The following is a 144,179-nucleotide window of genomic DNA, read 5'->3' as shown; positions in this document are numbered from 1 at the left end:
TCAATGCAGCTTCAAAGTCTCTACATGATCCCAGTCGAGAAATAAGGGTCTTATCTAGCGAAACGATTGGTCATTTTCTAAAAAAAAAAAATTATATATATATACTTTTTAACCACAAATGCTCGTCTTGTACCATCTCTGAGATGCGACACGCATTGCGTCATCACGTTGGAAAGGTCACGCATCACGTCATCTAAGTTATTTGTCTGTGTACTCCGGTTCAAAAAGGTAGGGAAGGGCGAAAAATGTCATTTCATTTTCTCCTTCAACTTCAAAATCGTCCGACATCTTTGTTTTAATTTATTATTTTTTATTATTTTTATTTTTTTCGTGACCTTTCCAACGTGATGACGCAATGCGTGGCGCATCTCAGAGATGGTACAAGATGAGTATTTGTGGTTAAAAGTATATATATATATATATATATATATATATATATATATATATATATATATATATATATATATATATATATTTTTTTTTTTTTTTTTTTTTTTTTTTTTTTTTTTTTGGAAAATGACCAATCGTTTCGCTAGATAAGACCCTTATTTCTCGACTGGGATCGTGTAGAGACTTTGAAGATGCATTGAGACGGACATTTGAACCTTCAAACCGTTGGTTGCCATTGAAGTCCATTATATGGAGAAAAATCCTGGAATGTTTTCCTCAAAAACCTTCATTTCTTTTCGACTGAAGATTCAAGAAAGACATGGCTATCTTGGATGACATCGGGGTGAGTAAATTATCAGCAAAAACATTTTTGAAAGCGAACTAATCCTTTAACTGCTCACATACTGGTGTGTTTTCAGGTTTGAAAGCCTTGACGTACGTCGTCCAGCATGATGCCAAACTGGCCCTGCAGCATCAGATGACCATTATTGAGTGTTTGGACCACTCTGATTTCACGATTAAGAGAGAGGTAACAAGCAGACCATTCTCAGACCCCAAAACATCAAACATTTTGTTCATCTCTTCCTATCTCTTCTCTCTCAGACTCTTGAATTGCTGTTCAGGATCACAAACGCCCAGAACGTGACCGTGATCGTCGAGAAGATGCTGGACTTCCTGCGCGGATGCAAGGACGAGCACACCATCATCCATCTGGTTGGAAAAGTTGCAGAGCTCGCTGAAAAATATCCTTTTAATGACAGTTACTGGTTTGTTTAATGGAATATTGCAGTATTTATTATAAATGTGCCACATAATCTTTAATCAAACCTGAGTGACCTTTAATCGACCTGTCACTCACATGAAATTGACAAATAGCAAACCACAACCATCCAATCAATTCCAGATGGACCAAATCAAGCCCCGCCCCACATTTGTTCTTGTTTGAGAAGCCATTTCACTCGAATATGCATCAAAATAGGGAAGAAAACACTATTTAACTAGAGTTTATTAAAAATATACTAGTTTCTATGAAATTAACACACATTTGTTGTATGTCAGCTTTTATATCTCGTCTTATGTTCCTATAAAAACCCTTACGTTTGCTCCAGATAACTCGTGGTTCATTCACACTATGAATGATGTTTTTTCCATCGGTGGAGATTCGCTGCAACAGGACGTCCCAAACAACTTCCTGCGACTGCTGGCGGAGGGTAAACGAGAAGTGTAGGCAATCTGAAGAGCTGTGAACTGTGGTAGAAGGTGCCTTGTTTTACACCCCTGCTGGGGTTTGTGTGTTTTTCTGTGTTTTCACCTCAGGCTCAGAGTGTAAAGAGGAAGATGATGAGTTACGGCTGATTGCTGTCGACTCGTATCTGACGGTGCTGAAGGGGGACGCTTCTCATCTGCCCCAACACTTCCTTCAGGTCATGAGCTGGGTGTGTACAAAATAAGAAAGAAGGTTACACTTTATTTTAAGGTGTCCGTGTTACAGTGTAATTATACATTTAAGTACTGAGTAATATTAATTAGGATTAGGATTAGGATTAGGTTTGTTTTAGGGTTAGTTGCTTGTAATTATGCATAATTTATAGTTAGTACTATTGTTACTACATTAAACGTGTAACAAGGACACTGTAAAATAATAAAGCGTTACCAGAAAGAATATTCCAAAAATAAATTGACTCATGAAATAAGTATATTCATGTATAAAAACTCATATTTGGAGGATTAAACCTCTGAAGATGAATTTTCTGATGAAGTGAAAGAGTTACGACAGATGGATTATACAATATGCTGTTTTATTTACCCACAAAAACCTGTTTGTACTGTTATTTGGTGCTTAGTAAGTGTTATTTGTGGACACTTTTCTCACTTATTTAATATTAAACAATTAGGACACATTTTTTATTAAGTCAAATCACATATTTTTAGTGCTGTCAAATCGATTAATCACGATTAATCGCATCTAACATAAAAGTTTGTGTTAATATAATATATGCGATTAATCGATTCGAAAGCACTCATTTATTTACATTGCACCTTATTAGTCAAATTAATTTAGCGACCGGTATTTAATTAATATTATTAAATAATTTTAAGAAATTACCAAAATGTAACAATGGATTTATTTACTTTTTTACAATTTAGCATCAGTTCATATCAACTAAATAATTTAATGTTGCAAACATTATATATAAGATAATTATTTGTATGCTATTATAGATATTATATATATATATATATATATATTTATATAAAAGAATGTCTTCATAAATATATATTATATATATATAGGAACTTCAGGTGTCAGTTTCCTTTGAAATAAATGATAAAAGATGAATCTGTGTTATTCTGGAAACTCACAAGATGGTGCGTGCGTGTGTGTGTGTGTATTCAGGTTCTTGGAGAATACTCTCACCTCCAAGAGTGTGTGGACCAGCGCGAGGTCATCCGACTCCTGACGAAGCTGCTGGATGAGGGAAGCGTGAGCTCAGAGACGCGGGTCTGGATTCTGTCGGCCCTGACCAAGATCCCCGAGGGCCAGACAGACCTGATCCTGGAGCTGGCCGAGAGCCTTTCGTCCTCACAGGACACGGTCCTCCGTCAGCAGGCGCAGGAGCTGCGTCACCTCAGCCGGGACTCACAGCTCCAGGAGTGTGTGCTTCCCCGTGGAGCGCCCTGGGACAGCATGGAGGTAACAGGCATGGTGACACATTCCTCTTGTTAAGAGTGTTTTCACACTTAAATCCGCCAGATTTAGAGCACTCTAAGTTCAATTCAATTCAATTCATGTTTATTTGTATAGCGCTTTTCACAACACACATCATTTCAAAGCAGCTTTACAGAAAGTGCATGAGTCCACATTACAATTTAGTGATAAGTTATGTATTTCAGAAATGTACATATACAAAATCACAGTTAGCTAAAAATGTATTAATTTAAACAATGCAATAATGTAATGCGGATACAATGAGCTCATTGAAGTAATGAATACTTTGCGTAAAGTAAAGTGAATGATTATGACAAGTGAAGATTAAGTGAACATTAAGACACTAAACCAAGACCATTTCTAAATGTGTCCTTATTGTAAATTGATTATACATATTACTGTTGTTGTGGACATTATCATTCAAAAGTTTGGGGTTGGTAAGTTTTTGAAGGAAGTCTCTTCTGCTCAGGCTGCATTTATTTGCTCAAAAATAAATGGTAATATTGTGAAATATTATTATGATTTAAAATACCTGTTTTCTATTTGAATAAACTAATTTATTCCTAATGATAAAACTGAATTATCAGCATCATTACTCCAGTCTTCAGTGTCACATGATCCTTCAGAAATCAGTATAATATGATGATTTGCTGCTCGAGAGGCATTTCTGATTATTATCAATGTTAAAAACAGTTGTGATGCTTCATATTTTTGTGGAAAGTGATACATTTTGTTGAGGATCCTTTAATGAAAAGAGTTCAAAAGAACAGCATTTATTTGAAATATAAATCTTTTGTATCATTATAAATGTCTTTACTGTCACTTTTGATCAATTTAATGCGTCCTTGTTGTATAAAAGTAAAAAAAAAATACTGACCCCAAACTTTTGAAGGGTAGTTTTTGTTCAGAAGGCACGTTTTGAGCACTCACGTTTCTACACAGGTCGACTCTTCTCTGTCATTTCTGGATGGGTTCGTGTCGGAGGCTTTGGCCGCTGGAGCCGCACCTTATAAACCTCCTCATCAGAGACAAGAAGAGCTTTCTGAGGAGAGAGGTACAGCCATTATTAACCCTCATCTGGGTATTTATACTATAGTAAACTCTATAGTTTACCACTTGTTTGTTTATCCTGCCCTTAAAGGGATAGTTCACCCAAGAATTCACATTTTATTGTCATTTGCTCATCCTTATGTCATCCCAAACTTGAATGACTGACCTTTTTTTTCCAGCACTGAATCTGGAGCCGTACAGTTTTTCTCTGCCTGTAAGTTTATCATCATGTAGCATCACTGATAGACAGTCTCCACCACTCCTGTCCGTCAGTTCAGGACTTTCGGGAAACAGCACTGAACTCTCTCAGAAGGAAGGGTGGGTACCCGAGTGGCACGCTGTCTTTGGTTGTTCACAACAATTTTTATTTATTTTTTATTTTTGAAAGAGATACTTTTATTCAGCAAGGACGCATTAAATTGATCAAAAGTGACAGTAAAGACATTTATAATGTTGCAAAAGACTTCTATTTCAAATAAATGTTGTTCTTTTAAACTTTCTACACATCAAAGAATCCTGAAATATCAGGTTTCCACAAAAATATGAAGCAGGAACTGTTTTGATAATAAGTTTCCTGAGCAGAAATTCATCATATTAGAATGATTTCTGAAGAATCATGGTGACACTGAAGTGTGAATGGTGTTATAAAAGTGTGAATGGTGTTATAATTTGTAGTAGTGTAAAGCACTTTGGTCAACTCTAAGTTGTTTAAACTGTGCTATAGAAAAATTTTGACATTGACATTGAAGACTGGAGTAATGATGCTGAAAATTCAGCTTTGCATCACAGGAATAAAATACATTTTACAATATATTCAAATAGAAAATGGTTATTTTGAATTGTAATAATATCTCATAATATTACGGTTTGATTCAGGTCTAGCACTCTGATTCTTGAGGGTGTGAAGAGAGTTTGGGGGAAAGATGGGTATCTTCCACAAAAAGAAACCGCAGCAACAGCACCTCCAGTGGACGAACCCGGCATTGCAGTTCATCCCTCCGGCCAGCAGGAGGCAGCAGAGCGGACAGAGCCTCAACCGGAGCCATCAACGCGAAATCAGGAAAAACAGCAGCTGGCTTCCTCTTTGTTTGTTGGTTTGGGAACCCAAAGCTCCATATCTCTGGTGAGAAAATGATTTTATGACAGATTTTATCTTGTAAAACAAGTACGCAGGTCTTATTCAACTCAAACCACATTAGAAGTAGTCGAAAATGCTTTGCATTTGTAGTGTAAATGCTAATTGTTCCATTTCCTCTCAGCTGGGAAAATCCGAAGCCCCGCCCCCTCGCTTTCGGAAAAAGCCCCGCCCACATGAGTCATCATCATCATCATCAGGCACCAGCGAGAGATCCTCAGACTCCTCCTCCCACTCCTCGCATAGCAAGACTGACAGCTTCCTGTATGGCAGTTTGCTGGAGGAGGAGCCTATCACATCCACATCCACAACAACCAATGGCCTGAGTCAGAACAAACACGCGGAAGGAGAGCGGCGCGCAAACACGTCTCAGATACTGGGCAGCGATATGGTTATCGTGCGGCCCAACACGATACAGGACAGACATCCTCCGTCTGTGTCTTCTGATCTGACCGCGCTGTTACCCTCTGAAATCAAAGACCTACCTCACTCTGATGTCATCAGCCTGACCTCTGACCCCAGCCTGTCTCTGGCCTCCTGCCGTATGTTCAGAGATGAAGCTTTGCTGCTCGTCATCTTCATATGTAACTGCACGGAAGCTGTGATAAAAGATGTTGCAGTGCAGCTGACCTGTGAGGAGCTGGAGGTGTGTAGTGTGTGTGTGTGTGTGTGTGTATAATGACAGCATATGAGGTATAATACAAAATGTCAATCTTCTGTCCTAGACGGCTAGTTTGAGAGGGAATGTCGTAGACTGTCTGGAGGGCAAGAGCACGTCTGTGTGTCATTACGCTCTGCTGATGGACGAGCCTCACACAAACGTGTCCTTTACCGGGACCGTCTCGTATCAAACACAGCCAGGACACACAAACACACTCCTTTTCTCTGGGACACTGTCCACAACGGACTTTATCAGGTAACGTGTGTCTGAAAACACATTCCTTACTTGTTTATTATTAAACAATATTTTATGAAATAATTCAGAAATGATTACTAACAAAAAACGGAGTAAGTGTTTTGATTAACTTTGTAGAATTGAATTAGCATAAATAAATGTAATTTCATTTTGGCTAATACTAGATACCTCTTTGTTAAGCTAAAAGCTAAAAATGATCTTTGTAGAATTTAATTTAGCATAAAATACAAATATATATTAAAAGCTTATAAATATTATTATATTTTTTTATGGCATTCACTCTAAATCCATGGTCTAAATGCTAAATGACACTTGTAAGTTTTTCAATAAAAAACTAATAATTAAAATAAAAAATATGTAATTATAATAAATAATACATTAATTAATAAAAAAATACGTAATAAGATATTAAAATAATTAATAAGGAACTATTATAATTTTTGTTTATATTTTGCATTAGTTACTTTAAAAAATTTTTTTACATTTTACTGACACAACAAAATTACTAAATCTTTATCTAATTTTTAATAACATCAGTTTTAGTCATTTTAGTACATCTAGTTAAACTAAATGAAAATAAGGTTTAATGGTTTTAGTTATCTATAATAATCTTAATATATACACAATTGTACCTGTCTGAAAAACATTCATATCTATAGTGATTATTCCTCGTATGTGTTTGTTTGTATGTGTTCTCGCCATAAAAAAATATCCACAGAAGCTGGCATGGCGTTAAAAACACAAAAATAAACGTGCAAATTGCGACAGATTTCAGGTTGCCGCTTTTAATCAAGTTTTTTTTCCTCCACTAAATATAAAATGAAAGTGAAATACAAATTACATCTAGTGTATTTAGTTTGTTTGGAGCTTTGTGGCTGTGACTTGTTTTAATGAACTCATTTCTCTCTGCACACACAGGCCTTTGGTTATAACCACAGAGGAATATGGGAAACTCTGGCTTTCTCTGTCACATGACGTCAAACAGAATCTGAAACTGCTGACAGATGCTGGTGGAGACCCGCTCAAAACCACCCTGAGTGCTCTCAAAGACGCCCTACAGCTACATGTAGTGGACATCATCGGTAAACACAACAATAGCTCCCATTTTATCACCTTTCACATTCCATTGTGAACATGCACCATAATTGACTAATTTACACTCTCTGTAAACATGCAGCCGATCAATGGTGTAATTGCGTGTGGTTCTTTCAGGCTCCGAGGGGATCGTAGCGTGCCGTCTGCTCAGTGGCGCCCCCTGTCTCCTGCACTGCAGAGTGAACGGCTCGGCTCTGGCCGTGTGGCTGCGCTCTCCTCATCCTTCTCTCCCAGACTGCATCATGTACCACTGCCAGAGAGCTCTCGCAGAACTCTAACACAGAAACACCCGGAGCTCCTGGACTAAATGTGTTCAGGTGTCGTGCAATGACTGTTTGAAAGCAATACCTGTGTATTGCGTGTCTTAATTTGAATGATATATATTTTTTTGTACACACTTACAAGTACATATAGTAAAAAGTATTTATTGATTTTAAACATTTCCAGCCTGTGGTTTGGTCTGTTCTGGTTGGTATACTCACTCTTCAGTGTTTATTTGTTCGAGGGGGAAAAAAAGAAATATGGCTTTAAAATTGTTTTCAAAGGGTCATTTTATTGACTTGACAATTTATTAGAGCGGAAAAAGTTGTTTTGCATATCCTAAAAAAGCAGTGCATACATGGCCATCAGATACTTTTATTATTATCTTTATAATAATGGAAATATTGCATGTTTATTAAACATTTATACTATTTGTTCTATTAAATATTGTCTTAATATTTAATAGAATCTCCTCAGAGATGCATAATATAATCAACCTCAAACTATGATTACTGTAGGTTATTTTTATAAAGCAACATGAAATAAAAATTGACCTCATTTACTTTCTCAACTCATGGCACTTTTCGTATTTTAAATGGTTAATTGAACATTATTCGAAAGGAAAATGTTTGTCATCATAATCTTTCATAAAAATGTACTTCCTTCGTCTCTAGAGCATCTTCCTTTTTGATTGACGTTACCAAGCCCTCATTTTCAGCCCCTTCCTCCGTTCTTTTATCTAACATCCAATTTTCTCCATCCAATCAATTGCTTTTCTCATTGAATCTACTATTTAACCCAGAAAAACATCACATTATGGAAGTAAAATAGGATGTGATTGCCATTTTATGTTGACCTTTTACATGGTTAGCTTGGAACTAACCATTAGCATTACAGATGTATACAGACTATACATTTACTATAGTAAATAAGGTACTAGAATTATTTCCTATAATCACTTAACACAAAATATGTGTTAAAGTTCTGTACAGTAGATTAGTACTATGTAAAGACCAGTACACATGATAAAACAGATCATTCAAATGGTTTTGTTGTCTTTGCCATTGCCTGTCAACAAACTACTTTTCTTGTGTTTGGTTTTTTAAACTAGCTAGAACACTTTAAAGGTGCACAAAGTCATTATGTCTATGTTGACATCCATATAATACCTGTGTGTGTGAAGTTACCGCAGGCCTACTTGTTTGCAACATTAAGTTTGAGGTAAGTTCAACTGAAGTTTGTTTATTAAGTCAAAAATAATAGTAATGTGATCTTAATGTGATGACCCAGTGTAAAGCTTTTAGGTAAAAGGAAATTACTATAAACGTTTATTCATGTGTTTTTTCTTCGGTATATCAAAATAGTATATAAATGGAAAAAATAACACTGGTGTGTGATTTGCGTCTGTCACTTTCAGGTTTGGCTGTCCGTTGTCTCTCCGTTGATGTTCTGAGCTCGTGGGATGAAGCGCATGGCCAGGCAGTCGGGATCCTCTTCTACGGGCTGCATGGAGAGGTTGTTGGTCTGTTTGATGGTGCTGACGGTGCAGCCGTGACGAGGACAAACCGTGAACCTCGACAACAGAGTCACCAGGATGGCCTTCGTCATAACCATGGCTATGTGCTTCCCAACGCAGGCCCGCGGGCCGCAGCCGAACGGCTGGAAGTAACGACTGGGAACCTGAGAGAGAAGTAGAGAGTAATGGTATTATATGGTAATACCCATTTTCATATATAAAGATTTTATTTACTTTAAGGAAAACTATAAGGTATCACCATAGTACTTTTTTTTTTTTTTTACTATATGATGACTATTCATATTTAGGGCCATTTACATGGTATTAAAAGGTACATGGTTCAAAGAATACCATATTATTGACATGGTATGTCTCAGGGTTATTATCGTTAACGAAAACTAAAACAATAAAAAAACATTTTCATTACTTGTAGTAAAATTCGTTAACTGAAATAAAATAAAATATAAAGCAACTTAAACTTGTTTTATTTGAGCTAGTTCCCAAGGCAAAAAAGATAGATAGATAGATAGATAGATAGATAGATAGATAGATAGATAGATAGATAGATAGATAGATAGATAGATAGATAGATAGATAGATAGATAGATAGATAGATAGATAGATAGATAGATAGATTTCACTTATATTTCCACTTTCCCTCCAGAATATGCTTATTTTCTAGTTTCACAGATCAGTATTGTTCACTCTGTTTTTGGAGAAATGTACAACATATTTGGATATTTGTGAAAGAATATGAATAATTGGTATAAAATCTACAAATGCACCAATTTATGCTGAAAAAAACCCTTTATATCCAGGTTTGTATGATCTTATTTGATCTTAAACATCTGATTCTCCCAGTACTTACGCTGTTCTCAAAGTTCTCCAAGTTGAATTCATTGGGTTTTTTGAAGAACTCGGACTTGTGCATGCGCCCGATGTTCAGGATGAGGTTTGTCCCCTTTGCCACCTGGTAGCCATCGATGTGGTCATCCTCCAGAGCCCGTCTCATGATGAAGTCCACCACCGGATGGTACCTCAGAGACTCCTTGATGAAGCGCTCTAGTACGTTCAGGTTCTGCAGGTCGGCCGACTGTACGTCCCGCTCACCTGAGAAGACAAGAAGTGGTGTACATCTTTTATCATGCACAAAGTATCACTTCTTATGGAAAATCCAGTTAAAACCAGTTTCTGATGGTTTCTAGCTGGTCTAGATTGGACTACTAGCTGTTGGGACCAAGACTGACCTGGTAGACCATCTTGGGCCTAGCTACCATGTTCCAATTGCCATGTTGACCACCTTAAACCTGCATTAGGATGAATTGTCACGTGAAAGGTTTACTGTACCTATCTGAGACCGTATCTCCTGTACTATCTGCTCTTCCACGGCAGAGTTCTGCTTCAGTAGCAGAAGCATGAAGAACAGGCTGATGGAGAGCGTGTCTGGAGCGGCGATCACCATCTCCAGCACACACTGCCTCACGTCATCCGCACACAGCTCGCCGTGGTTCTACAGACACAGTTAACACGTTCTGTTGCGTTAATGTAGGAGATGGCACAGAAATGAAGAGTACGTGTTTGTGAACACACCTGAGCAAATATAAGCTCCGTTGCGAAGTCCGTCTCATCCAGCTTCTCCGTGTTATTGATGGCCTGTCGCTTCTGCTCCACAAGCTTTTCCATTTCATCCTGCAGCTCTTTTCTGCAAGAAAATACTTCTTAAAGGGGATGCATGAAGAAAAAAAAAGATGAATCTAGATATTTTTAAAAACAAAAGTACTGCGCAAAGATTTCATGATGCTTTTATACCCCTTTTCCACCAAGGCAGTGTTGGTGCCGGTTCGGAGCCGATGCCTACTCGCGAACCAGTTCTTTTGTGTTTCGACAGCCAAAGAACCAGTTCTCGGCCAGGAAAATTGGTTCCAAAGCTCTTTGCTGGACTAGAACCGTTCTTTTACCACGTCATGCTTACGTCGGGGGCTCGGGGCGGGGTTATTGTTGAACTTCTTCTGGAACGTAACCTCCGTCTATATAGTAATCCAGACGAGCAGCACAAATGTGTTCTAAACGTCTTCTTCTGACCTCAATATAGGATGGCAAAGCCAGGAGAAACATTTGCAGAAAGACGATGTAGTCCAACATTGTAATTGTTATGCTTGAAGTTGGGAAAGCTAAGACATATGGCAACGTACACAGTGACGTAACGACGTCGTTCGCTGGGCTCTCTAGTCAGTGGAAAAACAAACAGGTTCTGAGAAGGTTCGCAAGTTGAACCAACTTTGAACCAGCACCAGTTCCGAACCAGTTCTTTTCTGGTAGAAAAGGGGTATTGTTTGGTGGTTTCTGAATCTCTGCCACCAAATTAGACCACCCAATCCTTTCAACCACGTGCCCTTTTCCAAAATGGCCTCCAAATTTTTTTGCTGTTACCAGAATACATGCAAAAAATTGCTCACAGGACCTTTAACTGTTAACATTCACTTGTTGAAAATGACCATTCGTTCAAACTACGATCTACATCAGGGGTTCTCAAATCTGGTCCTCGAGGTCCACTTTCCTGCTGAGTTTAGCACTAACCTTGATCAAACTCTTCTACCTGTAACTTTCTAGTAATCCTGAAGGCCATGATTAGCTTGTTAAAGTATGTTTGATTAGGGTTGGAGCAAAACTCTGCAGGAAAGTGGATCTCAAGGGCCAGAATTGAGAATATATGGACCCAACAGCAAACCCACAAGCTGTAAGTAATTGTTTTTGCTCATTTCACATAGAAAAACATAGAGATAATTTGCATAATCCTTAAAGGTGCAGTAACAAAAATTGCAAAAGGTCACTTCTACAGGTCAGAGAGAGTGTAAAATGGTTGTTTTTGGTTTAAAAAAAACCTTGACAGCATATACAAAGGATAAACTCAGTTAAGTCTGAGGTGGACTCACGCTGCCAGGTGGTGTTTTTTGTACACAAAGTCCAGTCTGAAGAAAATATCTGGCTGTATGAGAACTGTCTGCCAGGTACTAAAATACCGATGGATCTTTATCAGCAAGTCTTTCTCTGCATTGAACACATATAAAGAGAGAAGTTAGTGATCTTACATTCTTTAAATAATGGTTCCAAAAGGGTTATTTTTTTCTCAATGATGCCATAAAAGAACCATTTTTGTTTCCCCAAAGAACCTTTCAATGGGCATTCTTAAAAGAACCATCTTTCCTTAGTGTGAAGAACATTTTAATACTCTAAAGAACCTTTTTCCACTAGAAAGAACCATTTGAGGAATGGAAAGATTTGATGGATGTTAAAGGCTGTTAATGGAACCATAGATGCTAATAAAGAACATTTATTTTTAAGAGTGTACTGTGAAATATTCAAATATATAACTTTCTAAGGTCATCCATATTGATCTTAAGTATCAAGGTTATATAACTTCACAGCATGATCAAGGGTTTTACAGCCTTCTCTTCTGGTAATAGATATAATCAGACCAATCAGATCGAAAGAATAATAATAATAATCAAATGCTTGTATTGCAGGCTCACCGCCCAGTGGGATTTTTAGGAAGAGTCTATTGGAAACGTCCACCACAATACAGCGCAGGAGATTGAGCACGTCCACGTGTCCTGAGCAGTCCATGAACTCCTGCAGGACGTCAAGCTGTTTGTTGGTGGCGCTGACGCACACATCTACTGACTTCTGGAGACCTGGACCTGTAAGAGCTACACAAACACATACACAATAGATTCTGCATGATTCTCTGTAGGAACTAATAATCTGAGACCAGTGAATAACACCCACCTTTGGTGAAATATGTTCTCACTTTCTTCCACAGTGTGATGTTGCTGTTGAAGATGATGCCTTGTTCAAACATGCCGATGCACTGCAGACCTTTCGTACTGGCAAACCTCCCGATGTAATTATTGCTCTTCAGAACATGATACACGGCGGAGGACCTGAAACAGTTTTAGGTTTTTTTTACACTTGTAAAAATACAGCAGCCGCACACTCAAACACTGTGCAAAATCAATTTATTAGCAATCTTTCGGTCTTGCGACCCTCTTCAGGCATCAGGTTTTTTTACACTAAAATTTGACCCCATCCACAAATAGTGCCCTCATGCATTGCATTCCTCATTTAAGTCAACACTTAGTGACATAATTGGGCATTATGGACTGGAGTAGCAGACTGTACCAGAAAACAATATTTCTACCCCATAGGGTGCGCTCTTGAGCAATTTTTTGAATTATGAAATGAACAACAAATTTCATGACCAGTTTAGATCTGGACAGGACTTTTGTTCATGAAAGCAATCAATATCTAACATAAAATATAGGCTATATATTATATGAATATAAAGAGAGTCTAAATCTGCAATAATGTGTTAGACAGATGACATTTTGAGAACTTGCTTGCTGAGTATAACAGTCTCTTCTCCGTTGATCCAAACCCGAGCAATGCTGCCATATTTTTCGTTGTAGTAGTTGCATGCAGTGCCAATCCCCATCCACAGGAACCTACTGTAGCTCAGAACCGGGCCGAGACCCAACCACCAGCCAGGACCTGACAAACACCAAGCACATCACACCTAGTGGAACCAGTTGGTAGGATGCTCCCAGTGAATCTTATTGGTTTTAACTCACCTGGGACTGCTGATTGGTTCTTCCAGTTCTTGGCTCTAAATATTCTGTGCAGCAGAATCAGCAGTAACGTTCCCGTCAGCACCAGTAACGTTCCCCGCACCGCAGCGGCGATGTTTACCGTACCCTCGATGACCTGCTCCATCATCAAGTCATCTACAGATCCACCTAAATATATATTGAAGTATCTTAAAATATTGGAAACTGCACTGTATAAACTGCAATAGTTTGCTGTTAGCATGTTGCTAAGCTGATGATGTAATAGTCCTAACTATAAAAAAATATGGCATGAGTTTTGTGTAAAATATGCTTTTTAACTATATTAATTTATACTATGCATTGAATGATATCAACATTTCTCTAAGTTTCATCCGCCATCTTGGATATATTTTGTCCACAGAGCTTCTTGTGGTGCATTCTGGAGATCTTCTCTCTACAAAGGATACATGCAACTGTAGAACTTTGCCAAAACAAGGTATTCTGGGTATTTTAGATGTTAATCGCTGACGTCAGTGAAGCGTCTAGGCAGACGTCACCCGTCATTCAAGTGTTGCAATTGCAAAAAAATTTTTTAACACTCATTAAAACAGTATATTTAGTTGTCTTTTTTAACGCAGGGGTTCTCAACCTTTTGCAACTCATGGCCCACCAATGACTGTTTAAAAACATTTCAAGGACCACCTTTTCAAATATGATAGTATGAACACAGAATAACAGAAAATTCAAAAAGTACAATGACTTACTCTGCTGTTAATCTGTTATGCCACTGTAGCAAACTAGGTCAAGTCAGCTATATAGATGAAAACTGTCCTTGTATCAAAAAGACTCGGCAGGCTTACTCAGTAACCATTCCTGTAACAATAACAGGCTAACATAACTGTAACAACAGGTCAGACACACAAGAGGGGAACATTCACTCTATTCGTTTGCAGAAATGTTCAACAAAGTTCATTCACCCCACTTTACATACTGTAAGTATAATTTATCAAATACAATTAGCGATATTAACATGACTTTTTGAAAAAATATTCTTTTGGCTTCCCAACACAGCCCGGGTGTTTTGAGTTCAAAAGTCTCTGCAGCTTTGATGGTTTTAGTGCCTCATTTGACACCATTTCTCCACATTCAACACATTGTGCCTTCGGCTTGAGGGGGTCGCACACCAGATGAGAGTCTTTAAAATTCAAACACATTATTTTCTATGAGTGTACACACACCGGCAGCGTCATTCGGCGTCTGTCCTCTCCCAATATTAACCAACAGGACCCTGTTCAAAATCCTGCCGCACCACAGAGCGCCATTTACATGGTTTATATTAAATTTACATTATATTTGTCTCAAATCGTTGTTAATACTGACTTCACCCTGTGTTGAAAGATACATAGTTTTATATTCATTTACAGAAATCAGCTGCGTGGATGAAAATTAATGGATTTTCAGGTGAGATACTCAATTAATTCAGTTAATGTACGTCCTGAGGTAAAGTGTTCAGACTGCAGACTCAGCAACGATTATATTTAATTGTAGCTATACAATCATAACATCGCAACTATCGCAAATCAAAGTGAAAGAAAGTCGCAGACGCTTATAACACAATCATCTTCATTAAAAGTAAAGAAGCTAAATGATCTTACCATATGCCATTGCCGTTCTCTCCTATTGTGGTCTTTGATTTTGAAATTAGCTAATGATCAATAAAATGCAGCTCATATCTGTTGATTTCGGTGACGTGAACTCCATTAAATCTGCATAGGGGAAAGCGGGGCACAAAGTAACCCTTTGTGACTTTCTCAGTTTGTGTAAATCTACTTCAGAGTATTTATTTTTTCCCACATTAATTTCCCACATGTCTAGTACAATTATGTGGTTTTGTTTTATTAATACAGTATATACTTTTTTCTTGATATACCCCGAAAGAATGGAAGTGAAATGTGACAACATGCCCCATAGGTGGGGTACATTGTAACATGACCATATGACAGCTTAAAATGTTATCTGATCTAATAAAAAATATATATAAGACAAACTAAAATATTTTTCTAAATAAAATACAATTAATAACTTTTTCATATAAAATAATGGCATTTTTTAATAATTAAATAAACTCATTTTTGAGTTTTGACTACGAACACATGAAAACAGCTATAAAACATAGTTCAAAACAAATAAATAATTAGTAATTTCTGAACATTGACTCTAAGTCTTTATTCTCCTTTTTCTCATGTTTTCTCTATAGAATTAATAGAATATAATAGCATATTTCTAATAGGGGCACATTGTAACGCAGTGTTACAACATGCCCCGCCTGCACAACTGGGGTTTAAACCAGTAGGGGTTCAATCTTCAGCTGGCTGGCAGGAGCCGCCACTGGCATGTCATGTGACCTGTCAGTGCCGGCAGGAGCCGCCACTGGCATTTCACGTGACCTGTCAGTGGCTGGTTGGCATACAGTCTGATTCTGGCATTTCACGTGACCTGTCAGTGGCTGGTTGGCGTTTGCCAGTCTGATTCTGGCATTTCACGTGACCTGTCAGTGGCTGGTTGGCGTCTGCCAGTCTGATTCTGGAATTTCACGTGACCTGTCAGTGGCTGGTTGGCGTCTGCCAGTCTGATTCTGGCATTTCACGTGACCTGTCAGTGGCTGGTTGGCGTCTGCCAGTCTGATTCTGGATTTTCACGTGACCTGTCAGTGGCTGGTTGGCGTCTGCCAGTCTGATTCTGGCATTTCACGTGACCTGTCAGTGGCTGGTTGGCGTCTGCCAGTCTGATTCTGGCATTTCACGTGACCTGTCAGTGGCTGGTTGGCGTCTGCCAGTCTGATTCTGGATTTTCACGTGACCTGTCAGTGGCTGGATGGCGTCTGCCAGTCTGAATCTGGCATTTCACGTGACCTGTCAGTGGCTAGTTGGCGTCTGCCAGTCTGATTCTGGCATTTCACGTGACCTGTCAGTGGCTGGTTGGCGTCTGCCAGTCTGATTCGAGCATTTCACGTGACCTGTCAGTGGCTGGTTGGCGTCTGCCAGTCTGATTCGAGCATTTCACGTGACCTGTCAGTGGCTGGTTGGCGTCTGCCAGTCTGATTCTGGCATTTCACGTGACCATAAAAAGAAAACAATGTATTTCCTTACAGCGAGAGTGTCAGACAACGCGTTATACACGCAGTTCAGCCGCGGCTGACTGGATTGAGCGCCCAGCAAAGCGTCAGTAAGCAACCAGTCTGATCACGTCCATTTTAACTGGTTTAATTGGGATAAAATTCTCTAAAACATAACTAATACTAAATAATAGATGCATGAGATTCCATTCATAAAAAGAAAACAATGTATTTCCTTACAGCGAGAGTGTCAGACAACGCGTTATACACGCAGTTCAGCCGCGGCTGACTGGATTGAGCATCCGGTAAAGCGTCAGTAAGCAACCAGTCTGATCACATCCATTTTAACTGGTTTAATTGGGATAAAATTCCATAAAACATCACTAATTCTAAATTATAGATGCACGAGATTCCATTCATAAAAAGAAAACAATTTATTTCCTTACAGCGAGAGTGTCAGACAACGCGTTATACACGCAGTTCAGCCGCGGCTGACTGGATTGAGCATCCGGTAAAGCGTCAGTAAGCAACCAGTCTGATCACGTCCATTTTAACTGGTTTAATTGGGATAAAATGTTCTAAAACATCACTAATACTAAATTATAGATGCACGAGATTCCATTCATAAAAATAAAACAATGTATTTCCTTACAGCGAGAGTGTCAGACAACGCGTTATACACGCAGTTCAGCCGCGGCTGACTGGATTGAGCATCCGGTAAAGCGTCGGTAAGCAACCAGTCTGATCACGTCCATTTTAACTGGTTTAATTGGTATAAAATGTTCTAAAACATCACTAATACTAAATTATAGATGCACGAGATTCCATTCATAAAAAGAAAACAATGTATTTCCTTACAGCGAGAGTGTCAGACAACGCGTTATACACGCAGTTCAGCCGCGGCTGACTGGATTGAGCATCCGGTAAAGCGTCAGTAAGCAACCAGTCTGATCACGTCCATTTTAACTGGTTTAATTGGGATAAAATTCTCTAAAACATTACTAATACTAAATAATAGATGAATGAGATTCCATTCATAAAAATAAAACAATGCATTACCTTACAGCGAGAGTTTCAGACAACGCGTTATACACGCAGTTCAGCTGACTGGACTGAGCGTCAGTAAGCAACCAGTCTGAATTCTCTAAAATGCCAATCATGCAAAAGAACATAATCATATCAACAGATGCATAATACACGAGCTAGAGAGGGAGGAACATACAAAACAGATAAACTGGCAAAAATCAATGTTTTCTGAAACTTGCAAAAGGCAGACTGCCAGACAATAGCCAACCACTGGCAGGTCACGTGATATACCAGAATCAGACTGGCAGCTGCCAGTCTGCCACTGACGGTCACGTGACATGCCAGTGGCGGCTCCTGCCAGCCATCTGAAGATTGAACCCCCACTCGTTTAAACCCTGCTAGTGTCTTCTGCTAGTTAGCGAAGCATTAAAGAACTATCTCAACTGTTAAATAACATATTGGAGATTAAAATAATATCAGATTTGTCTAATTTTAAATAAACACAAAAAACAGAGATGAAAAATTAACTTAAGAAATTTACTTTTGCTATGGTTTAATAAATGTATAGTCTATGGATATCTTCCAAAGAAAAATAATAATTTTGGCGCAATTTTTTTCTCTATATAGTGTTGATATGGCAACTAGTAAATACACCAAGTTTCGTCATGCTAGCATGTGTGGAAGTATTTAAAACAAGTGTGTTACAACTAGCCCCGTGTTACGTTGTGCCCCGCACTCCCCTATAGTGCGGGAATTTAAGATCGGATTTATATCCGTTTTGTGAAAACACATTTATGAGACCAAGTGTAGGCTAAATGGAATCGTTTTGATAAATCAGATATCTATCTGATCAGTAAAAACACATGAAGTGTAAAACACAGGTGTAAATTTAAGACGCGACGTGGCGCTGCGCTTCTCGTCCGGTGTGAGACCCTCTTTAGTCTCAGTACCTGCCCTTATAAAAACACATTTAATGTATTCAGTGTCATATTTTCTCACCACACACTTCGCAGCTTTTGCTTGCACAGGTCTGTCTCCCACATATGCGTTTCTTTTCAGAAAACGATCCATATAACAGTAACGTAATGTTACTGCATCTGATCGAACAAACAATCAATTTGACGTTGTGACGTGATTTGTGTTGCGATATTTAATAATAAATTAGCTTTTAGATAATGCATCATGACTTGACTTGAGTGTTTTTGATCATATAAATCAATCAGATAATTAAAAAATAGCAAGATTTGTCAATTAAAAAAACAAATAAAAATTAATTTGGGGGTAGCTTACCACTGCCTACCCGACCCACCAGATGGGCCTTAACCATTTTAATTACAAATCACTGGTCAGGAAATTAGCAAGAATTGCACAAATACTGTAGATAAAGTAACTTAGCACTGAATAGACTTCCCCTTTGTTTTCTTTAAATGTTAAAGGCATGTGGGTAAAATTTTGAAAAACAGCATTTTTACAGGAAGAAGAGTCAGTGTTGTTCCACTCAGTGTTCTCCAGTTAACCACCAGGTCCTCCTGTCAATCCTCATGACAAAGGGCATAATCGAAACCACACTCCAGTGGTTCAAGTCTTACCTCTCAGGTCCTTTAGGGTGTCGTGGAGGGGTGAAGTGTCTAAGTTGCGATATCTAGCTACTTGAGTGCCTCAGGGCTCAGTGCTTGGACCACTTCTCTTCTCCATCTGCAAGTCATCACTAGGATCTGTCATTCTCAGACATGATTTTCCATGAGTTTCCTATCACTGTTATGCTGACGACACACACAACTCAACCTTTCATTCCAGCCAGAGGATCCAACAGTGGCTGCTTGCATCTAGGCCTGACTGACAGACATTTCTTGCTGGATGAAGGACCACCACCTTCAACTCACCCTTGCGAAGACAGAGCTGGCTGTGGTCTCAGCCAATCCAACACTTCATCACAACTTCTCCATTCGGCTAGGTTCATCATCCATAACTTTTACCATAACCTCGAGGATCAGTTAAATTTCACAGACCACATTGCTAGAGTTGCCCGGTTCTATTGCTTGAGTCTTGCATTGTCAATATCTTGACCAAAAATCGATGCTCCTGTTGATGGAAATAACATCGCAACATTTATTTCCATCAAGAGGTGAGTCAGTTTTTTGTCAAGATCTTGTATTGACAATGCAAGAGTCCCGCGCTCTGTGAAGTCTCCTCCAGCACATCCCAAAGACTTTCAGTGAGTTTAAGATCTGGACTCAGAGGAGACGATTCATGTGTGAAAATGATTCTTCATGATCCTCACAACCATTCTTTCACAATCTGAGCCTGAGGAATCTTGACATTGTCATCCTGGAATATGGCCATGTGTCTTCCTACATGGTTGTTTAAGAGATGAAAAGCTACACTCCATCAATCAGGGTTAGAAGAACTGTTGCCAAACATATAACATGCTAGAAACATAATAATCACTGCAATAATGATCCAGTCTTAAGCATTTGCCTCTTTAAATCCAAACAGCGACTCTTTTCTTTTAGCCGGGCATAGTATATCCACAGAGGAAACAACAAAGTGCACTATTAAGCTGAAAAACTTAATAAAACATTATTCATGTCCTTGAATTGGTTTCAAAAGTCATCAAGAGCTTTGATGTGTCCTGTACTTCAATAAACCATATGAAAATTTGATTTGATTTGATTTCAGAGAAACCATAAGTCCAGCAGAGAAATTCCAGCTCAGCCTATTGAACTAGCATCAACTGAATTTATTATTTAATTGAGTTGCAGTGGAGTAATATAACAAACACACTCACCTCTTTAGATCTGCATCCGTTTCATTTCTAAATGTGCCGTTCGGTAGCTCAGTCTTGCCGTTTGCATGCTCCCATCATTCCGAAGTTCAGTTGCTTTATCCCAATATATATTCTTTCCCCAAGTTTTAAAGCTGTTTAAAATCCCCGGTTGCCAGGATACACCCTTGATTTTGCTTGTAAAGTGCCATTGAAAGCCCAAAGCAGTCCACCGGACATTTCCAGACCCGAACAATGAAACAATTATGGAGCCTTTCTTAATCTCCAGAAGAAAACCGCATCAAATGGGCAATGTTAGATCTTTCATGCCAAACACACATCTTTTCCCCCACTTGTTATTTTTTCAGGGGGTCATTGACCTTTTGTCTTGGTTCCAAATCCGCTGTCATTCATTCCCTGAAGGGCCTTTAATAAAAGCAGGTCAGATTGACCCAGAACTGCAGGAGTGAATGAGCTTTTATCTACCAAAGATGTGACATATTGTTGCCTAAGAAATGTGAGCGCTCATTCAGCTTCTTAATGTTGGCAAGAATACATTTTATAACGTTAACTTTACAAATTTGCTTTCATTTAAACTGGAATCTAATCAAGATGTTTTTTTGCAAGTGCAATGCAAGATTGAGTTCACAATAAGACATGCTGTCTACTTTAAGTGACATGTTCATTGAAATCTCTTATGTAATGTTCTGAATAATTAAATGGCTCTCTGTTATACCAATTTTGATTGGTCACCATTTTATTTTTGTTTATTTCACTGGTGTTTGTGGAAACATACATTCTCATCAGTCTATTCTTATAAGTTGTGGCTTCTCTCTTTTCATAGAAACACAAGAAAAACCTACAGTGACAAAAATTGAGGGATTATGGTATTCGTTAATTAGAAAACTTCCTGTCACTCAGGAGTCCTTGCAACATTGAACCTGTAAGAGCATATAAATTAAAATTGTTCATTGCATTTTTTATGTGTAAAGGACTATTTTTCATAAGCGAAAAAACTAATATATTCATTATTTATTTATTTGATACACTGCATCATAAGAAGCAGATTTTATTAAGGATTGCAAATTATCGGATCCATCACAGACGAAAACTAAATGTTGTTTTGGCAGCTAGCTGAAATAAAGTTTAAGTTTTTAATATTTGTTTTATTTCAGTTAACAAGAAATAAACAGAAATTTTAGTTTATGGTTTTTAGTTAACTATAATATGCGTATAAGATACGTCCACGCCATGTCGGAATTACGAGATTCCGACTTGTAAAAAGCGTTCTCGTCCTTGTAGAACTCGTAACTACAAATTGTAAACTCATAATTTTCTGAGATCTCCGACTTGTACCAGCTGACTGCAGTTAGTGTTGCCATAGAAATGCATAATTCAGCTCAGAAAAGAACGTTACGTGTTGTCATCTCGCTAATTATGACATGCTGTCAACGCAACATACATAACCCTTTAATTAGGATTAACAGAGCCCTTCTACGGAGAGCCTTCCCACTCCTTATTAAGTCCTATTGTACCGAGTTTTGGTTGTAGTTCCACCAGAGCTCCACTGGGGGCAATCGCCCATGAGTGCAAAATGAATGGGAGTCTATGGCGCTAGACGGCTAAATTTGTCTCTTTCACCCGATTGCCGTTGAGAAATCTCAGATTTGATTGAAGGTTTTGCAAGTTCAACATGGGTTATAGGTCGAAAGTTGAATGAACGAGTACTTATGTCCTTTCGGTTTCTTACAGGTTGAGTTGTTGTTGCCCATAACACGCTAGCATTCTGCTAATGAACGCTGATTGGTCAGTGAAGGACTGATTACGACCAGAGATACCGCTTGATGGCATCGTGGCATCCGAAGCGGGACCAGAAACAAACAAAACAAAAACTCTTCTAGCACGTGTGTTTACCTGTGTCAGCTGTGTTGTGTGTTTACCTGTGTCGGCTGTGTTGTGTGTTTGCCTGTGTCGGCTGTGTTGTGTGTTTACCTGTGTCGGCTGTGTTGTGTGTTTACCTGTGTCAGCTGTGTTGTGTGTTTGCCTGTGTCAGCTGTGTTGTGTGTTTACCTGTGTCAGCCGTGTTGTGTGTTTACCTGTGTCAGCCGTGTTGTGTTTACCTGTGTCAGCTGTGTTGTGTGTTTCCCTGTGTCAGCTGTGTTGTGTGTTTACCTGTGTCAGCTGTGTTGTGTGTTTACCTGTGTCAGCTGTGTTGTGTTTACCTGTGTCAGCTGTGTTGTGTGTTTGCCTGTGTCAGCTGTGTTGTGTGTTTGCCTGTGTCAGCTGTGTTGTGTGTTTACCTGTGTCAGCTGTGTTGTGTGTTTACCTGTGTCAGCTGTGTTGTGTGTTTACCTGTGTCAGCTGTGTTGTGTGTTTCCCTGTGTCAGCTGTGTTGTGTGTTTACCTGTGTCAGCTGTGTTGTGTGTTTGCCTGTGTCAGCTGTGTTGTGTGTTTGCCTGTGTCAGCTGTGTTGTGTGTTTGCCTGTGTCAGCTGTGTTGTGTGTTTGCCTGTGTCAGCTGTGTTGTGTGTTTGCCTGTGTCAGCTGTGTTGTGTGTTTGCCTGTGTCAGCTGTGTTGTGTGTTTGCCTGTGTCAGCTGTGTTGTGTGTTTGCCTGTGTCAGCTGTGTTGTGTGTTTGCCTGTGTCAGCTGTGTTGTGTGTTTGCCTGTGTCAGCTGTGTTGTGTGTTTGCCTGTGTCAGCTGTGTTGTGTGTTTACCTGTGTCAGCTGTGTTGTGTTTACCTGTGTCAGCTGTGTTGTGTGTTTGCCTGTGTCAGCTGTGTTGTGTGTTTGCCTGTGTCAGCTGTGTTGTGTGTTTACCTGTGTCAGCTGTGTTGTGTGTTTACCTGTGTCAGCTGTGTTGTGTGTTTACCTGTGTCAGCTGTGTTGTGTGTTTCCCTGTGTCAGCTGTGTTGTGTGTTTACCTGTGTCAGCTGTGTTGTGTGTTTGCCTGTGTCAGCTGTGTTGTGTGTTTGCCTGTGTCAGCTGTGTTGTGTGTTTGCCTGTGTCAGCTGTGTTGTGTGTTTGCCTGTGTCAGCTGTGTTGTGTGTTTGCCTGTGTCAGCTGTGTTGTGTGTTTGCCTGTGTCAGCTGTGTTGTGTGTTTGCCTGTGTCAGCTGTGTTGTGTGTTTGCCTGTGTCAGCTGTGTTGTGTGTTTGCCTGTGTCAGCTGTGTTGTGTGTTTGCCTGTGTCAGCTGTGTTGTGTGTTTGCCTGTGTCAGCTGTGTTGTGTGTTTGCCTGTGTCAGCTGTGTTGTGTGTTTGCCTGTGTCAGCTGTGTTGTGTGTTTACCTGTGTCAGCTGTGTTGTGTGTTTACCTGTGTCAGCTGTGTTGTCGATGTCTCGAGAGAAAAGAAAGTGCAGAGCGCGAAAACACCAAAGTGACTGAAGGATTGCCGTTAAGCAGTATCTCTGGTCGTACGATGTGTATGACGTCATTGACATTTTAAAATACTTTTTAAAGCAAATAAGTGACTCTAAAAAATCTAACACCCAGCAATGTGTAATTTCTTTGCATCTCCTTTCGAATACAATATTCAAATTACTAGACAAAAAATTATATCCTGAGAAAAGTGGATTTTGAGGGGTATAGCGCCATAGACCTCCATTTATTCTGCACTCGTCCTGTGAGCGCCCTCATGTGGAGCCAGAGTGGAACTGCAACCAGTTCAGAAGCCGGAAGTTTACTGAGAGTGGAAGTTCTCCCCTTATTAGACATTCTCTGGTATTAATTCATTCTTACTGTCAAGGCAAATTAATTAGTTCACTTCACTTCTAGAAAGATTTTCTTTGTCTCACTTTTTTTATCAGATGAGGTTTTGTTCTTTGTTTTGAGATAGTTGTCCCTGAAGATGGATCTGTTCTCCCTTACAAATACGTACTTGAAACCATAGTACTTCAAACTATTCTATGGTATCACTATGGTACATCCAAAACAAGGCTCATTTTGGGATATATCTATCAGTGAGTGAACAATCAAGTTGAGCCTCTGGTCATTGGTCTGAGATCTAAACAACCAGTGCAATATGAAAACTTGGACTTAATGGTCCCAAATAAGTACAAGTAACACTTGATTTTCTAAGATTAACTTGTTTAGATCTGTTTCAGTGTGTTTGTTTGACGTATAGATTATATAATGGCATGCAAACTAATACAGCATTCTTAGGTTAATCATTGAAGCTTATCTTATTGTAAAATGATTTAGTGATCAGTGTTATGTGAAAGGGCAGCAGTCCACTGCAACATCACAAACACACGAATAAACAGTTTACGTCAGAAGGTTGTTATAGCAACTGTCTCCCCATACAGGCCAGAGATTTGATTATCAGTGTAGTGAATTCATAAATGCATTATTTGGCATTTGGTAATGCCCGTGGTGTAAAAAATAACTCTAGATATAAGTAAATATTGTAGAGTTTATTGTATATGTATATTTTTTTATGTTTTGCAGTTAAGTAATTTCTACAAATAACTGAAATCAAACAATTTACAGTGGAAGAAAAAAACTTAATTAGTCCTCTTTAGACATTCTACTAATTATAAGTAACTTTGCAATTACATATCAACTGTATTAGTAGAGTCTGGGTTAGGGTTAGACTCCTAACCCTAACCCTAATATCTGCTGACCTTATCCTATCAGTCCACTAATACTCTAATGAGAGTTAGTAGACATTTAGTTGCAAAGTTACTAATAGTGAGTATAATGTCTGAAGTGGACTATAGATATAAAGTAACTTATATTTTTGTACATGGCACTAAGTCAACATGAAACATTTCACACCCATTTTACTTCTGAGTGATATTGATTAAGTTATAAGATTCATGAAATACTTTTTTTTCTTCAGAATAATGTGCACTGATGAATCATTCACAGAAAAACAGGAACATATAGTGCTGTCAAATCGATTAATCGCATCTAACATAAAAGTTTGTAAATATATTGTGTGTGTGTGTGTATAAGCAAACAGGGTCTGTTTTGATTTCATGTTGACTTCATTTAGCTAGATACTGAAAATTACGTTCATTTTGTGAAGCATATTTACAGACTTATTAACAGAAAGGAATATGAAAAGGGAAAGTTTCATCAAATTTCTTCATCTTCCGAATCCATGTCAGTCCTGAGGTTGTCCTCATCCTCGCTGTCGCCATCTTCCTCCTGGTCTCCATCCGGTTCACCAGTGTCGGGAATGATGACCACGTCCTCTTTGGTGTTGGGGTCGATGTCTGTCTTAAACCACACCGCTTTGTAGCCCTCTTCATTGCGCCGCTCTTTGGTCAGGATTGGTTTGACTTCCTTCTCGCCGTCGACGGTTTCTGAATCAGTCAGGCTGCTGGTGTCGGGTGGAGAGCTGGTTCTGCTGGTGTGGGGAACGGGGGCGGCGCTGCGGGTCATGTTCTCCTGCGGTGTCTCGCGTATCAGCCCAGACTCCAGCTTACTCTCCAGGTGTGCGGCTAACTTTGAGTTCACACTTCCAGAATCCCCATCATGCTGGAAGCCCTCATTGCTGTACTGCATTCCCTCCTTAGGACCACCCGAACCCCCACCAAGCTGTCAAAACAAAACATACTAGAATAAATATGCTCTAGATATAGAAAGTACTATCATTAACATTTAGACTCTAGAACAAATGTGACCCTGGATCACAAAACCAGTCTAACCAGGCTATTGTGGCAATAGCCAACAATACATTGTATGGGTCAAAATTATCGATTTTTCTTTTATGCCAAAAATCATTAGGATATTAAGTAAAGATCATGATCCATGAAGATATTTAGTAAATTTCCTACCTTAAATATATCAAAAATGTGTTTTTGTGAGTGAATGCTGCACAATCGCCAACAGAAATGGAGAACTTTAAAGTCAATTTTCTCAATGTTTCGATTTTTTTGCACCCCCAGATTCCAGATTTTCAATAGTTGTATCTCGACCAAATATTGTCCTATCCTAACAAACCATACATCAATGGAAAGCTTATTTATTCAGCTTTCAGATAATATATAAATCTCAATATTAAAAAAATGTACCCATAAGACTGGTTTTGTGATCCAGGGTCACAAATTACAAACATATTTACATTTGAAAGCGCTGTTCGTATTGGAATTTAAGCCGGTTCAAACTGGTCTAAACCAGCGGAATAGTTCTCGTAAAAATTGCAGTTTTATGAACATTGAATGTGACCAATTATATGAGAATTTGATTGAATTTACATGAGACTACATTTATTTATTATTTTTGCAATTCAATCTGAAAATGTAAGGATTGGTTTGTGAACGATTTAATTTAATTTGACAATTAACGTGAAAATGCTTCTACGAACTATTCAATTCTATCTGAAAATTAACGAAAGAATGGTTTCATGAATATTGGAATGTGATAATTAGAATGCGTCGACGAACTGTTCAATTCAATCTGAAAATTAACGTAAGAGGAAATTACGAGAATGCTTTTATAAGCTATTCAATTAAATTCAAAAATTAACATGAGCGTTTTTATGAACATTTAATTAATGCTTGTTAAAAGGGTTTTAAAACAGATTTGATTTGTAGCAATTTACGAAGAATACTTTTATGAACTATTCAATTCAATCGTAGTCAAATTCGTAAGTTGTTTTAGAAACATCGAATGTGACAGTTTATGTGAGAATACCTTTACGAACGGTTCAGATTTATCCAAAATTTGAATGGTTTTATGAACATTGAATGTAACCAATTATGTTAGAATTTGATTCAGTTTGTATTTACATCAATACATTTATGAACTATTTTTGCAATTCAATCTGAAAATGTAAGCATGGTTTTAAGAACAATCAAACCGAACATTTACTTAAATTTACTTAAGAGCGATTTTATGAACATTTGAAAATTTCAGTTTATGTTTAAAAGGGTTTTACAACTGATTTGATTCAGTTGTGAGACGCGTAACAATGTGGCACGAAAAAAAGTTGCTGCCTTAAATTAAGCACAATCAACTTGGATTTTTTACTTAAATTACATTAAACTGACTTAAAAAATTGAGTTGAATCTTGTATGACTTGTAATAAAAAATACTTTAAACAACTTATTTTGATGAGTTAAAGCAATGTAAAAACATATGTAGTCATAACTTATTGATCATATATTGTTTATATATTGCTTTTATGACCTATTCAATTCAATCAGAAAACATTATGTTAGAATATATTTATGAATGTTTTGCCTGTTTCAGTGTGACAGTTTTATGCTCTTACCGACTAACTAATCAGTACGACATTTTACGTAAAATGGGTTTTACAGATGTTTCAACTCAATGCGAATACATTCGATTTTACTATTCAGTCTGACAATTTACATTAATGGAATGACATTAATCAACAATCATTCTAAACAGAGCGTAACCTAGAACATTCCGAAAATGCCTTTGTGTTTTGATTAAAGAGAATGGAAACTCACGGAGCTACGGAAGATGCTGGCCTCGGAAAGCTTCTTCCAGTCTGCGTTATGGCCCTTGATGCGGTGCGCCATCACTCCAATGCCAACCAAGCAGAGAACGAGAACCACAGCCAAACTGGCCCCTACAGCGGCCATATCCCCGGCACTGTACCCTCCAGCTGTCCCCTGCTGTCCTCCTGAGCACAAGAGCACAGAAACTCTGCTTTTGGCATGATTACGGTTAACATTAATTTGGTTTTCAAGAATGGTACACAAATTGCTTAGGCTTAATTTTGCTGGAATTTCACAATTTCAATCATTTTGATTAAAGTATTATCTCACACCCTTAATAGCCAGCATCCAAAAGTGTCCAACAGCATAAATCATGCAACCTTGATTCAGTAAATTTCATGGGTTACACTTTATTTTAAGGTGTCATTGTTACAGTGTATTTATATATTTAAGTACTGAGTAATATTAAGCAACTACATGTACTTACTATAGGGTTAGGGTAGGATTAGGATTTGGTTTAGGGTTAATTGCATGTAATTATGCATAATTTACTCTTATTATTATGGTAAGTATATGTAACATATGTAACAAGGACACTGTAAAATAAAGTGTTAACATTTCATGTGATTTGCACCGGGATACATTCATGAATATTTTAAATCAGTTTTATTATGTGATATATGATGGCACCAGTGGATAAAATGTTAGTTAGTCATCACATTTTATTTTCTTTAAGATTGTAATTGTTCTTACTTATTTAAGATTTTTAAGTCAAGTAAGTAAATAGCCTAGGTCTAATTTGAATTTGAAAAATAAGACTAGTTCGAACTAATGCATGTACGCGCCATGTCGTAATTACATCTACTGAGTAGATGACGTTCTACTCAGAGCTGTTCACATCCTCAGGCCCTGTTTACAGCTGGTGTAAAGATGTGTTTTGGTCGATCGGATCACAAGTAGACGAGGGAGACACATTCCTGTTTACACCTGTGTTTTAATCCGTCTCTTTTGTCCACTTTCAGCCACTTCTGTCCTGATTTCTTCGAGGGGAGGGTCTATGGTAAATGAATGAATGTTTTTTTCAGATCTTTCAATCTAATGAAAAAAAAAAGCTTGTTTACATATGAACACGACCGGAGACGACAGGAAAACACACGGAGAGCATCAGCTTTAGTTTCTGCTCTGACAGACACAAGACTAGCCGAACGCTGTGAGTGTGTGTTAGAAATCAGGAATGGAGAGAGAACATTGTGCTTGGTACATTTTTCATCTTCAAACCAAACGTGGGTCTTCAGCCGACAAAGTTTAAATCCCGTCTGGCTCGAGCTCTTCCCATAATGTCACTCATTAGATCAGTAGACGGAGAGAAGACGGTCTTTAGTGGCTGTTTGAACACATTCGATCACATGAGTGTTTACACTACGAAAGCAATCCGGTCTAATACGTTTTCAACTATATCTGGAAGTGCTAAAGAGTGGACAAGCTCAAAACGTTGTATACCCCTGTTTACACCTGTATTTAGCGTCGTCTACTTGTGATCCGATCGACCAAAATGCATCTTAATACCAGGAGTAAACAGCAGTCATGTGGTACAAGTAGCAGCTTTCAGAAAGGAAACACATTAATAGTCCACTTTAGACATTCTACTAAGTAACTGCATCTACGTGTCAACTAGCAGTCATCAGAGTATTAGTAGACTGTTTAATATCTGATAACATTTTATTTGATGCTCCACCAACAGACCTTCTACTGACTGTAAGTAACTTTGCAAGTTCATATCAACTTATTCTACTAACCCTAAACCTATCCTAACAGTCTACTAATACTCTAATGAAAGTTAGTTGACATGTATATAGTAGAACGTCTAAAGTGGACAATCGAAATAAAGTATAACTCCACAAGTTGCAATTACGAGTTGTAAGAGGACGTGAACGCTTGAAATTAAGGTGAGTCAGACATGGAGTGAACTCTCCTTAAGTTTATGCAACTGGCCATAGAGGATTTAGCAAAGCTAGTTAGATTAGCATAAGTGTACCTGTGCTGTGGGGCAAAGCTGTGTTGGTACCAGGGTGAGAGGTGGAGGTGGTGGTTGTTAGCAGTGTGTTAGTGGTCTGATCTGTTGTTTGGATGGATGAAGTCATGATAGTAGTGACCGGTGTGGTAGTGGGAACCCCTGTTGAAAAAAGGGTGTCACTATATAGTCAACAGGTTTGCTGTTGACTGATTCAAGTGAATCTTTGAAATTCAATGTATGGACCAAATCAATCGCATTAAACTATATATTGATGTTTCTCTTCGGTGGATTGAGCTGAACTCTAGAAAGAGATATGACATGATTCAACAAAATTGTTTGCTGAAAGCCAGGACCTCCAAGAAACACCATGATTAGCATGATTAGCACCCTGCTAGCCCCAGTCAGTTATCCGTTATAATGAGGTGTTGTCTTGATAACACGCTGGTCTTACCTTGCGTGACCTCAACCGTAAGAGATGCGGTGCTGGATTCACCATTGTTTGTGTCAAACACCCTCATCTGAGTCACATTGAATCATAGTCATAAATATTTCAAATCATACACAAATGATTAGCAAATGTCAGTTGTATGAAATATTAAGTTCTTACTTGTAAATTCACAGTGCCAGGGGAAACCGTCTTCGCCATGAGTATGAAACCCTCTGGTGTAATTGAAAATTCAGTACCGCCTACAACCTCAAATTTGATGTCAGGATTATAGCCCTATAAAGACAGAAATCCAGCCGTACACACCAGAAATATGACGACACTGGGCATAATTTATAAAACCTGAGCAGAAAACGTGTGTAAATCAATCGAAAACCATTCTTATTTCAATTGTAACATCGAATTGAACGCAACAATTTAGTCAAGAGTGGTTTTACGAATCATTTAATTCAATGCGACTGAGAATGGTTTTATGAGCCATTCATTTCAATTCAATCAAGAATTTATGTAAGAATTGTTTTACAAACATTTAAATTAATGCAACAATAATGAGAGAGTTTTGCAATAGTCAGTGCAACAATTTATGTTAGAATTATTTTAGGAACTATTAAGAACTGAACGTGACGATTTACAGTATGTAAGAACAGTGATATTTTTTTTTTTACAAACGATTAAATTCAAAATGACAATGATTCAATTAAATGCGACAGTATCACAAACAATTCAGTTCAATGCAACAATTTATGTAATAAATTCAATGCCAACCAAGAATTTTTGTAAGAATGGTTTTATGTATGATAGCCTGGAAATCCAGACCTAAATCTGAAAGATTAATGGTCTGGCGTCGACTAATGAAAATCGTCCAGCTCGAGGGGCGGCACCAAGCATGCATTTGAAAATCTCACTGCACGCAATTGGATAACACTACGACCAATCACAACAAGCCCCATACGCTTAGCTACCAGCGGAGATAACTGGTAGATTAGACTCTTACCGTATCCGGTCGGCAAAACAGCAAAAACACACTTCTAGCAAAGAAACGATTCGAGCGCCGTCTTCTGTTCCTCTTTTAGATAAAAAGTCTAAATCTTTCATTGTAGCGGCCAAAGCAGTTTCAAACAAATGGTGTTCATCCACAGCCATCTTGCAATGTTTACTAATGACTTCGACGTTGCAGCGCTGTCGTCATCTCGCCTCTGGCCCGCCTATATCAGATAACCCGATGTGATTGGTGCAGTACAGATAGAGGGGCATATTTAATGAGCATCATTACTCGACACCAGAGTAACTCGCTGAGCAAATCAACTCTGGAATACCAGGGGAAATGTATGAATGATTTTCGAATGATTTACAAAAATTCATTATTCTCATGTTTTGATGCTCTATTTGTTTTCTATTATCTACACTAACTTCCCAATCACATGCACAGATCAGAATGCTGTTTGAGTTCTTACATTAGAGAAGTCTTCATCGGTAGCCTGGACTTTGAGGGGTCTGTTGGACGTTTTGCTCTCCAGCACGAGGCTGTCCACTCCTGCGTCCTCTGAGATAAAGCCTTCGTAACTTGGGTTCACAAATTTCGGAGGGTGATTGCTGGATATCACCACCTTCAGGATGACTGTGGTGGTGGCAAACTGATCAGGGTTCTCCCTCTGATATGCCTAAGGAAACCAGGGAAATTTGGTTTGGGAAGCAACTTTAATCTTAAAAATGTTTTTTTTTTTTCAGTGATTCCATAGAAGAACCATTTTGGTTCCCCAAAGAACATTTCAGTGAACATTGAACCTTTTTTTCTCTCTCTTAGTGTGAAGAACATTTTAATAATCTAAAGAAGCTTTTTCCACTATGGAAAAGGTTAAAGGTTCTTCATGGAGCCATTAATGCCAATAAAGAACCGAGTGTACAGAAGATATACTGTGGTTCCTGAATGAAGTTTTTGGTTGCATGTAACATTCAAAACACCATTTTTATCTCACCATGACTGTAAGAACAATCGGTCCTGCCTCCCCAAATGGTTTCAGCATTGTGATGCTCCCGGTGTCAGTGTTGATTTGAAATATAGGATCGTCAATATCTGAACACGTAAAATTCATTAATTAAAATGATGAATTTATCCCTCTTCCCGAAGGGACATAAATTCTTTATTTCAACTCATGAGGACTTTAAACTCACTTTCAAGAAATGTGTAACTAATGGCCTCATTCCTGCCTTTGTCTCCATCGATGGCCATGACCGGACCTGGCTTCAAGGACAAAGGGCCTGTCTGTGGTGTACAAAAACATTCATATGCTCATCTGGCGCTGTAACTCAAGAACAGTCCAACACTTTAAGCTAAATCACAATGCCCCAATGAATATTGACTTTTTTGTATAAAGTTTCCAATGTGTGAAGTGTTGGTGTTTGTTGGGGCCGTTTGAATTGGCCTTGAGAAACTCACTGATACCCACCTCTTGCTCATTTAAGTTGACCGTCCCTTCATAACCAGAGCTCATGCACGCTTTGCTTGAGACAAACTCTATTTCTGTACAGGGCTGGAACCACGGTGGACGATTGTCAATGTCTAGGATATTGACCTCAATGGTGGTTGAGGCGGTGTGGGAGACTGCGGCTGAAGATCCAATCTGCGTGTCCTGAAATATCATCACATTAAAGTTGTTTGTACAAAAACAAGCATCTTTGGAAATGAAACCTAGGTCAAACCAACTCACCTGTACATATAGCGTCATTGTGATTTTTTTCACTTTGTCGTAATCCAGAATTTTTTTCACCAGAATGTTGGGATTGAAACTAGTCTGGAGGCCGAATTCGTCCTGAGAGAAAAACAAAGGCCTTGTTTCAGAGAGAATTGCTCGTTTTTGACTAGACAGATTTGACCATGACAAGGATTCCTAGTGGAATATCAATAATAATAATAATTTGGAACCAACATTAAAGAGGAATTTTCTTAGAGAATTTCAAAATGTAGATATTTCAGAACACATAGTTCCCAACATGACTGCAACAAGAAATACAATTTATACAAACTCTATACACATTCTTTGGGATTTTTGTTGCGTACCTCAGGAGACTCCAGTTGGTAGTAAAGTGTATCCCCTTTATCAGGATCGGTTGCTGTGATTAGGCCAACACTGGTATCGATTTTTGTTAACTACAACAATTAAAAGCTTTCAGATTTTGAAAATGGTTATGAGATAAAAGCAGATGAATAAACAGGATTAAAGAAAATTGTACAACAAAAGCAGCATTAAAAGTTCATCAGGAAAGGATGTATAACAGGATCTTGACATTGTACCTCATTGACGTTTAGTAAGTATTGACTCTCTGCAAACGCTGGTGGATTATCATTCACATCCCGAACGATTATTCTCAGAGTCACTTTAGTCTACAAGATACAGATTTGACATGCAGGGGTTTACTTCAAGAGCAAACATTTGAAAGAAGGAATGTTCTAGGTTAATTAAAAAAAACACCATTACTTACAGAAGTAGAACCAACTTTTGTACACTCAACATTCACCTCATGTGGTTTGCTCTCGACAAATGTCTACGAAAATCACATAACATAAAAGGTCTGTTAATTTGAGTATTTTAAGCAAATTGGTTCCTTTTAAATGTTATACATAAATGAGGACACAGGTAGGGGTGTAAAAGTACTGAGAAATAATTAAGCTAAAATATTTGTACTTTATTAAAATTTTACTCATTTAAAAGTCAAAGCATCAGTACTATTATAGCTAAAGTAATATCAGGATAATTTTTTAATCTGGAAAGCAATGTCCTGAAACCTGCTACCTGAAATTGTTAAATTCAGGAGCAGCAGTTAAAGACACTTGAAAACAGTAATTTACAGACTGACAACTAAACGTTTCCTGCAGTAAGCGATTTCTGAGAAACACTGTTGAAAGTGGATCAGACCGAGCACCGTAACACACTTGTAGCCAATCAGCTGTAGGGGGCGTGTCCACTCATGATGGGGGAGGAGAGGGAGTGAGCCAATCAGCTGTAGGGGGCATGTCCACTCATGATGTGGGAGGAGAGACAGAGTCAATCAGCTGTAGGGGGCATGTCCACTCATGATGGGGGAGGAGAGGGAGTGAGCCAATCAGCTGTAGGGGGCATGTCCACTCATGGTGTGGGAGGAGAGACAGAGTCAATCAGCTGTAGGGGGCATGTCCACTTATGATGGGGGAGGAGAGACAGAGTCAATCAGCTGTAGGGGGCATGTCCACTCATGATGGGGGAGGAGAGACTGAGTCAATCAGCTGTAGAGGGCATGTCCACTTATGATGGGGGAGGAGAGACAGAGTCAATCAGCTGTAGGGGGCATGTCCACTCATGATGTGGGAGGAGAGACAGAGTCAATCAGCTGTAGGGGGCATGTCCACTCATGATGGGGGAGGAGAGGGAGTGAGCCAATCAGCTGTAGGGGGCGTGTCCACTCATGATGTGGGAGGAGAGACAGAGTCAATCAGCTGTAGGGGGCATGTCCACTCATGATGGGGGAGGAGAGACTGAGTCAATCAGCTGTAGAGGGCATGTCCACTTATGATGGGGGAGGAGAGAGAGTCAGCCAATCAGCTGTAGGGGGGCATGTCCACTCATGATGTGGGAGGACAGTCAGCCAATATGCTGTAGGGGGCATGTTCACTCATGATGTGGGAGGAGAGGGAGTGAGCCAATCAGCTGTAGGGGGCGTGTCCACTCATGATGGGGGAGGAGAGACTGAGTCAATCAGCTGTAGAGGGCATGTTCACTCATGATGGGGGAGGAGAGAGAGTCAGCCAATCAGCTGTAGGGGGGCATGTCCACTCATGATGTGGGAGGAGAGACTGAGTCAATCAGCTGTAGAGGGCATGTTCACTCATGATGGGGGAGGAGAGAGAGTCAGCCAATCAGCTGTAGAGGGCATGTCCACTCATGATGGGGGAGGACAGTCAGCCAATATGCTGTAGGGGGCATGTTCACTCATGATGTGGGAGGAGAGGGAGTGAGCCAATCAGCTGTAGGGGGCGTGTCCACTCATGATGGGGGAGGAGAGGGAGTGGCCAATCAGCTGTAGGGGGCATGTCCACTCATGATGTGGGAGGAGAGACTGAGTCAATCAGCTGTAGGGGGCGTGTCCACTCATGATGGGGGAGGACAGTCAGCCAATATGCTGTAGGGGGCATGTTCACTCATGATGGGGGAGGAGAGAGAGTCAGCCAATCAGCTGTAGGGGGGCGTGTCCACTCATGATGGGGGAGGAGAGAGAGTCAGCCAATCTGCTGTAGGGGGCCGTGTCCACTCATGATGGGGGAGGAGAGTCAGCCAATCTGCTGTAGGGGGCCATGTCCACTCATGATGGGGGAGGAGAGTCAGCCAATCTGCTGTAGGGGGGCGTGTCCACTCATGATGGGGGAGGAGAGTCAGCTAATCAGCTGTAGGGGGCGTGTCCACTCATGATGGGAGAGGAGAGAGAGTAAGCCAATCAGCTGTAGGGGGCGTGTCCACTCATGATGGGGGAGGAGAGAGTCAGCCAATCAGCTGTAGGGGGCGTATCCACTCATGATGGGGGAGGAGAGAGAGTAAGCCAATCAGCTGTAGGGGGCGTGTCCACTCATGATGGGGGAGGAGAGAGAGTCAGCTAATCAGCTGTAGGGGGCGTGTCCACTCATGATGGGGAGGAGAGAGAGTCAGCTAATCAGCTGTAGGGGGCGTGTCCACTCATGATGGGGGAGGAGAGAGAGTCAGCTAATCAGCTGTAGGGGGCGTGTCCAAGAGACATTAGGCTTGTTCGACTTGAACCGGCGCTGCACAGACCGATCAGTGAATGACATCAAAGACGTTTCTGTATGCTTTTCAATCACTCTCGCGGTACTTTGATGTCATCTGTACAGCGCCGGTTCAAATCGAACAAACCTATCCACTCTTGCATTATGTTCATGCATTCTGGGGGCAGAGCGATGAAGGGAGGGGTGTGTTTGTTTGGGTTAATTTCAAATATCACAAGTGTTCAACAACAATTCTCAGAAATTGCTTAAACCTTTGAAGTGCCCCTATTATGTTTTTTTGAATATTCCCTTTCAGGCAGTGTCTAATATAGCTGTTTGTGAATGTAAACGTTCTGCAAAGTTGTAAAGTTGAAAGTGCACGATAATTACAGTTATTGTCTCCCAAAGGAAAGAATCGACTCCGAACCGCCTAAACGAGTCGTTTTTCATTCAAATCTTACTGCTTTACGGTTCTATGTCACTAGAAGAAGATACATTTGCATAATGTGTTTGTTGTACGTTGTCCGTACATGAACAACTTGACACGCCCACAAACATGTCATTTAACTGACGACTGCTTCTCAAATCTTGGAGTACACTGCGGGATTCGCTAAACGCTTGCTCTTGAAAGATTGGTCAGTAAGTTTATTTGGACCAGCTTGCTCCACAGAATCACAACCTGTAACTATTTATAATTATTGATGTATATATTTTCTATTGGGTGTTCAAAAACTATTTTAAAACTACTAAACAAAATTATAAGTTATTACTGCCTTACTGAAATTTATCACTATTACCTAAAACTGTGTCTATTAATGCAGATTGTCTGTCGTACTAACTATTTTGAGAAAAGATAAAGGATGGAACAAGATTTGTTTTACAAACGTTTTTGTTTTTACAAATCTCGGCGAGATTTTGGAAGCCTACGGACGGAGCTGACGTTCAGTAATGGTAATGGGCGTGTGGCTTCCGACAGGCGCTGTATACGGTAGACCAATCACAACAGACTGGGCCATCTGGCCAATCAGAGCAAACTAAGCTCTCGGAAAGGAGGGATTAGAGAGACTGATTCATCCAACGAGTCGTTTGAGAATCATTAAAAAATGTGGTGACGTGCAATGTATATTATAAGAAAATTAAACTATTTTTTTTACTTTTGATGCATGTAAACCTGTTGTAGGAGACTCCAAAACAAAATTAGGGAAATTTAAAATAGCATAATAGGGGCACTTTAAGTGAGAAAAAAAAAGAAAAAAAAACACCAGTTTAGATCAAAGACTTGGTGCGAAGACATTTCTTAATGTGAATTAAGTAAATTTTTCAATGAAAAGTATTTCACTGGCTGTTAAAAAGGTATAAAAGGTGATTTAAGTAGTACGTACTTTTGTACTTTACACCCCTGGAAACAAGCATTTTTAAATGATAAATTTAGAGTGTAATGGTTGAACACAACAACAGACTCTCCATATTAACCTCAAAGTCCAGCACAGTCTCAGCAATGAGATTGAATCCGTCAAGGCTGAAGAGACCCTCTGGATCTTGACTAGTGATTGTGGCCGTCACACCGTCAGTGCTAGGGGTGATTGTTGCAACTATGTCTTTAATAGCGTTGTTTTCATTGATAGAATCTACGGGATTTGTTGAGCAGAGGACTGTACCATTCAGAGAAAAGGAAATTCAGAATTAATAGTCATGAATACCCTAGTGAAAAATAAACAAACCAAAATGTTTTTGAAATACATTTACTTTGCATACTACAAATATATATTTATGTACTTAATATAAATAACCTGCAATTGTACTTTTGGTATACTAAATTGGTATACTTATAGTCAGCTAAATTGGAACTAATTTTGTACTTAATGTACTTTAGTTATCCGGAAATAGTGCTGAAGTCTAACTAAAGATATACTTAAGTATATTTGATTGTGCTAAAGTGGAACTACTTTAGGTTCACTTTAAATATCTTGCATTTAAAGACTGATAGTATACAGAAATCATACTGTCTTTACTAATAGTTATATTTAAAACACATTTTAGGCTTACTATTAAGAAATGTGTATTGTGCAATAAAGAAGTACTCCAATTAAAGTTTACTTCTAATATTTGTATCAGTAAGTCTCAAGCGATGTCAGTAAATATGTTAATGGATTTGTAGTATACTTAGTATGAAATAAATGTGTTTTAAATACATTTTGGAAAATGATTTTTTCACAAGGGTGGTCCTGGTTGGCACTGCAAAAAGTAAAAATATTAGAAAGTATGGAACAAAATAATTGCTAAATTTAGTTAGCTTAATGATTTCTTAAAACAAACAGGTCTACTAAAATTCACATAGGGCCTATTTCAAAATCATTGAATTAGTTGGGAAAAGTCATTTGAATTAAAAATATGATCAAGCAGAAATTTCTGGAATACATTTTTGTCTATGTATAATAAGAGTACAGACTATATGTAAAGTTGGAATACTGTTTGAATTAAGACCACAATTTTAGTTTAAGAATTTGCAAAGCATTTTTAAATGTATCCATAGTAACACATATGCAGATAAAACATCACTGTTATTGAAATGTGTAAAAGATTTATGATTGATGCTAGAAGTTGATAACTCTCACTCAGTATGATTGTAAAGTGTTAAAATCGACAAATTTCCTGAATCAAGTCTTATTCTTAAAAAACAAAATTGCCTTGATGTTCAATTAACCATAACTAGCACAGCTTGAAACTAATTCTTACAACTTGAAATATTAGCCAAACATTTTTTTTTTTCATTAACAAGATTTTCTTCATTAACAAGAAAAGTCTTCATTCCAGTTTTGGAAATCTTCATATCTAATCCTAAACCTACATTTTCCGCAGTGTAACGTGTCATCTCTCAAATCCCTGCGGATTTTTAACTGTTTTATCCTATACAAAAGATCTGATTATGCCATATTTTTCAGTTAAAAATGTTCATCACTTACTTTGCGCTTCACTAAACTTCCCGAGTGTGAAAATAACCAAGAGAAAGAAAAGAGCAGAAGATTCTTTAGGCCTCAAATCCATTTTTTTTTTTTTTTTTTGTTAGACGATGGATCAATAGAGGAACATCGCAGACGACTCCCTTTGTTCTGACTGAATCAAATTCCCATCAGGCATTAGTGAGCGATAGATAGCCTAGCTGTATGAAAATAGACTTCAATCTTAACCTTTGAGACGGACGCTTATCTCATGCAGTTTTATTGGTTATAAAGATGAGTACAGGTGGACTTTTGCCTCATAGAAATACACACAGCTGCTTATTGTTCATGTACTTCATAAACCTTGACCACAATGAGGATGTTTACAAAATAATATGTTTAGTTGTGTGCTGTTACCATCAGCGCTGTTTCCAAAATGTAATACAATTTCAAATGTGAAGTTATCACATCCATTGTAAAATACAACTTAAATTAAAAGTATGAAGAATTGTATTGGACATTTTTGGCGATAAATATGAATGTTGAATATGTTTTTAACTCTAATGTAGCTTCCATATTATTCAGGAACTATTCCTCAATGAAAAGTGCCATTTATAATTGGAAACGTTGTCAACAGAGGGATGTTGATCAATCCGCACTAGAAAACAAATTCAAGTGCGCATGAGCAAATAATCTAGCTAGCAAACAGCGTGATGCTAGTATCATCAGTGGGCGAGGGCATGCTTCACTTACCGGTAATCATCAAGCAAGCAACTGATTGAAGCAATCTCGCTCTCGCATCTACTGTAATACTTAAGTAGGTTATCTTGTTATATAATTGCGCACGACAGACACGATAAAGAAGAGAAATTATTTGCTTGACATTCTTATATTTCTTCTTTCAAAAACACATGACCACCGCACAGTCGCATAACGAACATCATCTTAGCGACTCTTTGCGTATAAACCATAAACACTAAGAAAAGTTTGAGGGTAATTAAACCCAATGCTTTGAAAGGTTGGTTTTCCCTCACAATTTGCTTGCAATAATTGTGGTCTCAGGTGATACCATGTACCTCACTTAAATAGCATACCAGCTTCTTAATTTATACGATTTATTTTAATGCTTTTTTTTACTACAAAATCACCACACCTCATGCAATCTCCAGCCTGTGTTTAATGGTAGGCCTATATTAAATTATGATCTTTTGAGTCACATTAGTGACGGGAAAGCTTTATATAAAGCTCTTATGAAGGGTCATTAAGTTATTGTCATGTGTTAAATTCATAAACCAACATGTGCCTCTGAAGAGCTAAAGGTGTGTAAACAAGACATGAAGCGGTTCTCAAATCCAGAGTTTAATTTGTAATCTTAAAAGTCATTGGGTTTTATGACTACATTTCAATCTGTAGTTTTTGTGACACATTTGGGGGGGGGGGGGGAAGTAATTTATTCAAATATATACAAACAGTTTGTTTCAAACGTTTTCAAACTGATTCAGACATGGTGAAGTTGTTGTCTTCAGGTTTCTTTGGACATGAAGCCACAGTCTTCACTGGTACACGTTTGGACATGAATACTGTCTCATCAGGAAAATCAATCTGTCTGAATCTCCACCGACACCGCTGCAAAGACAGAGAACATGCATCATGAACACTATACGTTCAATGAAATGACATTCATGCTAGAATATTTCATTGAGTGCATTCATAGCTTAATGTTAAAAGAAAAAATATAGATAAATAGATGAATATAATATATGGAATGTGTGAAGTGCATATATATATAGAAAAATGCACATACACATAACAATAACTGAGTTTGTTAAATGTTAAGAGAAAACATTTACCTTTTCTTGTTGTTCTGCATACGTTTCAGGAAGGCGCAGATGGATGTGATTTTAGCTTTAGATTTTAAGAGTTCAGCATATCTGTTAGTGAACTCAATGTCGCCCAACTGCCTCGTCTGAAGCCCAGATCTCCTGGAGATACAGGCCAGATTCAATGTCAAAGTGTTGACAAATGACTCAAGTACATCAGTTTCTTCCAGAAAAAGCCTCTAGTATTTCATTTAAAATGTGTTTATCAATGATACTCCATTTCAAAAGAAGCTGTCTGAGAAGAACTCCACTAGAGGGCGGCCCGCACTTAACTACACATGACAAGTCCACAAAATTAACTTATTTATTAACAATCAAAGTTTATGACACCCACCCGCCTTGGAGGACAAACATATCCCCATCATCCCTGGGAAACAACACCTTTCTGGGAGAAAAGACGTCTGTACTTAAGATGCTGTCCTCTTCTCCAAGATACCTGCGATGATAAAAGCCAAAACAGAAATGAGTCGATACATCAACTGAATCTCCAGCAGCTTTATCAACACACACAAGCTTATTTAGTATGTGTGTTTCAGAAAAGAGAAAGAAAAAAACATAAGGTAAGAAAATTAGAAATCTTATCACCTCCAGACAGAATTGGAGAGGGTGGGGCGAAGAAGATCAACCAAGGACAAAGAGATACAAATCTAACAAGAGTTGTCTAAAAAATACAGTTATGAACCTGGCTTTCATTTTTATTCCACAAACACAAAAGATCTGATAGAGGTTGAATATTCAGTTTTTGAAGTTGAACGTAACCTGACCTGCCCAGAACTGGAAGGCTGGTCGCGCACTGAAAGAGAAATATCGCAAGGATGGACACCTGCATCAGACTTGTGAGAAGAGACATTTCCACACCTAAAAAAGACAAAAATTAGGACTTTTAGGGTTAAAGACAAACCAGTTTTCCTACCAATCAAACAGGGGCTAAAGATGAAAATGAGTCTGGCACATTTACATGATGGAGATGAGTGATCATATTAATTAATATAAAGAATAAAGCTCAGTCAGAAACTTGACTCACCCTCGGTTTGAAGTTCTGGTGGCGGTCTAGCAGTCGTCCAACGGTTGTTATCTGGTTTTTTTAATCCCATCCTTTTTGTACCCCCAAAATCATTGATCATGAAACGTCACCACTCATAAAATCTTATTCCAAGTGAGTTTTATTGGCATTACTATTTGCTTTTTCATTAGCTATTTGCCAAGGTGTGCACTCATGCTAAAAAAATAAATATGATTAACAGTGTTGACTTCCTAAATTGGTGGTAAACCGGTTGATGAGGCAAAGGAATTGGTCTACTCACTTGTTTGATATTGATTGCTATTAAAATCAATGAGGAAGGAAAGACTGTGTTAAAGAGAAAGGAGATTATGGGTGGTCATACAAACACAAGCATTAGTGAATGAATCACAGTAAATATCATGATTATGGTTCCAATGGACTATTCGGTAACTAAGAATCAGCCAGCCACATTTCTAACACACAAACGCGACAAACATCGCTTTTGCTCACACATTAAGGATTTAAACAATCCCATATTACACACATTTGTGCTACAAATATACTTAATTTTCGTCTGGCGGATGTTAAAACTGGACCTGAAAGGACTAGAGTCATATAGAGACCAAAATATGAGAGACTTAGCAACCACATTGCAACACGTTAAAAATAATACTCAGAACAGCAACAAACATCTTTTTCAAATAAGAAAAAGTAGTGTATAACTAGGTAAAGTTCACCCAAAAAAGTTCTGGCATAATCTACTCTTATATTGTTCAAAACATGTGATGTTATTTAGTCTGTGGATAACAAAAGAATGAGGAAGTTAGCTAAGCAAAGCTGATGGTTTCCATGCAATGAAAGTGGCACTGTCATGTAGTGTTGTGGTTTAAGTGTAATAAAAAGTGATCTATAACTGTTGCAGTATTCAAAGTCTTCTGAAGTAGGCTAGTTTTATAGCTTTTGTGAGAAACCGACTAACTGGTAGCCTAATTTCCCACTGAACATCTTTGTTTTCCTCTTTAGCACTAGCAGTGTTCATGCTTGTTCATTTGAATATCTATCGTGTTCACAATACACAAAATATTAACATAAAAGTCGAGTAGATTTTTGAAAACAATAAGCCCAATTTTCCACATGTAGTATCTTATGTCCACCAGTAGCAGGCGCTGTGAAGTCATATATTGAGGTAGTGCAGAGCTTTTAGTGTTTCTCGATTGCTTAAACACATCTCTTGAAACTATGCCTCGTATTCTCAAAACAAATCCATAACGTCTCACCCCGTTCCCCAAACATCCTATTTTCAGGTCAAAATGAAGCTCTACACTCAAAACCATTCACTCTTGCTGAAAAACCAAACTTTGCCCTCAGACATCACACACAAGCCCTCACAAACACACACTACAACACAGGGTTGTGTACTCGAGACTCGGACTCGGTCTCGAGACCATATTTTAATGGTCTCGGTCTTGTCATGGACTCGTGTGCATTTTGACTCGGAATTGACTCGTACTCGAACATATTAGGACTCGGACTTATTCCCGAGTCCACTCGAGTCCCATTCAAAATATTTCATGATTGTTACTGTATGTTAATATTTCTTTAAATTGTTGTTTGATTGAAACGTCCAATGATTGCTGACTTTCTTGTGCGCAACTGCGCATGACTTGAGACTAACGTTCGCGCCACGCAAATGCAGCAGGAGCCTGGTCAGATGTGATGTGGAGCCTCTAGCTCAACTATGTATTGAAAATGTCTGCCTTATCATCCATAATTCAGTTTGCATATAAGAGCCACACAGAATTCGTGTGCAGTAGGACGCGCGACTGAGTCGAATTCGCGTCCACCGCGCCGCGCTAAACGCCCCGGACGCACGTAAACGCTATTTCTTGATATTTCTTGATAATAGTCCGCTGCGAAGTATAATAACACACCGTTGCCATGAAAAACAGAGCGTTGCTATGGACGCAGTTGGAAGCAATATAGCCTAATAGTTTTTAAATCAATAAGCTCCTTTTTAAATCAATATTCTGTCAAATTATTGATTTATTTGGTAGGTAGCCATGTAATAAGCGGGATAATGTTTAGCGAGGCGGTTGTTATGAATACAACCCCTTCAGGCTGATTCAGGCTGATTTCACCTCGCTATATATTATCCCTTACATATTTCTCTCTATTATTTGTATTGCAATGTGGACAAGAGCACTTACTGATTGTAATAATTGTAAGTAATAATTGTAATAAAATGACCTTTACACACCACCTACTATGTGGCCTTTTTACCATTACAGTGTACATGATTCCATGGTATATTTGATTTACTGTTTGAGTATGGTGCCAATTTTATTGTTACCACCAAATATTTTACATATTCTTGAAGATATCTTTAGGTCTGGTTTTTTAGACCCAACCTTAGGTTATCCAACCTCTCTGGTCTCGGTCTCGACTCGACTCGGACTCGACTCTCTTTGGTCTCGGTCTCAACTCGGACTCGACTCTCTTTGGTCTCGGTCTCGACTCGGACTCGACCCTCTCTGGTCTCGGTCTCGACTCGGACTCGAGTGAGCTGGTCTCGACTACAACACTGCTACAACATAGTCTTACACACTGGTGCAATAAATTCAAAACATCATTTCTAAAACTGGTAAGTTATGTGTCTCCCCCCCTCACAAAAGACACAACCAATGGATACATTGGCACATTTTTCCAATGGACTCTAGTGTGCCTGATCCCCGCTGGCACGCATCAAATGAAATATTTGGCAGGCTTCTTCCATTTCATCGTCTCTGTGTCCTAGAAAAATAGAAGTACTGATTACTGTAACTGTAACACATCCTTTCACAAAATGGAAGCATTCAGAAAACTCTATCTGTATGTGAGGCAATTTGATGCATTTCTTTTTATTACAGTAGTAGTCCAACACAGTACATGTATGTGTTGTCACAGCAACGGTTACAGTAGAGAGCAGACTCTGAAGCACGTTTTTCTCCATGAAGGTTCTTATGATCGAGGCGACAGTGAAGCGACTCAAGTTTGGCTGTACTCGTTGATCAGCCTCCCTCATAGTCATACCATGGACAGAGACATGGGCTACTAGAGTGGCATGCTTCCACTACACATTCTTCCTCCTCTTCCTCCAGTCCCTACTGCTCTTCCCTCCTCCTCCACTCCGGTGTCCTCAACCTCTTCCTTCACCTCTTCCCTCTTCCCACTCCCTACTTCTCTTCCCTCCTCTTCCTCCTCCTCCGTGTCCTCGACCCCTTCTTCATGTCTTTCTGGATCCATTGTTCCAAAACCCTATGAACTGACTCTGGCCCTTTTATCTATCTATTGAAGGTTGGTGTGTGATCACTTGGGTAACTGTGTGCTAAATGAGCTGAAGCTGTGCTGACTTGAGTGAACAATACTGAATGCTAGTGCTTTCTAAATGACAACACGGTTTAGGCGATGAGAAATGAAGGGATTTGTGTGTAGAGTTTTGCAGTGACAGTTCAACAAATCTTACGTGTCAAAACAGGGGAATAGTGTTTATAGTTTAGGGAAATGGGTGTGCATTTTGATAAATGGCGTTATGGTTTTGAAATTTTAGTTCAGAAGCCTGGTTATAGTGTTAAAGCAAAACTGTAATTAATCAAGAATGAAGTGCTTTGGGACCAAACCCCAATCATGTCATGTCTCTGTATCTGAAAAAAGCATTGCTGTGAGCATCATGAAAACCCAAACGAGCTCACTGCAACTCATTTGATTTATGAGTTTGGATTTGACACGTTTTCGCTTGAAGCCGTGTCCTACAGGGGTTTTCAATCTTTCAGATGATGAACCCTCAAACATGATCGTCCTGGTGCGAGCGCCACCCATCCTACATTTGAAAAGGTAGCTATATATTTTCATGTAAAAAAAAAAAATTAAAATTAATATTATAAATATGCATAAAATAGTTTTTGGAAAATATTTCGTTTATGTTACATTATTAAAAAATGTTCTGACTGCAGTGCTGTATTATTTATTTAGATTTATAACATTTTTGTATAACATCTATTTATTTTAATCAATGTTTTATTCATTTTATAAAAAATGAATTTATTTAGTTAGTTATAAATAACCCCTAATTAAATAGGACCCCTACCCTTGTGGCCCCGGACCCCAGTTTGAAAAACATTACCCGTGACCCAATAAAACTTCTCAATAAAGCCTGTAATGCCAAAGTTTATGCCTAATGACATGTATGAACGTTAAAAAGGTGTCTTTTTAATTTTCCTTCAGTAATTTAGCGTGAAGATGAGGACATACAACAGAAGATTCAAATCATGCTCTCGTTTCTCTTTTACAGACACGACTTAAACTCTATCTCACCAACTGCAGTGAACACACACATGCGTTCTTAAGCATCGCAATTGACGATAATTTGAGGGTATGAAGGAATAATGAGAGCTAAAGCTCTCTCAGAGGTTATTGAACACATTCGTTTCTGTTAAGAATGATTTGGTGAAGAGCCGAGACAGCTGGCACGACCTCTTTATAGATCTTTAGGCATACTTTATAATAATACACAATTAGGTGGGGATAAAAAGCGGTTAGTGACTACGGTAATTACAACACTAGCATGATTGAAATTGCCACGTACTGTTTATCCGCGAGGTTTAAATGACACGCGGGTTGATGACTGATATGTTGATGACTGATATGTTGATGACTGAGCGGCATGAGATGTAAATGGAAAGGGCAGCTTGAACGAACATTTTTGGAGCATGTGATAGATATTCAGAATAACTGTTGAATGTAATTTTGGGCTGGTGTCTTTTCAAAATACTATATTTCCTATCCCCTGAGCTCCGTTCATTTAGATTACAGTAAACATGTTAAAGGGATAGTTCACCCAAAAATGAAACTCATGAACTCTCATGTTGTTCCAAACCTGTAAGACTTTTGTTCATCTTTAAAACAACAATTGAAGATCTTTTTGATAAAATCTGAGAGGTTTCTGTCTCTTCATTGACAGCTACGAAACTACCACTTTGACGCTTCAAAAAGTTCAAAAATAGATTGTAAAACTATCTAAAACTAAATCTGAATTGAGCAGTTTAGTCCAAATTTTCTGAAGAGACTTGATCGCTTTATGAACAGATTGAATTTAGGCTTTAATTCATCAACTCACACATCAGTTGTGGTAAACAGAAGCTCAAGCATGTTCGCTTGACATTTGAGAACCAATGAGGTTCAATCTTGTGTTACGCAACAAACTTTTATGTTAGATGCGACTTATCGATTTGACAGAACTAGCTTTTATATAAATGACTTAAAGTTATGATCAGTATTAACTTGCATAATCTGAGTCTTAAAACCAGCCATAGATGTTTCTCCTGAGAAAAAGACCTCAGTTATCTCACATGCTCCTCTACAATGTCTCAAACTTTGCTCAGATTTGCCAAGAGAGTAAAACTTTTTCAGATAATATTTTTGTGTTCAGACCAACGAATGCAAAAGAATTGTTTTGATCCTGTTAATGCTGAAGACCTTCAAATCAAGTAGGCTGCCAATAGAGGGCGTCAAGTGCCTTTGAAACAATTATGAAAGTAGCCAAACTTTCCTTTTTATGAATAGCCTAAAAATAGGCAAAAATCAGGAATATTCAACTAAATATTCAACGACTTTAAAAATTTTCATAAAATGAAAATTATTACAAATTCTCAACATTTCCATCACAAATTTTGTGATTGTGTAAATGAGAAATAACTCATTTCTCATAACAGTTTTCAGTGAGTTTCAATGATTTTTTCCCTCCACTTTTTTGTGGATGACTGGAGAACTTTAAAAAATATATATTTTATACAATGAGGTTTAAAAAGGACTGTTTAAAGTCACTTTTTGCTAAACAACAATGACCTGCTTGAATTGTTTGAAACTGTTCTAATTATCACAAAGATTTATATCACAAAAAGATATAAAAGAACATGATTAAAATCTCAGTTAGTTGTTTGACTGACTGTGGTAGACACGGCAAAATGACAATATGTGTTGCACAACGCGATCTCATGAGAAAATAAATCTATTTTACAAGGTGGTGATTTCATATAAATACATACACTATTATTAGTTCAAAAATTTACGATTTCTAAAAACAAAAATAAAGCATGAAGTGCCACCCGTAAACCTAAGAAGATTGTGTGAAAACTTACAAATGGGATCGTAATGATTCATACGAACCAATTACCCAAAACTTAAAATTGTTATGAATTCCATTGAAATTGTGTTGTTTGCATAGATGAACATCAACAGATTGTGGCTGAATATTTTCTTAAATTCTCCGTTTAAAGGTCAACCACTTCTCCCTTTATTTATCATGTAAATAACACTGTTTTAATTCACCAAAGTTGAAAATCAATATTATAATTAATCATTAATTATGGGGGTAGATGAGTAAGCTGATGAGTAAGACCTTGTGGGGATATTTTTTGGTCCCAATGAAGAAATAAGCTTATGAATCATACAGAATGATCTATTTTGAAAATCTAAAATAGCAGAAAGTGTGTGTGTGTGTGTGTGTGTGTGTGTGTGTGTGTGTGTGTGTGTGTGTGTGTGTGTGTGTGTGTGTGTGTGTGTGTGTGTGTGTGTGTGTGTGTGTGTGAACCTGTAATTAAAATCTACACCATGACATGTAGGTAAACAAACACCCTCACTGTGAAAGATGTTCATGATACAGATCACACCACATGACCATTTACCCATAATGCCCCCCTGCTGTCGTATAACTGCCCCGGCTGAGCCAAAACCAATCTCCGTAAGAGTAGGCATGGCAGACGCGCGCAGCATCTGCACCCGTTCCGTCAGCCATCTGTGATCAAACACACAAAAACACACTTCACAATGTATTGCTTATTTACATCTGGGGGGTTTGTTGTTATTTTCACAGTGTTTTCATGCATGGCATAACACTAACCTCAACAATACGCAAAACTGTCCGATATAATATCACAAAGGGGGTTATGATCATTTTTTTAATGCATAAACGTCAGCAGAAGTTACCAGCCTAACACATCAAACTAACACTAAGCTTAATATTGTATAGTATATTAGCAATATTAACAGTGACAGAAAAATATGCCTTGAAATTGCAACAAGAAAATGATATGGGATTCATTTCAGTTGAAAAATTGTTTGCTTTGATGATATGGTTAGTTGCATTTTAGTACCCTGCTTTTTCCTTCAACTCACCACAGATTTAGGGAACCGGGTCTGTTGCTTTTATATTCAGTTTTCCTCTGAGGTTTAGATTTACTGTTACTGTCCCTTCACTTAAACCACATTACAGTAAATTACTGTCTAACATTTCCAAACAAATTGGATTTAATAACGTTTAATGGTGACAGTAAGTGTTTTTATTAGAATACTACTTAAGGTTTAATCTGACTATAATGAGAAGGCAATGGGATGAGACATGCACCAGTGATAAAATGGTTTTATGTCCCTTAATAATAACAACAGCAATTTATGCTGCATTTTCTTACATTAAAAGCACAAATCAAAATGAAAATGCCAGGTGTTTACTTTTACTCTTCTGTCTAACGAAAGAAAGATAACTACAAATATCAAAGGGTTTGTGTGTAACAGCAATTTAACTTTTCTCAGAGAAGGATACTACCCTTTTTTTCTCGAAAACTGACCAATACTTTAATCAGGACACAAACACACAGAACTGTTTAACTTATATAAACTGCAAAATTAATGATTTATTCACTATACCGGAGCTAAACTGAGCGCAATATGTGCACAAATATTTTAACTTGAGAAAAACACAAAACTTTGTTTACAGTAACATGTAAATCCATACAACCAATAAAAAATAAATAAATGATATTTTAGACAACTTTCCTGCTCATGTAATGGTTTTTACACACAAAAAAAATTATAAACACCAAAATACAAATACGAGCTGCATTTCTAAGCTTCTAAATTAAAACCTTCCAGACATAATTCCATTGTAAGCACATTACTTATTATTAACAGTTTATACAAACTAGCTAGTGAGATCAAATCATTTTCTGTGGTATTAATCAACCGTCACCGATTCTGTCCATAGAAACTAACTGTTTTTTTTTTTGTTTTGCTTTGTAATTTTTTTAAATTCGGGACATTCCTGTTGGTCACAGTTGAAATAAAGCTGTTCACCTTAACGGTTTAATGTAGCCTATAGACCTTATGCGCCAGAGAAACGCGTTTACTGTCTATAGAGAAACGAGGGCGCCGCCATTTTGAATATTGTATTTGAACTTCCGTTTTTGCGATCGCTCTGTATATTTCTATATGGCGCTGCTGTCCAGGAGTAATTAGCTTTTGAAGTGGATTTACTTAAGCCTAAAGTTAACGAAAGTTATCATGAGGATTGTAAAGTTTAAAGCAGATGTCTTAACAAATGTCAGTCGACCGGGAGGATTTTAAAACGAGCCGTTCATTCTTCGTACTTACGTCTGATCGCTGTGAAAATACAGCCCTGAAAAGGGACGGCGCTGGTCTTGCTGACTGAAAGTCTGGTCCAGTCTCCTCCAACATATATAGTCATATAGCTCTAAAATAAATATTAATAATAAATCATTCAGAAAAGGTCATAGGTGCAGATATGCTCTTTAAAAAGTTACGGTCAGACACAAAATATAATTGAGACAAAATATCAATGAGTAACGAATTAATTCATCTTCAAATGTTTCAATCAATATGCATAAATATACTGTTCACGTCATATTACATTTACCGAATTAATGAGTTTTACTCACAATTTGGCTGAACAAATCAGCAGGCTTTTTACATCTAAAAGGTCAGCCTTCCTGCATTCATCTTTACAACCTGGAAAGGTCAAATCATTACTTATTATAATGCAGATGAAACCTACACAGATATAGCGGCTACTCAATCCAATGATTAAGCCGCTGAGAGACTAAGCAAGGACTTTTGCTCTTATGACGCACAAATAAAACATCGGAGAAGAGAATCACTTTTCTTGCTCTTGTTTATTGCATTTGCACAGATTGATACTTCTCGATGGTACGAAGTTTAGTGGTCAACAAAGAATACATCGTCCCTGCTCACCCCCTCTCCCTATCACAATCAGTGAACAGGTGACTAATATTCACATTCCTACATAATCCCGTGACCCCACACCGTGATCACGTGACAATCAAAACCATTAACGCTTTCATGTCTACTACAACAGATAATCCATATAGCAAAACAGATTATGGCACACAGTTGCGTACTAGACGAACGTCGCTCGCCATATGCGCCATAACACTTTTTGAAAACAACAAACTTAGAATGACTTGAACATCATTTAGTTGTTTGTGGGTGAGATTTGAAAGGTTAGTCAAGCGTCTCTCCCCAGTCCAACAACCCACGTCTGAATCTGCAGATCAAAGCAGCTTATAGACCCAATCAAACATTTCTGCTCACCACGGTGGAGTAAACACTAATCATGACAATGTTGATGATGATTATGATAATGATGTCATCAGTGACTACTAAGCTTCCTCAGTGGAATGGATTATAGAGACATGCCAATCATAATAAAGATGACCAGACACAAAGAGACACCTGCGGGAACTTCTAAACACAACAGGCCAAATGAAAGCAGCGCTAATTTGTTTTGACAAATGTTTAACTGGCCATTTTACCAACCACAAACACACAATCCATTGTTTAAGCCCTGTTCTGCTGGCACAACATATGCATCCTGCAGTGAGACATGCAAAACTCTGTCAAAAATTACTTTAAACTACATATTTCCATATATTCTATTATTATTATTATTATTGCCTATTATTATTATTATGGATATTATTATTTACGCACGCTAGAACTCATATTAAAGGGACCATTGAAGTGCCTTAAAACGCACAGCATTATTCAATGTGTTGATATAATTTCCACTGAAACAGGAAGACAGGGCGGGGCATATTCAACAGCTCCTCCCCTTTTTAAAATAGCCAATAGCGTTTGTTTATATCACAGCTTGGCCAGAGCTGTTGAGCACGATAAAGACGCAGTTTCCTTCTAATCTCTATCGTTTCTCCTCCTAATCGCTTTAAAATACTGCATATGATCCGCTCTGTGCCGGAGATGCGTTGGTTCGCGTGACACTAATGTGAAACCAGACTTCATTCGCATATGTACACTGTTTGAATCATTCCCTGTATAGTGCACTATGTGCCATTCACCATGTAGAAAACAGTAAATGTGTGAAGAAGTGATTGATTTTAGCCAGCTTCAGCATCTATTCTATTATAATGTAGGGGGAGGAGCTTCAGATTCTAGAGAGCATTTGATTGGACAGAATCTGATGAGTGCAGAGTGATGTCATCAAAATCATTGATTCATATTGGCGAAAGTGAGAGATTGTAAGTTTTAAACGCTTATATCTTCTAAATGCACATTTTGTCATTGTTTTGGAGCACACTAGCTTATGGATAACAATAAGGCTTACATATTCATTCTAAAAGCTAAAAAACTTCCATTTTGATTTCATGGGGACTTTAACTTGTCCTCATACATATCACAATGATATACACTTTAATTTAAAATCTTGAAAAAAAAAAAAGATAATACAAGGACAGAAAAAATATACTGAAAACAAATCAGAACCAATGGACCCTTTTCACAGATTGTGATGACTATTTATAACGGTCATCAGCATCGTAAATCCTGCAAAGTTTTTTCATATTTAATTTGTTTTTAATGTATGTACATTTATAACACTATACTTAGTATTATACTACCTTTGCATCAAATTACAAAAAAAAAAAAAATGTCTTTATGACAGTTGGCTTTTGATTCTGTGCTACGACTACGAGAGGCAACGACAACTTAAGTTACGCTCGTCGAAAAAACATAAAGACCTAGCTTACTATCTCTAGTCAAATAAATACACCCCTATACGCACATAAAGTAGGCTAATATAAGTGATTATTTAGTGTTGAAAGAACGCAAGATTCAGCCTACACCTCCATCTTTAAGCCACTCGGGGGAAATGTCACACCCACCCGTCAGAGATGACGAGATTATCACTCCCGTGGATCGTTACGGTCAAACTAAAGCAGAGAGACACCGGACGGTCAACCGGTGAAACGCTGAGAGGCTTTATTTACAGCCCTATTCACTAACTTTAACAAGTGATGTTGTTATAAAGATAAGCGTTTTCAATAACCTCGCGTCAATATAATGAACCGCCTCAGATATTAACAGCGCGACGCTAAGCCGCTTTAAGACGCGCGCGCAGGTGGATGGAAATAGAAGCGCGAGCTCGGGCTGTGTGAACCTGACAGAAAACTTTTGCGTCAAACAACGAAGAATGAACAGCGATGATCTTAGAGCTTACTGGGACTCTCAACGTCTTTTTTCCTTTAAAGACAACAAATAATGGGACGCGGGTCGGAGTTTTCAGGAGCGCTCAAATAATGGCTAAGAAGAAACGGGTTTTAACGGTCAGTTTTATCAAAGGATTCCCAGATGACAGGTTATTATAGAGGCAGACATGCCAGCCAACCTCACCATCTCCAGCCACACCACGAACTACAACTTCCCAGCGCTCATATTCGGGGTATTATTGATCATAATCATCATATGTGGGAACGTGCTGGTGTGTCTGAGCGTTTACACGGAGAAAGCGCTGAAAACCACTACTAACTACTTCATAGTCAGTTTGGCTGTTGCTGATTTGCTGTTATCTGTTCTGGTATTACCGCTGTTCGTGTATACAGAGGTGAGTTAAGATTATTCATTAGCTAGATATTCTAATCACAATATTGTGTATTTGCAAGGTGACCAGAAAACAAACAGGTTTGTAAAACCCCGCTAAGCTGGTTTACCTGGTGATCATCTTAAATGAACCACTGTGAGCATTGGACACTTTCATGCTGGTTTTAACATGTCTGTACTTGTAAACCAAGTTTATTTTAAGTCAGAAATGTATATTAAAATGTATAAAGAATTGCTGAATTAAAAATAAGTTGATTTCATGCTATATTTACACAATATTATATTTGAATATTTTATATTGAGCGTGTGTGTATGTGTATATGTGTGTTTGTGTGTGAACGTAAAACTTAGTAGTTGATACGTGCTATTTTTATGCAATATATTTTTTTAATATTTAATATTAAGTGTGTGTATATATAGCCTATATATATATACATAAACATGAATGTAAAACTTAGTAGCTAAAACGGTTTTCTTGTAGCAGCAGTAACTGTAGTAGCTTGCCAATACTATGGTTAACAATGATAACAGTAACCTTTCATCTATTGACTATAGATCATCTAACACTTAATCGATCTGATCACCTGACACTGTTCCACAAAAGCGCTAGACGAACTTAGCATCAATGCTCAATTGTTACCCTTGCGTGAAAAACTTTGCAGACTTGCATTCATCCGGCCTGCAACGGCCCCCTGCTGCTGAGATTGTCTGTCTCTGCCAGAGCGGACATCATGAACACACATCACACAACACACATTGTCTGTCACTCCGGGATGCGGGCGCAAGGCCTTCCACTAAAGAGGCCTCCAAAATAACTGTCGATCGGACATTCAGGGCCATGCTAGTTACCGTATCCCCTAGACTGGATTCTGAGGGCCCCAGACAGCGGAGACAAGGTCACCGGGAGCGATGCAAACGACTCATGGTTGTTTGGCTGGCTCTTCACTACAAGGACACAGAGAAAAATAAGCTCCAGTGAGTCAGCCGTGGCTTAATTACAATTTTACATGAGTCCCCTCACCACGATCTCATGGCTTCCACTTGTAGGGGGAACGGTGCTCGTTGGCATGGGAGAGAGGCCATTACCAAAAAGCAATTAGGAATCTGTCCTCATCTCCTGGCCAATAATTAAAATGCCATTAAATCCTCCTCTCTGCTGTTTTATCTCTTTTTTTTTAGAACACATGATGCACATCAGGTACTAAATTACCATCAGCCTGAGAGCATGTGGTGTGTGTGTGTGTGTGTTGTGACAACGCCAAGCGGATAATAGGGAAATTAAGGTTTCGCACAGTCGCTCTGCAGTGAAAGAGGTCAGAGAGCCATGGGAATGAAATGATAGGAAAACATGGCATGTATGAGAGAAGCAAGCAACAAATTAGTAAAGAGCAAAAGACAGTGATGATTTTCTCTCCCTCTCAGTTCCAGGATGGAGTTTGGTCCCTTAATATGACCCTTTGTGATGGACTGATGACGATGGACGTGATGCTTTGCACCGCCTCCATATTTAACCTCTGTGCCATCAGCATAGACAGGTGGGTCTGACATCGAGCTGTTAATATCGTTAACTAAAATTAAAAACTAAAACCATTAAAACAATTGACCCTTCGCAGGGAGTTTGATTGACAGACGATCTGACCTATCATAATCCGCCATCCGCCGAATCTGCCATTTTTGTCCGACAAAGCAGTCTTAGTAGATTAACGTTGAAAAACGGAGTGTACTGACGTCTTTCCGCGGTTAAAACAACATTCCTTCTGATGTTCATTCATGTTTATTTGATGCTATAAATGAGCTAGAAGGAAGAGATGATCGGTTCACGAGCAGTTTTAACAGAAGCGATCTGTCAGACACATTAAAGAGCCACAAAACTGTATTTACTGTTGAAATTTCTTTAAAAAATGACCAAATTTGAAAGTTGAGACTTGTTTCATATCAAAAGTGACCTGGTCTGTCCTGTCTGTCAGTGTCCTCTGCTCCGCGATGTGTGTTTTACTGCGTGAGAACAGGGTGGGGCGTGAGAGCGACGTGGCTTGTCGGACATAGCAACAGTAACTAAAGGGGGCGGGTCTTTGCGAACGGTCAATTGTAATTCAGTTTGGACTGAATCTGCATGGTTTAAGTAGATAATAGCTACACTTTAGGCCCTGTTTACATTTGGTATTAAAATGCGTTTTGAGCTTGTCCACGTTCCACCACTTCCAGATATAGTTGAAAACACATTCGCTATATATTTGCTTTCGTAGTGTAAACGCTCATGTGGACGAATGTGTTCAAACAGCCACAGAAGACCGTCTTCTCTCCGTCTACTGATCTAATGAGTGACATTATGGGAAGAGCTCAAGCTAGACAGATTTAAACTTTATCGGCTGAAGACCCAAGTTTGATTTGAAGATGAAAAATGTACCAAGCACAATGTTCTCTCTCCATTCCTGATTTCTAACACACACTGACAGCGTTCGGCTGGTCTTGTGTCTGTCAGAGCAGAAACTGAAGCTGATGCTCTCCGTGTGTTTTTCCATCGTCTCTGGGCATGTTCATATGTAAACTGCGTGAGATTATTTCATTCATTATTGAAAGATCTGAAAATCCCATACATTTACTCGCCCATAAACCCTCCCCTTGAAGAAATCTGGACAGAAGTGGTCAAAAGTGGACAAAAGAGACTAAATAAAGAGACAAAAGAGACTAAATACAGATTAAAACACCAAGTAGACAAGGGAGATCGACCAAAACACATCTTAATACCAGCTGTAAAAAGAAACTTAGAGAAAATGTATTACCATTTGTTTGCAAGCATGTTTTCCATCCTAATGCAAATTAGATATCATGCTGAAATAGTTTGCACCCACTTTAAAAATTTTTATTTATTTATAGTCGTTATCAAAGGAAAAACTCACTGTGGTGATCGCGGCTGCGGTTACTGTGTGTGTGGCAGACACGAAATGCGTAAAACATGCCTTTAAAGTCTGACGCCTGAACTAGGGCGAGGATCGATGAATCAAATTCATGCAGTGCACTGATTTTTGCACAGCTATGGTTTTATATTTTGGAGAGCGATAAGGGTCACAGCAGGTTACCTTCCTAATTGTGGTTCTGTTTGAAGACACGATGAAATAGCATTCATAATAAAAGTTCATAGCTTCCTGCTATGTTTAAAAGAAGAGAGACTGGTAGAAATACAGGCAGAAAGAAATGTATTCAGAATAACTAAATGGCATATCTTGGAATTACACCGGATTCATCGTTAGACTGTCCCGCCGTCGCTGGCCTTGCGATTCGAGTCAACCGGAGGGTCATTATCGTCCCTCCTGCCATTCAGTGTGGCTCAACAGACGGTGTTTTGAGAGATTAATGAGATATATGCTCAGGGCGGCGCTCTGGAGATACAACAGCATGAAACTTGTTATGCAAGGAAAGGCTGCAAACACACCACTTGGCAGAAGTCGCCACAGAATCAGCATGAAAAAGCAATGTGTTGAGAACAGATACACGGACACCGCTGCGTTTGATTCGTGTAACAGCCATATGCGTCCAGAGCCGGGAGATGCCTCAGGGTTCACACTCCTGTTTAGAAATGTACTCGCTCAGCAATAGTGGCTTCTTCTATCACTGATATGGAGATGATATGCAGCTTTGAGATTCATAGAGAACAGTTATTAAATAAAACAGTATGATATGTGAGAAACACGCATAAATATATTATAATGCATGAATCTGACATTTATGTGTTTCTCACATATCATACTTCACTCCCCAAAATATATATTTTTTTACTTAGCATAAAATACATATTATTAGAAAATTATTATTAAATAATGTATGACATTTAAGCACTTAAGCCCCATATTTTTTATGTATTCTTGTACTTTTTTTAAGTGGTAGTTTCCAATTTTTTTTATATAATAGGCATACAGTAATAATGATTTTTTTTTCCATTTAGTTTATTTTGCATAAAGAACACACACACACACACACACACACACACACACACACACACAATTTATTTTTATGACATTTAAGGACTTTTTGCCCCAAATTATTGTACCAAAAGTGGTAGTTTTCTTTTTCTTTTCTTTTTTTACTATAGGCATACAATAATAATAATGAAAAATGTTTGAATTTTGGGGTGAGAATTATGACCTGGACATTTCACAGGTTTTGTGAAACCACGTTCTAAAATACACACACGTTGGATACGAGTGGTATTATCTGTAGCAGATGAGGGTTCAGGTCAACACACAATTGGGTCAACTCAATTAGCCAATGAGAGATTCAACCAGCTAGCATTTAAAGATGAAAGGAAGGTGTTGATTAGGGTCAAGAAAGGTTTTTAAATAGTTTTGCATTATAATACCTCATGGTTTGCAACAGGTTCATCGCAGTCTTTGTCCCGCTTAACTACAACCGCCAACATGTGGACCAGCGACAGATTGTCCTGCTTTCCGCCACATGGATCCTGGCCTTAGCCGTGGCCTCCCCCGTGATGTTCGGCATCAACGACGTCCCCAACCGGGACAACAGCGAATGCAAGCTGGAGGACAACAACTACGTGGTCTATTCCTCCGTCTGTTCGTTTTTCGTGCCGTGCCCCATCATGCTGTTGCTGTACTGTGGGATGTTCCGGGGCCTGAGGAATTGGGAAGAGGCGCGCAAGGCCCGGCTGAGGAACAGCATGCAGACCTGCCGAAAGCTTCAGGAGGCCGCCGCCTCGCTCCCGCCCCTGTCTGGCCTGCCCCCCCCTCTGCCGCCTGTGATCGAGAAAGACCTCACTGACACGGAGGACCTGGACCACGATCACTACCCCGATCCTGACAGCCCAGATCCGGTGTCCATGCTCGCCTATCCTGCTGGGAACTGCAAAGATCAAAACCAGAACCGGCAAAGGAAGGGGGCGAAAATAAACAGGAGGGAGAGGAAAGCAATGAGGGTGCTTCCCGTTGTAGTAGGTAAGTTAGTTGATGTGAAATACACGTCAAAGTTGACAAGTCTTGCTATACTCTAGTTTTTATGACACTGTATTATTTCAGAGACTACATTAATTCATTTATTAACCTTAAAACACATACCTCGGGTGTTTATCGACCCGGGACGTTATTCACTTCCTCCCACTCATTCATTTTTTAAGGTTAGACATCAATCTTCTTAGTATTCCTCAATCCAGTCATTCTGAACAATATAACAATTTTTTATTTTTATTTTTTAAAAAGTGTGTAGGGTCACTAGCGACCCGAGGTATGTAATAGTGTAAGTATATTATTATTTATTTAACGTTTTTATAGACATCAATTTGCGGATTGAAAATGAACTTCACATGCTTAATAATTTACAAGAATTTTTTTTTTATCATTAAAAAAATAATTGGCGGATCATTTATTATTTTTTAAATACTGTTTAAATGTTTAATTTCAGCAATTTTGTGCACTTCATAGTTGTAATCAATAAATTAGGTGGACAGAGTCATTGCCTGGCAGTTAGCAAAGAAACAACGTTTCAGCCTATTTAGGGAATACTAATTTTTTATGTTTTCTTTATAAGGAATGAGGAATGTCTTCAATTTCTTTTCATAGCTTTGATTTAATGCACCATAATCTCAGTTTGGAGGCGTTGTGAGTTCAAATCAAACAAAGAGAAAAAAATATATAGTCTCTCACTTTTAAAATGGGCATAGAGTGATTAAAAACACCCTGTGCACGTTTGCTGAAACGAGGAACTCCTTTGGCCCTCATTGGCTAATCATTCCTCGGCAATCCTCCAATCCGATTATGATGTAAGCCTCACTTTAGTCCAGCAGGCAGAGTGGGGGCAGCCGTCGTCACATTGAGACATGCACTTATCCTCTTCACGGGTTCATGAGACGCGCCAGTGCTGTACCTGTGCCGTGTACAGTACTGACAGTACTTGGCAATCCCTTTCACTCCTTGTCAATCTGAGTACAGGCGAGAAAGAGGAGGTAGAAGAGTGAGAGAGAGGTCAGGGTTGGGTCACACCAACTGTTCAGAAGTCCACACTAGAAGCTTAGTAACTGCCAGCTAGTTTAGACCTCACTGTCCTTTATTTGGTTGCAGCATTTGTTGTTCTTAAGGTTGTGAGCTCTCTGTAAAGATCAAGAAAAACGCAGTCGAATAACATGACGTTTACCCTCAATGATCCAATATTGTTTTCAAAAACGTGAGCTGAAGTTGTTGGAATGCATGAATTTTAATCCTTTATTCTAACATTTGCCTCACGTAACTTGATAAAAATGTTTCCACTGAAATACTACTTAATCATTAATAACAAAATAGTGATTTTTAAATTGCATTAATTTATTATGATTATTTTATTTGATATGTATAACACGTGCTGTTTAGCTCAGGTTTGAAAAGACTAACAAAGTAATATATTCACATAAGGTTCTCTCTTAAAATCCAAAGGAGTGTAAATGTCAACATTACGTATACTGTACGTCTAAAGGATTTAAGGTTATTGATTATTTATTATTTTAGGTTATTGAGGTTATTAATTTCAACCGTTACTCTTGGTCCGAGGCTTCTGTAAATATTTATTTAATAGGTAGAATTATGTTTCAAATAGGTTTAATGGTGCCATGCAAAAATATGTAGTATTGTACTTAATTCCCGTTTACTTTAAAACTGGGCTAAGTTGTAAGTTGCACAATGTCAGAAGAGCCACAATGCAAATGGCCAGTCATGTTCAAAAGATAATTTTTTAAAAATAAAACATATAAAAATATATAAAACAAAGCATAAAAGCCAAGGTACTCCAGGGATAAACGTAACGTCCTTTACAGTGACTTTCAGCCATCCTACCTGTCCTCTCACTTCTGACGGATGATAGATCTGTGGTTCCTAGTGGGAGCGGGAAAGACAGATCGGAGGGTCATATTTCATATTCCTCTGACAAGAGCGTCTGAGTAGAAGTGAATAAAATAACTTATATCTCTGATTCCTGCTCATTTGAGAAATTCATTTTAGTGAAGTCTTGCAGGGATTCACTGCCTTCAAAGTGCAATTTAAAAGCCTGGAAAATGAAGAGGACCGGGTTAGATGTTCAATGTGCTGTATCATCCATGTGATCCTGTTTATTTCTTTGGCTTTTTACATTTTTATCCAGTTTATTATGAATATTATGGACTTTTTTGTTTACAGTGTGCTGTTTGATTTTGATTTTCAAGTCTGTTCACACTAAGAATGATAAATATATAAATAACGGAAATCTAGATGGCGCAGGCTGATTGGTCCTTAACTCAAACGCTTGCAATCACATCATTCTCTATAGGGCACAGCTGATTGGTTCCTGCTGTATCAGTAGCCAATGAGCTTGCTGCTCAACCTTCAAACACTTGGTTAGCATTTGCCTTAACAATGCAACCTTCCTCCTTCCCCAGCTCCACCTGTATAGATCTGCTACGGGTAATTCATGAATGCTACAGTATAGTCTTACTTGCTCACAGCAGTGTGTTGTGTGTGTGTTGGCAAGACCAGACATATCAACATGGTCATATCCATTACCACGCCAAACAGTCAGAGAGTTGTCATGGCAGAACTATAACTATATTAGCGCCCACACCAATTGATTTCATTCTGTTTATTATAAGCATGCGCTGTAATTTTGTCGTCTGTCACTTTAAATGCTCGGGTCTTTAACGTTGAGTGGATTCTGATTGGCTGTTAATGATTTTATTGTTCAGGAAAAAAAATCGTTCTGAAAGTGATTTCAACGATATCGTTCCTCTGTGTCGTAAACATAATAGTTGTGGTGTGAGCTTTCCCATTCTCGTAGAATAAGAACAATTATTAAAGTTATAGTTATCGTCCTTGGTTTGAACGGGCCTTAATCAGCAGTATTACGAACAATATGAGGAAAACTTGCGAATAAGCTCAAACAACTGTCATTAATCGTAATAGTTGTGGTGAGGACAAACTTATGCTCACAGAATTAGAACGATTGTTAAAACTTTATTGTTATTGTCCATAGTGTGAATGGCACTTAATCAGTGGCATTACAGCAAAAATAACAATATCGTTCCTCTGTATTGTTTTAGTCATAGTTGTGGCGTTTCCTTCCAGTGTTAAAGGACGACAATATGTTTATGTGTGACATCTGACATCCGTCCATCCACAGGTGCCTTCCTGTTCTGCTGGACGCCGTTCTTCGTAGTGCACACGATGAGGGCTCTTTGCGAAGAGTGTGAAATCCCTGGCTTCGTCATTAGTATCGTGACCTGGCTGGGCTACGTCAACAGCGCCCTCAACCCCATCATCTACACCGTCTTCAACACAGAGTTCAGGAAGTTCTTCCGAAAGTTCCTGCCGACTCTGCCCAACTGCTGCTAGCCTGAACATGTTCTCTGCTAACGGTTTACGAACAAAACATACCCAGAAGTATAAATAAACCAGACAAATAATGCTTGCATGTAAATACAGCATGTTGTATGACACAAATATGAAAGTATGGTTAAAATGCACTACAATGTTTGCTGCCATTACATTTTTACTTTACATTTTTATTTTGTATGTTTACATTTTGAAAGCTGACATCAAAGGGCCTCATTCATGAAATGCAAGCCGAATGAATTTGTTTGTAAAATCATTTTATGTAAACTGTCATTTTTTATACTGTTACGTTTTTGCAAGTAGAAAGAATGTTTGTTTTTCCATAATTTTTCCATGTAAACACACGCAAGACGGACGTGTTTGATCGTTGCGCTCGCGTCTTGCATCTTTCGTAGCATCTTACGCATGACAAGTTAAAATATGTCTGCCGGTTTTTTCCCCATTCCACTGCCAAAAACACGTTCAGCCCTTCTAATGGAAATTGCATTTTATTTATGTCTCTGTAAATTGTTCGTAAAACATTTTTAATGTAATTTTGGTTGTTGTAATACATGACTTCCATGTAAATATTACATAAAACGTGAGTTACATAAATTGTTGCAATCACAAAATACATGCATGAAATCACATGCATGTAAATTTTTCATAAAATCGAGTAATGAAAAAATACCTGGAGAGCGGGAAAAAATCAGGAAGAACTTGTTTTTGGATGTTGTTATTAAAGCGAATATGACAAATTATGCAAAAATGGCTTTACGAACAAATGAAACATTTCGTTCTGCTTGTGTTTGATGGACGAGGCCCAGTTTATGCTTTGAAGCTTCTATGACAGGAATGTCTGTGGAACGGTCTGCCATCTACGATGACCTCTCTTTGCTTTACAGTTCTCATGTGATGTGCGAAGGAGCTCATCCAGGGCCCGTAAGTTAGGGCGTTCATTTTGTATCTGATTGCACTGACTTTCATCTGAGAAATAAATGTTTTTCACAGACAACTTCTTTGTGCTGATGTCCAGAAGAGGAGTTAAAGGCACACTATGCAGTTTCTGTTTTTCTCAAACAGCGCCCCCTAGAGTCGCTGTGGCGTACTTGTATTTAACGTTACTTTCGTAAACACCACTCACGCAGAACCGTCTCTGCACTCTTCCGACCGCGCTTTCTTCGTCGACTCTGCCATGATTCACGTCTGAAATGCGTGCGAGTGTCTTCCACAGAGGCTGCTTCATATGTCGTTGATGTATGCGACGTTGTGCCGTAAAGCAAGTCATGATTCTCGCGAGATTTGTCGGGGCGCCACCTCTCAAACTTACATTGCTGGTTTTGCCAGCGGCGTCCCCGTCCTGCTTTGCTATCGGGATGATTCGCCCCACTACGAGTTCGTTTACCATCAAAATGATTTCGAAGCGGTTATATTAAGGTACAAATCTTGCATAGTGCGCCTTTAAAGACACTGAGGTTGTACAGTAGACGTTAGTGTGACCGTTAGCACCGCGGTTTGCCCAGAAAAAGCAAAAAAAGTTGAGAGAAATCTAAATAAAAAAATTCCAATTTCTCATGATTTGATGAGAAACTGAGTGAAGAGAATATCTCAGAGTGAACTACGGCACACGAACATGCACAGAAACCAACGGCCAAGGTCAAGATTTTCGTTATAATACATTAAATTAATATCGTACACTGGAATATGCAACATATTTCACATGGGCTCATTCTGTGATACTTTTGCTTTAAAATTCTCCTTTTTTGGTCCATAAAAGGAAAAAGGGAATAATACGGTATTAAAACAACACAAGGGTGACTTGATTTTTATTTTAGGGTGAACTGGCCCTTTAAGTTTCGGAACCCCTGACCTAAAAAGAAAAACAAGACAGCTAGCGATTACCTGGACGTGTATTATTAAAGCAGAATATTCCCTCACTATTCATTATTTAGAGTCTGTCAGATTTACATAATATAGGTTTTTCCCACATGCTGATGACTAAGAAGGTATTCGTTCGTTTTGATAAAATGTCATCAACCTCTTCTGTCATCCGTCTAATGTTTCCTCCTTCATTCTTTATGCGATTGCGAGGATTTTTTTTTTTTTTTTTTACATTAAAATGTAATTACCTTAAAAGTAAAGCCAAGAGTGATATCAAGGTCAAACAGAGACGGTGACGCATGTCCTTCTGTGGTGCAGGGGGGAGAATATGTCCTGATGCTTTTAAAATGAGACACGTCGAAATGTATTATGCTCTACAGCTGCAGCCTGTCCGGGTCCACCCACTCTCTCCTCGTGCTAAAAGACGGAGACCTGTCAAACAACACCTGAGACAGCTGAAAGACATCACGCAGTGCAAGAGTGACCACAACATGGGCGCAAATGCTGCCGTGCCTCTTGATACCCTTTCAAAGTTCACGAGGTCTCGATTGACTGTAAAATGCACAGCAGCATAGATGATTTGATGGGAATTTTTTGAGTTCATATTGAGATCTCTGACTTGATCTAATAGCAGACTTGTGGATCTTGGTAGAACGGAGCAGTTCGACTTCGAACACATGAGGCAACTTAATCCCTGAGGAGAAATATCTGAGAAGCAGGAGACTTCCATTTGATTTCATTTCACTACTGTCTAGGGAGACACAATTGAGACATGCTGAGGTGTTCTGATTGGTTGTTTATGTTGCTGTTACTGAGGTGTTCTAGGTGGTTGCCAGGGCGTTGCTATGCAGTTACTGAGGTGTTCTGACTGGTTGGTTGTGTTGCAATGCACTTACTGAGGTGTTTTAAGTGGTTGCCACTGCCAGGGTGTTTATATGCAGTTATTGAGGTGTTCAGGTTGTTTATGTTGCTGATGATACTGGGTGGTTGCCAGGGCGTTTATATGCAGTTACTGAAGTGTTCTGATTGGTTGTTTGTGTTGTTATGCAGTTTCTGGGGTGTTCCGGGTGGTTGCCAGGGCGTTTATATGCAGTTACTGAAGTGTTCTGATTGGTTGTTTGTGTTGTTATGCAGTTTCTGGGGTGTTCCGGGTGGTTGCCAGGGCGTTTATATGCAGTTACTGAAGTGTTCTGATTTGGTTATTTTTGTTGCTATGCAGTTTCTGGGGTGTTCCGGGTGGTTGCCAGGGCGTTTATATGCAGTTACTGAGTTGTTCTGATTGGTTGTTTGTGTTGCTATGCAGTTTCTGGGGTGTTCTGGGTGGTTGCCAGGGCGTTTATATGTAGTTTACTAAGGTGTTCTAATTGGTTATTTGTGTTGATATGCAGTTTCTGGGGTGTTCCGGGTGGTTGCCAGGGCGTTTATATGCAGTTACTGAGGTGTTCTGATTGGTTGTTTGTGTTGCTATGCAGTTTCTGGGTTGTTCCGGGTGGTTGCCTAGGGCGTTTATATGCAGTTTACTAAGGTGTTCTAATTAGTTGTTTGTGTTGCTATGCAGTTTCTGGGGTGTTCCGGGTGGTTGCCAGGGCGTTTATATGCAGTTTACTAAGGTGTTCTAATTGGTTGTTTGTGTTGCTATGCAGTTTCTGGGGTGTTCTGGGTGGTTGCCAGACCGTTGCTATGTTCTATTTTGACAGCGTACATCATTCAAGACAAACCTCCGGTTCTCCGAGTTCTCCCGCTGGGGTAAGAAAAGAAAATAGATCCGGTGGATTATAAAGATACACACACAGGAGGGGACATATATTAGTGAGGATGTTCACTAGTTTACTTACAAGGAGATAAAAAATAATTTTGAACTTTATCTTGAACTAAGCTACATGCTAGTCTGATTGTGTCACATTGTGGATGCACTCGTACAATGAGTAACTATAACAAAATAATTCTGTTTAATTTTGTACTTTATTGTCAACTAAAATGTTCTTTCTGATTAAATTAGATGTAATTTTATTCAGAACGAGCTTTACTAATATTAACGAATGAGAAGAGTCAGTAATGATGACATATTTTCGCTTCTTGTCCGGAATATGTAACTTGAAACACCTCCAAAGACGAAATAACTCCTGCAAGGTCCTTATATTGTTCAGTTTCTCTTAGATGGTCATAAATTCTCACGAGGGTATATTTCTGGTTTCCAGGTTTTTAAGAGAGCAATATAACAGTTTTGACCTTAATATGAGAACACAGATAAAGAAATGATGAGAGGCAGATGGAAAGAAAGAGAGAGTGAGCGAGTGAGTGAAAGGAGGAAGATTTGACATGAAAACCCTGGAGAGAATCTCCCTTCATCCAGGACTTCTGCTGAAGACAGCTGTTCCGGCTTTAATACAGGTTAAGCTCTACTGACAGCATTTGTCCATTACCACAGAAGCTGAATTATAATGATAACTGTGATTATTTGGCTCTATTTCAACAGTAAACTTTTAAGCCATAGAATGGCTTTTTTTTTTTTTTTTTAAACAGAGCTCGAACTCACAGTAAATTGAGGTCAGAAACAAACCCTATTCGGAGGTAAAAAGCCACCTAAATGTCTATAAACCTGTTTTTCCTGACACAACCTCACTAAAAATGATGGAGCAAATTACCAGCCGACACGAAAAATCTAATTCCATCCGAATGTTTGTGATTACAGTATTGTCACAAAGCTTTGATGAAACTAAAATTAATTTTCTCAATTTAAGCCCTAAGGTAAAAGAGGCCTTCAACCATGACTATAATCACAGTTTTTATCGTATACCCTATTGCTTTTAGAAAATTGTACATTTTAAAAGAAAAATAATTATAGGCTAAAGCAAAGCATCCATTATGAATCTATTCTAGTTCTTCTGCTAAAACACAACCTTTTTACCAACTTTCTAGGTCAAATTTCACCAAGAAATCCTTAGACGGTATCAGTTGTTAAAACAATCCTGCATGTGTCATAAAACTCAGTGTCGTATTTGTTCTGTGTAGCATCCACTGCTTCACTGGCCTGCGTAATGGAAAACTGTGGTTCGGTGTGGATGTGGCTCTTTAGATGATTCTGGCGTCACTGACTGGCAATGCTTTGGCTGAAACCCTTGAGTGCCCTTCCCATAATTCCCCCAACAATTTTCAATTCTCGTTGTATTGATTCACATTTGGGCACTTTAGGTACAAATGGGAGGTAATAAAAACACAGTACTGCAGCAAACTATCAACCAAGGGTGCTCATGGGAAATCTGAAGTGGAGGCTGTGTGTTGTATTCAGATGTACTCCAAAATTGAGGTAGAAACCTCTAGAAACTCACTCAATACACACTGGCACAAGCAATAAAGTGTCTGAACCCTTTTAGTGCCACAGATTAGAATCAGACACTTTAAATGGGTCATCATAAAATGCCAATCGAAGGAAGTTGCCCCCCCTCCCCTTTCCATCTAAAAAGCTCTATGTCCAGAGGCATATTAAAACACGGATAAATCAACTCATCGCCTTCTATTGTCAATCTGGCAACCAGCGTCGAGTCTGAGGAGGAGGCGGCGGGTGAAACAACTCCCGGCAATATTTTTAATTTGAACTGCAGTACCCATTTCAACCACTAGCTGTAAATATTACATACCGCACCTTTAAGATTGTAGTAAAAAAAAAAAAAGCATATATTGAAACTAAGCTACAAAAATTTTCGCAGCTTTCTGGCATCAGCCAGATGACAATATTAACACATTGACCATCCACATTTACGTTTCAACTATCCAATCACAGTGAGGTAGTAAAAAGGACATATACATACTGCCAGTGAATAGAGTGGCTGGAGTTTATTTTTACCAAGATGTCTGGTAATTAACAGTTTGTGTGCAAAATATGAAGCAGCTTTGCTTTACAGTCTGTTGTTGGCCTATAAATACTTATTTCACAGGCAAAGAGACTAGCCATTCAAAGCACAGGTCATTTGCATATAGAGGTTGTACAACTACACTAGCAAAAAATGGCATGTTTAATGTCATTTTCCACAAAAAAATCACACAAAAAAAAACAATTATGTGGCAAGTATATGGTATGACTTCTTTAGGTGAACAAATTTGAGAAAAACATGGAGCATGATGAATGTGAATGTTGCTTTCCTTTCACTCATGTGTGTTCAGGTTAGCTTTGCGCAGCTTTAGGTCTGGATTATTTCCGACGGGTCAGATGTGTGTCAGTTCACAGCACTCACGGAGTAAAGCTCAGCTAATCTCTGCAGTGTGCCGTATCCATTAAAAAAGGTTATCATGATAATGCACTTTACATGTGTGTACTCGCCTCAAATCCAAAATCCAGTGAATAAAGAGGCAGAAAAAAACTCATATTTTCCCATTTATTGTTTTGAAAACACTGTATGAAAATGCAATCCTTCATTAGAATTAGATTCTGAAATTATATTATTGTCTTAATTAAATTAACATTTCACCTAAAATAACAGTTCTGTCATCATTTACTCACCCTAGTGTTGTTCCAAACCCGTTTGACTGACTTTCTTCAGAGAGACGCAAAATAATACGTTTTGAAGAATGTCCGAGCTGCTCTTTTACATACAGTGAAATTGGACGAGGACGAGGGCTGTCTACCTAAAAAAGTGCAATAGAAATATCATAAAAGTTTCCATTATGACTTTGTTCTGCTCTCCATATACAATATACACACAAAACAACACATGAGCATGTACAAATGAGATTTAGGAGTTAAACAGAGTTGAGCTTCATTGTATGAAAATAATTTTGTTTTTATAAAACAAAGTCATACAGGTTTGGATTGACATGAGGGTGAGTAAATCATGTTTGGTGAACTATCTCTTTAAGGATTTTTTTCACATAGAAATCCATAGTGAGAGTGCGAAACCGTTCACATGGTACAGAAAGCACCGACGCCATCCGCGTATGATTAATATTTCACAGTGTAAGAGATCTGCTAAACTAAAGCACGAACGGAAGCGATCACCCATCAAACGTCATGCGGTCCTGCGGTGAGGAGCGCTAGGCCTTCCCCTTCTCCAGCTCCACTCCTCCACACATGTGTGTGTCCTCCTGAAGGCCCACGACTGTGCTCGGCTGACAGCAGATCAGCTGATGCTCTTTCCAGTCCTGCAGGAAGACGGATCTGATAAACAGGCTCCGGCTGGTGTGATAAACCATGAGCGCTCGTGTTGGACTCACCTTCCTCTGGCAGAAGCCGGAGCAGTAATGGACTTTATGGCAGCCGGCGCACTCATTGGACGCCTCTCGACCACAGTTCACACACGTGTGCTGAAACACAGAAGAAAACACACTAGAGTTACTGGAGTAGATCTGTTTGTCTGTCTATCTGTCTATCTATCTATCTATCTATCTATCTATCTATCTATCTATCTATCTATCTATCTATCTATCTATCTATCTATCTATCTATCTATCTATCTATCTATCTATCTATCTATCTATCTATCTATCTATCTATCTATCTATCTGTCAGTCTGTATCTGTCTGTCTATCTGTCTGTCTGTGTCTATCTATCTATCTATCTATCTATCTATCTATCTATCTATCTATCTATCTATCTATCTATCTATCTATCTATCTATCTATCTATCTATCTATCTGTCTGTCTGTCTGTCTGTCTGTCTGTCTGTCTGTCTGTCTGTCTGTCTATCTATCTATCTATCTATCTATCTATCTGTCTGTCTATCTATCTGTCTGTGTGTCTATCTATCTATCTATCTATCTATCTATCTATCTATCTATCTATCTATCTATCTATCTATCTATCTATCTATCTATCTGTCTGTCTGTCTGTCTGTCTATCTGTCTGTCTGTCTGTCTGTCTGTCTATCTATCTATCTATCTATCTGTCAGTCAGTCAGTCAGTCTGTATCTGTCTGTCTATCTATCTATCTATCTATCTGTCTGTCTGTCTGTCTGTATCTGTCTTTCTGTCTGTCTGTCTATCTATCTATCTATCTATCTATCTATCTATCTATCTATCTATCTATCTATCTATCTATCTATCTATCTATCTATCTATCTATCTATCTATCTATCTATCTATCTATCTATCTATCTATCTATCTATCTATCTATCTATCTATCTATCTATCTATCTATCTATCTGTTTATCTGTCTGTCTATCTTTGTTATTTAAAGAGCACATTAGTAATATGAGCCTATAGGCGGGTCCACAACGCAAGTACACTCTGCTTATTAAACACACAGGGACGCGCAGCAGCACACAAACTAGCCAAATATTAAAAATAAAAGGATTACAATGTAAAAGATTATTATTGTGTACATAAAGATATGGTGAATCCGGCTTGTCCCGTAGATGGTATGCTAGCGCTTTAACCTCACACACAAGCAGATCCACTTCCTCGCTAGAGAAGCGTTCAATTTTTACGCTTGCAAATTCCGCCATGTAAATAGCGAATCCGCCATGTCTCGAGTGCAACAGGCTTTTAAAGGGAATGGGAGATGAGACTCTGAATTTTACGCCCAAAACACACCCATTACTCATTAAGAGAATAGAGATGACCCTTTTAGACCTTTTTTCCGTCATTAAACTAGCAAAATTGCCTTAAAATAGGGCCTTATGAATATTAAAGCACATATTTCCATCCGAGCGAATGAAGAACAGTCTGGACATTCTGCAAAATATCCTCTTTTGTTTTCCATGAAAAAAAAAGAAAGAACAATATGAGGTTTGGTACGATACAAGGATGCGTAAATAATGCCAGAATGTTTTATTTTTTTAGCCTCAACACAGACATTTTAAACGAGGAAAAGACCGTTCTTCATTCTCTGGGATCTATTGGACTTTTCCAGCGGAGCATCTGTGTGTTTCTGGCTCTCCTGCAGATTCTGATAGTCCTGCTTCACTCTCTCTATCACCACCTGCCAAACACAGCAGGCGACCATGTGTGACCGTGACGAGTGTGTTTCTACACCGCTGATCGTCACCTGGCCCTTCGATACACACATCTGAGAACGCCGACTACATCAGCACAGCATGACATGAGTCACAATATAAAACTCAAAGTTCTGTCAACTCTGATGAGCCACATTCAATACCATGGAAAAATATCCAATATACTTTTGACTGCATATCTGTGGCTAAGGCTGCCTGGCAAGTGTAAACATATAACTAAACTATTACTTGATATTATAAATGCAATAAACCAACAAGATGCCCAGCCAGCCTCAGCCTTGGTCAGTACGTAACATTAAACCTAACCCACGTAACCCTACCCCTATTGGCTGAACAAAGACAAACCTGGACTCAGTATCTGGCGGCACGGTGAATACGGCCACGGCTGCCAAACCGTAAATGCTTGTTCTGATGGAATGACTGGTTTGTCAGCATGAATTTGCACGCTTACAAAAAATGCAGACAGAAACTGAACTACGGGAGAAAACGCAGAAAAAACTCCAGCTTTTAGCCAGGGTTATTATTTTTGACTAGTTCTAAAATAAGTACTAAAACAAAATAAAATATAAAAATAAAATGTAATTAAAAATATTATCATAAACTATAATAGTATATCGATGATACTAAAATAACACTGGTTTTAAAACTTGATACGATAAGAGAGAGAGAGAGAGAGAGAGAGAGAGAGAGAGAGAGAGAGAGAGAGAGAGAGAGAGAGAGAGAGAGAGACTTACCTTAATGATAATTTCAGTGATTTTCCCCTCAGAGTCTTCACTGAGTGACAACTGACTCTGAAAGGACTGAGAGAGGAAAACATGAACATATGATCTTTCTTCAGAGGATTAATAAGATTAACTTTTCCCCTCAGATCCAATTGTAATGTCTATAATCGTTTCTTAGACCTTTATCTAAATTAGACAGCCATAATTTAGTTTTTCATGATCATTTTTCACACTTTTGTGGCCATTTAACAGTTTACAGGGAACGTCATCAGAACCTTCTGGCAAGGTTCTCTCAAAGTTACAAACAAACATTCTTCCAGTAACGTTAATAGAACTTTCATTCAAAGCCAACTGGTCTTTAATAATGTTCTTGTAACATAAAAACATTATTTATACATAGTTCACAGAATTTTTTTTTTCCTGAAATGTTTTAGTTGGACGTGCATTAAACATTTTTTTAAATGTCACAACTTGTTTCAGAATGTTTAGAGAACATTCAAAAGTAACAATCCCATAATGTTTGCATAATGGAATGTTCTCTAACATTAGCATAAACAAGAATTTTTATTTTTTTTTAAACTGGATGTTTTGTCCTAATGGGAACGTTAGCAAAACTGGTTGAATACTTGATTCTGATTGGCTGGAAGGACCACACAGATGCATTCATGAGCACAGAAACTTGTTATCGGTGCTTCCACGTTACTTATACTAATTAAATAGCTTTGCTACTAAATCGCTAAATTATATTTGGGGTTAAACCGCTGGTTTTGGAGTAATATAAACTTTAATTAAGATGCTGAACAGATGCAGGTAATCTCATCTCTCTTACTAATGAATTCAAATAAATGCTTAATTAGTTCATTCAAATCAATGTAATCATGCCGCACTACTACATATCTGTTGTGTCTGATTTAAAGAGGGCAGAATGCGAGATCTAACTGACAAATATAACCGTAATTTTTATCCTTCCGGTCAAATATTTCCCTGCAAACATCAATAACAGCTTTAACTCGTCAGTGCTGGCACATGACCATGGTATAAGCGGGATAATCCACGGCTAGCTGTGCATTAAACCATTTGAATGCTTCGCATTGGGTGGTTCTTTTCCTCCACGTTGTGCATTAAAATCACTTAATGCACAGCTAGCTAAGGATTATCACTTACGTAGCTGGGTATAAACACCTAATAAACTCATGATATGACCTCATGAACACTGATCTGAGAACAGTTTTGTGTTTGGATATCACCTCTTTTCTGTTGTTGTATACGCTGTTGTTCTTCTCTGGGCTGATGCCGACATGCGCTCCGCTCTGATTGGCTTGTTTGGCTTGTGCAATGAGGACTTTGAGTTGCTGGACGTTGCTGAGCAGTGTGTTGGCCATCTCTTCCAGGTAAAGCCAGGTGCGCTGCTCGCCCGTCTCCAGCCCGTTCATCAGCGTCCCGGCTGGAGGGGGTTTAGCCTGAACCAGCGCCTGCTGAGGGACCACGGTCAGCGCTGGAAGAGTGGTCAACACTGAGGAGAAACACACATTTGAGCTGAAGCTGATGCTAGAAGCCAAACCTACGTGTCATGAGCGATTAAAGCGTTATTTTGGGACGGCCGGTTTTGTAGAGGTGAACCAGACAGGACGACCTTGACGAGTACCTTTACGGCCCGTCCTCATCTGATCTCACTTTAACCCTGACCCAGATTTTATTTTATAAGCTTATTAAATGTGGGCCGGACAGACAGGAGAGGACATGCTCTGTGTCCAAGTGTGTTTTTGTAACGTCCTGGACTCGACCGAGACAAACCCATTTCATGATGAGTACACTTGCTCTCTATTGAATCTCAATGCGGTCTAGGAGGAATAAAGAGACAAAGAGAACTTATGTGTGACTTTTATGAAACATACTCTAGCCACATGTTGGAATAATCAAACATCAGTCTGTGTGTTTTCACGAGTTCACACATACAAATAATTGGATAAAGTAAAAGACTGCATATTTGGCGTGTTGTCCGGCGGGTTCTTGTGGTAATTACAGTACGTCAGCCAGGAAATCCAAACGTTCACTTTCATCCATTGACCTCAAATATGGCTTATCATTTAAAACATGTAATGTTACATGGCCACTCGCTCAAACGTTAACCTAGATAAATGTGTGCTATTATTAGGCGCATATCCAAGTGTTTGTGCGGAGTGAGGAAACTAAAGCATAGCGCACTTCTTGAAATGGAGGCGCCGGCGCGATCACTTGCATTTTTTCCTGATAACAGCAGAAAAAACTTCAAATAATCCATCGTTTTTGGTCAAACAGACAAGAGTAAATATCACTAGAAACTGTAAAGGGTCTAAATGCTTTTTATTTTTGGCCTTTTTGTCACTTTTATTAAAAGGGACAGTGAGATAATAATGGTGAAATGCCACAAAGCCCAAAGTTTCCCACATTTTATCAATAAATTTCCATGATTTTACCAGTCATTTGTCATAAGCATCACTTTATAGAGTCTGAAATCCAGGGTTATTATAGTAAAACTACAACCATACAAATTTTTTACTTGAAATAACATAAATGTTAACCGAAATAAAATATAAAAGATTATATTTTTTTCAAGACAATAATTTAGTTTAACTTTATGTACTGAAATATAACACACACAAAATTAATAAAAACTAAATAATTTTTTTTTTAAATGACAAATTGAACTAAATTTTAAATTTAATTAATAACTTGAACATTGTTTGTTTCATATAAATAATTTGGGAAATAAAAAAATATATAAAAAATATATATTTATGAAAATATATATATTTTAGAGCTGAGTGGAACTAGAAATATGTATATTCACAGTCAAATCATATACTGTTTGATTTTCCTTGACTAAAGCAGTCCTGCGAGGTGGATTTGAGGTTGTTCACTAACCACTAGGCCTCTACATTAATACTTTGTAGATATGGGAATATTTATATAACACCATTTTCCTGTGGCAGAAACTATTTTTTCTGTAATATCACGGTCCAGGGCTGTGGACACACTTATTTTACGCTTATTTTCTTGAATCTGTCTGAGCGAGTCGAGGTCAGGATGCTTTAAGAGGAAAGTGCTGAAGCATTTCAAGTCTATTCCGACACACAGAAGCTGACAGAGATTAAAAAAAAAAAAAAGAAGAAGGAGAGAAGGATCATTTCCTGAGACACTGATCACAGTGGTCCATCAGTGACACTGAGCCGCTTTGAATTGGAGGTCACACTCCCTGGAGCGAAACATCTACACTGGACGACTGCCTCCACTTCACAAATAAACCCTCAGATGGGATTCAGACCATGATCCTTTCACTTGAAAAGAGAGAACGAGAATCTAAAGATGTTGACAGATGGATGTAAAGCAAAAAATTTATTGTAAACATTAAAGGTGAAAAATTAATTGTAAATATTTTTTGGGTCATTCAGTGTCAACTTAACCAGAGCTAAAAATGGCACACACAAAAAATCCGATTTTTTTTTTTTTCATCTGGTGAAAGAAATACATTAATGAGGAAGAAAGCTAAAATATGAAACGTCATGGATGAATATCTATTGAATAATCCACTATTTTGTGGATTGGGGTCAAAATGACAATTTTCACCAGAGATTTGGAGCCAGATTTGACTTTAGAAAGATGGCAGTTTCATTATTTTATTTTTACGCAAAAATTGGTAGATCTTTATGGTAGAACTTTAGCAATCTGACAGTGACAGTTGGGAAATGGGAAAAAGCATTGTGTTGTCTTGCCCGAAGTTTGCATGTTTCATTCTTCCGCGAGATGACTGATGTGCCAGCTGTTAGTGGTTGCCTTGCACAGCGTGTTTGTTATTTTGGAGGCGGAGCAATGAATGGAGGGTTGTGTTTGTTTGGGTGCCGATTTCAATTATCAGCAGTTTCTCCGAAATCACTTACTGCACCTTTAAAAAGATTTAAAAATAAAACTTCACAGAATGAAATGGTCTTCATGTCAAATTAGCTGCATACTAACAGCATTAAGTGCATTTAAGAGCAATAACCATTTAATTGATTGTTACGACCCTTCTTTGGCTCACAACCGTCTAGGTATTTTAGAAGGGGAACATTAAGCCAATTATGACACCTGTCACCATTTATCACCAAATGAAATGAGAACCAAGAGAGACACAACAAAATCAAGTAAACTTAATTTTACTTGAAAGTAAAATTCTTGGCCTGAGAAAGTGAAAGTAAGAGACACAAGAGACCAAAAAGAGAAACACAACACACCAAAAACACTATAAAGGACGTAACATTGATCTAACATATAAGTGCATTAACTTCAGAAGTGCTTAATTCAAGCAGATAAAGATTCATTAAAATGCACAAATCGTTCAAGCATGAGCCATATCAGGCCTGACCCGATGTACGACAAATGTGCCATTTAACAGAAGTCACCCTAACTGGACAGGTTAGAAAAACACACAACAACTCATTATCCGAGACTCACAATGGGGTCAAAACGGCCTCCATCTCACACAAAGAGGCCTAAAAATAACAGCCCTTTTGTTTCCAGCTAAAAAAGGATCAGAAAGAGGCCAATCCTGGGTTTCAGAGTCTCAACCTCAGATCACACACGATCACAGGCCGCCGACAGACCAGTCACTGACCCTCTCATGCACATTACACACACAATAGAAGAGCAAGAACTATGGCAGAGCTTAACAAATCAATCTGACAGAACCCATACTGCATATTTTCATAATAGTAGTATGTAAATATGTGGCTTTGGTTGTAAAAACACACTTTGACTGTAGTATTTACATTTTTATTCAGACGCTTTTATCCAAAGCGACTTGCATTGCATTTCAAGGTACACATTTACATTCTTATCAGTTCTTGCTTTCCCTGGGAATCGAACCCATGACCTTGTAGGCCGCTGTACGTGAGCTGTATCGTTCAGTTTCGTTCCACCAAGTGGGGCACTAATTTTTCTTTTGCTCAATATGTTCAACGTTAATAAAAGGTATCCAAGCAAAAAGTTCTCCACGCATTTTCCTGCAGTTAATGAGAAATTGTAATTTATTGGCGCACTATATTGACTGCGTATTGAGACATATAAAACGGTTGAGCTCGATTTTCAACCAATCAGCATCGAAAATGTAAGTAGGTCACAGCCGAAATCAAGCCAATATCACTACGCACATGTAAACAGAGGAGGACGTAAGCAGCGCATCTTCATCTGATAGCGGCGATCAAGCTCGATTAACACCCGTAAAGTGTATTCTTCATGTCAGAAAAGATGGTGGGAAAGGTCCGCAGCCCTTTACTGAAGTCCGATGGGAAAAAATCAAGCAATGTGCGTAGGAATGGCTCAAAACGTCGGACACTACGGAGCTAACGTTAGCTATTGCTAATAAACATGTTGCCCTCCTGGACAAACTGGTCTCTGATGTCCCAACAACTACGGGTTTCACCCGGCCTGCTATCGGCGTTTTATAGACAAAAAAAAAAAAAACGCTTGACTTGTGTGTATGTGCGTGATGGGTAGGTTAAGGGGTCGGGTTAGTGTGTGTGTGTGTGTGTGTGTGAGAGAGAGAGAGAGAGAGAGAGAGAGATGGGTAGGTTTAGGGGTCGGGTTAGTGTGTGTGTGTGTGTGTGAGAGAGAGAGAGAGAGAGAGAGATGGATAGGTTTAGGGGTCAGGTTAGTGTGTGAGTGTGTGTGAGGAGAGAGAGATAGGCTGCTGTCAGTAGCCTAAAAGAGGCCTAGAAATAGGGTTTCGTTCCACATATTTAATATCAGAAAAATATAGAGATTCCTTAGGAAAAAGTTCTCCACACACAATCTTGCAGTTTTTGAGAAAAATTATGCTAAAGGTGCCCATTTTGAAAAAAAGGGAAAACATAGGGAATTTTGCACTTTCAAACCTGTTTATCATATAAACCCAAAAATGCCGAATTACCACTTGAAGTACAAAATAAAATTTTGAAATTTTAAAACAGTTTGAAATGTGTGATATACCTGAAGTTGCTATCTAGGGACAGTAAACATGATAAGATTATCAAGAAAACTTCTACTGTCACAATAACATCCCAATTACTTCTTATTATGTTGTTCCAATTCAAAGGTAATATTTGAGGTAAAATCTGAATAACAAATAGAATTAAGCCAAAATATAATAACAGAACTCCCAACTCTCACGCATTCACTGTGAGACTCACGCAATTGACACTTTTCACACGCTCTCACACCACACATCCATTCTCAGGAAAGCCATTTATTGACCATAATATAGGCACGTTAGTTGGCTAGAAAAAGAGCTATAGAGAGTATTTTGCTAAATATGTGTACTATATTACATATTTATTATATTTGTACTTATATCATTAAATAAAGTTGTTATTATAATAAAAAACACATTATATTTAATTTGAGTTATTTTTAACCTTAAATAATGCTACCAGCTGACAGGGCTGTCTGTGTGTAGCCTATTTTTCTTGAGAAAAATGAACGCCTATCTTGTGTACCTAATATTTATCCAAATGAAAAACTTAGCTTACCAGAAATTGTACCATATAAACACTGTAACATGTTGTCAAAATTCAGTTTAGTTACTAAAATGTTTTGACAATCACAATACACTTATTGTGATGCAAGTTTTTTTTTTTGCAACCCCCCCCCCCCAAATCTCACTCCAAGTTAAACTCAAAAGTATACAAAGAAAAACACTTTTAAAAATAACACATTTAATGGTGAATTGTTAATTTGCATACACGAGCAGTAACTGCACTACATGTACATATTCACAGGAATGATTATTGTAAACAAGATTTAATTTAGATTTATTTATTTACCTACCCATCTCTCTCACACACACACACTAACCCAACCCCTAAACCTACCCATCTCTCTCTCTCACACACACACACACTCACACACTAACCTGACCCCTAAACCTACCCATCTCTCTCTCTCACACACACACTCACACACTAACCTGACCCCTAAACCTACCCATCTCTCTCTCTCACACACACACACACACACACACTCACACACTAACCTGACCCCTAAACCTACCCATCTCTCTCTCACACACACACACACACACACACACACACACACACACACACACACACACACACACACACACACTAACCTGACCCCTAAACCTACCCATCTCTCTCTCTCGCTCTCTCTCTCTCTCACACACACACACACACACACCCACACACTAACCCGACCCCTTAACCTACCCATCACGCACATACAAACAAGTCAAGCGTTTTTTTTTTTTTTTTGTCTATAAAACGCCGATAGCAGGCCGGGTGAAACCCGTAGTTGTTGGGACATCAGAGACCAGTTTGTCCAGGAGGGCAACATGTTTATTAGCAACAGCTAACGTTAGCTCCGTAGTGTCCGACGTTTTGAGCCATTCCTACGCACATTGCTTGATTTTTTCCCATCGGACTTCAGTAAAGGGCTGCGGACCTTTCCCACCATCTTTTCCGACATGAAGAATACACTTTACGGGTGTTAATCGAGCTTGATCGCCGCTATCAGATGAAGATGCGCTGCTTACGTCCTCCTCTGTTTACATGTGCGTAGTGATATTGGCTTGATTTCGGCTGTGACCTACTTACATTTTCGATGCTGATTGGTTGAAAATCGAGCTCAACCGTTTTAGACGTCTCAATACGCAGTCAATATAGTGCGCCAATAAATACACTTTTCTCATTAACTGCAGGAAAATGCGTGGAGAACTTTTTTCTTGGATACCTTTTATTAAAGTTGAAAATATTGAGCAAATGAAAAATTAGTGCCCCACTTGGTGGAACGAAACCCTATTTCTAGGCCTCTTTTAGGCTACTGACAGCGGCCTATTGGTGTTGCAAGCGCCAATGCTCTACTGTTCAAACTACAGGAAAGCTGTATGAGCTCCAGTATGTGTGTGTGCAGCGCTCACCGGTTGTGTTGGTGAATACGTCAGCGGGCGCAGGGCTGTCGGAGATGATGGCCGCCGTCTCTCCTGTCGCCGTTCGGTCAAAGGTCAGCGTGCCTGAAGTGGTGATCTGTCCTGATGGAGTCACTGTAACTGAGAGCAGGCAGACAGTCGTGAGCCACTTCCAGTGTCTCCTGGGAGAATGACTCCCTTTCCTGATCTTTAGGAGAGACGTCAGACGGTTCAGTATCAGAAAACTCAACGGAAAAACACCTGAGAGTAATAACCGCCAATATTCTGTCTTTGGACACTGGAACTGATAATAAGAAATCGATTTATCAATTATATAAATTCTATAAAATACTGATATGGTCACAAACCAACTGAAACTGAAAGGACTTGAACTGCATCTGACTGAAATAATATATGCAACTAGATGTACCGCATCGCGGTACAAAATATGACCGCCGCTCAGGCCTGCACTGGCTTTCCACAAAAATAAATGACGTGGAGTAATTTGGCTGTATTGCGTGTTTATGTATATACCTAAAAAAAGTAATAGTATGTGCATGTCTGTCTGTGTGTGTGTGTGTGTGTGTGTGTGTGTGTGTGTGTGTGTGTGTGTATGTGTGTGTGTGTTTGTGTATGTGTGTGTCTGTGTGTGTGTGTGTGTCTGTGCGTGTATGTATGTGTGCGTACATGTGTGCACGTGTGTGTTTGTGTGTGTGTGTCTGTGCATGTGGATTTGTATGTGTGTGTATGGGTGTGTGTCTGTGCGTGTGGATGTCAGTGTGTGTGCATGCTTGCGTTTCTTTGTATTCCTGCATGTGTGTGTGTGACAGTATCATCCTAAACCAGCAACCCTTCGCTCAACAGCACCATCTACAGGCCGATGAGTGTACAGTCACTAAATGTGCACATAAATGAATTTATTTTATACCCCCCCATGGATGAAATTCTACAAAACTTAGCAGAGGATACCCCCAGAGGATGTCAAGTTAATCTTACACATGAAATATGGTGCAGTTCTGAACATCTCCACTGAAGATAGGGGCGATTAAAGCAGAATAATATTGCATTTTCATTTTTTATGGGAGGGGCGCAAATCACAAATGAGTGATTATGGGCTAGGTTGATGTGGGCCCTTAAGAGCAACATACCATAAAAATTTCAAATTTCCACGGTTCAGGTAGTTATTTAGGAAAAACTGCATTTTTTTGGGTTTGGGGGGGCCCAGCGCGGGGGGGGGAGTGGCCCCCGGGGACCAAACGAAATTTTTCCGTAGAAGTCTAGTGGGGCAACATGCCCACCAAATTTCATGTTCCCCGGTGCTTCGGTGTCCCTGGTATCGTTGACGAAAAATTTACGGGGGCCCCAGCTCAGGGGGGGAAGTGGCCCCCGGGGACCAAACGAAATTTTTCCGTAAAAGTCTAGTAGACCAACATACCATAAAAATTTCTTCATCCTCGGTGCCACGGTTCAGGTAGTTATTTAGGAAAAACTGCATTTTTTTGGGTTTGGGGGGGCCCAGCGCGGGGGGGGAGTGGCCCCCGGGGACCAAACGAAATTTTTCCTTAGAAGTCTAGTGGGGCTACATGCCCACCAAATTTCATGTTCCCCGGTGCTTCAGTGTCCCTGGTATCGTTGACAAAAAATTTACGGGGGCCCCAGCGCGGGGGGGGGGAAGTGGCCCCCGGGGACCAAACGAAATTTTTCCCTAAAAGTCTAGTAGACCAACATACCATAAAAATTTATTCATCCTCGGTGCCACGGTTCAGGTAGTTATTTAGGAAAAACTGCATTTTTCTGGGTTTGGGGGGCCCAGCCCGGGGGGGGAGTGGCCCCCGGGGACCAAACGAAATTTTTCCTTAGAAGTCTAGTGGGGCTAAATGCCCACCAAATTTCATGTTCCCCGGTGCTTCGGTGTCCCTGGTATCGTTGACGAAAAATTTACGGGGGCCCCAGTGCGGGGGGGGAAGTGGCCCCCGGGGACCAAACGAAATTTTTCCGTAAAAGTCTAGTAGAACAACATACCATAAAAATTTCTTCATCCTCGGTGCCACGGTTCAGGTAGTTATTTAGGAAAAACTGCATTTTTTGGGGTTTGGGGGGGCCCAGCGCGGGGGGGGGAGTGGCCCCCGGGGACCAAACGAAATTTTTCCTTAGAAGTCTAGTGGGGCTACATGCCCACCAAATTTCATGTTCCCCGGTGCTTCGGTGTCCCTGGTATCGTTGACGAAAAATTTACGGGGGCCCCAGCGCGGGGGGGGGGGGGGGGGGAGTGGCCCCCGGGGACCAAACGAAATTTTTCCCTAAAAGTCTAGTAGACCAACATACCATAAAAATTTCTTCATCCTCGGTGCCACGGTTCAGGTAGTTATTTAGGAAAAACTGCATTTTTTTTGGGTTTGGGGGGGCCCAGCGCGGGGGGGGGAGTGGCCCCCGGGGACCAAACGAAATTTTTCCTTAGAAGTCTAGTGGGGCTACATGCCCACCAAATTTCATGTTCCCCGGTGCTTCGGTGTCCCTGGTATCGTTGACGAAAAATTTACGGGGGCCCCAGCGCGGGGGGGGAAGTGGCCCCCGGGGACCAAACGAAATTTTTCCCTAAAAGTCTAGTAGACCAACATACCATAAAAATTTCTTCATCCTCGGTGCCACGGTTCAGGTAGTTATTTAGGAAAAACTGCATTGTTTTGGGTTTGGGGGGGCCCAGCGCGGGGGGGGGAGTGGCCCCCGGGGACCAAACGAAATTTTTCCTTAGAAGTCTAGTGGGGCTACATGCCCACCAAATTTCATGTTCCCCGGTGCTTCGGTGTCCCTGGTATCGTTGACGAAAAATTTACGGGGGCCCCAGCGCGGGGGGGGAAGTGGCCCCCGGGGACCAAACGAAATTTTTCCCTAAAAGTCTAGTAGACCAACATACCATAAAAATTTCTTCATCCTCGGTGCCACGGTTCAGGTAGTTATTTAGGAAAAACTGCATTGTTTTGGGTTTGGGGGGGCCCAGCGCGGGGGGGGGGGGGAGTGGCCCCCGGGGACCAATCGAAATTTTTCCTTAGAAGTCTAGTGGGGCTACATGCCCACCAAATTTCATGTTCCCCGGTGCTTCGGTGTCCCTGGTATCGTTGACGAAAAATTTACGGGGGCCCCAGCGCGGGGGGGGGAAGTGGCCCCCGGGGACCAAATGAAATTTTTCCGTAAAAGTCTAGTAGACCAACATACCATAAAAATTTCTTCATCCTCGGTGCCACGGTTCAGGTAGTTATTTAGGAAAAACTGCATTTTTTGGGGTTTGGGGGGGCCCAGCGCGGGGGGGGGGAGTGGCCCCCGGGGACCAAACTAAATTTTTCCTTAGAAGTCTAGTGGGGCTACATGCCCACCAAATTTCATGTTCCCCGGTGCTTCGGTGTCCCTGGTATCGTTGACGAAAAAATTACGGGGGCCCCAGCGCGGGGGGGAGGGGGGGGGGGAGTGGCCCCCGGGGACCAAACGAAATTTTTCTGTAAAAGTCTAGTAGACCAACATACCATAAAAATTTCTTCATCCTCGGTGCCACGGTTCAGGTAGTTATTTAGGAAAAACTGCATTTTTTGGGGTTTGGGGGGGCCCAGCGCGGGGGGGGAGTGGCCCCCGGGGACCAAACGAAATTTTTCCTTAGAAGTCTAGTGGGGCTACATGCCCACCAAATTTCATGTTCCCCGGTGCTTCGGTGTCCCTGGTATCGTTGACGAAAAATTCAGTTAGGTGACGGGAAAAAAAAAAAAAAAAAACTTTGACAATCCCTATATGACCGCTTTCGCTAGCTACGCTAGCGGCGGTCATAATTAATAATATTGGCAAAAAAAATGTTTTCAGTCAGATACAAAAGAATTATAAATTTTGATTTAGAATTTTATTTATTTATTGTATATTTTGTATTATATACTGTGTAAACATATATATATATATATAGATTATTATTATTTTAAAGCTTGTGGCGTTGCTTTTTACAATTTTTTTCTTATTTGAAGAAAATTATATTATGAATAACGCATTGCTAAGTCAATATTTAAAGACCCCTGTGGTGAAGATCAAGTTTTTAATGTTGTTTATATGTCTATATGGTGTTTTTAATATACTTTAAGACGAACCATGTGCAAATTCACACCATTTCTGAGTATTTTCTCTTTAAAACTGCCGTGGGGAAAAAATCATTGCAAAAAATGCTTTTCTTACTTAGTATTTTTGTCTAGTTTCCAGTCTAAATATTTAAAAATTCTTAAATAAAGATGGATTTACTAGGCGAGTAAAATGACATAAGATATTATGTCCTGTTTTCTGGGGGAGTTGATGCTTAAAAAAAGGTAAATTATTTGCCAATGGGGTAAGAAAAATAACCTTAATTATTATCATTGGCAAATAATTTTGCTTGTTTTAAGGAAAAACTCACTTAATTTTATTTATTTTTCCAGAAAACAAGACTTAATATCTAATGTCATTTTACTACTTTAGTAAATGCATCTTGATTTAAGAAATGTTTGATATTTGGACTGGAAACTAGACAAAAATACTAAGTAAGAAAAGCATTTTTTGCAGAGCATTGTTCTCTACATCACAAACTACCTTGTAACCAATCACGTCAAAGTGTGGGCGGGCTTTGCAGGGGAGTCTCAAGAGAAGCCAGATTGTCCCTGCGTATGTTTCTGTTGATATAAAAAGTCAGTATAGCGGGTGTATGATGTATATTACGATGTTATGATGAACAACACGCCTTTCTCCACTGGCGTTCTGAGTGGTTTTAAGCATTTCTAAGGAGCTGGTGTGAGTGAGTGGAGGCGGGGCTAATTTGCATATCATTGATCCACATATTCTTGCGCTCAAGCTATTTAAAGGCATGAAGAATTATTTTTTCCACAGGAAAAAGGTTTAAATATGTCGTTTTGGTGATCAAAGATGAGTTTTAAGGGATACAATTACTGACAACAGGGTTTAAAATACATTTTATTTAGTCATTTTCGTTTAATTTAGCCGCAAAATGAATTCACCCCCTCCACTTGACAAAATCCGAATCTGGTCACAGGAGACGCAGTTTAGATGGATGTTTATATCAAGTGCAGGTGTTAATCCGAGATCAGTTCACCCGAGATGGATGTTAATATTGGGTGTAAGTGAACAGAGACAGGGGAACGAGGCTCTTACATGTTGCTCCTGGAGCCAGGGTGATGTTCTTTGTAGACTGGACGTCCTTCTTCTCAGGAGAAGCCGACCGCTCATTGTCCTTCTTCCTTCTTTTATACGGGACGAAGAGTCTGACGGGGCCCGTCTGTAGGGCACCAGAACACAGGATGAGTCTCTAGAGCGACATAACATCATAACTGAGACTCCAGACATTACTAATTACCATCGTGATGTTCTCCCCTCCGAACGGCCCGTCTTTGGCACACTGGAGAACGACAGGCAAGTGAAGGAGAGATTTGAGTTATATGGGATAAAAGAAATAAGCAACACTTTTGAATTTAAGATCGTCAAAAAAACAACATAAATTGCTTAAAAAAGAAAGAGAAGCCTTTTTTTGCACAGATTCAAATGCAATATCTATATGCTGTTTTTTTTCTTCAAATTATTAGTATATATATAAATATATATATATATATATTGAATCGTCTTTATTAAATTTTAAACAATTATTATTATATTATTAATATAATTTAATTATATACAGTATATATATTATATATATTTATATTAATATATGTATATATATATGTATACATTTGAAACTACTATTATATAAATATTATTATCACATAATAATAATATATAAAATCTAACATTTGAAATATTATTTTAAATATTAAACAAATGTATGCTTTTCTATAATATATATACATATAATTATATTTCTTGTTTAAATAAATACCTTTATACATATTTTATATTATTATAAATATTATTTGATGTTATAATACTAGTATATATATATATATATATATATATATATATATATATATATATATATATATTATATATAAAATAATTCATTACATTAATATAGTACTTTTCTCTGCACTCAAAACGCTTTACATGGAAGAGGGGAATCTCCTCAACCATCACCAATATATATTGAGTATTTAAACACAACCATAAAAAAATATATTTTTATTTCAGTTGTAATTAAAAAAAACAAAAATATTTTCATCATTAATCTCAGTGTATGATAACCCAGGTCAACAGTGTTGTAAATATTTAATAGATTGAGTCACCATGTCACTCACTGTAGACAGATCGTCACAACAGGCCGCACACGTACAGGACGCTGCGTGAGGGTTCAGGATACGCTCCTGTCAAAACACACACACACACACACACACACACACACACACACACACACACACACACACCAGTCAGCTGTTCTGCTGAACGAGACACTGGGGGATTTTTTGGAAAGAGTACATACTGCGAGCTGTGTGTGTGTGTTGTGTAGTGTGTGTGTGTGTGTGTGTGTGTGTGTCTCCAAAGGCCGGTCTGACCTGAATGAGACACTGTAGAGGTCGGCCAGCGTAGCGGATGCTTCTCTTCCAGTCTTTGCTGCTCGCTCGCCCTGACATACTCTCAAACTCCGTTGGGGTGAACCAGTTATTATTGTGTCTGATACAGCGCCCTTTGCCCCCTGCCATCACAGGTTAAAGGTCAGTCATGTTAAAACAGTTTGGCTTTATTCCAATTCTTATATTATTCATCCTAAATTGTAATTAGTGTGTATTAAATCATGGTACATGGAAAATAGATTTTAGATTAGTGGATTCATGAAGTTGGCATCCGTGAATGATTTTAAGGGATTATATCACCCATAACCCCTCGTGCTAAAAATAAGTTTGGGTTACACTTTATTTTAAGGTGTCATTGTTAAAGTGTAATTATATATTTAAGTACTGAGTAATATTAATGAACTACATGTACTTACTATAGGGTTAGGGTAGGATTAGGGCTTGATTGAGGGTTAATTGCATGTAATTATGCATAATTTACTCTTATTACTATAGTAAGTACATGTAACATATGTAACAAGGACACTGTAAAATAAAGTGTTACCAAAGTTTGCAATGTTTCTCGTTTTTTGAGCTGTAGAAAAATCAGTCATGGCTGTGTCCTAAATCGCCCCCTTTACCCCTAAATAGGGCACTATTTGAGGGAACAGCAGTTGTAGTGGTGTCAGAAACCATAGTGGACGTTATCTAGTGGACTCATTCAGTCCAATAATGCAACCGATGTACGCTCAACGGCTAGAGAATACCCATAATGCACTGTGAGTGTCGCTAGCTGAATGAATTCCTGTGTCTGACCAGAAGATGGCGCCGCATCTGAATCACACATCCATCCGATTTCCAAACTGCTGGTCCAATGTGGGTACAGCGTAATATCATACAGGTATAAATTCCTATTTATCAATTATTAAACTGTTTAATTAAGGTTTATACTGCTAGATTCCATGACAGAGTTCAAGATTAATCTTTTCATAACTACTGGAGCTGACAGTTTGCTAAACCTCAGATGATTATTAAACAGCAGAAACCGACACACTCAAGTGTGTTGAATTCACTCACTCGTTTTCAATCACTTCCTCAAGTGGACTAATATTAGTGGAGTAACGCAGGGAATAGTGAACGAGTGTATAGGGGGTGATTTCGGACACAGCCCCTGAATAAGGTCTACAGACACACAGCTGTATGTGTGTGTTTCAGCAGTCATGTGACGCCCTCTTGTGGCGTACCTGATCCCAGTCTGTTCTTGTACAGGATCCCACTGGTGTTCCTGCAGCGCACAGGAAGCTCGTTGTCGTAAACCGACGGATCCCAGTTGTACTTCGAGCCGTCTTTATCGTGTCCAGATGTCAGAGGGGTGTTCGGGGTTTGAGGACCTGAAGGGAAAAACAGACACACATAAAGATATAGTGTATTCTATGTAGTTTGAGGTTTACATTTGCGTTCCTAAAACTCAAACGTACCAGGAGTCATCGGTGTCGCGGTGCCTTTCAGCCCTGTGGCGTCGACGATGCTCCCATCCGTATGCACCACGATCAGTGTGGCCTTCTGGGTACTCAGACTGTCTCCAATCTGAAGCGTGGTTCTGCCTGTCTGCATGAATCCGTTGAGAAATATTACATTTGACGTTATTTTGATCCAAAACAAATCTGTTCTTACGTTTACTTCACACTTTAACTAAAAATGAATGTACTATTGTATTACCATGATTTTTTTTAGGATATTTAATATGGTTTTATCAAATATGAATAGGGTAAATTAATATAGGAATCATACAGTACCATGGTTTGGTTTATCTGAAGAGGTTCAATAAAGGTAAAAAAATTAAATAGTGAAAATAAATTCAGCCAGAAGAAAACTACAAAAATATAGTAAAATGCATAATTTTGATATGAATACATTTTCAGATTAAAAAACATTACAATTAGGTTATAAATATTACTAAATACCTTTTCTTTACATTTAGTATACAATTTGTTGGCTGAAATTATCATAAAATCAACCATGTTTGGACATCTAAGATGGTTTTATCGTGGTATATGAATATACTAATCATACAGCAGTTTTTTTTTTGTTGTTGTTGTTTTAAGAGATTCAATAGAGGTTATTGAAAAAATATAGTAAAATATACAAAAATATAGTAAAATGCATCTTTTTTATAGATTTATATTATTTTTGAAATATAAATATAGTAATAACACAGTACTGTGGATTGGTTTATTTGAAGAGGTTCAATAAAAGTAAAAAAAAAAAACTTCAAATTGTGGAAAAGCAATAAAAATGCTTGTATTTTTAGACGAATAAAACATTTCAATAAAGCTATCAACATTATTAAATACCTTATTTATTTATTATACAAGTGTTTAGTGATTATTATTAAAATAAAAGACATCTAAGATGGTTTTATCATGGTAGATATAGTAATCATACAGTACCACGGTTTTGGTTTATATCTATCTTAGTATTTTACAGGATTTAATGTATTCTGCATAATGTTTCGTCAATTTTCTAACCTTTTCAAAAGTTTTCCAAAGTTTGTGTTTTCAGGCCCCTAAAATGCCATCGTCGAGTAAATGAATGACCAAAACTGAAAAAAATGAAATTCGTTCCCTTTTAGTTGACAACGTCTTGTAAACGGCCTCTTAGGGCCTGAAAACACAAACTTGTGAAAACGGGTTTCAAAGTGCAAGTTTTTGAAAACTATACCGTTATCATCTCCGTGTAAACAACAAAAACCTGAATTTGTGAAAACAGTGAAGTTATGCGCATGCGTATTACGTGTTCAGTAATTTATAGGCGCGTAGTGTTTATTTACAAAGTGACTTCGCCACCTACTGGCCTGACAGGAATAATACAGCGTTTTTACTCGTTTTCATGGATCCGTGTGAATAAGGATTCATCTGTTTGCGAAAAACACAAAGGAAAAACGTTTCTGTTTTCAGTGCATGTAAATGTCCTCTGAAATGAGACTCTTACGAGCATGTGTTCAGGGATGGACGCTGATGTGGAGACTGTGGATGTGTAAACGGTTTCATCTGAACTCTGAACGTCCCCAACAGTGACGGCTGTGACCTCTGCAGAAAAAACAGAAGCCGTTTCAAACTTTATATGACTTTGGGTCGATGACAATACTGAACCACATACAATACACACTACACAAAAGTTCAGAATTAGGGATATTTCACTAAAGGAAGTCTCTTCTGCTCATCAAGGCTGCATTTATTTGATCAAAAATACAGTAAAAACTGGGAAATATTATTTCAATATAAAATAACTGTTTTCTGTTTGAATGTATGTTAAAATGTAATTTATTCCTGTGATCAAAGCTGAATTTTCAGCATCATTAGTCTCCAGAGTCCAGTGTCACATTATACTGCTCAATTATTATTGGCACAAAAACTATTAATAATGGTCCTTATTATGATCAATGTTGAAAACAGTTTGCTGCTTAAAGGTCCCGTTCTATGCCCCTTTTCACAAGATGTAAAATAAGTCTCTGATGTCCCCAGAGTGTGTATGTGAAGTTTGAGCTCAAAATACCCAACAGATCATTTTTTACAGCATGTTTAAATTGACATTTTTTGGGGCTCAGAAAAACGAGCCGTTTCAGTGTGTCCCCTTTAAATGCAAATGAGGTGCTGCTGGACGACACAGGGGGCGGAGCTTCATGAGCTCGTGCTCAGTCTGTCAGGAAAAATTCATCTCACGGAATGATGATAATATCAGAAACTCTCAGTAACGGCGTTCATTTCGAGTCGGACAATAATGCCTACAGAGACAGAGTGCTGTATAGAGATGAAACAGGTATGGTTTAGTAGTTTAATTACGGTTATTATAACGTATTTGTCATCTGCTTGTAGGCTATGTATCCATTATTTATTAATAACCTACAAGTCTGCTGTCTGAATGATGATCAAACATGTACTGATGAGTTTAATAAAGTTTATTGTACATCACACAAAAGATGAAGCGTCAGATTTACTTCAGAAAATCACCGTAAGAGCTGAGTAAACACAGTAGGCTAAGTTATAAGAAGTGCGCAAGTAGCCAGTAGAGTTGAGGGAGCATTCCTGTGGGCGGAGGTTAGTCAAGAAACGGTTCTGGTGATGTCACTAATGCAGGATGTAGAGGGGTGTAGTCCAATCGAGCCGTTTTTTGTAGTCAACTTCTGTTAAATAAAATATCTCGCTTGGCATTGAACTTTGAGCTTTATAATTTTACAGATATTATTTATACTCTAACAGCAACATTACACACTAACTAAAGTTTGAAACATGGAATCGCATGCAACGGGACCTTTAATATTTTTGTTGGAAACCGTGATACAGAAAGTTTAAACGAACAGCATTTATTTGAAATAGAAATAATTTGTAACATTACAACACTGTCATTTATTTTTTAAATAATTAAATGCGTCCTTAAAGTATTCATTTCTTGTGATTTCATGTGACACTGAAGACAGGAGTAACGACGCTGAAAATTAAGCTTTACCATCACATGAATAAATTACATTTTAAAATAAGATATTTCACAATATTACCGTTTTTAATGTATTTTTTGATCACATAAATGTAGCCTTGGTGAGCAGAAGATCTTCTTTAAATTACATTTTAAAAAAACGTAATTCATTTTTTTACTGGTATTATTTAATCAGTAAATTATATTTAGTATAAACAAAATTAAGCCTGTATTAAGATTATCAGTAACATAATGCATATTCATAATGGTGGGAAAAAACAGCACAAGAGAAATACAACTACCATGATGTAGGCTATGAATACTTTATAGTTTAATTAAAAATAATAAAAGTCGCAATACAATAATCTTAATGGCCCTAAAAATAAATTGTTTTTTTCTTGCAAAATGCATATTCGTGCACCCTGTTATTTACATGGTAATCCAAGGTATTAAAAAAAAAAATACCATTGTACTTTTAAGCTGTTGCATTCTGAATACTGCTTCTAAGAGTTTTCATGTTTCCCCAACAGTTACTTATAATAATAATATTAACGTTGGTTAAACAAGTCTTATGCTGATCATCAGAGAATAAATGTAATTAAATGTATGGTGGGTTATAAAACCGCATAATATACACTGAAATGTATTTTCATTGTAACCGATAATCAGCTGATGCGCATGCGCACACTGACCCGCAAAAGCCGCTTCGGCATCGTCTGGGTTCGGCAGGGATTCGTCGATGTCGATGTTTCCCGCTTCTCCCATCACAGTCATCGTGGCGACTTCGCCCTCCGATTCGGTATCCGAACCCACAGCCTCTCCCGCAGACGCGCTGTCGGACGCGTCGCGCAACGCGAGCTTCGCCGCCGGTTCATTCGCGTCCATTTCAAAACAGCGGCGCACGAAAGCAGCCGAAATTATCCGAAGGATTGTCGAGAGGCGCACGTCCCTCGCGATTTGTAAATGCGCAGGTATCCAGGAAGCGCTTAGTCAACTTGTACGAATAGATTATTGATTTATTAAAACGATTTTATCTTCGGGTATAAAAGAAAAGAAAATGGTTGCAGGATAATGGCTTCCGAGTGCCTTTACTGGGGACGGGGATCAACACAGGAAGGAGAGCAAGCGGAAATTACCGAATCAAAACGGAAATTACCGAAAGAACACGACGTAACACGAAACGACTATTGACAACAACGTGATTTGCAGTGACACAAATGTAGTTCTTAAAGTTGCTCCAAGTTTTCTGTATTTAAAAACAATGATTTGTTATTTTAAAATGTTATTTTAAATCCTTAAAACATTTGAAAAAAAGATTTCCTTAATTTCTAAATTACCTGCAATATCAGTGTATGCTGCTTGGATTTGTTGTTTGTGTTATTTCAATATATATATATATAAAACTTCAAATGCTGTGCCCAAAAGTAAAAAAAAAATAGTAAAATCAATCATTTTGATAGGAATAAAAACAATTTAATTAATCAGTATATTACTGAATATATTACCTTATAGATTTTTGTTGTTGCTGTTTATTATAAAAGTGTTTGGTGGAAATCACCCAAATAAAACAACAAACTATGAGATTGCACTTGTCGACAAAGCAAAGGAAAACTTGATTTTCAATCCAACTTATTGATTTGGGTCAAACAATTTATTTATTTTTTATTACAAAAACCATATCAACAATTTTATTGTAAACCGATTTGTCAGTATTTCCAAAGTATACTGTGATTCATGTAACAATAATAATATAATTCAAATATTTGGCATTATCACATAACAATATTAAAGTAAAATGTGATATTTTTTCAATATACCATACAAGTGTACAAATGTTTTATTCAAGTTTTGGTAAAGTGTTATTAACTCTTCCGTTAGCGACGTGGATCATCAGACCGGGCTGTAAAAACCGGGATTCACTCTCCGGATCTGACCGGGCTGCCGTGGGAACGTCACTGACTCTCCTGTGGACAACAGTCAATTAAAACGATTCATTTATTCTAAATAGCAAACACCATTCATCATATGTCTGTTTGTTTATTACCTGGAATAAGTGGGATTGTAGTTCCAGTATTCAGGACGAGTTCAAGAGCGAACGCCTCCTTATTCCCAGACTTCCTCACTGAAACACTCACTTCCGCACTCTTTACCAACCAGTCCATCTTGTTGCCCAGATAACTCACTCCTCTCACGCTGAGAGCGTCGATGTCCAGGGGGAGCAGCGGAGCAAAGGCCAGATGCTCCTTCTGCACTCTGTGCAACACAGGAAAGAACAACACACAGCGTCAAGTCCAGATGTGTGTGATAAAGCCTCTCTCTCTCTCTCTCTCTCTCTCTCTCGTCAAGCTTGTAGTGATTTGTCACCTGAAGCCAGTGTAGCCAAACAGCAGCGCTTGCAGAAAGCCGCCCATACCGGTGAGGAAGTTCACACACCCAGAGCCATCAGCCGACTCACTCCACACCTGCATACACACACACACACACACACAGAATGTAGAATACTAGAGTACTGCTTCATAGATATTGTGTACGATGTAAAGCATAATGCCTATTATTTATTTCAATATTGCTGTATGTAACAATAAATGTTTCATTGTTGTCACATAAACTCATTATACTGTATTGCATATTTAATTCTGTAATCATCTATGAAAGCTTGTTTCTGCCACAGAATAAAAATAAATAAAAAGGTAATAGTATTAAAACAGTTTGTATCGCAATTGCATTAAAACAGTTAGAATTGTGAGATTAAAAAGTCAAATGAGATGAAAGTTTTTATTTTTGTTAGTGTTAGGGTTAACATTTGTCTTTTTTTTTTATTTAATCAAGTAGTGTGTGGGATTTTATAGTCTATATATTTTACTTTTATCTTATGCAACGCAGAATGATTTGGGTGTGCGAGGCACTATATTTTTTCATTGAAATTAAATTTAGCATCAATTCTTTTCAGAAATATCAGAAATATTGTGAAATATTACAATTTAAAATAACTTTTTTCTATTTAAATATATTTTAAAATGTAATTTATTCCTGTGATCAAAGCTGAATGTTCAGCATCATTACTCCAGTCTTCAGTGTCACATGATCCTTCAGAAATCACTCTAATATGATGATTTGATGATCAAGAAACATTTCTGATAATTATCATCAGTGTTGAAAACTGTTGGGCTGCTTCATATTTTGTGGAATTGTGATACACTACCAATGAAGTAATGAATTTAAGTAGAGTTTTAATTTAAAAAATCATGCTTGATAAGGTTTCGGGTTGATTCATCGCACTGAAAAAAGGAAGGATAAGTTTCCATAAAATGTGCTCTGCTTGCATACTTCATTCAGAAAAAGTGCATAGCATACATATTGCATGTAGCAAGCAAAAATAAGGTAAATAGTAAGCAAATATAGTATGAGACATGCTGGCATCTGCAGAGAGAGGGTGTGTCGTACCTGAAAGGGTTTCTGGATATTTGTGAAGCATTTCTGCAGGAGCTTTTGGGCTTTTTCAACCTCTCCAAGTTCAAGCCAACCTAAAGCAAACATGCCCTACAAACAGACACACACACATATTTATCCAACTTTTTGGATTCACAGATAATCATAGGCTTTATGTCGAAGGTCAACAGGAAAACAATTCTATACTATTTAATCTATTGCTCTCAGATTTCATTAAAAGATCTTCATTTGTGTTCCAAAGATGAACAAATAAATGTCTACGGGTTTGGAACGACATGAGGGTGAGTAAATAATGACAGAATTTACATTTCTGTGTGAACTATCAGCAAAGCTAGCTAGTTATGTTATTGCTGGCATTTTTATTCGATTTAAACATCTAAATGATAGTGAGAAAATATCAATCTTTGCTCGCTCCTTTGAAGGCATCTCGAGTTAAACGGTTCTATATTTAACGAAGCACATACAAAAGACCGGAAGCGATGCAACCTGTTTTACAGAATAACCCCCATGCAAACACGCATCCCACACAAAGCATGATGGGTAAAGCATAGTGCGTGACTTGCCCACGTCATGGCTGGTCCGAGCGGATCTGTGACGGCCTCGTATGCTTCCAGATCATTGCGTCTGACCTCGGGGGTCATGGGGAGGGTCAGCGGGTATCCGAGCAACACCACGTCCGCCTGCTTGACTCGACTTCCTGTGGAAAATGTCCAATGTAAACTTTTGCAAGAAAGTTACATGTATAGAGCGCTGCAGTGATTATGTATTTTGTAAATTCGCATCACTGGATTTTTTCTCTGGCTATTGGATTATTGCAGAAAATAAGATCTGTGCCCAACAAAAGTGGTTTATTCTTACACGTTTTGTTCATTGTGATCATATTCACAACTTTTATGAATTATATACACAATCAGCAGAACAAAAAAGCTAAAGTTAAGCTATAAAGGAAGGAACTACACCACAGTTGCAAGACTTCAACGTCACCACCATTTTACAGTCTATTACAAAACACTTTCCTTGAAAGTTTGGACTATAATAGTTTCAAGAGCGCGATTAAGGCTGTGAAAGCGGACTAGTGTCTAGATGAGTTTCCCTGTTCGTCTGGATACGTTTAATGTCTCATTTAGCGACTGTTAGCAATCGGCTTTTTCCAAGACAAGTATTACCATGTATTTTATATTGTAGAACGAAACGTGAAAATGTCTTGAGATGTGTTGACCACAGACCTTATTTCAAGCATTTACCAAAAAAATTTAATCATTGACTTTGAGACAAGGAAACAGGAAGTTAAAAAATGGACTCAATTTCTGAGATGTCCCCATTAAAGGGATATTTCACCGCTGGAAAGATGAATGTGTATTTAAATTGGGTCATTTATGTAGTAGAAATGTGAAATTATTTTAGAAGTTGGTGCCTTCTAGACTGAGAAAAGCTGGAAAATGTATTTTTGGCTCATGTGGATGAAAGACTACAACTCCCAGAATGCACTTGCTTCGCTGCCCTACGAGGCCACTCCCAAGCCACGCCTACCGGTTACAGAGGGCAGTATCGGGAGAAATGATACAGCTAGGCTACTAGTCGACTGGAAACTGAAAAGACGGCGTTTTATGGTGAGATCCCCCTATGGGCGGGTTGAAGACATGCGGGACGAGCTCCTCCTACTGGCTGGAGTCTCTCGCCTCTGGACAGAAAAGCCTCAGATGAGCTAAATGAGGGTTTTTTCCAGACACTCAATACAGAAATCTCTCGTCTCAGGGGGACATGAGGGAGGGAAGCACGGTCATACTACCGGGTTTCTACTGATACAAAGCTTAATGCTAATCGGTGAAGTATCCCTTTAAGAAAGGTGACTCTGGCGTATGATTATAATGATTTCTTCAACATGAACATGATGCTGATGAGGGCGTCTTACCCTGCGTGTAGCCGTCAAACTCCGGGTGATACTTCAGTTCTGGGTCAAAGGGAATCTTGATCTTATCAGCAACGTCCTGCCATTCGGGAGGAGCCGTCTTCGCTAACAGGCCACACAACTCCACGGCAAACTGAAGACTAAACATTAGAGAGAACGAAAGATAGATATCTCATATCTGCTCCTGATGAAAAATACCCTCAATATTCAGTGCAAGTCTGTGGGATTTGTTGGTTGTTTTATCGTACACTGGCTGAAAATCATAAGTTTGATTGCCTAGAAAAGTAACAGCTCATCTATCACATGATTCGAGGCATCATTCATGTCTGGTTATGCAGTAAAGGTTCAGGATCAGTGCGCTGAAGTTTAGCACTGAGAGTCAGGGATTTGTTCGAATCACTAAACCTCAGTATGAATGATAATGTACACAAACACACACACACACACACACACACCTGCTTTGGGCGATGGCATTGGTGAACACGGAGTTGTCAACAGTAAAGTAGTATTCATCAGGAGGAATCACACCTAATGGACAAACAAAACAAAACCACATAAAGAAGCTTTCATAACCACATCAAAACAAGTCTGGATCTGGCAAGTTTACACTGGTTCTAATGTGGAATTTCACTTTGTTCATATTAATTAATTAATGAATTAATTAGTATTTATTTTATGCATTATACTAATATATTATTAAAATATAATAAAAAGTATATTATTAAATATACATAATTAAATATACATATATATATAAAATATTTATTTTATTATATTTAATAATTTATCAAAGAAATACTAATATAACTGAATAATATTCATTTTATTTGTTATATATTTATTATTTTATTTTTAATTAGTAAAAAAAAATTAAACCCTGAATGTACCATAAAAAATTATTCATCATGAAAAACTGTAACATGGTGTAATATGATATAAATACAAAACATTCAGTTATCATTTCAAGTATCTGAATACATGCATGGCCAATGATGTTATGACCAGTATTGTTTTAGTATTATTTATTATACTATACTGTATAATACTATTATCTACACTATATGAGAATTTATATGAGCTTTTATTTTGATATTTTCAGTTTTCATTGAAATTTTTGTTTATTTCAGTCATTTTAAATGAGTAATTTTATGTGCTTTTGCCAATTTATTAAGTTTTGCTCTTTATAAATATTATTGTTAATTATTTATTATATTATTTCAGTATTTCCATTTAGTAATTTCAATGCTTCTACTTACACTTATTTCAGTTATATATATTAGTTTAGTTTTAGTTAGGATAATAACCCTGGTCATCATGACTGATGATGTCACTGTTCACCTTTGATATGGTACTGCTGGTCAGTCGGGTCCCATGTGACCCGTGAGACCCAGTAGTCAGCCACGCCCCACACCACCTCACTGCCCCGCCCCTCTGTGAACATCTCCAGGTCCTGTGATGGATGACGAATGGAAGATGTATTTCTGGTACAGGTGTAGGAGTGTTTACGAGTGTGTCCTCTTTACCTGTGTGAGATAGAAGTACTGCTGGAAAGCCAGAACCACGTCTCCATTGATGTGGACCTCCTGCTGTGAATAAATCTCCTCTGGACAAACGTCCCGGCCCGTTCCCGCACTCTCCCACGCAAACTTCAATCCCTGATTAAATGGGGAGGAAAGCTGTATATAAGAGCACATAAAGCTACAGATGATTCAGAAACAACACCCGGTTACCAGCTGCACCTTGTAGCCCATCTGCTGGGCGTTTGCTTGAGCACCTTCTACTGTTCCCACACGGTACTCCAGTACAGCCCTGGCCAGACTGGGATAAAACAGAGCAACACTGGGGAACATCCACGTGTCCTGCAGGGGGAGCCAGACAGTCAAAATCTTCATAAAACTTAAAGCAGGGTTTTTTAAACTGAACAGGACCCAGTTGGCTCTGGCTGGGGGTCCATGCAAAATCTAAGAAGTTTAATAGAGTAAAGTAAATGTGTTAACATAAGATATTTGATAATAATAATAATTTGATATGACTACCAATTAACTTTAACTTTTAACTTTAACATTTCTAAAGAATGGTCAGAAATCATGAGATTAATATATATATATGAAGAGTTCAGATGCAAAAGCCTCTAAGTGCCATCTGAAATTTTCTTCTAGAATGATCATTTTTATCAAGCTTGTATATTTAAGTTCAGTAATTTCACTTAAATGGCCATGAAAATTACCTATTAATTGTCATTTAAGTGAAATTACTGGACTTAAATATACAAGCTTGATAAAAATGATCATTCTAGAAGAAAATTTCAGATGGCACTTAGAGGCTTTTGCATCTGAACTCTTCATATATATATATATATATATATATATATATATATATATATATACATATATATATATATATATAATCGTGAGGTATAAAAATATATTTAAAATGCAATAATATTTCACAATATTACTGATTTTACTGTTTTTTTTATGAAATAAGATAGAATATTTTAAATATTTTAATTATTTTGTTTAATAATCAATAATTATGTTTTAGTATTGTAAACAACATGCTGTCTTTACAATAAACCTGTAATGTTTTTCCCACACAGTAAATGCATTTTCATGCTAAAATATATTTAGTTGTCTTTATATTTTAGGAAGGGGATCATCATTTATGACATATTGCAGTATTTATTATAAACGATTTTTAAATTCAGGTTGCCTGGTAATCTTAAATCAAAATAACTTCCCATTCATCCTCATATCTCCTCTTCTCTGATGAGTCACTCACATGAGATCCACCAATAGCAAACCACGACCATCCAATCAATTCCCCATAGACAAAATAGCCGTTCTAGAAGCCGTTTCACTTATAAGTCACAATACAGAAGAAAAGTCTATCTCAACTTCCGTCTCATGCTGACTTTAAACTCACCTGGTCCCAGAACACATGCCCGAGGTAATCCTCATCTTTGCTCCCATTTGACAACCCCCCCGGACTGATCCCTCCAAACACAACCGGTCCGTTCGACTCCTCAATTGAAGATGGGAACGAACTGAGAAGATAAAACATGCAGCCAATCAGAGCCCGGTTCAGGGTCTCATCTCCCATCACCTCAATGCTGCTCCCCTTCCAGAGCTCCGCCCAACTCCTCAGGTGGGACGGGCGTAAGTCACCAGTGTCAATAAGCCCCAAACCAGTATCAAAACATGATTTGGCGCTCTTGTCGCTCCCAGCAAGGGCGACCAGGAAAACCCAGCTGGACTGGCTCTGGTCGGGCGGGAGGGTAAGAGTAGATGCGATGGGCGTCCAGATCAGGTGCACAGATGGACGGATTCCCCCAGGAATCTCTGAAGAGACGGTCTGTCCAAAAATATGCCTGAAGAGAAGAAAGAGTCTGAAGACACATGTAGCGCTTATGTGTGTTTGACTTCATGCGGCGCTGCACAGACCGATCAGTTTTACAACGTGAATCAGTACACGGAAATGTCTGACTGACGAGTCGACTCATTCTGCGCAGCTTCTCCAGAGCGACTGCACAAGCTCTGATCACGACACAGATGCTGTTTCACGTTTGGCCGGATTCATGGATGACAATGACGACGTGTGTTTCGTGTTTATTCTGACACAATGTCTGTGTCTGAAATCGTCCCCCTATACCCTTAAATATGGCACAACTTGAGGGGATAGTAGCGTAGTGGTGTCTAGGGCTGAACGATATATCGTTATCGTATCTATATCGAGATATGAACTTTCAAGATATTACTATCGAAAAAAGCAACGATATAGACGATATAGATTTCCCCTCTCCGCGCTCGCCCTGCATACAACTCTGGCAGTCATAACAAACATCAGTTTTACGAGTGCCCTTGAATGCACCGCTAAAGCAAAGAGAAGCCCTTCTATTCACCTTATTTTTAACGGAAATACGGACGCAGCCAGTTGACGGTATTTTGTGCGAGACTTCCGGTCAGGCACTTCCGGTAACTGGCGCGCTGATCACTTTTCACCATATCGGTTAATTAAACAAGTGTTCCTAACAACTAACTCATCGTCATGGCTTCGGGGAAGACCGGGATTGTTTGTGCAGTTAGAGGTTGTCATAAACTGATACAAAAGAAAGGTTTACTTGGAGCAGGAGTGTTTTAATCATCGAAATCATTGACATTTTAATCAGGCGCCCTACGACCAGAGACACACTGGCTGCGTGGCGTTTCTGTTGCGTGGCGTTTTACATGTCTTTGCACACCAGAAACGTGTCTGACGCGGCACTGCTAGGTGACATATGATCCTCATTCATTGGTGATTATATTCGACATAATGAGGAGAGAGTTGTGGAAGGCCTTTAATGTTAAACATATATATAGCAGCAAAGACAACGTCGGCAGTATTGACGGCAAAACAGGCTACAGAATATTTCGTTCTGACAGGTGCAATGTTAGAAAATCGATTTTTTTTTCATTGCATTTATATCTGCATTTGTCAAAACCTAAAATTTCAAACATCAAAATGTAATTTATTAATATGTATTCATGTAAAATTAAATACAAAGATCTTTTCCTATTCTATTTTGTCTGGAAACGCTTCCAAAACGCTTGCGTGTCGCGTGAAAAATAGGCGTCGATTCTATTTATAGCATGCACGCGTTTTCCGCGCCTGTCACGCAGGCAGTGTGCACGTTCTAACCTGTTAACATGGGAGCCGAAATAAAAACGGACACGCAGTGTGTCGCCGGCCTGAGGAATCCCTTCGCCTGTGGTTAAAAGCTTTACATTTGAAGAAACCATCGAAACGACCGTATGTTTGTTCTTTTCATTTCGTGAGCACCTATAGAAGACCACCCGATACCAGAAAAGTGGCTGGGCTATGAAGTCTCAATAAAAACCATGATAAAAACTCCAAGGAGAAACAAAATCATTATAGTAACCCCTGTATAAAATCTAGTGATCATGGCATAATGGCATGATCATGGCATTTATTTTGTATGATTTACAACTATTTATAGCCATCTACTTATTGCTATCCATCCTATGCTTTGGTTGCATTCTTATGGCATTATTAATACATTTGACATGACAAAATACCTCTATATTAGTCCAGCGTTGGCTCGACTATGTTTAGGGCGGGGCTGAAGGAGCCGGTGAAGTTTTGGCACTCTGCCAGCTAGATGCATGAGTGTTTTCAACCAGGTCCGGTACCCTAACTGAGTGAGGCGGGGCTTTAGTTCTTTGTAGTATTCATCTGCTACGGCATGTGTAACATTTTTCTATCAACTCTGCATAATCCTTCGCGATCGATATGTTATTTAGCCCAGGGAAGCGAGGAAACGGAAGTGCCGCACAAAAACCGGATATTGGACCCATGTTTACTTCCGCGTTCGAAAATAAGGTGGATACTCTTTGGCTAAAGCCAGCGCGCACACACTACCAGGGACGTGGAGGGGGGCGGCGTTTCCATGGTGACGCGTCATTGCTTGTCACGTGACACACAGCAGCAGCAACAGCGCTGAATGAATGATGATCTGCTTTTATGTCATTAGGGCCCAAGCCCTGAAAGGGCGAAGGCCCTATTGTTTTCGTAAGGATTATTAGGGCCCAAGCCCTGAAAGGGCGGAGGCCCTATTGTTTTCGTAAGGATTATTAGGGCCCAAGCCCTGAAAGGGCGGAGGCCCTATTGTTTTCGTAAGGATTATTTTTTTTTTTTTTCTTCATTATTTTTTTTTTTGCCTTTTTGCCACTTTTGGGGCCCTTAACATGCTCAAAAACTCTTGAAATTTTGCACACACGTCAGAACCCGCGGCCATCAGGGCCGGGCTGAAGCTGGTACCGGGGCGTGGCAGGGGGGCTCGACAGCGCCCCCTGGAATGGGGTCCGAAAACTTGGTCCATAAATCAAACACGCTTGCATGTAATAATATGAAACTCAGTACACATATAGATCTCATCGGGCCGAACAACTTTCGTGCTCTAAGTTTTACAAAAGCCCAACAGGAAGTCGGTTATTATACGTTGTTTGGAAAACGCATACAATGGAATGTGAAATACTCCTCCTAGGGATTTCATCCGATCGCCACCAAACTCGGTGAGAATAAAGTCAAGACATTGAGGATGAATTCTTGCGAACGGATTTTTGATATCTCAAACGGTTTGGCCGTGGCGAGGAAACAAATTTATGGCGAATAATGGGACACAGGAAGTGTGTTATAACTTCTGCATACATTAACTGATCTTGATGAAACTTCAGCAGTGTGTTTGTTGTAAGAGGCCGATCACATGGATGTGACTATTGTGAGTCAAAGTTATAGCGCCACCAACTGGCAGCAGGAAGTGTGTCACTTTCAAAATTCTTTGAATTCACCCTCTTAATTTTACCCGATTTGCTTCAAACTTTATGTGTATAATGTAGACACACGGCAGATGTAGACCTGTGAAAGAATTATTGATATCTTAGATACTGTTGCCGTGGCAACGCATCAAACTTTAATATTCTTTTCGGATGCGTTTGAGACTCTTAGCATGCTTGAAATTGGATGAAACTCGACAGATACATAACATTTATTAGCCAGTAGACATGTGAAAAGTTTCAGAAACGGGCGTGGCAGGGGGGCTCAACAGCGCCCCCTTGAACGGGGTCTGAAAACTTGGTCCATATATCAAACACGCTTGCATGAATTAATATGAAACTCGGTACACATATAGATCTCATCGGGCCGAACAACTTTCCCTCTGTCAAGTTTCACGCCAGCCCAACAGGAAGTCGGCTATTATGGGTTGTTTGGAAAACGCTTGCTGTGGAATGTGAACTACTCCTCCTAGAAAATTCATCCCATCCCCACCAAACTCGGTGTGCATGAAGTCAAGACATTGAGGATGCTAAATTGCGGACGGATTTTTGATATCTCAAACGGTTTGGCCGTGGCAAGGAAACGAATTTATGGCGAATAAGGGACACAGGAAGTGTGTTATAACTTCAGCATACATTATCTGATCTTGATGAAACTTCAGCAGTGTGTTCGTTGTAAGAGGCCGAACACAAGGATGTGACTATTGTGAGTCAAAGTTATAGCGCCACCAACTGGCAGCAGGAAGTGTGTCACTTTCAAAATGCTTTGAAATCACCCTCTTATTTTTACCCGATTTGCTTCAAACTTTATGTGTATAATGTAAACACACGGCAGATGTAGACCTGTGAAAGGATTTTTGATATCTTTAATACTGTTGTCGTGGCAACGCATCAAACTTTAATATTGTTTTTTGATGCTTTTGAGACTCTTAACATACTTGAAATTGAATGAAACTCGACAGACACATCACACTTATTAGCCCGTAGACTTGTGCAAAGTTTCAGAAACGGGCGTGGTGAGGGGCTCAGTAGCGCCACCTTTAGTCATAAATGGGGGGGGGTTAGTTTTATCAACAGCAACAAAACTTGGTATGTGTATTGTTCTCATCAAGACGGACAACTTTCTAATTTACATTAACGATCTCTGACCAACAGGAAAAGAGATATTTTGGTTTGAATGTGGATTTTCTGAAGAATTTTCTCTCCCTCTCTCTGTGTCTCTGTGTGTGTGAGGGGAGGGGGGGATTTGACTATTGCTTTTATATTGTTAATCAAGGTTTCAGGGGCTTTTGGGGTCCTTAACGTGCTCAAAAACTCTTGAAACTTTACACACAGGTCAGAACCCACGGCCATCAGTGCCGGGCTGAAGCTGGTACCCGGGCGTGGCAGGGGGCTCAACAGCGCCCCCTTGAACACGGTCTGAAAACTTGGTCCATATGTCAAACACACTTGCATGAATTAATATGAAACTCGGTACACATATAGATCTCATCGGGCCGAACAACTTCCGCAGTCTAAGTTATTAGCTCCGCCCAACAGGAAGTCAGCTATTATGGGTTGTTTGGAAAACGCTTGCTGTGGAATGTGAACTACTCCTCCTAGAGAATTCATCCAATCGCCACCAAACTCGGTGTGCATGAAGTCAAGACATTGAGGATGCTAAATTGCGGACGGATTTTTGATATCTCGAACGGTTTGGCCGTGGCGAGGAAACAAATTTATGGCGAGAAAAGAGAAACACGAAGTGTTATAACTTCTGCATACATTAACTGATCTTGATGAAACTTCAGCAGTGTGTTCATGGTAAGAGGCCGGTCAGATGGATGTAACTATTGTGAGTCAAAGTTATAGCGCCACCAACTGGTAGCAGGAAGTGTGTCACTTTCAAAATGCTTTTATCAAAAGTGGGGGGGTTACTTTTACCCACAGTTACAAAAATCAGTACGCATATTGGTCTCATCGAGCCGGACAACTTTCTAATTTACAGTCATTAGCTCCGAGCAACAGGAAGTCAGATATTTTGGTTTGAATGTGGATTTTTTGGATATGTCAGACTCTGAGTTTTTAGTTACTCCTCCTAAGTGGTTTATTTTATTCACACCAAACTTTTTCAACATGATAAAAAATACATTCAAGATTATATATATATATATATATATATATATATATATAAATATAGCTGCGAGCAGCGATGAAGGGCCAAAGCCGGCGGCACCGCCACCCCGGTGCCTTTAGGTAACTAAAGGCATCGGGGTTGCGGTGCCACCAGCTTGGGCCCGTAATCGCTGCTCGCAGCTATATTTATATATATTTTTTTTTTTCTTCATTATTTTTTTTTTTGCCTTTTTGCCACTTTTGGGGCCCTTAACATGCTCAAAAACTCTTGAAATTTTGCACACACGTCAGAACCTGCGGCCATCAGGGCCGGGCTGAAGCTGGTACCGGGGCGTGGCAGGGGGGCTCGACAGCGCCCCCTGGAATGGGGTCCGAAAACTTGGTCCATAAATCAAACACGCTTGCATGTAATAATATGAAACTCAGTACACATATAGATCTCATCGGGCCGAACAACTTTCGTGCTCTAAGTTTTACAAAAGCCCAACAGGAAGTTGGTTATTATACGTTGTTTGGAAAACGCATACAATGGAATGTGAAATACTCCTCCTAGGGATTTCATCCGATCGCCACCAAACTCGGTGAGAATAAAGTCAAGACATTGAGGATCAATTCTTGCGAACAGATTTTTGATATCTCGAACGGTTTGGCCGTGGCGAGGAAACGAATTTATGGCGAATAATGGGACACAGGAAGTGTGTTATAACTTCTGCATACATTGACTGATCTTGATGAAACTTCAGCAGTGTATTCGTTGTAAGAGGCCGATCACATGGATGTGACTATTGTGAGTCAAAGTTATAGCGCCACCAACTGGCAGCAGGAAGTGTGTCACTTTCAAAATGCTTTGAAGTCACCCTCTTACTTTTACCCGATTTGCTTCAAATTTTATGTGTATAATGTAAACACACGGCAGATGTAGACCTGTGAAAGGATTATTGATATCTTAGATACTGTTGCCGTGGCAACGCATCAAATTTTAATATTCTTTTCGGATGCGTTTGAGACTCTTAGCATGCTTGAAATTGGATGAAACTCGACAGACACATAACACTTATTAGCCAGTAGACATGTGAAAAGATTCAGAAACGGGCGTGGCAGGGGGGCTCAACAGCGCCCTCTTGAACAGGGTCTGAAAACTTGGTCCATATATCAAACACGCTTGCATGAATTAATATGAAACTCGGTACACATATAGATTTCATCGGGCCGAACAACTTTCCCTCTGTCAAGTTTCACACCAGCCCAACAGGAAGTCGGCTATTATGGGTTGTTTGGAAAACGCTTGCTGTGGAATGTGATGTACTCCTCCTAGAGAATTCATTCAATCACCTCCAAACTCAGTCAGCATGAAGTCAAGACATTGAGAATGCTAAATTGCGGACGGATTTTTGATATCTCGAACGGTTTGGCCATGGCGAGGAAACAAATTTATGGCGAGAAAAGAGAGGAGACGAAGTGTTATAACTTCTGCATACATTAACTGATCTTGATGAAACTTTAGCAGTATGTTCGTGGTAAGAGGCCGATCAGATGGATGTAACTATTGTGAGTCAAAGTTATAGCGCCACCAACTGGCAGCAGGAAGTGTGTCACTTTCAACATGCGTTTGACAAAAGTGGGTGGGTTAGTTTTACCAACAGTTACAAAAATCAGTATATATATTGGTCTCACCGAGCCGGACAACTTTCTAATTTACAGTTATTAGCTCCGAGCAAAAGGAAGTCAGATATTTTGGTTTGAATGTGGATTTTTTGGATATTTCAGACTCTGAGTTTTTGAGCTACTCTTCCTAACGGTTTTATTTTATTCACACCAAACTTTTTCAAAATGATAAAGATACATTAAAGATGCTAAATTGTGAACGGATATTAAACATCTCAAACGGTTTTGCTATAGTGAGGGACTAAAGTAAAGTAACACTTAAAGCCTCATCTTCTAAAAATGTAATTAAACACCATTTATTTCTATATAAAAGTATAAAAATGTCACAACTAAACCCATTTTATTCTTTTTTTTTTCAATTTAATAAATATTTATAAGTTTAAAAATAGTAATTGTACTATTTAGTCCCATAAAAGTCAAGTCATACATAGGGCTATACTGCCCTCTTGTGTTCAAAATCAGGTAGGCCTATTGTATCTACATAAAAATATACTAGGTATGTGACGGTGAGAATATTTTACCACCGGTTAATCGACGTGTGACACCGCTGGAGGCTTTTGAATCGCCAACTTAAAAACGAAAGTAAAATATGTTCGTCCACACTGACATTGATAGTGGTTGAGCGAGCGTTTCAAATGAATTCCTATGGAAGTAGGAATTAACTGAAAAACGTTCACTCTGTTCTGCTCGTTCCTCGCCGTGGATGCGCACCGTTATGAATGCCCGTGCAGCCATGAGCATTTTAGTTTAATTTTAAAATTAGCGCCTTTCGGGGGTTGATTGCTTGAAATTATTTTACAAAAGCACAATGTTGTGTTTTATTGCAACTGTACACAAATATAAGTTAACACTTTGCAGTTTGAATGTCGTCCTGTATAATGACGGAGTATGTTTTTATGTGTCCACTGTTCAATCGCGCCCACACCACACACACACACCCACCCACACACACACGGTTTACTATCTTTGTGGGGACTCTCCATAGATTTAATGATTTTTATACTGTACAAACTGTATATTTTATCTCCTTACACTAACCCTACCCCTAAACCTACCCACCACTGAAAACTTTCTGCATTTTTACATTTCCAAAAAAAACTCATTCTGTATGATTTATAAGCTTGTTTACCCATGGGGACCTCTATTTAGGTCCCCACTGTGACACGAGTCCCCATGAGTCTGTGTGCATTCAGGTTGAAGTCCCCACCGGGATAGAAAAACATGAACACACACACACACACACACACACACACACACACACACACACACACACACACACACACACACACACACACACACACACACACACACACACACACAAACACACATTCCAGCATTGCAATCTTGACATCGCAGCCTGTTCATTATAGCCTTAATAAAATATAATAATAAAATAGTTAACCTAACATATAAAAATTACACTGCTCTAAATAGTCAGTAGTACAATTCGTACATTCACAGTAAGCACCGCTCCACTGTGATGTTTCAAGCACATTTTTGCGCGTGTGAAGAGGATGATTTTTTCTGTCGATATTGGAACACGAGTGAAGAACAAAGCCTATAATAAAGAATAGTTTAGCATCCAAATACATCGCAAATGCTGAAACATTTTGATTCTAATGAGAGGGTTACGTAAGCCCAACAGTGCTTACTTTCGTTTTAATTTTTACATTAAATTTAAAAGATTTGTTGTGGGATATTTTGAGTGTATCATAAAATCAGAATAAGCTAATAAGGTTTCTGTCTTATATATATATATATATATATATATATATATATATAAAATATATATATAAATATAGCTGCGAGCAGCGATGAAGGGCCAAAGCCGGTGGCACCGCCACCCCGGTGCCTTTATGTAACTAAAGGCACCAGGGTGGCGGTGCCACCGGCTTGGGCCCGTAATCGCTGCTCGCAGCTATATTTATATATATATTTTATATATATATATATATTTTTCCTTTTTTATTCAGAATATTCACAAATGTGTTAGCTATGGCATGAAATATCTGATATTCCGATTGTCAAATACATGCAAGTGGAAGTATATTGTTGTTTAAACACCTTTATAACGATCGCGTTAGTTGAGCTGTATGCGCGATGGGCGCCGCCGTGTTAGTTTGTGCCGCAGACGCAGTTCAGAGAATCGGATCTGTTGGATTTACAACCTCTATGTTTACAACACGTGAATTCATCCACTTCTCCCGAAATACTTAAAAGTAAGTGGCTGGTGAACTGGGAATAGAATAGAGTAAACACTGAAGTTACACAATGCGTATCTGATATGAATAAAACGTGTCGAATTATAATGGAAAGGATTATTAGTACCTCTTCCATAGACATCAGTGTGTATTTTACAAACTCTAAATGTATTGTTTTTTTAGTTCTTACGTAGTCATATCGTATTGTATCGATATCGAGATATCAGGCATGAAAATCGAGATATGAAATTTTGTCCATATCGTTCAGCCCTAGTGGTGTCTGAAACCATAGTGGACGTTATCGAGTGCACTAATTCAATCCCACAATGCACCGCAATAACATACGCTCAACGGCTAGAGAATACCCATAATGCACTGTGACGGTCGCGCCGAATGAATTCCTGTGTCTGACCAGAAGATGGCGCCGCATCTGAATCATCCATCCATCCGTTTTCCAAACCGCTGGTCCAATGTGGGTACAGCGTAATATCATACAGGTATATATTCCTATTTATTAATTATTAAACTGTTTAATTAAAGTTTATACTGCTAGTTTCCATGACAGAGTTCAAGATTAATCTTTTCATAACTACTGGAGCTGCCAGTTTACTAAACCTCAGATGATTATTAAACAGCAGAAACTATGCAAAAGCGGCAGCCGTTCCGACGCACTCAGTGTCCGAATTCACTCTCTCGTTTTCAATCACTCGTTCAAATGGACTAAGTTAGTGGACTGATGTAGGGAATAGTGGATGAGGGTACAGGGGGTGATTTCGAACACAGCCAATCACTGCATCCGTAATCGAATACTTCCCAACTATATAGTCCGCGGAAAGCAGTGCACCAACAGAGTAGTGTGTCCAAATAAATAGTACTCGAAAAACGAGTACTATGTAGAAAGTAGGCGAAAAGTAATGGAGAAATATAAAACCATACATTTAAAGTTATAAATTGTAAATAATATATTTTAAGTTTATTGTGAAATATGCATTTTTATATATCCAAATATGTATTTTATATATCCAAATATGTATTTTATATATCCAAATATGTATTTTGAGAATGTAGAGATTACACTCAATTACGTCATTTGCCGTGCATCAATGGAGAGGGCGGAGCTAAAGAGCTCTTTTGTCGTGATTTGTTCCTTGCAACTCTGATTGGTGGACTTTTTGCACAGCATTATGGGTAATGTAGTTTTCCACCACAAATTCCGCTGTTAAACCATTATTTTTAAGTTGAAATAATGCAAACAGATGGCTTCAAACAAAGCATATACCACTGATTAAAAACCTCTGAACTCACAGTAGGTCTGTCTTTAAACATTTTAAAGTTCATCATTAAAAGTCAATTTCCCTATGGAGAAAATGAAAGGAGGTTTTACTTCCGGAACCGACTGTTGCGCTCTATGGCGGTGAATCACGTCACTATGAGAAGCAGAAGGCATATGTCGTTTTTAAACTCTTCCAAGACTGCAAATCTTGCTGATTGGTTACATCCAGCCACAGCCGAAGTCGAACACACCAATTGCAATTATGCATGCAAATATATACAAAAAAAGAAGTCCAATTGCAATTCAGAATGCAAATATTATAAAGCGGATGTACCTCCCACCCTTGTAGTCTGCTGCATTCTGGAAATCAATGTCATCACTTTGGGGTTTGAAAGAACTCTCCAGCTGAATCGTGATTGGTTCAGCACTGGTTTCAAAGCGCTTAAGGAGAACTTCCATGACCAGAAGATTTGATTGCTGTCGGTGAGCGTACAAAACCTGAGTGGCCTCGAAACGAGGAGTGACCATGGTATGAGAGAAAATACCTGATACAGAGAGAGAGAGAGTCTTGTAGTATATGTTTAAATGCAGTATTACATGCGTGTGTGTGCGTGTGTGTGTGTTAGTGTGTGTTCTAACCTGTGTGCATGTCTAACTTGTACGTGTGTCGTCCCACTTCTGCCGTCTTCACTTGAACTGCTAGTGGACATGGAATGTTGCCGCGGTGACAAGTCCCGCCTTCACCGTTATAAACCTCGCTCATATGCATAATTGAATCAAACACTCTCCATCCCAGCAGCCCGTTGACCAGCGGTGGCATGAAGCGAGGGTCAGAGGGCAGAGAGTCAGAGGTGAAGATGTACGAGTCCACAGGGTCAGAGGTCATTTTGGGGCAATTCTGCCATCTGGCAAAAGAAAAACATATGGAAAAGATGGAATGTGTAACTTAGATGCAGACATCATGTGACAAAAAAACATAAAATAACAGTAAAACTGAAAATTATATCACAAACAGAACCTCATGACTATATCAAGTTCAGCAAATCTCTTAAAATATTCTCATTATTATGGTAATTTTCCACTCAACATATAGTTATAATTATTAAAATGATGCACAAACATCTATGCAAAAGGCATTCATATTCTTTCAGAATTATATTACATAATTAAATGAGTTTTTACCCCTGTACGTTTACTGTAGGTGCCTTTTAAACCCGTGACAACTGTACTTTGATCACCGTGAAGAAAATAAAAGTTTTACCAATGCAGACAGACAGCTGAGATCTCACTCTATCCTTTCAAATGACTCACTTTGACTAACCATCAAAAGAATGATGTTACTCATTTAACAGAAACAAGTTTTGTGATAAAACTTCAGTACTTACTGATGTATCAAACATTAGTTGTGCGTCTCTAATCTCGTTCATCAAAGCGGACGTTCAAAAAAGAAGAGGCGGAGCAACATACACGTCACTGGAAAGGGCGGGGCATTGCGCTCGATCAGCGTCTCTGATTGGTCAGGTACGTGGCTCCAAATAATAATTCCCAAAAGGGGGAATATTAGAAATGGCTTTCTAGTGAACAAATGTCTCCAAAGAATCCTGCGATATGATACAAAGGCCGCCTTACTATGGCGATTTGCTTTTATAGTTTTATGATAAGTTGTTTTTCTTTATTTTTTGCTACGGTTCTTTTAGTGTTAGTCACGCTCTCTTGTACTAAAAGCAGTCGTAGTTTAGTTCTGCATGACTACAGAGCTGTTTCATTTGTTGTCTGAAACCCCAGGTAAGAAGCCTGGGTTGCTTCTGGAGTGAAAAGCAGTTTTCAAGTAAAATAAGGTCAGTGGTTAAAACACAACATCCTGATTTTCAATCTTTTAAATTTCACAGACCCCCAAATATGATAACATTTTAAAGGCATCTTTAATAAACACTCAATTTATACACAGAAAAATGTATATTATAAATCTAATATTAGTTTCTATTAAGTTACATTATTACATATTTTTCTACTCACTTTATTACTAAATCACTGTTAAATGTTTTATTTATTTATTTAATTTTAATCTAATTTATATATATATATATATATATATATATATATATATATATATATATATAGACACACATATGATTAGGTAATTAATTAATATGTAAACAAGAATGTATTTTCCTGTCATAATTTACTTGCCCACAACAACAACAACAACAACAACAACACGATTAACGGTTATAAATCGGTTTATTTATAAAACGGCTACGCTATATTAAATCTCCAACACATTTTTGTATTTCAGAAGGATCTCCAAATTGTTACTCAAATCACTCATCGACTGTCATGCTGCTCTAAAGATAAAAATGTACTTTTAAACATTCTGGGCTGTTGGTTTTACCAACAAAAACACATGTTGCTACGGGTGGTTGCTAAAGAAGGATGATACACAGATCTTTAAATATGAACTGCCCGTTTGTAGTCTTTCAGAAGTTTGCCCAACTATGACGACTTCCGCTTCTGAGAAAAAAAAATGTGAAAAGAATTAAATTTATGCATCAGAACAAAACGTGAATGTTACTTCAAGGAAATGTTGACATGACGAATGGAAGTCTTGCGAGTCTTGGTCATGACACTATTCGGGCTCTAGATGGCGCCAAACCCTGTCCCGTCTCCATTTGGCAGCTTGCCGGAGTTTGGGGTTCCAGACCCTGGGAAAAGAGCAGCTTTACCCTTATAAGGCCGCAATCCATCCGCTCCAGACTTTTCCTCCCCGCCCTCCCTTCCTCTTTCTCTCCCTCTCTCTCCCTCAGGCCACAGGGATATTTACAGCAAGACTGGCTCTGCGTACCTTATTAGGAGCTGTCCTTGTTGTCAGTGTATATGTAGATGAGACAAACAGATGAGAGGATGGCATTCATTCTCAAGGGTCATTCAGTGTTTTGCCAAAGGTAACGAGAGGCAAATGTCTGATCCGTGCAGCACGTGTCTGAATCTCCCTGGAGTTCATTTGAACGTTTTCTCACCCTCATGGTTTCTCCGTTATCCTCTTATTGTTCTCCGACTTTCTAAACAAGGTGAAGAAGTAGAGGCCGAATGAATAATTTTGCCTTTCGCTCTCACACTGTCCAGTGTTACAGTAACTTCCTGTCCTTCTCTCTGTGGGAATGATAGGTCTATTATTCCAGCTGTTCTTCTTCTCTCTCTCTCTCTCTCTCTCTGATGATGATGAGGGACATCTGGTAGACAGGCACACAGGCATTAGGGAGAACTGGTGAATGATGAGAAGGACAGAAAGACTGACAACTTAAAAGGCAGGGTGGGTGATTTGTTCCAGAATTTTTTTTTTTTTTTTAATGCTAGTTTAAAGTCTCTTCACATCCTGATAGCAATCACTAAGTTAAGTGGTCTAGATATACATTTATATGTATTTATACCATGGTCTGGGTGAATACTCGATTCTGATTGGCTGCAGGGTGCCATTAAAAAGTGATAGAGGATACCTAGTAAAGGAGTTCTGGTGAAACTGTTTACCGTTCGAAATTAATAAATAAATGCGCTGGCTACATCAGCTGTGAGTAACCATAGCAACAGGCAGTCAAAGTATCTATACGGACTATAAATCGAGCGGACTATAAATATCGCCGGTTGCTAAATAAACCGTCAGGCGTAACCAGGGAAACCAAGTTATTGTTTGTAAAAACTTTAGATTTCGATTGTAAAACTAATTAAAATATAAACTAATGTTTTAAAAATGTGTAATTTGGCAAGTGACCATGGTATAAGCGGGTTAACGCCCTTCGAGGTGTCCATTGTCAGGTATATATGGACTTCGGCGGAGGCAACCGTCCTCCGCGCTTTGCCGTCGTCCATTAATACCTGACAATGGAAACCTCGTAGGGCATTAACCCTTACATATCGTCTATGGAAGTCGTAGGACCAAAAATTGTTAGTCCAGTCATTGCATTCGGTCCTACCTTCCTGTCTATGTATGTATTTTCATAACTCCACACAGCTGTTCAGGCAGACTTCACAGGACATCAGCGCGTTTCATGCTATCAGAGTTAGACAGACGTCAGTCACCGAACACCGCAAACAAACAGCAGCGCTTTTTACAGTTCCTCCTGAACCAAAACAACAAGCTTATGCTGCGTTCACGGCATAACTACTGTCATTTATGAAGAGATGGAAACCTGTGACGTCATTCTCGGAGTGGTTCGTGACTCGAATTTATGGGTTTCTATGTCAACACCATCAACTGCGAAATGAATCTGCAGCAGTCAGGTGATACAGGTCAGAGCTCTAAGTTATGTTCATTATTATTGTAATGTTATGTGCTGTGAGACATGAGGTAGTTTAACGCCATCTCTCCTCACGCTTTTGTACGCATTCGTGTGTTTTGAAGGTGGTGTGGGTTTGGAGACGCTCTGAAGGGAGGGTGGGATCTTAAGCTTTTAAAGCTAACTCGCTATCGCTAGCCGCTCCGAAAATGACATACCCTACCTTTAATAACTACTGCTAAAAATGAACTCTTGAATGATTCTTCTAATCACACTTTTGAATGTGGACATTTGACACAAAAATGCTGAATTAGACCTTCAAATAAAACTTTTGAATGTCCACATATGATCCTGAACTATATGCAGGCTGGTCAAATAATGCAATAAATATATTATTGAAAGTTCAAATAATACCCCAAAAATTTCTAATTGAAAGTTTGAATGAAAACTTCTTACACAGATATGGTCAAAAATTCTAAATAAAATTTTCAAATGTGTGAATGATCTAAATGGAATGTTTAGTTTAAACTTTTGAACACGTTTTATGGCCTAAAAAGCTGAATGGAAACGCGCTTATTACGAATAATTTGAATCAAAGTTCAAACACAGATATGATGCCCAAAATTGAGGAACTGAAACTCAAAATCAAACGTATGCAAGTATGATGGTTGGTCAATAACTCCGAATGAAATGTTCAGATATGCAGATTATGATAAATATGCCAAACATTACGTTCTAATCAAATGTTTATCACCTGTGATACTCAACACTCAAATGTTCAGATCAAACTTGATTGCATTTATGATTACCAAAAATCCTCAAACTTTCAAATCTGTATATACCCAAAAATACTGAACTGAAAGTCTGAAATAAATCTGAAATAATGCAGGATTACATTTATTCATATATGAACATTTGCTGTCCAGAAATGGACAGCAAACAGAATGTTTAATTCAAATGTTAAAGTAGTGCTTTCAAAATCTACCATAAAAGTTTGAAATATATAATGTGTATGTGTGTGTGTGTGTATATATATATATATATATATACATACATACACACACATTATATATTTACAAACTTTTATGGTAGATGTGATTGATTGTGATTAACCGATTTGACAGCACTACTTTAACATTTAATTTATCTATTTATTTAATGACCAAAAAAATGCTGAATTTAAAGTTCAAATCAAAAGTGCACACACACACGGTCAAAAATGCAATATTGAATGTACAAATGTGTGTATGAGGTCCATAAATGCTACCTAAAATGTTCAATTAAAATGTTCGAACATTTTATAGGCAAAAATCTAAAGTTCATATCAATCAAACGCACTTACGATGAACAAACAAAACCAAAAAATGCCGAACTGAACATTTGAATCAAACGCCTGATGCCTAAAAAATGTACGTTTATATGAAACGTTGGGTTGTGCCTATGAAGGTTAGTAATGCCAAACTTTCCAAATCAAGCTTTTAAACGTGGCTAAAAATAACCAAATCGATGAATCAATCATTGTGATTCACTTATGATCTAATCAAACATGATTAATAATTCTGAACATAACATTATAATCGAATAATTGCAAACTCCTAAATTATGATGCCCAAAATTGCAGTTCAAGAAGATTTTGAAACAGTTGTTTCGAAACACAAATTGCAATCTCACATAATGAACCACAGCAGAGAAACCGTGAAACTTCAATAAACAGGCACTAAGCTACAAACACAGATATTTTATTAAGTGCCAACAGTCATTTAATATATTAGAAAAACAACACGTGGAGAAAATAGAGCTGATACCAAGTTACAGTTTATAGCGTTATGAGTTCAAATGCGTAATATTTGTACATTTACACAATAAACAAAAGCCATCGCCCTCGACGACAGGAGCAAGAATGGATCAAACGAGGGTAAAAACATACGAAAATAGACATTTCCGCATTGCTCGCCGTACGTGTCGCTTTTAAAAAAGATGCATAGCATAACTAGCTGCGAAACAGCCTGGCGTGTTTTCGGCAAGCATGAAAATCTGCACCAATGTCAACGAATGATTGTCGCGCTGGTTTGAGTGACCACCTTTAGTGGAGTTTAGGGTAGAACCTCTCAATCGTGTGTGTGTGTGTTTGTGCAAAGATGCAAAAATACTGCAGACTTCAGCTGCCTGAGACTCGTGGAATGTGTGTGGAGTGTGTGCGCTCACGCTTATGGGAATGTGCATGGTGCACGAGTGCGAGTGTGTGTGTGTGTGAGAGAGAGAAAGAGAGAAATCTGAAGCTCGGTTGCATCTCCTCCTCGCTTGTTGTCCTCCTGAGAACATGGATGAAGTTGAAACACGCCACACACACACACACAGTCCTGCAGGAAGATCCCGTCATGAAACAGTGACATTCCTCTCTGTCGTTCCTCTCCTCCTCTTTTCCCTTCTTTGGCTCTCGGGAAGGATGTCGGTGTGTGTGTGTGTGTGTGTGTGTCGGGGGGGTTGTGAGTTTCTCTGTCTCTCTCTCGGTCTTCTGCTCGTCCTTCTCTCGCTCTATTTGGAGAGTTTGCTGATGACTCTGATGAGCGCGCCGTTCTCGTCCTTCAGCCTCTGGTTATCCGCCCTCAGATCTCCTAAAACCTGCAGACGCACGCCAGATCTTTACCTCTTTCAGACCACTTTCTCATTTAAAGGAGCAGCTCACACACACTGAAATGTCAATTCTGATCATTTACTCACACTCATGTCGATCCAAACCCATATGACTTTTTTTCCTCCGGGGAACAAGAAAAAGGAGATGTTTTGAATAATGTTCAAGCTGCCGTTTTCCAAATAATGCTAGTATACTGTGACCAGGGGCTGGCAAACTCAAAGGTAGTCCATACAACTCATAAATATTATATATATTTTTTAATATTAGTATATTATTTTTGTTTAACATTTTAGTTTGATTGGACAATGACCAGGGACTGTCAATTATATAATTTTTAAGTTAATAAAACCTTAATTAATAAATTAAAATAACTAATAATAATGAATAACAATAAACACGATTTAAAAAATAGTATATAAATAATGAAATATAATATATTTGAACACAGTAATATGCATATTTTTAAAATAAACATTTATATTTATGATATTGTAATATAATGAGACAATTATGTCAAATAAAAAGCATATTTATTTGTAATTTTATACATGTGTTTGTGTGTATACACATTACACATACATTAATAATCATGTACATTTATATTAAATTTATATTTATAATGTAGTAATACTACTACATTACATATTTGTATATTACTTTTGTTCGGCCACTGACCACAGACTATTAATGATATATTAATAGTTAATAAAAATGAATATTAATAAACTTTTGTTTGGCCGCTGATCAAAGGCTCAATTATGTCAGTTATATTAATAATGTTAATATATTAATTTGGTTTCATTGGCCACTAAGCAAGTACAATATTAATGTATATATTAATAAAAATTCATATATATATATATATATATATATATATATATATATATATATATATATATATATATATATATATATATATATATATATATATATATATATATATATATATATAAAATCATTATTAAAATATTTTCAGTTTTACATTTTCTTTTATTTGCCCACTTTGTCAGTTTCAAACTCAGCTTTTATTATTTTTATATTATATACAATTTTTAAATCTCAGCTTTTGTGATTATATTATATTATGATATTATGACCACTCTGTCAGTTTCAAACTCCGCTTTAGAGGTTTTGATATTATATTATGCTGCAAACTCAAAGCCAGAACATACAGTATTTGATGTATTATGCAGTTATATAAAGCAGGACCAATCAGATTTAACTGTGAGAAATAGAAACCAGGCAACCATCACAGCTAGTTAGGACAGAAACTCACATTAACAGTGCAGAAGTATGATTTATTACTTGTGACTTTGTGTCATGCCAAATGCCACATGAGTGTGTAAGGCAAACGGCTCGTTAAACTGGTTTTACTTGAGTTGGCTGTATTGCTCTCAGCGATACAGCATTAAAAGATGCATTCACAACTTTTCAGTAGATAGAAACGCTCCAGGCGCCTCTAAGCCAATCAGCATCAGAGCTGACTGGAAGAGCCAATCAGAACAAGCCTTGATCATGTGCTCTCACCTTTAACTCCTCTTCCAACTCAGCGGCTCGCCTCTCTAACATCTTTTTCTCCTGAGACACAGAGAAAACAAGCATGTGGAATGACATCATAAGATTGAAAACTTCCATTCAGGGAAAATTCCACATGTTTTTCATTACTTCAGTGAGTTGATGCTCTGTAAACTCACCTTCTTTTCCATTTCCAACAGAGCCGTGCAGTCCGTGAATCTCTCCTGCCTCTGTAACACACACCGACACGGTTAAGAGTCAAATATAGTGGTATTTGGTGTCACACTGATACTAGAAGAAAATATGCCAATATCAGTCTTTCTACAGTCTAACCATTCAAATATGAAAATGTGTGTGTGGTCTACTTATGAACATTACAGTAGTCTTCAGGAATTCAGCTGAATATTCTTCCTTTACGACATGTGTACTTGCAAGTAACACTCAACCAACTAAAGTTTGAATGTTGAATCAAAAAAAAATAAAAAAAATAAAAAAAAGTAAAATAAAACTTTTATATATAAATATATATGTATAAACACAAACACATGTATAACTGAATATATACATTTATATTCATAAAAAAAACTATAATAAATATACTTGTATATAGATAATTTATACAAAAATCTAAATGTAAAAACGTATATACACATTTAAGTAGTTTAAATGGTATTATTTTTGAATATAATATCTAATATAGTATAATAGTTAAATTATATTAATATTTATAGTTTTATTATTTTTATCAGTTTTATTTTACATTTGATTACCTTTGTACTTTTCCAAATTTTTCAATATTTACTTTAATATTTGATTCTGTTAGGTTCCTTTTAAAAATTTCATGAATTCTTCTATTTAATGAGTAAGTGATTTAAAAAAAAAATAGACGGAAAATGGATATCAGGTTATGTTTTTTATATTTACAAAAAAAAAGTGTTCCTATTATTAGAAGAAAAAAAACATTCAAAAAGTGAATTTCTGCCACTGCTGCCATGATGATAATCCAGCTGATCAATGTTCGAGTGTGTGTGTGTGTGCACGCACCTGTGTGGCCTTTTCCAGCTCCACGCGGGTCAGTGAAATGGTTCTCTGTGTGTCTGATAACTGTGACTGCAGACGGCGGTTCTCTCTGGACATCTCCTCAAACAACTGAAACACACAGATACAGACATATAACACACACACACACACACACACACACACACACACACACACACACACCTCCTGCTAACACAACCAGTTTAACCACAAACCCCTCCAGACCTTCTTAAAGTCCCGGGACTCTGATCCTCTCGTGAGGATACAGTCATTCAAGCCCGAATCAAACCTGAGAGGAAGAAAACACAGACAGACAGAATGAGGAGGACGCATGCTGACATCATCAAACAAAGTGAAAGGTCAAAGGTCAGACTCGTACCTGCTGCTCACGTGTCTTTCTGTCTGCATGAGGGAGAGCAAAACATGTCAGCAAAAAAATATAAAATCCATACAATTAAAAAAAATGACACTTAAATAATTAATACATGAACACATTCAAATTATATTTTTAAATAAATAGTATTATATAATTATATATTTCGAATATATGAATAATACTAATCAGTCTAAAGTATATACATATAATAAAATGCATTAATAGATTTTAAATCAGTAATATACATATTTAAAATCTTAAAATGTTTTTCCCTCATGAAGTGCTATTACTTTTAATCAATTAAAAACATGCATTCATTATATTAAAATATATTGCATACATATTATATATAAAAAAACATGCATTAAATAGTATATATAAATATATTTATACTCCATCACTGTCAATCAATTAAAAGTGCATGCTGATTGGTCAGACCTGTGGGTCCCGCCCACCGCTACTCTCCTCCTCTCCACTGGGATCATAGTCATCGCCCTGAAGATACAGAAGTAAACATTTAAATCCAGAATCTATTTCTTGATCTCCAGGTTTGATCACATGTCCTCCTCTTCATCACCTCTCCAGTTTTCCCTCTCCTCCTCGCTCTGGCTCTCCTGCGCTCCCTCGCTCGCTCCTCACTGTCTGCGGCTGCGCTGTCTGCATCTGACACACACACACACACACACACACACACACACACACAATGTAGAAGAAGTGTTACAGAGAGAGATACCTAAACATATCAGTGTTGTGTAATGAAATCCAGTGATGCGGGGTTAAAGGTGAAAGGTCACCTTGTCGTTCAGGACGTGGAGCACCAGGGGGGTGTGTGAGTCCCAGCAAATCCGACTTCTGCAGGTTAGCGATACGAGAGCGCCAGCTCACCTCCTGCACACACACACACACACACACACACGTTGTGTTTTCATATGGGGACTTTTCATAGACATAATGATTTTTATACTGTACAAACTGTATATTCTCTACCCTTACACTAACTCTACAAGGTCAATGATTTCGGATATTGCCATCTTTATGGGGACATTTACAGGCCACACACACACTTACAAAATCTGCTTTGATTAAAACATACATTTAGGTAAGATCACCAAATTCAAATATTCTTAATAACTGCTAAACAATTTGTGCAGCAAAAAAGAAAAATGTACAATATATATATATATAAATTAAAAGTTATTATTAATATATGAATAAATACTACATATTAACATACATATATTTACATTTACTTACACACACTCATTATATATACATATATTACTTATCAATCACTGCTAATTATTGTTTCCAAACCGGTTTCTCAAACACCCCCCCCCCCTCCCCCCTCTGCTACTGTACACACATCAATTAAGTTATTGTCCAGTTTGAGAAAGTAATATAACATCCAAAAATGTGACACATTTGACCTTTAACCTTTAATATGTCTGCCTGGTTTATCAGGGAGTTCTCCGAGTGCAGAACAAACAGATATTTGGATCAAACTAAACCTTTCTCACCCCTTCCTCAGCCTTCTTTTGCTTCCCTTCTTTCTCCTCCTCTTCTTTCTTCTCCTTTCCCTTGTTTTCCGTCTTCATTGTCTTCTCCGCTTCCTGCAGGTCTGTGAGAGTAACTCCCTGAAGAGCAAACACAACCGTCACACGGAGATGTCAGGAGTCCAGCTGCAAGTAAATGAAACTGCTCTACACAAATGTTTTCCCTGTGTCAAGGTCAAAGTTCAGGGTTAAAGGTCATATAGCCTTAGACACACCGCCCACTGACTGTTTAATACATATTCCACATGACATTTCCCAGGCTGCTACTATGAGCACTTCTGAGGAAGCACTGATAGGTAGATCTATCATCATGATTTCAGATTTATCTGTTGCTAAACATTACGTAAAAACAAACCGAACTGTGGTTGGTTGCTTTACATGTTAAATAGATCAATCCAAGGCAACATTTCTAATTTTCTTTAACATTTTTCATCTAATATGTATATTTTATTTCAGGTTATTTTAATTAAAGGTGCTTTGTGTAATATTTAGGAGGATCTGTTGACAGAAATGCAATATCATATACATAACTATGTTCTCAGTGCTGTATAAAGACCTTACATAATGAACCGTTATGTTTTTATTACCTTAGAATGAGCCATTTCTATCTACACACACCGCGGGTCTCCTTACATAGACATGTTTCTACAGACGTTTCGTCACTATGTTGTTCTTCGTGCAAAGAAGCGAGCTAAAGTCAGCCAATAAAACACTGACACAATGATGAACAGGTAACAATAATATACGCAATGATATACCGTTTTATTGAATAATTAAGTAAATATAATTTCATAATTTATCTTTATAAAGAAACCTCATTGTTTAACTCGCTACTCGCTGCTGTCTCAGACGACGACATCACTTCCTGTCGACCACCGTAACTTCTGATGGTTGCAATTCGCAACCTCACCACTAGATGCGGCTAAAAATTACACACTGCACCTTTAACGAAAACCATTTAAAATTTTAGTGAACAAAAACAACACTGGACTGGAGGTCATAAGGCTGACCTGTGTGGAGCGTCTGGACTGACGGGCATGTCTGGATCGGGCTTTTCTTTGAGCTTCCGCTTCCTCGTCGCGCACTGGAGTCAGATAGGACCTACACACACATAGAAACTCAAGCTTCAGCCAATGAAAACAATGAAAATGGTTTCTTGTAGCTGGCCCAAACTGGTCTAATGCTGCCTTCACGTGCTATCGGAAATATCCAACTTCCCACTTCCGAGTTGTGATTACAAGCTCGTCGCATTCAAGTGCTTTGTTGTCGGGAAAGAACAGGAATCATGGACGGCACCAGCTTTATTCTTGCCTATTTATTTGGAAAATCTTATTAAAGCCAAATTGATATTTCGCATCCCATTTATTGACAACTATATAAACATTCCCCGCTTGCTGACAGTTCTGGAATTTCAATCAAATACAGGCTATTTTCAGTGTGTATGAACATACAATACGCTTCGAATGATTGTTCATCTATGTAAATATGCACTACTTTAATGACGAGACAAGGCGATGTTGCAGCTGTGGGAAAAACTAGTAAAGAATAGCAGTCACAGCAGCAATCGTTCTCCCGTCCGCCATGTTTAATGTTTATGGCGCGTCCAACTCAGGAACTTAGGGATCAGAATTATCCCAGAGCTTCCCAGTGGTAAATACAACTTGAGAGGCGGACAAGCATGACTGAAAGTCTTCCCCAAAAGTCTTTGGGATGTGTTGAAGGAGACTTTACAGATCGCCGGACTCTTGCATTGTCAATATATCTTGACCAAAAATGTATGCTCCTCTTGATGGAAATAAATGTTGTGATGTTGTATCCATCAAGAGGTGCATCAATATTTGGTCAAGATCTTGTATTGACAATGTAAGAGTCCAGCGCTCTGTAAAGTCTCCTCCAGCACATCCCAAAGACTTTCAGTGAGTTTAAGATCTGGACTCAGAGGAGACGATTCATGTGTGAAAATGATTCTTCATGATCCTCACAACCATTCTTTCACAATCTGAGCCTGATGAATCTTGACATTGTCATCCTGGAATATGGCCATGTGTCTTCCTACATGGTTGTTTAAGAGATGAAAAGCTACACACTCCATTAATTAGAGTTAGAGGATCTATTGCCAAACATATAACATGCTAGAAACATAATAATCACTGCAATAATGATCCAGTCATAGACTCTTAAGCATTTGCCCGTTTAAATCCTTTCTTTGGACCAGCCAGTGTATCGTGCAGTGTTTTAAGAAATGAAATGGGTCAAGGCTAGTAAGACGTGTTTTTTCCAGCAGGATAAAAGGTTTATTATCACTCTGTGGTGTATAAATCATCACACACTCACTTGCGTCTCTGTTTGGTCTCTGGCTCGCCTGATGTGGTTGTCGTGGGCACAGAATTGGAGACGGGCTCCTTCTTCTCAGCCTCTTCCTGAGCCGACCTATGAGAGAAACGCCAGATCAGAACAAAGCAAAAGACACGCTCACATCACGCACGATCAGAGACACACGAACCTCTGAGCCAGAAGACTATTGAGGCGACTGAGTCCAGAGGTTCCCGTGGTTACAGAGGTCACTGAAGGGTCGTCAAGTTTCCTTCCATAAGATGAGCTGCGAGGTAACGAGGGGTTTGGAGCCGACACTTCTCCGGTGGATTGGCTGTTCAATCGGCGTGTGTACGAAGAGCTCCGGCTCAGCAAGCTACACACAAACAGGATGATGGATGAGCTTGGAAAAGCGTAAACACAGGAGATGTTGTGTGTGTGTTGTGTGGCTCACCTGCTGGAGTTGTCGGGGTTGGTGCTGGTGCTGGTGTCGCTGATGCTGAACAAGCGCCTGGACGGGGTGGGCTGCACACGGGCCAACCTGGGCTCCTGAACACGGGAAATAACATCATTTTGAGACGACAAAACATATATTAAAGGTCCCATATTGTCAAAATGTGACAAAATTGAAATTTCCTGGCTTTTTTCATGATAGCAGAGGTCTAGTGGCTATGAAACTACCATATAAGTTTCAAAATAGTCGATCCACAGACAAATGCACACAGCCTGCATAAAGAAGCTGTGCCTTTTCACGAGCCGCTGTGACTTCCGTATAAATGTGATGTCAGAACTACTCAGTCACCACCCCCACCAATGATGGGTCACTCGGGAAAACAACAGGCCAATCAGAAGAGAGGCTCATGAATATTAAGTAGACAGGCCAAAATCGACCTGTTCTTGGCAGAGTTCTTGTAAAAATTAATATTGAGATTGTTTTTGGTACTTATACCGCAAATATATATTCTTAAGGACATCAAAACCTAAAATAAAACACAATATGGGTCTTTTAAATATTTAGACTAGAGAATACATTTAAATATTAATTTATAAACTGCCCGGCCAAAACAAAGTGGCTGGATTTAAACAGGCAAATGCTTAAGAGTGTGTGACTGGATCATTATTGCAGTGATTATTAGTTTCTAGCATGTTTGGCAATAGATCCTCTAACCCTGATTGATGGGAGTGTGTAGCTTTTCATCTCTTAAACAGCCATGTAGGAAGACACATGGCCATATTCCAGGATGACAATGTCAAGATTCATCAGGCTCAGATTGTGAAAGAATGGTTGTGAGGATCATGAAGAATCATTTTCTTCAAAGTCCAGATCTTAAACTCACTGAGAGTCTTTGGGATGTGCTGGAGGAGACTTTACAGAGCGCTGGACTCTTGAATTGTCAATACAAGATCTTGACCAAAAATTGATGCTCCTCTTGATGGAAATAACATCACAACATTTATTTCCATCAAGAGGTGCATACATGTTTGGTCAAGATATATTGGCAATGCAAGAGTCCAGCGCTCCTCCAGCACATCACATTTTCTGTATTGAATTTCCAGCAAAAGTAATTCGATTTTGATATAATTACAGTGACATTACTGTGGTTTAATGTCAAGATTTTGTGCATCCGGCATCCATACAGTATATGTGTGAGCATTACCTTATTTTCAGTTTCGGAGCTCAGTCTGGGGCTGGATGCAGAGCGTGTCATCCCCAGTTTCGTCTCGGGGTCCTTGAGGGCCTCGGTGGTCGGATCAGAGGCCCCGGCCGAGCCCAGCGTCACAGAACTTCCCGCTTTACGCAGAGACGTTCTCCAGGAGCCTGGAGCCTCGGTCACCGGCGCTCGAACGGGTTCGGCCTAAAAGCAGAGCACTCTTTATTAGAGTCAAATATTATATTGTTATTACATGGTTATTATTATGTATTGTTATTTATTTTGCCAGGGTTATTGTGGAGGGGGAGGGATTTGAGTAAGTTATGTTTGTACTTAAGTGTATGTTATGTTCTTTTGTTAAATGTGTTGTAAAATTCAATAAAAAAATATGTTCGCAAAATAAAAAGAATAAAAACTATATACACATTAAAAAAAACAACTAAAAATGACAAAAACACAAACAATATTACTAAAACTTTAGTTAAATTTAAAATGAAAACTATTCAAAAGCTAAAAAACGAAATAAAGCATCTCAAGAAACTAAAACAACACTGATTATTTTTTTTTTTTCACTTCAAAATAAAAAATAAATAAATAAAGAAAAATTAAATACAGCCACAACAATTATTGGGTTTTATTACTGATAATTTTATTATCATCAGTTGATAAGTTTTGGCTGCTGAATTGCCTATTGGTGGCCATATCGGTTTATTTGTCAGTGTATATTAGCACTGATATTTTAGTACATATTAGCCCTTGTGCTACAGAAAATCAACATTAATGAGTTGATATGGAAACCCCAAAATTGGTCAAATTTAGTGAATATAGGCTGAAAGAAAGAGACTTTTTGGGAAACTCAATGCTTTGACGCAGTTCTGATTCGGTCACCTTTTTAACCTGGTTGAGGGCAGTGCTGGTCACAGAGCTCGCTACGGTCGCTGCATTGCGTTTGTTGTTCAAGTTGTTGATCAGTTCTCGAGTTTTTGCTTTTTCTGAAAAGATACGCACAAACATCATCAGTTAGCTAATGTCATTTAATAATACATTTTTGATTTAGAGAATACAAAATGGGTGGGGTCTGGTCACCTGACTCTGCGTCGCTCTCTGATTCGCTCTCTTCTTCTGAACTGGAGCTGCTGGAGGGTTTGGATTGGCCAGCTGTGCGCGTCGACTCGTCTTCCTCCTCTTCTGTGGGCGGAGTCTGAAGAGTGGGCGGAGCAAGCTTTTCTCGCTCATGCAGGGTGATCTTCTCTCTGCTGCTCATACGAGAGATGGACGTCCTGTGGGGGACAAGCTAATCAGTCAGGGCTAAAAATCACAATTCATTAAAACTATATAGACATATTAAAATAAGAAATTACTAAAACTTTGTTAAAATGGGAAATATAAATATAAAAACCAATACAAAATATTATTAGAATAACAGTATCTCAATATTACTAAAATAATACTGATTGTTATATTATATTATTATATTTTTTTAACTTCGAACTTCAAATTAAATCAATAGAAAAAATTTAAAAATAGCCACAGCAAATAAGCCAACCAGTGAGAGCTAAAACCTATATATATATAAATATATATAAAAAAATATGTTTTTTTTAACTAATAAAAATATATTTTCACAATGTATTTTTTTCACTTTAAAATTCAAATAAATCATTAAAAATTTCAAATATAACCACAGCAAATCAGCCAATCAATGAGAGCTAAAACTAAAAAAAATATGGACATTTAAAAAAATTAAAAAGAAACTCTATAGACTCAATAAAATGACTAAAACTTTAAACTAAAATGGAAAATATAGAAATTATAATCGTATCTCAATATTACTAAAATAATACTGATTAATATATTATTTTATATTATATTATATCACATTATATTATATTTTAAATATATTTTTTAACTTCAAAATTCAAATAAAATAAAAAAAAAAAGTAAAAAACCTAAATAAAAATGAATGAAATCTGTCATGTTAAAAAAATAGCGAAAATAAATAAATAAAAATAGCAACGACAACAAAAAAACACACACACACACACCAAAATTACAACAAAAATAGTTAAGATGAAAATGGAAAATATAAAAATAACAACTATTTCAAAATATGAATAGAAACTATAACAGTATCTCAACGTTACTAAAATAATACTGATTATGTTATATTTTTTCACTTCAAAATTCAAAATAAAATCATCACAAATTTCCAATATAGCCACAGCAAATCAGCGAGACCTGAGAACATGTCATGTCATGTGACATACTCTGAGCCTGGGTGAAGTTCTGAACATTCACAATATATTTGTGTGATTCACAATTCAATGATTCACTTGCTTCATCACTCAAAATAGAAACGACGGTGAATGATCCTGGGTTTCAGCACACAGGAAGTGACGTGTTCCCATGCAGACACGTGATTGGACAGTCGTGCTGTTTACCTGCGAGGGCGAGCTGGTGCCATGGAAACGGGTGGGCTGGTCTCAATGACGGGTGCCTTGATCTTCTGAAGCTCTGAACGCATCTTGAGGAGTTAAACACATCAACAGCAACTCTTACTAACACAGTCACATTCATATTCTAGAACTCACACGGCCCCTAATCATTTTATTTCAGCATGAATCTCAAGAACATGCTCACATTAGCAACCAGAACTAAATCAGGACACACTTTAGCATGAATAGGGCCATTAATGCTGATAATCACAAACAAAGTCCAATATTTATGCTACGAAATATCTCCTTCCTTGAATAATCCTGAATATAGTTGTGTGAAGTGAGGTGTGTTTGATGACGTTGGCTCTGTACAGCACACACACACTGTTGTTTTTGGATGTTCATACGACGAAGATATCTGCTCATTTGCTTGGAGTGAAAGCGGTCTTTGAACATTAACCAGACAGCTGATAAGATAGCGTACATATAAACACATGCAAACTCACAGCGTTTTGCTTCTTCTGCAGTTCCTCCAAGTTATCGACGATGTTCTCATCGGCTACGTCGAGCGCAGTTTGGCCCTGCCATGCACAAATACATAATGCTTTGAAGTCTATACTTCTCATGGCTCTCTGGAATCATTATATTTGATATTGATGTATGCACTAAGCAGCATTATGTACACTTAGCCTGTCATTATGGCAAAGTAAAGCAGCCTGTACCACATTATTGACGGCGCTCATGTCACACATGTGTTCAGCCAATAGACTGCAAGCCTCTTCCTGACCCCAGTGAGCCGCCGCGTGGAAAGCCGTCCAGCCATCACTGTCCCGACTGTCCACATCTATCGCGCACTTCAACAGCACCCTAATGCACAGACAAATGTAAAGATTTAAAGGCTTCGAAGGGAAAACAGCAGATACTTGATGAAGCTTTCTCAAACGATTCTGAATTAATATTTAAAAATTTATCACCAGTAATTGATTTTGCCTTCAGGGACACAATCTCATGATTTGCTCACAGGAAGATAGTCTTTCTGATTTGCTAGTTGTATGAACAAAACTAAGACAGTAAAGACATTCAAAATGTTACAAATAAACATTCAAAATAAATGCGGCTCTTTTGAACTTTCTGTTCATCAAAGAATCCTGAAAAAAATGTATCACAGCTTCCATAAAAATATGATAATCAACATTTCAGCAGCAAATCTTCATATTAGAGTGATTTCTGAAGGATCATGTGACACTGAAGACTGGAGTAATGATGCTGAAAATTCTGCTTTGATCACAGAAATAAATTACATTTGAATATATATTCAAATATAAAAAAAAACCTTTTAATTTGTAATAATATTTTGCAATATTACTGTTTTTACTGTATTTTTGATCAAATAAATGCAGCTTTCGTGAACATAAAATACTTACAGATGACAAACTTTTGAACATCAGTGTATTTAGACAGACAGTTTTGAGGAAACAATTTTTCATTATTTTGCACATTCCCAACAATTTGTGTTCCATATACAGCAGAACGCATTAAATTATCAGCAAACTTTGGAGAGGGTGAGGCAAATCACTAGATATTTAATGTTTTATTTTCACCAATCTCGGTTTAAGTTCCACTTTTGAAGTGTCTTAGTGAAACGAGCACTCACTTCAACACCTCGATGTATCCTTTAGCAGCGGCGACGTGCAGTGCGGTGGCCTGAGTGTTCAGATGAGGGACCAGAGAGCCGCTGCCCGCCAACACGGCCATGGCATCCTGGAGCATCACTCGCTCCTCCTCTCTCCTGGCCTGGTCCACATCAATACCTGAAAATCATTCAAACCAGGATTATAATCTTCCTCAGACAGCACAGGCCATTTTTAAAGATTCAGTATATCATATTAAAGGGTTAGTTCACCCAAAAATGAAAATTCTGTCAGTAATTACTCACCCTCATGTTGTTCCAACCGCGTAAGACCTTCGTTCATCTTCGGAACACAAATTAAGATATTTTTGATGAAATCTGAGCCATATCTGAATCCTCCATAGGCTTCTATGTGACCGAAACTTGCTGGCCCAGAAAAGTTATTAAAGAGATCGTTAATATAGTCCAAGTTGACTCCAGTGGCTCAATCTTAAGTTTATAAAGCGACGAGACTACTTTTTGTGCGCAAAAACAAAAAACAAAAATAACGACTTTATTCCACTATTCATTTCCTTCTCTCTGGACCTCTAGTTGGTTCGCGTAGTCTTTTTGCGCAGCGCGTCTCTGTTACACGTCACCACGTAGGCTCACTATTGGCCGACGCCGGTCATGTGTGTGTTGCGTGATGACGTGCAACACAGACGCGCAGCGCAAAAACACTACGAGGCCCAGAGAGAAGGAAATGAATAGTGGAATAAAGTCGTTATTTTTGTTTGTTTTTGCGCACAAAAAGTATTCTCATCACTTGATATACTTAAGATTGAGCCACTGGAGTCACTTGGACTATATTAACGATCTCTTTAATAACTTTTCTGGGCCAGCAAGTTTCGGTCACATAGAAGCCTATGGAGGATTCAGAAATGGCTCAGATTTCATCAAAAATATCTTAATTTGTGTTCCGAAGATGAACGAAGGTCTTACGGGGTTGGAACAACATGAGGGTGAGTAATTACTGACAGAATTTTCATTTTTGGGTGAACTAACCCTTTAATATATATTACAGGAGGAAGTGTGATAAAGGTCTCGTTTGGTTCAAGATCAGTTTTCAAGTCACCATGAAATCAAAATGGACAAAAGACCCGCCCCCTTTAGTTACTGTTGCTATGTCCGACAAGCCACGCCTCTCTCACGCCACACCCTGTTCTCACGCAGTGAAACACACATCGCGGAGCAGAGGACACTGACAGACAGGACAGACCAGGTCACTTTTGATATGAAACAAGTCTCAACTTTCAAATTTAGTCATTTTTTTAAAAAATTTAAACAGTAAATACAGTTTTGTGGCTCTTTAATGTGTCTGACAGATCGCTCAGTTAAAGCGGCTCTTGAACCGATCATCTCTTCCTTCTAGTTCATTTATAGCATCAAATAAACATGAATGAACATAAGGAATGTTGTTTTAACTGCGGAAAGACGTCAGTACACTTCGTTTTTCAAGTTCAAATCCTCCAACATTAATCTACTAACTCTCCTGACTGCTTTGTCGGACAAAAATGGCGGATTCGGCGGATTATGATAGGTCAGATTGCCTGTCAATCAAACTTTTCTTGTTTTTTTTTTATGGAATATTGCAGTGTCTATTATAAATTATTTATCAGTGCACATATAATAAATTCATGTGCCTCGTAATCTTGAATCAAAATAACTTCTCTGGTGACGAGGGCGGGGCAACCTGTCACTCACATGAGAGCCACCAATAGCAAACCACAACCATCCAATCAATTCCCCATGAACAAAATCAAGTCCCGCCCTTCAAGAAGCCGTCTCACTCAGTACGTCTCAATACTAAAGAAAGGACTATCACAACTTGCGTTTCATGTCGACTTTAAGGACCCAAGGACACATTTACACACAGAAGGAAGTTTATAAAATCTCTGCACAGCTCCAGCATTTATAATGGAGTTTTTGATGTGGGAAATTCACATGCTGTTACTGTTAAAACCAAACATCCTATAAACACACACACACACATCTATAATGAGCTTCTGTGAGAGTTTGTGTGTCGACTAAGGTTTTAATGGGATCAGACACAGCAGGTCAAGATCAGACAGATGGAGTGTTTTAGACGGATAATGTGAACCTATATTCGTTCAAATGGAAACCTGCTAACCTCACAAAGAAATATTGCATTGCTTTATCAAAAAATCGAAAGAAAAAAGTAGAAATTATATTTATTATATCTAAATCTATTTTCAGGATTAATGCTTACACAGCAAATGTGCAGTCGCTTATGTCTTACGTGAACGTTAACAACTGAGAAAGAAAACGGATGTGTATCAGTATTGGATCCGTGCATTAACTCTTAAAGTCCACATGAAATCAAAATTGAAGTTTACACAATAAACAGACGCTGAAGCTGCGGCTGAAATCAGTCACTTGTTCACACATTTACTGTTTTCTACATGGTGAATGACACATAGTGCACTACTATATAGGGAATAGGGAACGATTCAGACTGTGTAAATATGCAAATGAAGTCTGGTTTTACGTTAGTGTCGCGCGAACCGTCGCAGCTCCGGTCCAGAGACACGATATCACAGAGCGGATCATGTGATCGAGTCGTCGCAGACCACAAAACGTATCCGACTCAAATGAATTCTGCACAGAATGCTGTATTTTAAAGCGATGTGGTGGAGATTAGGAGGAGAAACGGTAGAGATTAGGAGGAAACTGCGGCTTTATCGAGCTCAACAGCTCTGGCCGAGATATAAATGAAACGCTATTGGCTATTTTAAAAAAGGGGAGGAGCTGTTTGATATGCCCCGCCCTATTAAACACATTGAATAATTCTGTGCGTTTCAAGGCAACTTCAGTGTGCTTTTAAAGTGACAGCAGCCTAATATACCTGCTCCTGTCTGTCATTAGTGTTAATCAAACAACAAAATACATAGAAAAATCACTTTTGTTGCTTTAACAAAGATAAATAATATTTAATTTATACAGTGAAGACTATGCAGTGTTATTTTACATCTGATTATTCAATTTCTGTACCTGAATACTCTTAGACTAACCTAAAAAAACAAAGCACTTTTTATTTCATTTGCATCTTTGTTCTATTGTATTATTTTCTATGCAGATTCACTCGCAAACAAAATCACCCCAATCGTTCTAGAATTATTAATTCTTACCAAATAGAGCTAATAATCTGGTGAAACTGGTTTCATATCGCAATATATATCGGAAAAAACGAACATATCACAGTTTTTACCAATATCTTGCAGTTTAAGTTTAATATTAATATTTAAGAATATTTATTCAATTTAATATATAGTATTTAATCTAATTTCAGCTTCATTTCCATTACCGAAAATGATTTTTGATAGATTTAGTTAACAATAACAGCACTGGTGAGAGCGTTTCTTTGTTGTTCTACAATCTCACATTCCCTCGTTTACTCCATATCTCTCTTTTCTAGGCGTTGTATCTCTCACCCTGTTTTTTAATCTCTGCTTTCAGCAGTCTCGCCATGACGTCCTCCGTAGCGACGTCGAGAGGAAGTTCTCCCTCGCTGTTCACCGCTCCCACGTGTGCGCCGTGCTCGATCAAGTACCTGCAACAGACACAGGACAAAATCAACTGTCAAGACTCAACTCCACTAGATTTGACGCATTAAGTCCCTTTTCAATTAGATGTAGCAACTTTTATCAATACTTTGGATAAAACATGAAAGGCAGCATCACGTCGTCTTAGTAGGCAGCTCACTAGGTCGTTGAGAAGGGTTACTGACTTTGTGATCTGGATGAAACCGCAGGAGGCCGCAGCGTGGAGGGGCGTCCAGCCTTCGTTGTCTCCTCTGTTCACGTCACTGCCGCTCTCCACCAGAAACTGAACCATGTCTGCGTTTTCATCAATACAGGCCTGAGGAGAAAAAGAGAAAATCTATTTCATCTCTATATACAATATATAGATATTTCACCTCTACATACACTCTATATTTCATCTCTCTATACTCAGTATATAGAGACTATATTCATCTCTACATATTGTATATTGTTACTCCTACCAGCCACTTTGGCAGGTTGAATTTTAAATATAAATAAATAAAAAAAAAAATAATAAAATAAAAAAAAACTATAATAGTATATATATAAATAAATGAATAACACTGGCTTAGACTATCCTGATACATAGGTATTAAACATATTTGTAAAAGTAATTCAAGCATCATGCTTATCAGTTTCATTAATGCTAATATTGGCCAACACTGATATATTGTGCATCTCTACTAATACATTATTCAAGTCTCTTCATGTATTCCTCAAACAGAAAACACTGCCCTTAACCTTTGACCTTAGATTACACACACACACACGCATATGTAATGTAAAAGAATGAACACAATCTGATGTCGTCACCCTTATCAGCTGAGTCTGAATAACTCTATTGACACTCGTCATGACATCAACTTTACAACACTGCTGGAGCCAGTGTCATATTGCATGATGGGAAATCTGTGTTTCCATGTCCCAGAGTTTCAGTCAGACAGCTGCAGGCAAAACAATAATTATCCAGCGAAGCGTTTACATGATGGAAGTGTTACTGTACACATACATGTGCAGGCTGTAATCAATGCTGTAGAGAAACAGCATTATTACTAACTCAACTACACTTTTTAACACGTGTTTGCAAAACACTGTAACTGTTCCAATAACACGTGATTTTATTGGTAGCGGTGTAGCATGACACTGACAGAACTCTACATCACCACTTCAAATGCCAAACTGTATTAAGCGAGCTGAGATAAGGCCGGTTCACACCGAGAGCGATAGCTATGAAGATAACTATAATAGCGTTCACACCAGCGGACGATATCGTTCGGTTTATTATAAGCGCGCTGCAGTTTTGACAACCACCATTGAAAAAATCAATTTTTTATCCTCAAAAAGCCTAAACACTCTCAATAATCAAGCCGTTTGGACTCATGCTCCGCCCACGGCCGCTGACGGACTGTCCCGTATTAGCATATTTCTCGTATTAGCATATTTCTCGTATTAGCATATTTCCGCCCTCAGCCATTTGTATACTTTCTGCGAGGCAGGTTGCCATGGCAACACTTTAGTGTCTTGTGTCGACACCCCCCACAGAAAGGGGGGGGGGGCAGTTCCTCATTATCATTTAAAGAGACATGCACCGAAACAGGTCGTTTTTGAGGAGGTAAAAAGGGTGCTGTTTTAAAGGGGAGATGAACTGAGAAATCAAATTTTCCTTGAGCTTTTGACATTTAAGAGGTCATCATACTATAAGAATATCCTGTAAGTTTCAGAACTGAAAACTTCCTTGTTAGTCCAATAAAAGCTTTTATTGACACCAGGCACAGCGAACGACAGGTTTTTCAAACCTGTGTCAAAGGGTATCAAACACCGTCTCCGCAGAAGAAGATCAACGCCTACTTCAACACTGCCTGTTTAGCCCCGCCCACCGATTCTCGCATTACATGAAACTCATTATAATATGCAAAACTGTTATCCAATCAGCAGTGGGCGTTTACTTCCAAGTCTTCAATGCGGCACGCCCATTAAAACTGAACGTTTCAGGAGCTAGGCTCAAAACCAGGGCAGAAAATAGCCTATTACTTATTCATTTTGATGTTTTTTAATGTAAAAACCAAGCGAACGTCATAAGTTGACCTCAGACAACCATATAAAAAAAAAAGAAAAAAACAGTTCATGACCCCTTTAAACAACCTTTGAGGAATTAAACTACAAACTTTACACGAAGACCCTAAATAATCATCCCAACTTGTGGAAAATGGGCATCCGATGACCCCTTTAAAGCAGGATGGATTCTGATTGGCTGTCAATGTTTTATGGTTCAACAGCTGGAAAAAATCGTTCTGAAAGTCACTCTAATGATATTGTTTCTCAGTGCCGTTATCGCTATAGTTGTGGTGTGAACTCTGATATTCCTTCTGTATTGTTTCTTACTTGAATGCTACTGTTAAATCTAATATAGGCCTTCCTAAACAACTTAAAGCACTGTTTATTTCATTTCTACCTTTGTTTTATTGTAATTAATATATTGGTTATATCATTTTCAGTTTTTAAATATATTTAAATATAATCTAGTTTTATTTAACACACTTAAAGCATTATCGTATCGCATATATCGAACATCACAATATTTAACATAACACATTTTTGTTTAGCTACTTTATAAGTAGCCTCTCTAACATGTCTAAGATTCTGCAAGCAATATGCTACTGCAAAAATCAGCCAGACCACATGCTAACAGAGATTTACCACGGATAAAACGTGTGTTTTCAGGCCAAGTTTGGGGGAAAAGAGTGAGCGGCTCCCGGAGGACCCGGCGCTGCCTATAGAAACCTCCACGTACGCTTGAGCAGAACAGAAGCTCGCTCTGTTCTCATTGTGTGTGTTTGTGTGCGTTTCTGAGGAACAGTGGGAACCTTCTGTATGGAGAAGGTGTGAAGTTCTCCACGGGGTCACTGAATGTGTGTGTGTGTGTGTGTGTGTGTGTGTGTGTGTGTGTGTGTGTGTGTGTGTGTGTGTGTGTGTGTGTGTGTGTGTGACTGGCCTTTGCCTATGACAACAGCCGCTTGTCCCGCATGAAGAATGTTTTCCATGCGCTCACTGGAGAACAGCAGAGAGAGAGAGAAAGGCTTTGGATGGAAGCGATGGAAAAACTTAAAGAGCGCCGACTATATTTAATCCCCGTTACCGAGCAACACCAGGACAACAGGACCGAGATCGGGATGAGCAGCGAAAGAGCATCATCACACACACACACACACACACCGGTTACTAAAATCAGATATAGAAGTAAAACAATTAGACATACTATAAATATTGAATATGGATGTACAATACAAAAATACTACACAAACACAAAATGAATGCAAATATGACAACAAATGAAGACAAAAATATGAAACAAAAAACAGTTACAATATATGGGAACCAAATATTAGAGTTTTTTTTAATTCATTATATTTATTGTTTTCGTTCATATTTAATCTGCTGATATTGTATATATTTTCATTGTGGAATCTCGTTTTCATCTTTTTTGGGGGGATTTTTGCCATAAACTAGCACTAGGCTAACTTTGAAAAGTTGTAGCGCAAGATTACAGCATTTAAGCCTTTATTTATTTATTTATTTTTAGAGAAAAAAGCATAGGTTTTGAATATTGGCAATTTATTAGTGATTATTAGCCATAACATGAAAATAATTATCAGCTCATCAATCAAAATTGTTAAATGGGTGCATCCATACAAACAGAAAATATACAATAACACTACAATAACAAAAATAAATAAATAAAACAAGAAATATTATTGAACAGGAATGGTGTATTATCCAATCAGCATTTAGGATGAGCAACAGAATAAAGTTAATAAAGCTTTTTGCACAAAGAAACAAACAAATATTTGTGTAATATATATATATATATATATATATATATATATATATATACACACACACACACACATACATATTTGTTTGTTTTTTGTGTGTGCAAAAAACTTCATTAACACAAGTTAACCTCAAGGAACATTAAAATTTAAAATAAATTTTTGTTTTAAACATTTGAGGTTTGACTCATGATGTTCTTTCTTCTGAGGAACCTTTAAAAGAGAAGATTTGCTCAATCCTACGTCTGTGTGCGGGACTTCAGTTTACTTTAGCACCATTAGAAGGTAAACCATCCCTGTAACTCTATCTGTGACGGAGGGGACGTGCGTGTGTGTGTGTGTGTCTGTGTGTGTTTGTGTGTCTGTAGAGGCCAAAACAGTGTCTTTGACAGGATGTGACACTGATTCTGTCCAGAGCCAAACACACACACACACACACACACACACACACACACACACACACACACATAACAGTAGGCTGTGTGTTCCCAGAATAATGTCAGTCTGAGTAACAGTTAGCAATCAAGAAACTGTGGATTCGTTTGGTATTATACACTCATAAAATTATGCATATTTATGTCATGGCAGCACAGAGTAAACACTGACAACGATCCGCTGACAGAAAGACTCACAAATCTAACCTGAACACTCAGTATTTCATTTAGTGAATGCAGAAATGTTACAAATAGCAAACAACAAAACCTTGTATAACCATGTCTGGGTTATATTCACCACAAAATCAAAGAAGTGTATATTTCTTTTTTATTATCTTCTTATGTGCGTGTGTGTGTGTGTGTGTGTGTGTGTGTGTGTGTGTGTGTGTGTGTGTGTATAATATATATCCATTAGATTTCACATTAAGTTAAATATGAAATGACATATTACAAATTAAAATAAAAATATTTACAATTTATTGTAATAATCATTGTAATTTATTTGCACTGATTTTTGTATATATATATAAAAAAAAAAATTAAATGCAGTAGAATAAATACTATCAATCTGAGTTAACACTTCACAATTTAAATAATATACAATTTTTTTTTTTTTGCATTATAGAAATGAAAAAATTTCTTAAATATTAAAAGTCCTTAAAAAAGCTTTTTTTTTTCTTTAAGCAATATAAAATGTATTATTTATTTTAGTATAATGTATTATTTCCTTCTACTTCGGGCCTGAACATGTTCCTGGCAGCTTCTGGCACAAAAACAGCCAAACAAAAAATACTTTCTGTGTGACATTAGACAACGCATGTAAACACAAGATAAGGTGACACTTAAAAGAGCTCATGTGAGACTCAAAGCTGATGTTCCCCAGAACTTCACTTCTGAATACCAGTGAAGCGTGACATCAGCAGAGCCTTCAGCCAATAGCTGTGCTCGGCTCGCACACGACCACCTGTCTGGGTCGGAAAAGTGTGCGTTTCATATTTTCAAGCATGTTTTAGACTGGAGTGTATTTGAGCAAAACCTTTTGCAGACTTTTAAGTGGCTCTCTTCAACAAAAGCTTCTCAAACTAGCATGAAGAACGTTTTATAGAATCTAAAGAACGTTTCAGAACCTTCTATGGAATGGAAAGATTCTAGGTTCTAAATGGAACCATCGATGCCAATAAAGAACTTTTGTTTTTACAAGTGAAGACAAAGATCCACAAAACAATGACCCTCAAAGCACACTATGATTTTTTTTTTAGCTGACTATGAAGAATAGTCTTTTTTTCTCATTTAAAGCTCAGGATTAGCTGGTTTCCAAGTAAACTTTACTGTTGAAGCAAACGGCTGAAGCAACAAAAGTCGAAAATAACCCTTCCTAAACATATAATTTAAAAAAAAAAATCCACAGCTGAGAGGAAGAAAGAAAAAAATAAGAACAAAACAAAAACAAACACCAAACGAAAAGGGCCGACCGGAATTCCACCCAGCCGTGAAGAAGCTTAGGAGATATGAGGAAAGTCTTGCTGTGCCAGTTTAGAAGAAGCCACATTAAACATGACAGCCACGGGACGGGCCCGAGACACTCCCTGGACGTCACTAAAACAACAACAGCCACTGTACTCTTGCAAACAACACTGAACAGTCAATAGAAATAGTCAATAAAAAAAAGTCCAGATCAAGGCATGAGATTCATCATTATCATCATCAACAACAACCCATAACAACACCGCCACAACTACATCTGTGCTGGAAATACAGTTTGTTTATGCGCTATTATAATAACATTTTGACATTCAGAGTCAAAAAAGCCTACGTGTTTCTGACTTTGGCTTAGTGCTGGGCGGTTTGACCAAAAATCAACATCACGTTTTTTTTCTAAATTATACCGGTTTCACGGTTTTTACCGTTTTTTTTTTTTTTTTTTCAAGCATGATGGGTGTTAACCACATTTTCTACTGAGTGAGAGAGGAAATACCGCAGTAGATTTACTTATAATGCCCTATTTTATTGTCATGAGTGAATATTATAGAAAAAATCCACACTAATATTAATAATACAGCAGGTTTGCAAGGCTGTTTACAAAGAGGTGCCAGCAGGACGCGCTTTAGGAGCGGCAGAAACAGTGGTTTCCCCGGTAACGGCTGTACACAAAGCAGCAACGCTCATAAACACTGCTTTATCAGGAAAGATAAAGATTCAATCGTAATAACAAAGAAACTTTTCTAAAGACCGTCAGTTCACTTCAGATACGTTAATACAGTATAAAAACACGCGCGCCGCGAGAAAAAAGACACTCTCACCCCCACACGTCTCGTGCCCATTCTAGTCAATGCTTGTGTTTCAGATCGAAGCTTCCCAGAAGCGGCTCTCCGCGCCGCTTCGCTAAATATAGGCGCCTAGTCTATTTTGACGCACCGCGTGGAGGACGAAATAAAACCTTGTCGCAGCTGTAATGCGCCGCAGACGTGTGTTGTAAACTGTGTCGCGCTGCGCCGCGTTCCGATTAAAGCGACATACACCGGTATTGCGGTATATTAAAAATTCATATCGTGACAAAAATAAACACCGGTATTCGGTATGAACCGGTAAACCGCCCAGCACTACTTTGGCTATTTAAAGTCACCATGATTTTTTTTTTTTATGGCATATTGCTGCATCTATTATAAATGATTTATCTGTGCACATCATTATTTTGTTTATATTCATGTGCATCGTAATCTTTAATTAAAATAACTAACTCTTGCAGTGACATCTCTTCTCTTCTCTGATGATGCGTTTACTGGCGTGAGGGCGGGGCAACCTGTCACTCAACACGAGATCGACCAATAGCAAACCACAACCATCCAATCAATTCCCCGTGAACAAAATCAAGCCCCGCCCTACATTTGTTCTTGTTCCGTTTCACTCTGATATACGTCACAACAGGGAAGAAAACACTATTACCAATTCCGCTTCATGCTGACTTTAAGAGCTCGTACAGTTTGCAATAAAGTTTCAGTCACTTCAGATTTTAATCAAAAATATCTAGGTGGTATAACTGGCAGAGGAAAAATTGATTATTAAAACACTGATTTTCTTGAAAACAAAAAATGTATTTAGTGGTTTATAATATTTTTTTATATTAAATCTTAAAAACTATTTAAAAATATTAATAATCTGCCAAATCAAAGTCAGTGTGGTGGAAGCCATTTTTTTAATCATGTGACAAGAAGCCCTCAAAACAAAGATGACCCCTTAATTTTTTAGATAATATCCTGACTTCTTTATGAAAAGGCATGTTTTTTGGGGGTCAAATTGAGTAAAGTTACACTAAAATCTATTTAAATCATGACACAAATATGTTTAAAAACAATAATTAAATTTCGTACACACCCATGTAGGCTAAATCAATATTTGAGTACTTTTTACTTGACCATCACTTTGACATTTTTTTTATTTTCGTTGTATAAAATGGTAGCCTATAGGCTATAGGCCTAAATGTTTGTTTTTCTTGTTTGTTTTTTAAATGTATGAAATATGAATATAAGAAAAACCGTTGGCAGATATATTTCAAACTAGATTTTTCAAGTTTATCATCTCAAGACATCCCTGCTTGTCATCGACCTATGAGTTGAGAAAGGCGTAGAGAAAAGTTTGTGAACTTTCTCAAAAGTTTCCAAACCGAGTCAAACGTCAGTGTAAACAATCAAACACGATCCGGATACCTGATGCAGTGCCGTCAGCCCGTCTATATTGGCGTGATTGATATCAGCTCCCTGCCGCAGGAGCTCCGCCACCTCCTCCCGGTCTCCGGCGGAGCAAGCGGCCATGAACACGGCGCCCTGGGCGAAGCGCACTCGGGCCCGCCGGTTTCCGGGAGCCGAGGACTGGCTCTTCGCCTCCACCCCGGTCCGGTCCGTCTCCGAGCCCTGCCACCGCTGCAGCTGATCCTGCCGCCGCTGCTTCGCCGCTTCGGACCGGGAACGGTCAGTGGCCGCCATCTTCCTCCCTCGGTATCTCCCGGGGAGTTTCAGTTCATCAGACAAGTGATGTCCGATTCCCGTACGATTCGTTCGTTTGAACCGATTCTTTTTAATGATTCGTTCGAACCGATACGGTTGTGAATCAATCGAGAGGATTTCGAAATTCGTAGATTTTTTTATTTTATTTTTTATCACAACACAACCACAGGCGTATAAAAAACTTTTATGTTTTTCGTTTCGTTTTTTCTTCAGTTGAGACGAACCTCTTTTGATTGCACTTTAAAAGTAGTACAATAAATCCATATAAAATCTGCCCCTTGATAACAACATAATAATAAATCAATAATTGAAAACATAGCAATTTTTCAACAACAACAAAAAAATAGATTAAAAGGTTTGTAGACAAACTTTGAAGTTGGCTTTAAAAAAAAAGCCTAGCCAGAAAGTTTTACGAAGTTTTAACAGCTTTGATGGTTTTCAGTTTAAGTAATAGTTTTAAAGTTTTAGTTTAGTAGTTTTAAAAGCTAGCTAGTTAAGACATACAGACGGACAGATACATAGACAGATAGGAAATATTAGATATAATGTAACTGTAAATGAGTGTAATGAGCCTCTCCAACTGTCAAAATTTTAACTTTGACAGTCTTGATTATTTGAACATTTCCGTCAATGTAAGTCTATGGTATTTTTCCGAGTTTTGATCGTCATTTTTAAGAAAACCGTTTGTTGGATCAGTCTGAAAAGATATAGCTAGCACACAAGTCAAAGCAGTCTGAATGTCTGTGAGTTTGGTGGATGTCGCTTGAAAAGTCTAGGAGGAGTAGCATTTATAAATTTTAGTCTAAGAAGAAGAATAATAAGCTTAAGTGGTAGATCATAGTTAGTTGTCTTTTTCATGCTAACTTAACAATAAAATGCCCAGAGAACTGGATCCGAATGAACCGATTCACTCAAATGAATCGGACCCCCCAATAGTGTATCAGACCGGAGAGAGAGGAGGAGAGGCGCAACAGGAGGAACACAACGCGCCCTCTGCCGGTCACGAAGAGAGTTGTGCGCAAGTTCATCAGCCAATAGAAACGCAGAGCCATGATGACGCAGTAAACTCCCACGCACTTAAACTGGACCGTCTGTCAGAGATGCAGGCGTAGCGGATAGCTATTATTTACCTATAAAAGTCAGAAGATTTTTGCAAACGTTCCCCAGACACGTACAGTTTGGGAAAGCAATGAAAAATATATGACAAAATGAAACTCCTAAAAATAAATGTCTGATGGCAAAGGAAAACATTTTGAACAAGTTGAAAAAAAGAGACAAGATTATTCTTTGCTGAACCTAATATCCTGGGAAAAATTAAGAATCATTATTTTAAAAGTGTAAATCTGAAATAAAGCAGAAATACAGTTGAATTTTATGTCAAAAACGTTATTAGGTCTGTTAAAAACATACATTAGAATACTAATGACTTGATATGTGAGCACAAGTGCAGATTAGGAGGTGTACTTTACTGTCTGGCTCACACTAAGAGCCAAATCCCAGATTTTGAAGCATTTACAAAAGATTAACAGATTAGTTCAGTCCAGCACTAACCTTAATCTGTGTTTGGCAACCATTTATAAAAAAAACGACAATCAATAAGGCACAAACCATACAAAAAGTAGCAAGAAACATGCTTTTTAACACACAAACACATGACAGTAGAGTACAGTACGGTAGCAGCATTGATAGTTGCATTGCCAGGGCATATGGTCACATGTTTGCTTTTAATCAGTCTACATGCATAAACATTCAGTCATCAAGAGTAGATCACCTTCAATACAGATCGCTTTACTTTTTCAGGTTCGCAATCGCAACTGAGATTCACACACCCACGCCGAACCTCCTTGGCTCCTTCAAAACACAAACACTAATGAACCAGGACACGCAACACCCATCCAAGGACATTCTGAGAGGAATTTGAACAATATATTATGCCAAAAAAAGCTTAAATTGTCCCAGGAACATTGATGAAGTGCAGCATTTCTTCCAGATACATTTCTCAGGCTGTGAATAAATATAAAGTTCTCAATTTGCTTTTTTTAATTAAAATTCTCATAATTGTCTCGATTCAGAATGTGCTCTTCACATCAACAGAATCAAGCTTCTCACAGATAAAAATTTGCTTTCTTTTTGCTGATGCATTCTGAAACGCTTGACTCATAAGTTCCTAGGCATCATCACAGTGCATTGTGGGATATAATGGTCTTTTAGGTCCAGGGGTTAAAGCAGCAGGCCGGCGTTCGGGGCTCCGAGAGCACGCATGGTAAGACCCTCCATTGCTTCTTGGTGGCTCTGTGGCTTCTGGCTCTGGGCCGAACTGGTGGTGAAAGACCCTCGGAAGTCCAGGTTGACGCAGAAAAGGCCTGGCAGGAGTTGGCGCTGGTACTGGTCCAATCGCACCATGGCGTCCAGGACTGTCGAGCTGCCCCCGTAGACCCAGCCTGGCAGCAGACTAGCCGCACTAAAGCTGGCCGGGACCGACTGGGAATGTTTCAATTCCAGCTGATATGAAAAGCTGAGAGAGAGAGAGAGAGAGAGAAATAACTGCTTCAGGTTATATTTTTAGGTCAGTATGTTTGAGAATGTTGTGTATTAGAATTGGCTCCGTTTTTCAGTTAATGAGAGTAAATTTTGAAATTCGGAATTTGATATTTGCTATTGGAATTCCGAGAAGTTTCATTAGTCAAACGTATAATGGGAAAAAATGGTGTTCTATCAGCATTTTTGTCCTGCTTTCCTGTCACAAAAATTCTAAAAATCCTAAAAGATGATGAATAGGAAGTTCAAAAGAACAGCATTTATAGAAAATAGAAAGCTTTTGTAACATTATACACTTACTGTCAGTAAGATTGTTTTGTTTTTAAAAGAAATGAATACTTTTATTCAGCAAGGATGCATTAAATTGATCAAAAGTGACAGTAAAGACATTTATAATGTTACCAAACTTTGTATTTCAGATAAATACTGTTCTTTAAACTTTCTATTCATAAAAGATTCCGGAAAAAGAAATGTTTCTCGAGCAGCAAATCATCATATTAGAGTGATTTCTGAATGATCATGTGACACTGAAGACTGGAGTAATGATGCTGAAAATTCAGCTTTGATCACAGGAATAAATTACATTTTAACATATTTATTTTAAATTGCAATAATATTTCACAATTTTACTGTTTTTGCTGTATTTTGAATCAAATTAAGAATAGACTTCTGTAAAAAACATAAAACAATTGTACAGATCCCAAACTTTTGAACATGTCTGACAATAGCTAGTCAAAAACCTTGTAATACCATTTGAGCGTGATTTTGATCAAATGTTAATAATGTGTCTGACCCTATATAAAGCCACGATATCAACTTTCCCAACACAGTGTTTAGGTCACTAATCACACTAAAGTCACTAAACTGTCGAAAAATATACATCACTACATA

General features: G+C 38.4%; 8 protein-coding genes across 18 annotated transcripts in view; 2 read left to right on the top strand and 6 right to left on the bottom strand.

Annotated features, from left to right (window-relative positions):
• The window catches only part of ap4e1 (adaptor related protein complex 4 subunit epsilon 1), a 13,574-nt gene extending 5,837 nt beyond the window's left edge, over positions 1-7,737 (top strand). The window contains exons 10-21 of the mRNA XM_081355424.1: positions 810-919; positions 994-1,133; positions 1,489-1,601; positions 1,708-1,826; positions 2,789-3,085; positions 4,043-4,154; positions 4,330-4,468; positions 5,027-5,273; positions 5,410-5,931; positions 6,011-6,201; positions 7,120-7,283; positions 7,414-7,737. Of these exons, the coding sequence (XP_081211550.1) occupies positions 810-919; positions 994-1,133; positions 1,489-1,601; positions 1,708-1,826; positions 2,789-3,085; positions 4,043-4,154; positions 4,330-4,468; positions 5,027-5,273; positions 5,410-5,931; positions 6,011-6,201; positions 7,120-7,283; positions 7,414-7,574 (2,315 nt within the window). The 3' untranslated portion in view covers positions 7,575-7,737. The remainder of the gene's footprint in view (positions 1-809; positions 920-993; positions 1,134-1,488; positions 1,602-1,707; positions 1,827-2,788; positions 3,086-4,042; positions 4,155-4,329; positions 4,469-5,026; positions 5,274-5,409; positions 5,932-6,010; positions 6,202-7,119; positions 7,284-7,413) is intronic.
• A 1,233-nt stretch (positions 7,738-8,970) lies between these two features.
• Positions 8,971-13,846, bottom strand: cyp19a1b (cytochrome P450, family 19, subfamily A, polypeptide 1b; the record flags this gene model as incomplete). The annotated part of the gene is made up of 9 exons (XM_081355716.1): positions 8,971-9,237; positions 9,942-10,183; positions 10,421-10,583; positions 10,664-10,775; positions 12,007-12,121; positions 12,604-12,780; positions 12,860-13,014; positions 13,456-13,621; positions 13,702-13,846. The coding sequence occupies 9 exons, from the start codon at positions 13,844-13,846 to the stop codon at positions 8,971-8,973; spliced, it is 1,542 nt and encodes a 513-aa protein (XP_081211842.1).
• An 11,814-nt stretch (positions 13,847-25,660) lies between these two features.
• On the bottom strand, positions 25,661-39,249 carry cdhr5b (cadherin-related family member 5b; the record flags this gene model as incomplete). Its single annotated transcript, XM_081355357.1, has 15 exons — positions 25,661-26,125; positions 28,006-28,181; positions 30,032-30,169; positions 30,462-30,528; positions 30,618-30,731; positions 31,910-32,116; positions 32,432-32,529; positions 32,628-32,718; positions 32,903-33,085; positions 33,164-33,265; positions 33,514-33,603; positions 33,748-33,837; positions 33,936-33,998; positions 37,678-37,856; positions 39,168-39,249. The coding sequence occupies 15 exons, from the start codon at positions 39,247-39,249 to the stop codon at positions 25,661-25,663; spliced, it is 2,145 nt and encodes a 714-aa protein (XP_081211483.1).
• A 14,289-nt stretch (positions 39,250-53,538) lies between these two features.
• On the top strand, positions 53,539-62,104 carry drd4a (dopamine receptor D4a; the record flags this gene model as incomplete). The annotated part of the gene is made up of 4 exons (XM_081355565.1): positions 53,539-53,769; positions 55,188-55,300; positions 58,140-58,714; positions 61,893-62,104. The coding sequence occupies exons 1-4, from the start codon at positions 53,542-53,544 to the stop codon at positions 62,102-62,104; spliced, it is 1,128 nt and encodes a 375-aa protein (XP_081211691.1). The 5' UTR covers positions 53,539-53,541.
• A 6,214-nt stretch (positions 62,105-68,318) lies between these two features.
• On the bottom strand, positions 68,319-91,629 carry deaf1 (DEAF1 transcription factor). Of its 2 annotated transcripts, none has more exons than XM_081355432.1 (13): positions 91,213-91,629; positions 89,039-89,136; positions 87,526-87,655; positions 87,292-87,438; positions 86,051-86,190; positions 85,784-85,861; positions 84,922-84,963; positions 84,720-84,843; positions 79,563-79,691; positions 72,883-73,148; positions 71,648-71,713; positions 69,173-69,262; positions 68,319-69,100 (listed from the first exon to the last, which is right to left on the bottom strand). In XM_081355432.1, exons 1-13 carry the CDS (start codon positions 91,403-91,405, stop codon positions 68,993-68,995), a joined length of 1,611 nt encoding a protein of 536 aa, XP_081211558.1. In that variant the 5' UTR covers positions 91,406-91,629; the 3' UTR covers positions 68,319-68,992. The 2 variants fall into 2 exon arrangements, with proteins under 2 accessions (XP_081211558.1, XP_081211559.1); XM_081355433.1 differs by having other exon boundaries at positions 85,796-85,861; positions 91,213-91,626.
• A 346-nt stretch (positions 91,630-91,975) lies between these two features.
• pgghg (protein-glucosylgalactosylhydroxylysine glucosidase) lies at positions 91,976-110,918 on the bottom strand. 4 transcript variants are annotated; one of them, XM_081355622.1, is made up of 14 exons: positions 110,851-110,918; positions 110,105-110,370; positions 109,800-110,010; positions 98,805-99,249; positions 97,619-97,738; positions 97,403-97,534; positions 97,218-97,329; positions 96,335-96,407; positions 95,883-96,019; positions 94,534-94,667; positions 93,965-94,060; positions 92,885-92,982; positions 92,565-92,773; positions 91,976-92,484 (listed from the first exon to the last, which is right to left on the bottom strand). In XM_081355622.1, the coding sequence occupies exons 2-14, from the start codon at positions 110,349-110,351 to the stop codon at positions 92,411-92,413; spliced, it is 2,088 nt and encodes a 695-aa protein (XP_081211748.1). In that variant the 5' UTR covers positions 110,352-110,370; positions 110,851-110,918; the 3' UTR covers positions 91,976-92,410. The 4 variants fall into 4 exon arrangements, 3 of the variants coding, with proteins under 3 accessions (XP_081211748.1, XP_081211749.1, XP_081211750.1); XM_081355623.1 differs by having other exon boundaries at positions 92,141-92,484; positions 110,648-110,898; XM_081355624.1 differs by having other exon boundaries at positions 92,141-92,484; positions 110,727-110,877.
• A 4,527-nt stretch (positions 110,919-115,445) lies between these two features.
• On the bottom strand, positions 115,446-140,834 carry LOC308684994 (protein phosphatase 1 regulatory subunit 12A). Of its 7 annotated transcripts, none has more exons than XM_081356397.1 (25): positions 140,454-140,834; positions 132,671-132,801; positions 132,375-132,493; positions 128,908-129,064; positions 127,976-128,120; positions 127,760-127,834; positions 127,260-127,342; positions 125,905-126,098; positions 125,707-125,810; positions 124,825-125,022; positions 123,621-123,715; positions 123,357-123,542; positions 123,188-123,283; positions 121,864-121,954; positions 120,818-120,934; positions 120,095-120,188; positions 119,878-119,963; positions 119,739-119,795; positions 119,304-119,326; positions 119,150-119,213; positions 118,931-119,035; positions 118,066-118,116; positions 117,899-117,949; positions 116,458-116,492; positions 115,446-116,358 (listed from the first exon to the last, which is right to left on the bottom strand). In XM_081356397.1, the coding sequence occupies exons 1-24, from the start codon at positions 140,727-140,729 to the stop codon at positions 116,460-116,462; spliced, it is 2,631 nt and encodes an 876-aa protein (XP_081212523.1). In that variant the 5' UTR covers positions 140,730-140,834; the 3' UTR covers positions 115,446-116,358; positions 116,458-116,459. The 7 variants fall into 7 exon arrangements, 4 of the variants coding, with proteins under 4 accessions (XP_081212523.1, XP_081212524.1, XP_081212521.1 ...); XM_081356398.1 differs by having other exon boundaries at positions 119,878-119,957; XR_014029408.1 differs by lacking the exon at positions 116,458-116,492 and having other exon boundaries at positions 119,108-119,213.
• A 1,247-nt stretch (positions 140,835-142,081) lies between these two features.
• pnpla2 (patatin-like phospholipase domain containing 2) overlaps positions 142,082-144,179 on the bottom strand; it is an 11,996-nt gene continuing 9,898 nt past the window's right edge. The window contains exon 10 of the mRNA XM_081355598.1: positions 142,082-143,265. Coding sequence (XP_081211724.1) covers positions 142,971-143,265 — 295 coding nt within the window. The 3' untranslated portion in view covers positions 142,082-142,970. The remainder of the gene's footprint in view (positions 143,266-144,179) is intronic.

The sequence above is a fragment of the Scardinius erythrophthalmus genome (genome assembly GCF_964197995.2).
Source record: "Scardinius erythrophthalmus genome assembly, chromosome: 24".
In the NCBI taxonomy this organism is placed as follows: Eukaryota; Metazoa; Chordata; class Actinopteri; order Cypriniformes; family Leuciscidae; genus Scardinius; species Scardinius erythrophthalmus.
The sequence above is the reverse complement of the archived record's forward strand: the minus strand, read 5'-3'. Positions and strand labels throughout refer to the sequence as shown.

Bases quoted from the DNA above. Each gene is read 5' to 3' on its own strand.
- deaf1 (XM_081355432.1), bottom strand. From the start codon at position 91,405: ATGGACGCGAATGAACCGGCGGCGAAGCTCGCGTTGCGCGACGCGTCC. The intron at 87,656-89,038 runs GTAAGAGTCTCA...GGATTCATGCAG, and splicing joins CCATCCCTGAACACATGCTC to ACAGGCAGAACCACGCTTCA. The intron at 69,263-71,647 runs GTAAGTCTCTCT...TCTGTGTTTCAG, and splicing joins TCACTGAAATTATCATTAAG to CACACGTGTGTGAACTGTGG.
- pgghg (XM_081355622.1), bottom strand. From the start codon at position 110,351: ATGACCTCTGACCCTGTGGACTCGTACATCTTCACCTCTGACTCTCTG. The intron at 96,408-97,217 runs GTGAACAGTGAC...TTTGTCCATTAG, and splicing joins CCAGCAGTACCATATCAAAG to GTGTGATTCCTCCTGATGAA. The intron at 92,774-92,884 runs GTGACAAATCAC...TGTGTTGCACAG, and splicing joins TTTGGCTACACTGGCTTCAG to AGTGCAGAAGGAGCATCTGG.
- LOC308684994 (XM_081356395.1), bottom strand. From the start codon at position 140,729: ATGGCGGCCACTGACCGTTCCCGGTCCGAAGCGGCGAAGCAGCGGCGG. The intron at 129,065-132,374 runs GTGAGAGATACA...AATGATTTTCAG, and splicing joins AGCAGAGATTAAAAAACAGG to GTATTGATGTGGACCAGGCC. The intron at 116,359-117,898 runs GTGAGAGCACAT...GTGCGTCTGCAG, and splicing joins AGTTGGAAGAGGAGTTAAAG to GTTTTAGGAGATCTGAGGGC.